The 121,896-nt window shown below is 42.2% G+C and overlaps 2 protein-coding genes across 2 annotated transcripts; both read left to right on the top strand.

Annotated features, from left to right (window-relative positions):
• Positions 1 to 9,735: 9,735 nt before the first annotated feature.
• On the top strand, positions 9,736 to 52,955 carry LOC117368621 (vomeronasal type-2 receptor 26-like). Its single transcript, XM_033962350.1, has 6 exons — positions 9,736 to 9,803; positions 20,920 to 21,208; positions 25,796 to 26,617; positions 28,425 to 28,652; positions 40,286 to 40,412; positions 52,060 to 52,955. The coding sequence occupies exons 1-6, from the start codon at positions 9,736 to 9,738 to the stop codon at positions 52,953 to 52,955; spliced, it is 2,430 nt and encodes an 809-aa protein (XP_033818241.1).
• Positions 52,956 to 62,654: 9,699 nt separating this feature from the next.
• LOC117368620 (vomeronasal type-2 receptor 26-like) lies at positions 62,655 to 79,053 on the top strand. The gene is made up of 5 exons (XM_033962349.1): positions 62,655 to 62,677; positions 64,086 to 64,374; positions 75,555 to 75,782; positions 77,693 to 77,819; positions 78,158 to 79,053. Exons 1-5 carry the CDS (start codon positions 62,655 to 62,657, stop codon positions 79,051 to 79,053), a joined length of 1,563 nt encoding a protein of 520 aa, XP_033818240.1.
• The last annotated feature ends 42,843 nt before the right edge of the window (positions 79,054 to 121,896 follow it).

Genomic DNA, 121,896 nt, shown 5'->3' with positions numbered 1-121,896 from the left:
GAGCAGTCTTCATTGGTGGCTCCAGATCCCCCATCTTGTACAAGGGGCGAGTCTGGACCAGCCACAGTGGACGGTGCTGCTCATGGATGCCAGTCTTCTCGGTTGGGGAACTCAGTGTCTAGGTAGCTCAGGGCACCTGGTTCATGGAGGAGGCTTCTTGGTCAATCGGTGTCTTGGAGACCAGAGCCATCTGTCTGGCGTTGCTAGCCTTCCAATCCTTTCTGATGGGCAAGTCAGTCAGGGTTCTGTCAGACAATGCCATGGCGGTGGCCTATGTCTCATCAGGGGGCACCAGGAGCACTTTGGTGGCACAGGAGGTGACTCTGCTCATGGTCTTGGCGGAGTTGCACCTTCAAGAAATATCAGCATACCACATAGCCAGAGTGGAGAATGTTCAAGCGGACTTCCTAAGTTGTCATGTGCTAGATCCCGGAGAGTGGTGTCTATGCCAGGTGTCTTTTTAGTTGATAGTGCAGTCTTGGGGTCAGCCCCTCATGGACCTGATGGCCACAAGTGTCAACGCCAAAACACCCCGCTTCTTCAGTCGTCGTAGAGATGGTCAGGCCAAGGTCCTGGATGCTCTGGTTCAACCATGGCCAACGGAGGGGCTGTTGTATGTATTCCCTCAGTGGCCATTAGTGGGCAGAGTTCTTCTCTGCATAATTTGCCATCTGGGCCTCGTGGTTCTGGTGGCTCCAGATTGGCCTTGATGACCGTGGTACGCGGATCTGGTGAGGCTTCTGGTGGCGGATCCTCTTCCTCTGCCTCTCTTGGACAGCCTTATAACTCAGGGTCCCATTCCAATGTTTGATCCGGGTCCCTTTTGTCTTACGGCTTTGCTTTTGAAAGGGGTTGCCTGGGTAAGAAGGGGCATTCAGATAAAGTGATCTCAACTCTCTTGGGGTCCCGGGGCTTTCCACCTCTCGGGCTTATGTGAGGGTTTGGCGTCTATTTGAAGAGTGGTGTGATGCGCGTGGAGTGGTCTCTTTTTTTTCTCGCTTCCCTGCCTAACATCCTAGAGTTCTTGCAGGATGGCCTGAATAGGGGACTGGCTTGGTGTTCTCTCCAGGTTCAGCTTGTGGCCTTGTCAGCCTTTCGGGGGTTAGTGAAAGGTAAGTGTTTGACTGCCATTCCTGACATGATTCGCTTCTTGCGGGTGGCCAAGTTGCTCAAGCCTCCCATGCGGCCCTCTGTTCCTTCTTGGGATCTGAATCTGGTTCTGTCAGTTCTAGTGTGCCCTCCTTTTGAACCGTTGGGCGACTGCTCTTTGAAGGACCTTACTCATAAAGCTGTCTTCTTGGTGGCCATTACTTCAGCTAGACGTGTTTCTGAGCTGCAGGTTTTCTCTTGTAGGGCTCCCTTCTTGTAGTTTTTTAGGGAGCAGGTTGTCTTGAGGCCTGTTCCTTCTTTTCTGCCAAAAGTAGTTTCTCCTTTTCAGGTCAATCAATCTGTAGTCCTCTTGGTGTTGGGTAGTTGGGAGGGCTCTTCTGAGCAAAGACAGCTGTGCAAGTTGGATGTCAGTAGGGTCCTTATGTGCAGCGACCCAGGAGATCAGGAAATCAGATCATCTTTTTGACCTAGCAGGTCCTCGTAAGGGGGATGACACTTCCAAGGCTACTACTGCGCACTGAATCAAGGAGATTATTACTTCCGCTTATCTTCTAAAGAAGTCTGTGCCAGAATTTCTCAAGGCTCATTCCACTAGGGATCAGGCAGTTTCTTGGGCTGAGTCTTCTCTAGTGCCTCCAGTGGATAGTTGCAAGGCTGCAGTTTGGTATTCTCTGCATTCCTTTGTAAGACACTACCGTGTAGATGTTCAAGCTCATCGGGGCACGATATTCGGTGAAAGTGTTCTCGGTGTTGGCCCTTCGGGGCTCCCACCCTTAATGGGTGCTGCTTTGTTACGTCCCATTCGTAAGGACTATACCAGTCTACCAAGCGATACAGAAGGAGAAATTAGGTTCTTACCTGCTAATTTTCTTTCTGTTAGTTTATAGACTGGTATAGTCCCCCACCCTGTCTGTCTTTGTGCGGTGATTGTAGGTTTTTGTTTTGCTCGTGTGCAGATTTTGTTTTTTTTTCTGCGGGTTCTAGAATTTGTCTAAGGCCGAGGAGAAGTAAGAACAGCGGCTATGGCTCAGCTGGTGAGCTGTGGGGATATTTTCTATACCAGGATTCAGTTCTACAAATGCTCCAACAGTAGTTTATATTAGTATTTGTTGCTTTTTCCACTCCTGTTCGGAGTGTGTTATACTGTTTTCAATTGAAGTCTTTCCTAGGTTCTGCTTGGCTATTCAGCAGACTGGATTGCAAGAGGGGAAGCTATACTGATATACAAGTTTGTGCTCAGTCTCTACCTGCTGGTAGCAGTGAGGTATATAACCCATTCGTAAGGACTATACCAGTCTACAGGCTAACAGAAAGAAAATTATCAAGTAAAAACCTAATTTCTCCTTATTTAACCTCTCTTTTACGAACGTATAGCGTGGGTTTTGGCGCTGGCAGCTGCGGTAACTGCTCCAGTTCTCACAGGAATTCTATGAGCGTTGGATCAGTTACCGCCACTGCCGGCGCTAAATCCCGCGCTATGTGTTCGTAAAAGAGGGGGTTATTATTTTACAGTTTATATACAAGCATTAAACTTGATTAAGCAACACGTAGTTATAACAACTGAGGAAAACAAGCATAAAAGCTTGTTAAAAAGAAAACCAGAAAATCTTTCTTTTCTCCTCCTTAGACCACAATATAGGAGAGAGATTTAATTTTAGGAGAACATTAGAAAGCATTCAAATTCCATAAAAGGGCTATAAACTGAAAAATTCAAGCTGGTCAATCCTATCAATTCGTAAATGGCTCATTAACTCTAGAGATCTTCTTCATATCCAAAAAGGTCTTCAGATGTTGTGGTTCAAGAAAAGTATGTTTCAACCCCAGAAAGTTTACAATGCATGTTCATGGGTAAGCATAGCTAGTGCCCCTTTCCTTAAAGCTAGAAACATTTTCCTTTAAATTTGTGTAGTTTTTGTTACATCAGGATAGATCCATATCTTCTGACCACAAAACGATGAGTGTGAATGATGAAAAAACTCTTTAAGGACCAAAATTAAGACATTCTCAAAGTCAAAAGAAACAATTAGCGTAGCTTTAACTTGAACCTCCGATAATAAATCCTCCAACATCGTAGTTAAATCTTGAAGTATATTTTCCTTTATTTGCGTTCCAGTCTCCGAAGGTACCCTGGTTTGGGGGAAAAAGGTATATAGTACACCCTATTTAAGGGAGGAATATTAGTCAAAGAAAACTTTACATTTTCAACAAGAAACATCTTAAAAAGCTCCATAGGGGGATACACCTTCCGATTTTGGAAAGTTCAAAATTCATAAATTCAGTCTCCTGTTATAATTCTCAATACGTTCTATCTTTTGATGTAACACTGTATTGTCTTTCACAAGAACAGAAGCTGTATTTCTAAGTTCTTTAATATCATCCTTAATTTGTTCATTATTATCCTGTTTGAATGAATCCAAAGATTGCGCTATTAGATCAACTCTGCTTATCAAAGTAGCCGTTGCTTGGGTTGATTTCAGCACCGTGTTGTTCAATTGCGGAAGCACCTTCCAAATGGATTACAGAGTTACCTCCGTGGGACCGTCTTCAACTGCTTCCAGCCACTTCCTGTCGCAGCGGACACAGAGGAGATTGAATTGCCAGAGGAGGCAGAGATGTTTCAGGCCCCAAGATTGAAGAGGCTCATCCCTCAGTTGAATTTAATTTAATTTAATTCTTATATACTGCTAATAACCATGAGATTTCTAAGCCAGCAGAGCTTCCATCCGACAAAGATCTCAAGGAAAGGCATCGCCTTCATATTGCCTTTCCATTTACTAAAAGGCATACAGTTTTCGCGGTTGGCGAGTCGCTGTCCCGGTCATTTTCTGACCGTGAACCACCAACAAGGAGAGGGCAGCAGGAGAGAGCAGCCAGAGCGCCACAAGTGCAGGAAATCACTCGAGGTATGCTCCGACCATCTCTTCCTGCACTAAGTCGGGCCTTATCCAATCAGGAGCTGCTTTGACACGCAGCTCCTGATTGGATAAGGCCCGACTTAGTGCAGGAAGAGGCGGTCGGAGCATACCGCGAGTGATTTCCTGCACTCGAGGCGCTCCGGCTGCTCTCCTGCTGCCCTCTCCCGCTGCCTTCTTCAGTCACTCCCATGAAAAACCATATTCACGGTTTTTCTAGATTCGAGGGGGTTCCTGGAACGGAACCCCCGCAAATATCGGGGGAGTACTGTATTTTTTTTTTTTTTAGGGAATTTAAAATTTGAAGCTAAACTCCAGCAGCGTTTTCACCTCGAAACGCGAACAGCAGGTTAGTCTGCTATCTTGAATCTCCCTCCTGGAAGCTGTTGCTTTTTCTATTATGAGGCATATTCTCCATCAGCAAGCGATTGCTGATTGCAAGTCCGCCGAGGAAGGCAGTTCATACTGCCAAAACTGGGATCCCAGTTGGGACCTTATTTTCCATACTCTGCTGATGAGACAAACAACCATACAGAGACTTTCTGCATCAATAAAAATACCGTTGGTTGATTTAGACATCTCGCGTGCCTTTTTTTGTTTGTGAGCCTGTTCTCCCTGTGTGTGGGGGGGTTGACATGGGGGGAAGGGGGTAACATCGAAAACGACATATATTAGTGTCTAATCCACAGTTCTTCAACCGCCGGTCCGCAAAAAAATCTTGCTGGTCCGCGAAGGATTCGGTCCCCGCCGCAATGAAAGGCCGGCGTCAGCTGACTTGCAACTTCCTGTTGCAGTCGCTGTGCCGGGACTTCTGCCTTCTACCGCGTATGCCTCCTGCCTTGTCTCCGCACCTCCAGACCACCAGCGGCAGCTCTGTGTGCTTTTAACTTTGGCACAGAGCTGCCCCTAAACAGTAGTTTAGCGTGGTTTCATGAGGCAGCCTCGGAGCCTTTGCTAAGCCAGCCCACATCGCATCATCGAAGTGGGTCGGCCTAGCAAAGGCCCCGAGACTGCCTCATGAAACCGGGCTAAACTACTGCTTAGGGGCAGCTCTGTGCCGAAGTTAAAAGTACACAGAGCTGCCGCTGGTGGTCTGGACTCTTGGGCCGTTGAAGGAGGGCAAAGAGCAGCTGTCCTGGAGGTTTCCCTTCCTCTTGCCTTTGCTGGTCCCTTTTTTTTTTTTTTTTCCTTCAAATGGCAACGGGCCCCAGCATCGACATCAATCAAGTAAGTTCAACTGTTCCTTGCAAGCGGTTCTGCTCGGCCAAAGCTTCCCCTCTGACATGAGCCACCCTCAGGGGAAAGAAAGTGACCTGCAAAGGTGAGGGGAAGGGGGGCAGATGATGGAATGGAGGAGATGAGAGAGAGAGAAGGGGACAGATGATGGAAGTGGGAAGAAGGGAGAGAGAGCAGAAGGCAGATGGATGTCAGTTGAGAGGGGAGAGCAGATGCTGAATGGAAGTGGGGAAAGAACACATACTGGATGGAAGGAGGAGATAAATAAAGGGGGAAAAATAGTAAGATAATGGAGGGGTGAGGGAAAGGGGTGACAAGCTGTGAGTAGACACAGTGAAAAGAGGGAAACGGGACTAAATAGTAAGAAAGAATTTAATTTAGATGGAGGCAGAAAATAGAGAAGGAAGACCAGAGAAGAAAAGGGAAGAGAGAGCAGAGAATGATATCAGATCTAAGTGGAGGAAATGAAAAGAGAGAGATGCTAAAAACCACAGGGGGGAGGGAAGGACAGAGATGCCAGACCATGAGGGGAACAGAAGGAAGATGATGGATGCCAGACCAAATTGGGAGGGGGGGGGGGCAGGAGGAGAGATGGCAGGGAAAGACAGACAGTGAATGGAAGGGGCAGATGCTGGACTGAAGAGACAGAGAAGGTTATCATGCCACTGTACTGGGCCATGGTACGCGTGAGTGGACTGCTGGTCATGATGGACCTCTGGTCTGACCCAGCAGTGTCAATTCTTATGTTCTTAGGGCAGACACTGGCTGGAAGAGATTGAAAAGGCAATGAGCAGAAACCAGAGATGACAAAAAGTAGAAAAAAATAATTTTATTTCTATCTTGTGATTCAAATATATCAGATTTGAAATATGTATCTTGCTAGACATAACTGGGGAGTGCAAAGCCCAGGCAGTGCTTCTTTAGCTTCCAGCTGGCTTAGGGCTATCTCTGACCAGGGGGCAGTTGCCCTAGTTCCACTCCCCTAACACCATTCCTGTCATGTGTGACTGGTATTCTGTTCCATGATATTTGTGTAGCATTCTGTAATAATTTTGGCTTATTCAGTTTTCTTGATAGTAGAGGGGATATATGTGAAGGGGAGGGGAGTCAGGGGTTTTGTTGATCTATGCCCTGTATTATTTGTATTTATAAAATGACAATTGTATAGAATATTGTTTCTTTTTATACTTTAATAAAATATGTTCAATATAAAATCATAACTATTTGAGGCTTGTGCGGATGGGATCAGATGGTTTGTGGGACCGAGCTCGCGGGGACGGGGCGGCGATGGTTTTTAAAAAAAAATTTCAGTCTTAGTAGTTTGCCGGTCCACAAAATAATTATTTTATTTCCGCCGGTCCATAGGTGTAAAAAGGTTGAAGAATACTGGTCTAATCCATAAATGTATGGAAAGAGTTCATCCAAACTTGGTATATTGTACATATGACTTACTAACCCAGGTACACCAACTAAAGAGACTGTCAAAGAGATAAGTTCAGCTGTTGGGAACAAGTTAACATTAATTTTCAGTTAAAGCATAAATATCAGAGGTTATAGAGACAGAGCGTTTTGCTCTAGCAATCCTGTGATTAATCAATTGTTTTCTATTTACCAAGGCTGCCCAGAATTTACTCAGGCAGCCTGGGATATTGTTGCGTTAAATTCCAAGTTTCCAAGTTTATTACAAAAATTTGATTAATCGCCTATCACATTTCCTAGGCGATGTACAATCTCATTAAAAATCAGTTGGGGAGACAAATATAACAAACAATATAATTACAGACATTGCTATACATAATTTCTACATATCGTTTCAAAGTTAAGGAAGGTTTTTTAAAGGGTTACAATCATAAATTTAATTTAATTACATTTAAGGAAAAAACAATAGGAAGGGTAACAAATAAAATTTATATTTAATATATAGAATAAAAAGTGAAAAGTAAAAAAGTTTTAGAATATAAAATTTATACATTAAAAGCATCATTAAAAAGGAAGCTCTTAAGTTTGGATTTAAATTTATCTAGGTTCCTTTCCTCTCGAAGAAAAAGTGGGAGATCATTCCAAGATTGAGGAGCTGTTATTGAGAACATGGTGTGACGCCTTGTATTGATAACTTTCAGTGAGGGTATTGCCAATAAGTGTTGATCCTGCGATCTTAACTGTCTCGAAGTACGATAAGGAATTAAAACTCTATATATAAAAGCGGGGGTTTTAAATAATAATGATTTAAATGTAAGCAGACATATTTTAAATAAGATTCGGTGTGTAACTGGGAGCCAATGTGCTTTTTTGAGAAGTGGAGAGACGTGATCAAATTTTTTGGCTTTGTAAATTATTTTAACAGAGGCGTTCTGGATAATTTGCAGACGTCTGATTTCTTTCTGCGATATACCTTTAAATAAAGCGCTACAATAATCAATTTTGGAAATTACTAATGAATGAATTAAAATATTCAGAGATTTTGCACATAAAAATTTTGCCACTGAACGAATTTGTCGGAGTCGATAGAAAGTAGATTTGACCACATGACTTATGTGATCATGATACGTTAATTTATTATCAAATATCACTCCGAGAATCCTAATATTGTGAGCCATGTGCAAAGGGATGCCCTTGATGGAGATGGGAGAAAGTAGTCTAGGGCAATCCTTCCATGGAAAAAGCATAGTGTTAGCAGAGATGTCCTGCAGGCAGGACAAGGTGAGCATTAATATATGAAATATTTACAAAATGCGAACAGTTCCATAACTACAATTCTTACCCTAGCACATGACTGATTTTTTTTTATTTGCTACCATGGGGGAATAAATGGTCATGGCATCCCAGGGTAATTTTCTGGCTACGTTTCCCCATGATGTAAACCTGGTACAGGATACTTCAGCTTCAGGCATAAAATTGGTTAGTCGGGAAATCTTTCTTATTCCCCTTGGTGCTAACTTAATCATTTCCATATAGTGCCTCTGGAAGCTGCAAAATCTAATGTGTCGGTAGTAGTGTTTTTGTTATTATATGCACATTTCAAATATAACGACACATAATCAAAAGTGTGAGTCCCTATAACTTCCTAAGCCAGTCGGAGGGGTCTGGCATTAATTAGTGTTCCCTAGTAGATATGTGATGCATATAAAAAAAATCCCTAAATGTCCCTAAAATAAGAGAACCTCAAGATTACTTTCCCTATACCCAGAAGAGCTGGGCATAGTAACCTAGAATTATATGCATGAAGAGGGAGATGAAATGCTCAGGGCAAACCCTAAAAAGCCCAAATATATGCATAATATGTACAGTTAACTCATGTGAAGGTGATATAAACAATGAATATACACAAGACAGATTTTGTCTTTTTAGAGTGTGGTGCAAGGGCCAAGTTCTCAAATTAAATGTAACTCGTAAAGAGAACTTGTGATGTGTCAGCAAATAATCAAAATGTAAATCACTGCCACCTGTGGGACAGGCCTATTACCTGCGACAGGTGTTACATTACATAAGAATATGGGATAAACAAACAGTTCTTTTCTGAGAAAAATGCATGAGACAATAATAAAGAAAATACAACAGCTAACAAAATATCATAAGGGGCCTATTAGATTCTGAAGATCCGCAGTGCTACTATAAATAGCTTGCATGGTGTGGGTGTATATTTTTTGGCGGAAAGGTATTAAACCATAGGACAGGTTTGTTAAATTAAAAAAAGAAAAAGCACAACAGTTGCACACCTAATGTGAAAATTATCAGTCTTTTTTCAAGGTGAGAATGGCTTGGTTACTCCAGCTTTTAAGGTGTCCCCAAGTTACAGGGTCAGAATAACGCTTTCTTTTCCGAAAATGGAAGCTTTTAATGTGTTCCCAAGTCACAGGATCAGTCTTGAAATAACGCTTTCTTTTCCGGTCGTCTTGCCGTGGTGTGGGAGTTTATTGTGGTTTCTGTAAGATGGAATCGAATTCAGGAATTCTGCAAATGCTGATGCCAGGACATTCCCTTCTTCTGTAGTTTCTGTTCATGTAGGCCAGACGTGTCTACTTGGCACCCAAACCGAACCTGTAGGAGTTGAGACAGCGGAATAACCCCTTCTCCAGGTTATGAAGGAAGCGGGTGCATGCCAGACAGGATTAGGAGATAGTACTCTGAAAGATAGTTCAAATGGTTAATAGTGAATAAAGACATTGAAACCTGTATCAAATTAGGAAAGGCATATTTCACTGATTTCTGTCAGGAGTTTGATACCTTTTGAGCAACCTGTGCCTAGGAGAAGTAGGACTAGCAAGAATCCTGCCTGTAGTAATAGGGAGCAGGCTGGTGTGTGGAAAACCCTTCCCCCATCTACTCAGAGGGGGAGTGCCTCTCCACAGGATATAATGTGGCTCCTCAGAACGGGGGGGTGGGGGGGGTGGGAGGAGGCACACTGGAGAGGAGCAGCCAGGAGGGAGGCAAACAGGAGAGTGGAAACCTGGGGAGAGTCAGTCACTCAGACTGGCCTATGGTAAAGACAGAGGAGTTGTCTCCTACTGGAATCCTTGGGAGCAGCCGGAGGAAGAAGCAATGGAGGTACAGGAAAGCCGTGTAGAAACATAGAAACATAGAAAAAGACGGCAGAAAAGGGCTATAGGCCACCAAGTCTGCCCATTCCAAATACCCGCCCTCTGGTTTCACTCCCCTAGGGATCCCCTGTGAATATCCCATCTTCTCTTAAAGTCCGACATGCTGTTGGCCTCAATCACCTGCAGTGGGAGTTTGTTCCAATGATCCACCACTCTTTCAGTGAAGAAGTATTTTCTGGAGTCGCTATGGAACTTCCCTCCCCTGATTTTTAGCGGATGCCCCCTGGTGGTCGAGGGTCCCATGAGGTAGAAGATATCTTCTTCCGACTCGATACGGCCCGTGATGTACTTAAATGTTTCAATCATATCACCCCTCTCTCTTCGTTCCTCAAGTGAGTACAGCCTCAGTTTATTCAGTCTTTCTTCATACGTGAGATCCTTGAGCCCCCAGACCATCTTTGTGGCCATTCGCTGAACCGACTCGATTCTCTGCACATCCTTCCGGTAGTGTGGTCTCCAGAATTGAACGCAATACTCCAAGTGGGGCCTCACCATGGACCTGTACAGCGGCATCATAACTTCAGGTCTCCTGCTGACAAGTGTAGGTACTGAGACCCAGTCAATCACCATGGAAATACAGTGAGCATGAGAGTTGGGTTTTTGCTGATGATATCGCTGTTATGCTTTCTGGATTTAAATTTCAGCAATCTTTAACTCCGTCTCCATATACAGTGTTCCCCCGGTCGTTCGCGGTCGGCGGTTCACGGTTCCGGTCATTCGTGGTATTTTCCGCTGACAAGGAGAGGGCAGCGGGAGAGGCAGGAGAGAGCAGCCGGAGTGCTGCGAGTGCAGGAAATCACTTGCGGTACGCTCCGACTGCCTCTTCCTGCACTAAGTTGGGCCTTATCCAATAAGGAGCTGATTTGACACGCAGCTCCTGATTGGATAAGGCCCAACTTAGTGCAGGAAGAGGCGGTCGGAGCATACCGGGAGTGATTTCCTGCACTCGAGGCGCTTCGGCTGCTCTCCTGCTGCCCTCTCCCGCTGCCCTCTTCAGGCTCCCCCATGAAAAACCGTATTCATGGTTTTTTGAGATTGGTGGGGGTTCCTAGAACGGAACCCCCATGAATATCGGGGTAGTACTGTATTGTGGACCACCTACTTCTTGTTGTGGAAAAACTCCTTTTTTTCTTTTTCTTCTGTGAAATTATGTTATATTTCATTGACAAATGATTGTCAACAAGAAGTTTTTTTCTTTTTGACTGTTAAGATTATTAAAATTTATAAATAAAGAATTTTATATATATATATATATATATATATATATATATATACATATATATATATATATATATATATATATATATATATATATCAAATGTATATACATATATATATATATATATCTCAAATCTAAGTGGTGAGATAGGGATATAGGTGAGATAGGGATATAGGTGAGATACATATATATATATATATATATATATATATATATATATATATATATATATATCAAATCTAAACACAAAGCAGTCTTATGATTGACAAGACTGTTTTGTGTATGGATTTTATCATTGTTTGCTAATAAAGTGGGTTTTGAAGTCCAGGCAAGCTCTGATCTTTTCATATGATCTTAAAGTAGCCAAATAAGTAAGTAATGTGACAGCAAAAGTCAGGGAGATGCTTTAGTGCAGGGGTCAGGGGTGCCCACACTTTTTGGGCTTGCGATATATATATTTATATAAATATATATATTTCAAAAATGCTTAAGAAAGATAGGCACACTGAGAACAAGCGGATCTAGGAAATGGCTGTTTTTGAAACTGGTCACTTTCCATATTGGAGTTTTGGTGGTTTTCTGCAGAACGTCTAAAATCAGATTTATATGTTGCATCAAAAATGCCCCTCTGCGCGTGGGAAGTAATGTGCGCTAACTGTAGTGTACCCAGCCCAACCCAATTCTCATCCCATTAGTCCACCCCCCCAACACATCTTGAACTTTACCCACAAATTAAAATGTGCTGTCATACCAGAGCAGTAACAGCGACTGTGCTGTGCAATATCTGTGGAGAATAATTTAAGTGTGAACTACAAAATGCCCTTAAATTTGCTGGTTGCTGTGCAAGAGATAATGATAAACAGAAAATCAGAAGGCTGCTGATGTTATATCAGTGTAATCAGGAGGAAAAGATGTACTGAAATATCTTTATTAGATTTACCCCCTCTTCTAAAAAGCCACGCTAGTGACTGCTGTGCGGTAACGGCTTTTAAATCTCTATGGGCTTCGGGGCTGTTGCCGCATGGCTTTGTAGAAGAGGGGGGTTAGTATTATTTTAATTAAATCCAAAAGAAAAGAAGCAAAGCACAATTTATTCCCATGGAAAGAAGGTATCCAATTTTCCACAGCTCTTCTTATCAACAACTGCCTAATCGAAGAGGTTCATGCCACCAAAATTCTGGGTGTCATCATTGACAATAAATTAAATTATCATCACCAGATGAGTGTAGTTGTCAAACATTGCTTTTACAAACTACGAATGATCCGATCTTTAGCCAACTTTCTAGATCCATCTTCTCTCAATATTTTAGCTCATTCACTAATAATCTCAAAACTAGATTATTGCAACTCCATGTACATCAGAATATATCAAAAAGAAATCAAACAACTCCAACTAATCCAAAATACAGCTATTAAAATCATCACTAGGAAGTTTTTCTTCACCCAGTGGGTTGTGGACACCTGGAATGAGCTTCCAGAGGGCGTAATAGGACAGAGTACGGTATTAGGGTTTAAGAAGGAATTGGATAATTTTCTGAAAGGAAAGGGGATAGAGGGGTATAGATAGAGGACTACTATACAGGTCCTGGACCTGTTGGGCTGCCGCACAAGCGGACTGCTGGGCACGATGGAACTCCGGTCTGACCCAGGAGAGGCATTTCTTATGTTCTTATGTCCACTAATTCTAAGAAGTATGACCTTGCTTCTCCGTTATTGAAAAATGCCCATTGGCTCCCTATCCATCATAGAATCACTTTCAAAGTTGCATTTCTTACATTTAAAACACTTCAATCCAGAGAACCATCCTTCATTGATATTACTTATCCCTCATACCCCACTTTGAACACTCAGATCTTCTTCCCATAACTTACTTTTCGTCCCTATTCTTAATACATTTGGCACTCGTCGGGACTCCTGTTTCGCCATAACTTTTTCCCTCAGTTGGAATGCTCTCCCCCCTTACATTAGAAAGGAAGCAAACCTAGATCAATCTAAAGGAGCTCTTAAAACTTTTTTATATAGAGACACCTTTGAACAATGATCTAATCTACTTTCCTCTCTCTCCATTCCGTGCGGATAATCAACAGTTTGAATAAAACTCCTACCCCCTCCCCTTTGTTCTATCCTTTTTTTGTTTTCTCTCCTTTACTATACCTTATTGTAGTTCACCCTTAGTCGTCTTGTGCCATGTTAGTCCGTTCTATCTTTGTATCTGATAATATGTATTTTTGTTGTGTACCCCCTGATTTTAAATCCTATATAATAAAGAGCTAGCCGTGCATGCGCACTCCTATTTGCGTGTTCTGTGCGGTGTAGGTCTGTGGCCGCAGGAGTGCGCATGCGCGAGTCCCCAGCCTTGGCCGTGGCTTGAGGCTTTGGCAGCGGATGGTGGGAGGAGGGCTCATGGTCCTGCCGCCGCTGCCGCTCCTGTTCACAGCGGCCTGCACGTCGCCGACTCACCCCCCTCCCGCAACAACCGCTACCGCTCCTGTTCTTCCCCTTCCTCCAGTCACCGCTGCCATTCCTATTTAAAACGGCCTGCTGAGGTTCGCGGCCGGCTGTAGCGAACCTCGCAGGCCCTCTCCACGTGGTAGCACGTTCCCTCTGACACGATCGTGTCAGAGGGAACATGCTACTGAGGTGAACAGCGGCCTGCGAGGTTCGCTACAGCCGGCCGCGAACCTCAGCAGGCCGTTTTAAATAGGAATGGCAGCGGTGACTGGAGGGAGGGGAAGAGGAAAAAGAAGGTCCATGGAGCAGGCAGGAAAGGGGGCTGTTCTGGTGGGAGGATTGTGCTGAGTGCAGATAGCTGAGAGTTGGGCCAACCTCTCCTTCCTCACCAACGCCAAAGAAGCTGCAGGCCCCGCTCCCTGTCGCGCTCTGAGCACTCACGATTGGCTGAAGGGTGTCGTGCCAGTGCTGCAGGAACAAGGGGATGCTTTTGTTGGAGAGGTGTGCTGGGGGGTAGACAGCTTTGCTCGGGGGGGAGGAGGGGGAAGACACAAGGGGGTCAGGGAGAGGGAAAGGGGGCTGCTTTGGGGGAAGGGTTATGCTGGAAGCAGACAGCTTAGCTCTGGGGGGGGGGGGAGGGGGAATGACACAACGACACAGACACAAAGAATGACACACAGGGGGCCATTGAGACAGACAGAAAGGAAGACATTCAGGCAGCGTCCAAGGAGAGACAGCCAGTGTCCAAGGAGAGAAAAACAAATAAACATAGACAGACAGACAGCGGCCAAGGGGAGAGAGAGAAAGAAAGAAAGACAGACACACACATCTATTCTAGCACCCGTTAATGTAACGGGCTTAAAGACTAGTATTTAGTATAATCACTTAGGGCTCCTTTTTACGAAGTCGCGCTAACCCCTGCGCTAGCTGAAAAACTGCCGCCTGCTAAAGAGGAGGCGGCAGTGGCTAGCGCGCGTTATACCACTAACACGGCTTCGTAAAAGGAGCCCTTAGTATTACGACAGGCGATCTATCAAATAACCATTAAACTTGAAACTTGAATTTCCTTTCAATATGGTATGAATTCCCTATGAACTGGTCTCTGATATGCAGGAGATCAATCGACTCTAGGCTTGAAGATATTATGCTGTGTACAGCGGCCTCTGACCTGTCCTGCAGGGGATTGCATATTTGGCAGATTGTGATTAAAAGACATATGGGTTTTGTGTTTACTTTATTCTCTATTGATTATACACTAAATAAACAATTCCTCTGACTGGTGTGATTGCACTCCTTTCCAACCACTCCTTTCAAATTAACACTTGTCTTGCATTTAATGAAGGCAAATCTTCTATAGAGTCATATTTATAAAAACAACTTATTTTTAATATTAATTGCACAGAGCAGGGACGCTATCCCTTGAGCTTTGAGTAGAGTCCCATAAATATCACATAGCTGTTGGATACTCGCTCAGATAAGTCCAAATCAACATCGGCAAAAGACTTCTGTGGTCATCTGTAATGCGATTTGTGCCCATCGAAGGGTCTTCTTGTGTCCAGTTTTAAATTGCTTGGTGATGTTACTGTACATAGAAGAATGAATTTTTAAAATTCGTTATACAGAGATTCAAAAGGGGTGGAAGTCACAAAGTGCTTGAAAGTATCCTCCAACGCGCCAATAAACTAACCAAGGTCATAGAGCAGGAAGAGCAGCTGTTTCTCACCTTGAAAGATGGGAGCTCATCCTCTGCTGATTCTATTAACACTTTACGTTGATATCTGGAAGGCCATCGAGTGCCGATGTTTACCCCCTTCTATGGTTGCCTTTGAAGGTGGCTCCTACTATAGCCATGGGGACATTATAATTGGGGGATTCATTCAAGAGTTTGGTGGTCAACTAACTAAACCCTCTGACTTGATTAACATAGATTTTGTAATAATTGAGTAAGTACCATTGTAGCTTTCCTCCTATCTGAGACACACTTATGAGTTTCATTGTGACTGAAGTAGCTTGAAGCTGTATGAGGGATATTTTGTGTTCGCACTTTCTTGGGAGGTTACATTTTCCTGTCTCTATTCTAGGAGATATTACAGAGTTTGAAATCACATTGCAGGGTTGAATGTCCCAACTCAAAGTCTGTGAATATTTTACCCATCGTTCAATGCCTAAACAGATGAAAAACTGTAGCAGGTGAATTTTTATAAGAACATAAGCAATGCCTCTGCCGGGTCAGACCCGAGGTCCATCGCGCCCAGCAGTCCGCTCACGCGGCGGCCCAACAGGTCCAGGACCTGTGCAGTAATCCTCTATCTATACCCCTCTATCCCCTTTTCCAACAGGAAATTGTCCAATCCTTTCTTAAACCCCAGTACCGTACTCTGCCCTATTACGTCCTCTGGAAGCGCATTCCAGGTATCCACCACCCGCTGAGTAAAGAAAAACTTCCTAGCATTTGTTTTGAATCTATCCCCTTCCAATTTTTCCGAATGCCCTCTTGTTCTTTTATGTTTTGAAAATTTGAAGAATCTATCTCTCTCTACTTTCTCTATGCCCTTCATGATCTTGTAGGTTTCTATCATGTCTCCTATGAGTCTCCGCTTTTCCAGGGAGAAGAGCTCCAGCCTCTCCAATCTTTCAGTGTATGAAAGGTTTTCCATGCCCTTAATCATTCGTGTCGCTCTCCTCTGGACCCTCTCAAGTATTGCCATATCCTTCTTAAGGTGCGGTGACCAATACTGAACACAGTACTCCAGGTGCGGGCGCACCATTGCCCGATACAACGGCAGGATGACTTCTTTTGTTCTGGTCGTAATACCATTTTTAATAATACCCAACATTCTGTTTGCCTTCTTCGCGGCTGCTGCGCATTGCGCCGTTGACTTCATTGTTGTATCCACCAGTACACCCAAATCTCTTTCAAGGTTACTTTCCTCTAATACTAATCCCCCCATTTGGTAGCTGAACATCGGGTTTTTTCTCCCTATATGCATGACTTTGCATTTCCCTACATTGAATTTCATCTGCCATTTATTCGCCCACTCCTCCAGTTTGTTTAGGTCCCTTTGTAGGTCCTCACACTCTTCCGTAGTTCTAACCCTTCTACAGAGTTTAGTGTCGTCCGCAAATTTTATAACTTCACAATTCGTCCCCGTTTCCAGGTCATTTATAAATATATTGAACAGCAGCGGTCCAAGTACAGACCCCTGTGGTACTCCGCTCGTGACTTTCCTCCAGCCCGAGTAGTGACCCTTCACTCCAACCCTCTGTCTCCTGCCTGCCAACCAGTGTTTGATCCATCTGTGTACGTCCCCTTCCACCCCGTGGTTCCACAGCTTCCTAAGTAGCCGCTCATGGGGTACCTTGTCAAAGGCCTTTTGGAAGTCAAGGTAAATGATGTCTACAGGTTCCCCTTTGTCCAACTGGCTGTTTACCCCCTCAAAGAAGTGCAGTAAGTTTGTTTGGCACGATCTTCCCTTATGAGCTATATAATAAGCTTCTATATATTGCTAATGTTTTATCATATTTTGGAATTTTTATTTGTAGATTAATATTTTTGAAGTTTAGCAATTTTTTTTGACAAATGGACATGCCTTGATTGTCCTCTCCAAAAGTGTCCTCCACCCAGTTAGAAAGTACTGTTAGTGATAAGGTATCCCCAGGGGTTTGCTTTGACCTGGCAAGAAAAGCAGAGAGGGTACATGGCATTTTCATAAGAATGCAGGGTATTTTCCCTTCTCAACCACCCATCCAAATGGGCAGTGTCAGTTATATTTAATGCAAATACTTTGGAGTCAGTGGCAAGTAAATCCCACTTAGGAGGGGTCCTTGATAAGGAGGAGGTAACAAGGGATCCAGGAGAGTTTCTTTTACTTTAGAAAATAGATTATTTGTCAGGAAAAATGTGTGATCACTGAAGTAGGGCAGCGGTATTGACACCATAGGAGGTCAAGAGAAGGATGCTGTTTTGCCCACACCCTCTTTGTAGATACCAACCGCCCCCCCCTCTCCCCATCCCCCACAAACACACATATGCTGTCAGATTTAACTGAACCTCATGAAATATTTTATAGGAAAGATTTGATGCTGTGGGCGTGAGGGAGGAATCTCCAGTGCTAGCTGGCTTCTTTATTTCATTCAAGCAATCTATGGAGGAATATATAACTATATTCTGTGATGAGAATCTTCAATAATTTTAAATAATCACAGCTCTAATTTATAAATAAATTATAACTTAATTAATATCCTTATTTAAATGTGAAGTGCTCAGACCTTATAACCAATGTTTTTAGTGATGTCACCAAAACGGGGTTAACAAGGGGACCATCATCTCCTTCACCGTCCCCAAACCACCATTATTATATAAACAAAACACTCCACGTGAATTGCTATTGTATATAATATACTTATCTTCGCCAGGTGGTTGTTGGTAATGTTTAACTCCGTTGAGAAAATTTAAGAACTGTGTTGTGTGAGCTTAAAAAAATTTTTCACTCTGTGTTTCTGTCTACTTATGGTCCCTGTCCCCCCGACCCAGGTTTCGTGTCTTCGTCAGGGTGGGACATTGATACTATTACTGGCTAACTGGGACTGGTCTTCCCAACACTTTGGTTAGGTCCAGGTGGCAGGAACAATTCTGGGTATACTGGAGTGCACAGGGCAAAGCCAAATCTGTGAGATGTAGTCCCTGCTCCGGCACAATAATCTAGAATTAACAAACCAGTGCCTAAACCTAGATCTAGTAAGGTTGTCCCTTATAAACCAGAAGAGTCACTGGAAAGGAGTTTTCCTAATACTAATGTCTATTTACCCTTCCAAAAGCAAGCTTTCAGCATGTTACAGAAGGGACAAGAAACTCCAGTTATCCCATAAAGCACCACACTAAGAGATATTACAATTGGGAGATCAGACACACAGCTGGTGGGGTAATTAAACAAACCAAGGTTCAAAGTGAGAGGGGAGGAGGAAGTTGCACAAGCCATTCTGAGGGAAGGAGACTAGGAAGCAAGCCCATTCCTGTCCCAAGAACCAGCCAACCAGAGAGGCAAAGGGAATCCAGATAGATAGAACTAGGAAGTAAACTATTCAAAAGGAGATAGTCTAGAACAGGGGTGTCCAACCTGTGGCCCGAGGGCCGCATGTGGCCCCGTGAAGTATTTTGTGCGGCCCCGGTCGAGGGGTATGCAGTGTTTTACTCTGCTGCCCCCGGGTGTTTGCCATCTTGCCAGCTCCCTCCTCTCTCTTGCTGCAGCGTTTGCGTGTTTGTGTGGCCCCAGAAACATTTTTTTCGGCCAATGCGGCCCAGTGAAGCCAAAAGGTTGGACACCCCTGGTCTAGAAGATCACTCACCCATTTGTTCAAAGGGAAATCCTGATGTTATTGAGGAGATGGAACCCATGGATTACAGTGAGGTTTACTCAGAAGGCCTGGACACTGTAGAGATGATCTGGGACTCAAGTGCTGGATAAATTTGAATAATAATACTGCAGTGAGTAATGAACTGCCTAAGTTAAGTCTGTGTTTGGACTTAAAAATTACACTTCAGCAAATGTGAAGTAGAAGTACATACAATAGTGTGAAGTTATAAGCAGACAGAGTTATGTTTGATATTAAACCTTTGAACCTATATAGAGAAGATTTGTGCAAACCAGCAGTGGTAGCATAGAAAAGGAAGCAGAATTAAAGCAGTATAAATTGTACCCAAGGCAGAGACTGAGAAAATACTAACCCTTGAAAGGGTATTGGGAGGGATTAATACAGCCAATCATATAGGGTGGTTAGTTCCTCTCAGCTAGGCTTAAGAATTGTCTGAGCTCAGTGGTGCATAGGTCAGGGTTATACAGACTTTGCCTGGTATAATTTGAGATGCACAAGTGAAAAGAAGAAATTATTTATTTGCACGGTGAAAGGTTGGAGCTGTCCCATAGGCTTATGTTTCTCCAAGGCACTAACCTAAAACAATATTATGTTTTGATGAAATATTGATGAAGAAGTTGAACTGTTTCTGAACTGAGAGGCGAATACCTATACGGGAAGGTTTTTGATTCTCTGATTGATAACCAGAGAACCTTATTTTTACTTTTGAGCACCAGAGTGATGCGTTTATGCTAAAACAATAAAAAAACTGAGATTAATACAAAACACCGCCGTTCGACTAATCTTCGGACTAAGAAAAAACGACCACATCAGCCCCTACTATAAAAAGCTGCACTGGCTTCCAATTGAAGCGCGAATACTATTCAAATTTGCTTGCACCTGTTTCAAGCAAGTCTGGGGACTAGCACCTTCATACCTACAAACTCACTTCATCCTACACAACCCCACACGAGCGACCAGAAACAAAAACATATTTGCATACCCAAAGATTACGGGCTGCAGATACAAATCATTCCTGGATAGAACCTTTAAGTTCCAAGCGAACAGACAGCAAGTTTGGCTGAAAAACTACATAAACGAACCCAACCTGTCTTACAGTGCATTCCGCAAATCGATCAAAACCGCCCTATTCGAAAAATTCACTGACTAAAATCGTCCCCTCCCACACTAGGACTCCCCTCCCTTTAAACGCCTTTCTTTCTTTCTCAAGATGCCCCTCATGTATTCAGATATTCGCTATCCATAGTACTCCAATTCAAATGGAAGTTCTAAAGAAATACTCAGTTACTCTTTACCCATTGAACCCCAATCTGTAACTTTCCCCTCTTCACAATTGTATTATATTTAGACTCATTGTACGACACTGTATTAGACTTATGTATGGTGTTGTCTTCAGACTTATTGTATTGTATTATATTTAGACTCGTTGTATTATACTGTACTGTGTTGTATACACTCATTGTATTGTATTGTATTGTATTGTTTTGTCTTGTATTGTTTGTTGACTTATTGTATTGTATTGTGACCTTGTTATTCGCTGAATGTCCAGCCTTCTTACAGTGTGAACCGCCTAGAAGTCACCTGACTATGGCGGTATAGAAAAATAAAGTTATTATTATTATTATTATTATTATAAAACGTTATTGTGAGTGGCAGAGGAAAACTCTAACCAAAACTAAACCTTTTCCTTTTGATGAGAGGCATTCGGGTGCTTGTTTGAGAACATTGTCCTTTATTTTGGTTACCTCTTTATCACTCCAATGACTGCTCAGTTTGGCGCTTGTGCCAGTACAGGGAGGCTTGGCCAATAGTCAGGTTTTCCCTTCCAGTCACAATACACTTACATCTTTGAAACAAATGAATAATTTTGGCAGATTTTAGGTGCTATTAGGCTAGATCTGAAAGGCTATTTTATATAGTTATATCAGCATCTATGTTGCATTTATAAAATAGGTGCATTTTTGCAAAATGTTTCTAGGTGCCCTGTTATAATAAACTTATCCTCTTCATGTTATTACAGTTATTTTCCAGAAAATACCTTTAACTTCTTAACCTTCCTTTTTGCGGTGGAGGAAATTAACAACAGCTCGGAGCTCTTACCCAACATCACCCTGGGGCTCCACCTTGCAGAGCATTTAAGAGTTATAAACAATGTCATTTCTGAGGCCTTAAAAATTTTGATAGGTCAGTTCTCGATCATAAATTTCAAGTGCAATTCACCTCGCCCAGTGGCTGCCCTCATTGAAAACTTTCCAGCTGAGGAATCGTATCGATTCTACGACATGTTCCAGATATACCACTACCCACAGGTCAGAGAGATTCTTAATCTGAATTTGAGGCTCATTTTCAAGAGAGAAAAGCATCCAAAAAGTGACATAAAGTGGCAGTCTTTTTTCACCAAATCGTTTCTAGATGGATCTGCAGTGCATTTAAATCTCAAGAGAGCATGTTGGAAGTGTGATCTGGGCAGAACTAGGATGGGATTATAATGTAGATGTTTTTTTCTGCCACAAATGAACATTTTAGAAAACATCCAGGCAGTAGTGTAATGAGGGTAAGAGGTGTAATGAGGAGTAATGAGGTGTAATGAGGGTAAGTTCAAGTTCAAGTTCAAGTTCACTTTATTTTTGATGAATCGCCTATTTAAAACATTCTACATAGTAACATAGTAACATAGTAGATGACGGCAGATAAAGACCCGAATGGTCCATCCAGTCTGCCCAACCTGATTCAATTTAAAAATTTTTTTTTTTTTTTTTTTTTTTTCTTCTTAGCTATTTCTGGGCGAGAATCCAAAGCTTTACCCGGTACTGTGCTTGGGTTCCAACTGCCGAAATCTCTGTTAAGACTTACTCCAGCCCATCTACACCCTCCCAGCCATTGAAGCCCTCCCCTGCCCATCCTCCTCCAAACGGCCATACACAGACACAGACCGTACAAGTCTGCCCAGTAACTGGCCTAGTTCAATCTTTAATATTATTTTCTGATTCTAAATCTTCTGTGTTCATCCCACGCTTCTTTGAACTCAGTCACAGTTTTACTCTCCACCACCTCTAAGCGATGTACATTTAAAAACAGATTATAAAAGGACATTCAATCATATTAGTAAAACATTAAAAAAAACAAAAAACAATAAAACACGTATTTGTTAAATAATTAATTAATACAATAAAAACAAACATGAAGAAGGGAGGAAAGGGGGGAAAAGTTACATATTTTCTAATGGGGAAGGGAAAAAAACATATATTAGGAATGAGGGTAAGAGGTGCCTGGCCTCTTCTCCACCCCTATTCCCATCTATCCATATGAAGCATTTCTTCTTGTCTTCCCCGCCACATCCATCCCTGTGCACCATTATTGATATTTGTTACAACAATAACAAAAAAATACAGGAAAATTAAACAGTATTCATAGTAAATAGACTTAAAAGTCACAAAAAGGAAATTTTTTTTTTACCTTTAATCCAGTCTACATTATTGGAGCCAAATATTACTGCACTTAAGCTATATAAACAAGGTAATTCAGGATATTCCTGGCAGGCAAATTAGGCCTCATTTTCATATGTCACTTATTATCTTCAACTAAATTAGTATCGGAAACTTTCTGCAAAGGTTTCTCTTTCAAGAAATTCTCCAACTGTAATGGATCTACAAAAACAAATTTGTTACGCCCATATGATACCAACACTTGCACGGAAATTTTAGGAAGAATGCTGCCCCCACAGCCAAAACCTTAGGCTTGAGCTGTAGAAATTGCCTTCTAAACTGCGTTTGTCTGGACACATCAGGAAAAATATTCAGTTGTTGTCCGCAAAACAGTGCCTGCTTATTCACAAAATACAGTTTAAGGATATGTTGCTTTTCCATCTCTGATTTAAATGTAACCAATAAAGTGGCACGTTTTGTTATCAAATCAGATAACAGAAGATTCCAGAAACTGAGAGATGTTCAGACTATCTGGTGAAGCCATTCTATCAATTGCCCCTTCTTCCTTTATTTCTTTGGAACTCCTAGGAATATAATAAAGATTATCTGGTACAAAAGAATTCACCCGAGGGTATTGTAAAATATCCCTCAAGTACATCTTTAGAAGTTCCAGAGGTGCCAAGTAATGTGAAATAGGGAAGTTAAGGAACCTAAGATTCTTTTGTCTCATTAAAGTCTCCATTTTCTCCATTTATGTATGAAGAAAAGTACTATCCTTAATATTAGACATAGCTGTTTGCTGTAAAGCATTAGTTGTACCATCTAATTTTTCCACCCTATTTTCCAATAACATTATTCGAGATTGTTGCACATTTACTTTAGTAGTTATATCTGAAGAAATTTGGCACAAATTAGAAACAGTAGCCTATAATGAGCCAGATATCATTCAAATTAATTACTTTGTCTTTAGGAAACATATCCTTGTTTGATGCCAGTACCATTTGGATCGGAGACAAATACTGTGCTCCTAATGACTTAGTGTCCTCTTGGAAAGAATCCATACTTTCAGTTGGTTGAAGCAATTGTAAGGGAGAATCTGATGTTGACCCAACCTCAGGGGCAATCTCTAATCTCCCAAGTAAATTAAGTATCGGTTGAAGAGGAGGTAACGGTTCCCCAGAGGTCAGAGACACAGTTTGAGATGACATGATTACCTTGTCTTTCAACAATGGTGAAGTTAGGGGTTGAAGATGTCCTGAGGTCCTGAGGTCAACAAAAATAGAACAATTTTAGCTTTCCTCTTCCCCATGGTGAAGCCCATCGATAATCTCCCGTTCTCTGATCCTCGTGGCTCCTTGTGGCTTCGGACTCGCGGCTATGGGCTGCGTACCGCGGCTCACAGCTGATTTATACTTTCCACCGGGTAAGGTTGTAGGAGGCTGCGGGGGTGCTGCCCAATCTCCCACTGCTTCAGTAATGGCTCCCCCTGTGTACCAGCTCATCTTCTCTCCCTCTCCCATGGTCAGCCATTTCTGTCTTCCTTTTCCTCCTCCTATAGTTTGGCATCTTTCTCCTCTCCTTGCCATAGCCTGGAATCTTTCTCCTCTTCTTGCAATAGTCTGGAATCTCTCTCCTCACCCATGGTCTAGCATCTCTCTCTCTCCTCTCCCCCCCTCTTCCCATGGTTTAACATCTCTTTCCTTCTCTCCTCTCCTCTCCTTCCTGCAGTCTGGCATATCTCTTTCCCTTCCTTCCTTTCCATTCCAGTGGTCTGACATCTCTCTCTTCCCTCCATCAATCACCCTTCATCCAGAATCTGACAAGTCTCCCTTCTTTGAATCATCTCTCCTCACTCCCATTGTAACATTTCTCCCTCCCTCCTCTCCACCACTATCATGTCCAACAACTCTTCCTCTTTCCCCGTGTATACCATCTCTCTTTCCCTCCCATTCTACACACCTATGTCTAACAATTCTCTCTCTTCCCTCACCCACCGGCAGCATCTCTCTTTCCCTCCCTTCCTAACCCCCAGCCCATGCAGTATCTGTACTTCCCAACCCTCTCCCAGCCCATGCAGCATCTGTCCTTCCCTGCCTTCCCAAACCTATCCCAACCCATGCAATATCTGTCCTTTTTGCTATCCCAACCCCCTCCCTCTCTCTCCTTCCCTCATTCCCAGCCCCAGCTCCCTCAGCTGGATCCTGTGGTATGACCTATTCCCAGTTCCCTACTCCCCAACCTAGCACATCTCCACCACTGTAATTTAAAATCTTTGGGCAGTCGGAGGTACAACAAAGTGAGCCTCCTGTAGTCAGCCTGCACCAAAAGTGTTCTTTCTATAGCACTTCCTCTTCCTGCATAGGCAAGATGCTGCAAAAAGAATACTTCCAAGGTAGGCTGACTGTGGGAGGTCACTTTCATGCACTTCCAGCTGCCCAAAGATTTTAAATTACAGCGACAGAGAGGTGGTAGTTGGGCGAGTCGGGAGAGCCATACTTCCAATTGCCAATTTTTGGGGAAGCCATGGCTCCTGTGGCCTCCACCATTCTGACACCAATGATGCAGCTGAATTCAAGATGGATTGGAGGGGAGCAAGATGTCTAAGCAGAAGGCCTGAGAGTAGCAAGTTGCAGTAGTCTAAGCATGAGGTGATGAGGGTGTGGACAAGGGTTTTGGTAGTGTTCTCAGAGAGGAAGAATCAGATTTTGGTAATATTATAGAGGAAGTAGCGTCAGCGATATGTTGTATCTGGGCAGTGAAGGAGAGAGAGGAGTCAAAGACGATCTTCCTTTTCGTGTTTTACTTTCCCAGTTTTCTATGTATATCATAGTTCACCCCTTTTCCCACACTTTCATGTTATGTCTTAACACAATTTTGATTTTTTTTTTTTTTTTTTATTGCTATTTCAATATTTTATGTAAGCTGCTTAGACATCTTTTTTGATAGGCAGGATATCACATTTTAATAAAATTTGGAAACTTGGAAAAATGACCCCGAGACAGAGAATGGGGGAAGTGGGGAGGCGGGATTAGGTGGCAGGTGCTGAAGGGAGGTTAGCAGAAGGGACAGGCGGAGAGAGGTAGAGGGAATGAGTTGTCACAGGATCTCCTTATAAAATTACTCTTATGAAGGGTAATTTTGTAAAAGGGAGCTTATTCTATAAAGGAAAGTAGCTGTCCCCTTTCCTTTATAGGCTTCTAGTGTAAGCGGATAGGTACATTGGTAGAGCTTAGACACAAATACTTCAGCCAGTCATAGAGTTGGTGGAAATCCTCGTGTGGACATCCTGGAGATATGCACACAATTTTGTAATATATAAAGTTAGGTGTATACAAACCTACCCACTCTCCATCCAAGCTCCACCCATGTGAATGCCCACCTGCACATTATGTTCTATCAAGGCCTATGTGATTTAAACTCTTCTCCCACAATGACAAAGATGGTGACGTGTTCATTATTTTTTCACAACAGATCAGCTACACCTCACAGCATCTTTACATGAGTGACACTGATAAGTTTCCTTATTTCTACCGGACTGTCCCCAATGAGTTGCACCTCTGTGCCGGGATAGGCAAGCTCCTGAAGCATTTCGGCTGGAACTGGGTCGGTATCATTTCACCCGATGATGACCACAGTGTGAGAGCTGTTCAGATCCTGAGAGAAGGGATTGAGCGGAGCGGTGGCTGCATCGCATTTCATGAACCCTTCCCTCACCACGGTAGAATCCCAGATAAGCAAATAAAGAAAATCATGACCCTAATTCGTGACTCATCTGCTGCGATCATTCTGTACTTTAATGAAAACTTTGCATTTAAAATATATGATATACTCAGATTTTATTTTCTGATAAAACCTGGCAAGGTTTTCATTACCACAGAAAAGATAGAGATAAATAGAGAAGTTTCGTTACAATTGCAATTCAACAACAACTCCTTGATCTTCACAAGTCATAAAAGGGATATGCCAGACTTTTTAAAATTTGTCCGTGAAATGGAACCTCTCTGGCTTTCACATAGGGACTACTATGGTTTGAATTGGTGGGCGAGCCTGTGTGATAGCCAATGCCCAAAGAATATCAAAAGACAATGCAACTATACAAAGCTTTATACCCCACAGGAAAAAGATCAATTCAGCTATCACTGTCACAGCACACACTTTGGAAGCAGCTATAGTGTGTACAATGCGGTGTATGCCGTGGCACAAGCACTGCATGACATGATCATGACTGGCTCAGGAAATGACACTACGCGGTTTAGAGAAAATAGGGAAGTTTTGGATTATTCACCATGGAAGGTAACTTTAGCATTTGTTAGAGGAATTTTGTATTCAAAAGTAAAAGAATGGTATGTTTTGGCTCAGAGTAAAAATGGAAGCTTTCATTGAAGGAGGGAGAGTAGTGTGCTGTCATTTACTGGGTTATTGTGACCACACGGATGCTCAATCCCCATGGTCAAAGTGGAGTCAGTGTACAGCATTAGGCACCCTAGATTGCCTGCAAGCCCTACGCACCCCTAGACCTTCTAAGGGGTCAAGATAACAACTAAGTAGTATCCAGTTCAAGAAAGTTGTGATACTTTATTTTTGTGTGCACACAGATATACACTTTTTGCATTTTATTGAACTTTGGGACTGAGAAACACTCTCTGGTTTTAATAGAGTCACCTAGTCAAATACTTTCCTGTGGTTTTGACTATCCTTGAACAAAGTTGGTATTAAGCAGAAAGGCATGACATGTTTGTTTGAGGTTTGAATATTATCACTAACTACTGTTGTACATCCTGATATTATTCCAAGTTTCAATTTTTAAGTTTAATCTGTGTTTGATATGCCACCTATCAAGAAGATGTCTAGGGGTTGTACAATAATGATCATTAATAGGGGAAGAGAGAGAGAGAGAAAATAAGAAATAAGAGAAGGGAGGAGGGACAGAGAGCAGGAACAAGAAGGAAATATAATAATTGAAAAGAAAGAGGGGAGGGGAAGGGAGGGAAGGAGGGAACTGGCAACACAGGTTGTCTGTAAAATGCCCTACTGAGAGATCTAACATAAGTTTAAGTTTAATAACATTTGATAAAATTGCGTATCTGGAATTACTAAGTGAATAACAATCCAATAATTATACAAATTAAAACATATAATAAACATGTACAACTAACAGAGGGTAACAACTAACTGGTACATTAGGTTAAAAAGGGATGAAATACAATCTTTGTAAGAAAAGAGACCAATAAGGTAAGTACATCAAGGAAAAGGGAAAGAAAAGAGAGAGGAGAAAGAAATAGAGGACTAGCACTGCATTTGAAAAACTGTAGTGAAGTTGCTAAAATGGTTAAAATACAGGAATTCTAGGAAGGAATGCTGTCACAGAAGATTTAGCAATTATAGGCATCCTTAACAAGGAAAAGTCTGTCGCCCCCACCTTCAAGCTCATATCCTCTAGTTCTTCCGTCTTTCCTCTGCTGCAAAAGGTTTGTTTGTAGATTAATACCTTTAAAATTTTTGAATATCTTTATCATATCCCCACAGTGTCTCCTTTCCTCCACCTTGTTGCATTTATTCATCACCTTGAGATCACAAAAATATATTAAACAGAATCATCTCCAATAGCAACCCTGAGGCACTCCACTACTTACCTTCCTTACCCCCAGGTGAGCTCCATTTAGCACCATCGCCTGCTGCCTGTCAGTCAATCAGTTTCCAATCCAGTTCACCACTTTTGGTCCTAAGTTCAGCCCTCTCTGCTGATTCAAGAGTCTTCTGTGAGGAACTGTATCAAAGATTTTGCTGAAATCCAAGTAAATTACATCTAGTGCGTATTATTTGGTCACCCAGTCATAGAAATTAATCAGATCCATTTGGCAGGATTTCTCCTTGGTAAAATTATGTTGCCTCGGACCCTATAACCTTTAGGATTCTAGAAAGTTAACCATCTTTCATTTCCTATAGATGGAGTAGAAAAAAGCCTTGTTGGACCTACAGAAATGGTTTTGAAATTTGTTCTCCCCATAATTATAAAGAAAATAAATTGTTTTATTTTTATGTATGCTTGAAATTACCTATGTAACCTGGCACTACTGAAAATTTACACTTCACTTCTTAGCTCCATCATTATCTACGGAACCTCCACTTTAAGAACGGACTGGGGGAGGAGATATATTTGGATGAGAACGGAGACCTTGCCATTGGATATGATATTGTGAACTTGATCTTCCTTTCAGATAAGACATGGAAATATGAACTTGTTGGAAGTTATAACCCTCACGCTCCCCCAGGGCAGGATTTCACCATTGATGAGAAAGCGATTGTATGGGAGAGTAAATTCACAAAGGTCAGATTTAAGTGGTATTAGAGCATAATGAGAGGTGTTGATCCATGTAGGTATCTTGAGTCTTGTTATAATATGGTCAGAAAAATAGTTTTCAGTCATTGGCTGCCACAGTTTCTACTGCATAAACAACCCAAAACCAAATCTGACCTATCACTGAAAGTTGATATCATACTGTTCAAACTCCACTAGAAATGATTAAAATGTTAATAAAGGGAAGAAAAGGACCTCAGAGACCCAAGACTGACTGCAATGCTTTATACTATCTGGCATATATATTCGGTCCAATTCTCACTCGTGGGTCCTAAAATCCCCCTGCTATCAATCGTACGATGTGTCATCAACATCATATTTTTTTCAAGTATGTACTGTATATTCATTGTTACAAGTGTCTATATTCAATTTAAATCCTCTGCGCATATCTTTAAACAGCCAAACGTGGCCCGTTTCATCAAAATTATGGCTTCATAAGGGGATCCACATATAAAGTGCATGAATCTAGAAAAACAATGTCAACATTTGAAAAGAGCATACATATACTTCAATCTGATATAAACATCATTATTTGAACTTTGCATACAACATTTCAACTCATGTGACTTAGCTCCCCTATCACAAGCAAAAAAAAAAAATGGCACCTTTAAATAAAGAACGCCAACACATGCACAGTTGTATTATCACATCAATATAAATGAAGCCTTTAAAGAGACATAGCTACTATCTATAATATATCAACAACATCATATGCAGAAACCACATTACCGGTGCGTTTCCAAACAATATTAGAATTCAGTCCACTGGGTGCCAAAGTTCTCAACCATAGTCTGTTATTGAGAAAGACATGGGGGAAGCCACTGCTTGCCCTGGATCAGTTACATTTAAGAAGAAACATATTAAATGAACTAGCGTTTTTCAATCTTTATGTGACTAACTAAGAAAAACCTCCATAGACTTCAGCTAATTCAGAACGCCGCGGCCAAGCTTATTTTCGCAAAAGGCAAGTTCGATCACGTCTCCCCACTCCTCTCCAAGCTTCACTGGCTCCCAGTATACTCCAGAGTCCTCTATAAATGTGCCTGCTTAGCCTTCAAGATCCTACATGGCGTCCTCCCTCCCGTTATCCCACTCTTTTGGAACTCCTCAAACACACACCCCACTAGACCCTCACAAAAACTGAAACTGTCTTTCCCCTCTATAAAAGGTATATCCCGCGTAGGAAAACTTGGAACATCCCTCCTCTTTAGAACCACAGAACTCTGGAACAACCTCACACCCCCGCTCAGAAATTCAAGCTCCTTCCAATCCTTCCGCAAACACTTGAAAACTTGGCTCTTTTCAAAAATCTAATTACCTCCCATACTCTAGCATCCGGTCCCTCTCTATCTTCTTAGTCCCTCTCCTTTATCCCTTCATTGTAGTTCCTTTCCTCTTAACTTCTGTAAACCGTGCCGAGCTCTGCGCTTGCGGAGATGGCGCGGTATACAAACCTAAGATTTAGTTTAGTTTAGTTTAGACTTCACCTCCAGCTTTAAATCTAGCTGTATTTGTCGGTTCCCTGACGCAACAACGAAACGTGGCACGTCGGAACCAGTCACTATTGTCAAAGCTAAGTTATATATTTCAAATACTAAACTTTTGAAGCAATGACAGTGTCAGCAAAGCTTTTTGCTAGCACTTAATTTATGGAAATTTACACCTTCAGAGCCAATTCAATTTCTAGACACTGCGATGATTGGGTTGTGAGGCGGAGTAATCAGCCTTCATGTCTCTGAGCAGAGTCTTAAGAATAAGAATTGTGAATGAGTAAAGTTTGGAATTTTGTGTGATCAACTGCAGTGACTTTTTCAGTCTTATCGATATCCCTTTAGTCACTCCATAAATATTTATGGTATTTGAGTCATTTACCCCTGATATATTTTTGTGCCCTGGATCAGTATCATGGAATATTGCTACTCCTTGGGTTTTGGCCAGGTACTAGTGACCTGGATTGGCCTCCGTGAGAATGGGCTACTGGGCTTGATGGTCTGACCCAGTAAGACTATTCTTATGTTCTTACCTATAGATCCATTTCACTTCTTTGCATTGCAATCTTAATAAACAGTCACCCTCTCTGATTTGAGTTTTCTCAACATCCAGTAAAAACATCTCAGATCATCAAAATATGCCCATATGTAATGCAATGTTTCACTAATGGTTCATTAATCTTCTTTTTAATGTTAGATTTCTGCTCCGCCATTCTCTGTTTTAATGATCTTGTTAAACTGACATAAAACTTTAAGCAAGGACATTTAAGAACATAAGAATTGCCGCTGCTGGGTTAAACCAGTGGTCCATTGTGCCCAGAAGTCCCGCTCCTGCGGCGGCCCTCTGGTCAAAGACCAGCGCCCTAACTGAGACTAGCCTTACCTGTGTACGTTCTTGTTCAAAAGGAACTTGTCTAACTTTGTCTTGAATCCCTGGAGGGTGTTTTCCCCTATGACAGACTTTGGAAGAGCAATCCAGTTTTCTATCACTCTCCGGGTGAAGAAGAACTTCCTTACGGAATCTATTCCTTTTCAATTTTAGAGAGTGCCCTCTCGTTCTCCCTACCTTGGAGAGGGTGAACAACCTGTCCTTATCTACTAAGTCTATTCCCTTCAGTACCTTGAATGTTTCAATCATATCCCCTCTCAATCTCCTCTGTTCGAGGGAGAAAAGGCCCAGTTTCTCTAATCTTTCACTGTACAGCAACTTCTCCAGCTCCTTAACCATTTTAGTCGCTCTTCTCTGGACCCTTTCGAGTGGTACCATGTCCTTCTTCATGTACAGCGACCAGTGCTGGACGCAGTACTCCAGGCCAGGGCGCACCATGGCCTGGTACATTTTTATGATAACCTTCTCCGATCTGTTTGTGATCCCCTTCTTTATCATTCCTAGTATTCTGTTTGCCCTTTTGATGATATACAGTAGATTATACATTCAGTTTTACAAGTATTCCATGTTGGCCTTTGAATTAATGAATCCATTATCTTTCAAATTCCACCATATATAGATTTGCTGTGGAGGGAGCAAATGTCACTTCAGTTGCAACCCTTAATTTCTGTAAATATAGCTGTTCAAAGAAATTCTCTTTCATTATAATTCATGCAAGATTCAAGAGCAATTCAGTAGGAACCAAATGTGACCTTTCACATTCTTCTAGAGTAACCCTGATGAAACATAGAAATATAGAAACATGATAGTATGATGGTAGGTAAAGGCCAAATGGCCCATCTAGTCTGCCCATCTACAGTAACCATTATCTCTTCCTCTCTCTAAGAGATCCCACCTGCCTATCCCAGGCTTTCTTGAATTCAGACACAGTCTGTCTTCATCACCTCTTCTGGGAGGCTATTCCATGCATCTACCACCCTTTCTGTAAAAAAAAGTATTTCCCTAGATTACTCCGGAGCCTATCACCTCTTAACTTCATCCTACAGTATGTCCTTTCATTCTAGAGCTTCCTTTCAAATGACAGAGACTTGACTCATGCATATTTACACCATGTAGGTATTTAAATATCTTTATCATGTCTCCCGCCTTTCCTCCAAAATATACATATTGAGATCTTTAAGTCTGTTCCCATATGCCTTACGATGAAGACCACCAACCAATTTAGTAACCTTCTTCTGGACTAACTCCATCTAGCTTATATATTTTTGAAGGTGCGGTCTCCAGATATTTTAAATGAGATCTCACCAGTCTTATATAGGGGTGGTAGATTCAAAGGCAATGTTAAGAAATTCTACTTTACGGAGATGGTGGTGGATGCCTGGAATGCGCTCCCGAGAGAGGTGGTGGAGAGTAAAACTGTAACTGAGTTCAAAGAAGCGTGGGATGAACATAGAGGATCCAGAATCAGAAAATAATATTAAAAATTGAACTAAGGCCAGTACTGGGCAGACTTGCACGGTCTGTGTCTGTATATGGCCGTTTGGTGGAGGATGAGTTGGGGAGGGCTTCAATGGCTGGGAGGGTGTAGATGGGCTGGAGTAGGTTTTAATGGAGATTTTGGCAGTAGGAACCCAAGCACAGTACCGGGTAGAGCTTTGGATTCTTGCCCAGAAATAGCTAAGAAGAAAAAACTAAAAAAATTTAAATTGAATCAGGTTGGGCAGACTGGTGTTTTTATCTGCCGTCATCTACTATGTTACTATGTTATTAATTAAGATATTTTAAATGAGGTCTCACCAGAGTCTTAAACATGTGATTAATTAAGCACTTTATTCAGGAATAGAGTTATTAATTACAATTGTAAGTTTATTAATGTGTTTTTAGCTAGAATATCCAATTTAAGCACTTTACCTGATTTTGGCCAAGTTTAATTGGATTTAATAGTTTTTAATTCATCTGAATGCACTTTAACTGTTGAAGGTTGTTTTTTTTTTTGTTTTTTTTTAAAAGAGATTCATCTGAGTGAAATTCTGAAGACATTCTGGTGTGCAATAAAGCTTGTTATTTTTGTTCTGTAAACTGGGGTGAAGGTTTCTTTCTTACTAGTTTATCACTGGGTATCTTATACGCACCAGGGAGTTTCTTTAAATGCCTGTAGCGAATTAGTAGAAGTGGGTTCCAGGGGACCCAATCTTCACCAACTCATCACTGTGACATTTGACCTTTTAATGTCTGACTGGGATATGTTTGTGCTGAAGCTAGGGGGCGCTACATACTGTCCTTGATACATGATGTACAGTTCACAGGCACTGGTCTGAACAAATTATATCTGATTTGTGTATTTTGGCCTAGTGGGCAAATTCATGTTTTCTGGCTATTTTGCCATGGTGTACAAATGCCCCAGAAACTCCTGTTCTAAAAGCAAAAATTGTGATAATTAATTGTTCCATTATTTTCAGCTAGTTTGATCAAGCCACAATTAGGTAGCTCAATCCTTGTAACTGACTTGTTTTTAATAGCTTATATCACAGTGTAGTAATGTGAATTAGGGTTCAACCTGTTCTTTCACAGATACATCCATAGCAAGACTCTTTATTAACATTAAATATACTGAGGCTTGTTACTTCATGGGTAAATTAGAAGAAAAGGCTCTTGAGATTCAGTTGCAATCTTTATAAAGACCTGTTTTTGACACTCCTCAAATTCAAAGTGTGTACAGCTAACTGCGGCATTACATAAATTCTGGCCTGGACTAGCCAGACCTTAAGAAATAGGATTGTTATAAGATTCTAAGAGTTAGTTTGGATTACTTTAGCCAGGTTTCTGATAGCTTGAAACTCTGATGTAGAGGTTATGCTGTATGACTGCTTCTCTCTCGCTCACCTGGGCCTTCCTGGCTTGATTGTGGTCAGGAGTTTTATCTGGTTCTCTGGACCATGAACTACTTGCTGTACCCAGTTCTGTCCAGCAAACTGGAACACTCGTAGACTCAGGAACCTCTGCATGATCTGACTATTGGATTCCTTATGGCAGGTCAGCCACTTGATGGCTCATAGTCTGTTACCAGGGTAAAAGGGCATTCAGCAAAATAGTATGGGACCATATTCATTGCCCATGTAGAGTATACCATATATACTTGAATATAACTCAATCCAAATATAAGTTGAGACCCCCATTTTATCTCCCCTAATAAGAAGGAAAAATGGTTGACTTGAAAATAAGATGGGGGCTTAATATTCAAGTTGCCTGCCCTACAAGGATCTGCACCCATTGCCCCCTCCCTCCCTCACCTGTCAGCTCCCTTCCCTTCCTGCCCTCCAAGGCTCTGCACCCTGTCCCCCTCCCTGCCCTGTCCATTGTACCTCCTCTCTGCTAATATCCTGCATGCCACCATGCTTTCTGTATGACACATGTACCTGGAATCCCTGGTTGTCCAGAGGTGTAGCGGGCAGGAGTGAGCTTGAATCCTTTAAAGGCTGTGAAGACTGAATGCAGTAGCCCCAAAAGCTCTTGTCTGGAGAGATGGTGCCAGTACCAGAAGAGACATTGACATGGAAGCAATCTGCTTTACTGGTCATTGGGACATGGGAAACCTCAAAGCTGAGGCATCCTTACGAGGAGACATCAACTGGATGGAAGAAGAGCGATCTTTAGTGCATTGATGCTTACTATGCATCAAGGAAGTCAATGCTTGGAAGCACTCAGTGCTATTCCTAGAAGAGAAAGAATGTTTATGCTTCTTAGCTTTCTTGCATGCTGAGTGCCCCGATGCTTGAGGCATAGATGAAGATGATGTAGAGTCTTGCATCTATAAGGAGCCCAGTGTCCAATGCTCTGGACATAGTATAAATGCACTTGGTACCAATAAGAACATAAGATTTGCCTCTGTTGGGTCAGACCCGTGGTCCATCGTGCCTAGCAGTCCACTTATGCGGCAGCCATTAGGTCAAAGACCAGTGCCATATTTGAGTCTAGCCTTACTTGCGTATGTTCTGTTCCAGTAGGAACTTATCCAACCTTGTCTTGATTCGCTGAAGGGTGCTTTTCCCTATAACAGCCTCCGGAAGAGTGTTCCAAATTTCTACCACTGTCTGGGTGAAGAAGAACTTCCTTACGTTTGTACGTAATCTTTTCCCTTCTAACTTTAGTGAGTGCCCTTTCTTTCTCTTCACCTTGGAGAGGGTAAACAATCTCTTTCTAGTAAGTCAATTCCCTTCAATATCTTGAATGTTTCGATCATGTCCCCTCTCAGTCTTCTCTTTTCAAGGGAGAAGAGTCCCAGTTTTTCTAGCCTCTCATTGTACAAGTCCCCCAGCCCCTTAACCATTTTTGTTGTTCTTTTCTGGACCCTTTCGAGTAGTACTATGTCCTTTTCCATGTACGGCAACCAGTGTTGGACACAGTACTCCAGCTGGGGGCGTACCATGGCCCGGTACAGCAGCATGATAACCTTCTCAGATCTGTTTGTGATCCCCTTCTTAGTCATTCCTAGCATTCTGTTTGCCCTTTTTGCCGCCACCGCGCAATGCGCGGACGGTTTCATTGACTTGTCTACAAGTACTCCCAAATCTTTTTCTTGGGTCTCTCTCAGAGTATAGCACCAGACATCCTGTATTCGTGCATATGATTTTTGTTACCGACATGCATCACCTTGCACTTATCCACATTGAACCTCATTTGCCATTTCATGGCCCATTCCTTGAGTGTATTTATATCTCTTTGTAGGTCTTTGCAATCCTTCTGTGTCCTCACTACTCTGAATAACTTTGTATCGTCCGTAAATTTAATCACCTCACTCGTCTGCCAATTTGTAGGTCATTTATAAATATGCTGAAGAGCACAGGTCCGAGCAGCAAACCCTGTGGCACTCCACCTGTGACGCTTTTCCAGTCCAAGTATTGTTTCCTATCCGCCAACCAGTTTTTAATTCACGTGAGTATATCACCTTCGATTCCATGGCTCGCAATTTTTCAAAGTAGACGTTCATGCAGAACCTTGTCGAACGCCTTTTGAAAATCTAGATATACGCTGTCTACCATGTCACCCTTGTCTATCTGCCCATTTACTTCTTCGAAGAAGTGCAGTAAGTTTGTCAAGCAAGATCTTCCTTTGCTGAAGACATGCTGGCTGATCCTCATCAGTTTGTGTCCGTCAAGGTGATCGATGATACAGTCCTTTATCAGCGCTTCTACCATCTTTCCTGGTACCGAAGTTAGACTCACTGGTCTGTAGTTTCCTGGATCTCCTTTTGAAACTTTCTTGATGATCGGTCTAACATTCACCACTTTCCAGTCTTCTGGAATCCTTCCTGATTTGATCGACAGATTGGCTATTAGTTGGAGCAGTTCAGTTATAACCCCTTTTAGTTTCTTGATTACCCTCGGGTGGATGCCGTCCAGTCCCAGGGATTTATCGTTTTTAAACCTATCAATCTGTCTGTACACCTCTTCTAGAGTGACTGTCATCCCTGTCAGTTTCCCATCTTTATTTCCTGTGTATGGCCTGTCGGCTTCTGGTATATTGGATATATCCTCTCTGGTAAATACAGACACAAAAAATGTGTTCAGTTTATCGGCGATGGCTTTGTCCTCCTTTAGTACTCCCTTTATTCCATGATCATCTAATGGCCCCACCATTCCTTTGCGGGTCGTTTCCCTTTAATATATCAAAAGAACGGCTTAAAGTTTTTGGCCTCCTTGGCTATTTTTTCCTCGTAGTCTCTTTTGGCCCCTCTGACCGTCTTATGGCACTAGCTTTGATGTTTGTGCTTTTTCCAGTTTTCGTACATTTTTGTCCATGCCGGTTCCTTGTTCTTCTTCCTCTTGGAACCCTTGATATGCGGTATATATAGATTTTGTGCCTCTGTGACTGTGTCCTTAAAAAGGGTCCATGCTTGCTCTAGCGTATTTACAGTGCTTAATCTCTTCCTAATCTTCTTCCTCACCATGACTCTCATCCTTTTGTAGTTCCCTTTTCGGAAGTTCAGTGCCGTGGCCGTTGTTCTGGATCGTTTTTTTGTTCCTGTGTCTAGGTTGAAGTGGATCATGTTGTGATCACTGTTTCCCAGCATCCCTTCTACTTCTATACTTTGTGCTGGTCCTCGTAATCCATTTAGAATTAAGTCTAGAATTGCATTTCCTTTCATATTTTCCATGCCAAGTTGTTCCAGGAAGCAATCGCCTACAGCATCCAGGAATTTGGTCTCTCTACTGCAGCCAGAGGTGCCTAGGTTCCAGTCTATCCCTGGATAATTGAAGTCACCCATGATAACTGTGTTGCCTCCATTGCATTTATGTTTAATCTTGTCCGTCATTTCTCCATCAGTTTCTTTGGACTACCCTGGGGGTCGGTAGTAGATGTTGATCTTCATATCCATTCCATTTGTTCCTGGTATTTTGACCCATAGAGACTCTACTTTATTGTTCGTTTCCGGCGTGTTCTCTCTGGTAGACTCAAGTCCCTCTTTTATGTATAGGGCAATACCCCCACCATTTTGTCCTACTGTGTCTTTGCAGTATAGCTTGTATCCAGGTGTCCCATCATGTTTCTGTGATGCCAATAATGTCTAGGTTATCTTTTTGTGCCATAGCTTCCAGTTCCCCCATTTTATTCCTTAGGCTCCTTGCGTTTGTATACATAGACTTAAGTTTGCGGCCTGTTACTTTCTTGTACTTTCTTCCTCCTTCTGTCTCCCTCGCTTCTGTCCCTTTCGATCCGTTGAGATTTCTATCTTTCCTATGATCCGATGTGTCTTCCCTGCAATCTTCTTGCATGGTACCCTCTGGGTATACCGTTTCCCGAACCATCGACTCTTGGTCGACTGTCGGCTTTCCCCTTCTTCTTAGTTTAAAAACCTCTCAATTTCTCGCTTGATGTTGCTTGCAAGTAGCCTCGTTCTGTCTCCGCTGAGGTGGAGTCCATCCTTCCTGTATAGCTGCTCTTCTCCCAGAACGTCGTCCAGTTGCGCATGAAGTGGCTCATCCACGTGTTGATTGCTTGCAGTTCTGTCTGCCTCTTTCCGTCAGCCCTGGGTACTGGCAAGATCTCCAAGAAAGCTATCATCGGCGTTCTGATCTTCAGCTTCCTTCCTAGCATCCGGAACTGGTCTTTCAGTGTTTCCCTGCTGTAGTTCCTGTTGCTCACGTTATTTGTCCCGATGTGGATCACCACTGCCATATCTTCCCTCTTCTGCACTGTCGATGATCCTGTCGATGTGGCTCACTATATCCTCCACCTTGGCTCCTGGTAGACAGGTCACCAGTCGATCCTGACTTCCTCCTGCTATGTGGCTGTTGACTTGTCGAATGTGGCTGTCGACTTGTCATATTGCTGTCTTCTCTATCTTCTCTTGTCTCTCTAGCCACAGGTCCATGTCCTTGGTGTACGTCCATCTCTCTAGCCGCAGGTCCGTGTCCTCGGTGCACTTCCTTCTTTCCTCCTCCCGGTGTTGGTCTGCACTGGACTCGTCTTCCTGTGGGTTCCCCCCGCTAATTCCAGGTCCTGCTGCTATGTCATCTAGTCCTTTCTTGCGATTGTCCTCCATGTGGTTCTCACTCTCTGTGGGTGTATCTTGGCAGTTCCTCTGTTGTTGGTGATGTTCCATGGCCTCTATGTATTCCTCTTCGATGAACTTCTCTAACTCCCTGATTTCTTCTTCGATGTTCCTCTCTTTCATGAAGTTCTTTGCCTCCTTGACTTCTTCTTCAATGTTCCTCTCTTTCATGAAGTTTTCAGCCTCTCTGGTCTCCTCCTCAACTGTTCAAAGTGCTTCTAGTTCTAGTACTCTGCCCTCCAGTAGCCTGACTTGCTTCTTCAGGCCCTCCAATTCCTCGCATCGAGTGCATACATAAGACTGCCAACCAGAGGGGAGGTAGTCATACATATGACAAACGGTGCAGAAGACTGGATAATTTATCATCCTGCTTCTATCTGCTGTTTCCTTTGCTGGCTGCTTGCCAGTCTGAAGTGGTTTCTCCTTGTTTCCTTGGTCTTTTGTGCTTCTTGTTCTTCCTTATATGTCTTCTCCCGCTGTGTGTAGTGTCCTTGGTGCTGTTACTGTGCAGTCCCTCTCCTAATTATATACCTGCTACCCCTGCTTCTGTTGTGTATGTCCTCTGCGACTCCTGTGTTTATTTATTTATCTGCTGTTTGTGTCTGTCTCGTTGCCCTAGTGGTACCTGCCTGCGTGGGTGTCCTTCCCTGGTGTTTCCTCAGTGCCCGGACTTGTCCTTTCTTAAGGCCCTTCTTAAGGCGCTCTCACTAAGGTGAGTGTCTTTGACGCACACTGAACGGCTAAGCACCATTGGCCCCTTTCCTTTTAAGGGGGAGCTCCGGATTTTTGATGGATGACGTCGGAGGGTAAGCGGAACTACCTCTTGCCACTGTCCCTCATTCTTTCCTGCCTTCTATTCCTTCCCCTCTTCTTACTCCTCTTCTCTCTTCTCCTGCTCACCTGCCTCCTCACCTGCCCAAATCATAAAAGGCTGAGTTTCAGGTTCTGCGTCCCCTCCCACGCTCGATGTCAATGCTAATGCAGTAAGGAAAAGTTTTATCAATTGAATATTTTGAGCTTTGAGTGATCTGTTTTAAATATGGAAGCAGATGACCCAGACACTGGACACACTAATTATGTGGGTCAGAGTCCGATATGGTCTGATTATATCGAGAACAATTCTTAAAGCCACTCGGTACCGTCTTTAATATGGAGGGGAAAATGACCAAAGTGAAATGAAAGGGCTCAATGGCTAGAGGAGCTCAAGTAACTAAGGCACTGAAAACAGTCAATGCCCCCAGGGGAAAAATGGCCCAGGTAGGCCCAAAGGCCAAAAAATTAAAAAAATTGATGAAAATAAACAAAAGTTGGGTAAAATACTGGAACATGATGAATACAACCAGTTAAAAATAAGTATGGAAGACAGAACTGAAGACGCAGTTTCTCAGCTCTGTGAAAATCAATGAACTGTAGTCCCACGAGCCGACGTCAGCTGGGAAGACACTAACATGTACATGGTATGGGCACTGCCCCAAAATTTAAAGTGACAGTGTCTTTACTGTATTCCGTGGACGACATTACCCACATGTGAGAATATAATGCCTGCTTGTCCTCAGGGTATTATCAGTTTCAGGTATTCAAAGAAAATGGTAAGCAGAAAAGGAGCATAGCATTTAAGAAACAACCACCCAGTGTCAAATGAAGTTATATAACTTGTTTTCTTAATGCTCAGACGCCACCACAGCTCAGATGCAGCCCGAGATGCCATCCTGGTTACAGGAAATTGCCCAGGGAAGGAGAGCCCGTCTGCTGCTATGACTGCATTCCGTGCGCAGAGGGAGAAGTCTCCAACCAAACTGGTGGGTGATATTATGGTGAAAATGCGTTTGAGAAATTCAGTTATAAGCAGGGATTCATCCAGACCATATATACATAGAAATAGCTGACATACTAAAAATCAAAAAAGATGAAAAGGAGAAAAATAAACCTCAATTGAGGGCAGTTGGGACTACACAAGTACCCAACCCTCCACTCATCATCACGGGTTTATAAAAAACTCCAAAACATGTATAAATAATCAATTCTCACGTTTTTCATTCATACAAAATCTTCTTTTTGTTATTTTTTCAAAGTCTTTTTTATAAATTCAATGTAAATTCTGGGGATTTTGAATTGGAAGCCTTCGGTGAAAACCTTCGATTTCATATGAGTGTATTTGTTCACAATTCCATATGTATACTTTATATCTCTAAAAACTGCTTATACTTATTGCATTCAGCTGTAGTCCTCGCCAAGTAATATGGTTAAGTTTGGGATTCGGGCCTTCTACTGCTTGACATTCACATTGAATTTATAAAAAAGACTTTGAAAAAATAACAAAAAGAAGATTTTGTATGAATGAAAAACGTGAGAATTGATTATTTATACATGTTTTGGAGTTTTTTATAAACCCGTGATGATGAGTGGAGGGTTGGGTACTTGTGTAGTCCCAACTGCCCTCAATTGAGGTTTATTTTTCTCCTTTTCATCTTTTTTGATTTTTAGTATGTCAGCTATTTCTATGTATATATGGTCTGGATGAATCCCTGCTTATAACTGAATTTCTCAAACGCATTTTCAACATATTTATTATTAGTTTCACGTTTGTGCCTTAAATAAATTATTTATGGGTGATATTATGGAACATGTCAGGTGCACAAAGATATGGATTTATTCATCATGGTCCCTGTTCTGTTAAATTATGCAGGGAAGCCTAGCCTCAGGAAGTGTGATTGATTATTCCAGAGGCTGGTGTCACCTTTTTTCCTTTTCAAAATGAAAAAAAAAAAAACCCCAAATAATATTCCTCATTTCCAGTCAACTGACCCATCAGTTGTGATGATGGCTCAGGAGCTGCCTACTATAAATTTCCGTGGAAAATATCATTAGGGAGAACCAGAACCTTCAGCCAAGGCCGGGGACAGAGGCTCTCTGATACCCAAGGAATACATCAATCCTATCACAAGGAAATTAAGCATAGTGGGGCCTATAATCACCACAATTAAACAAAAAAATTGGATCATGTATATATTGAATAATCTCCCTATCAAACTGTAATAATAGCCCTATCCCCATTCCATTCTTTAAAAAGATATTGGAGGGGTCCTAATTATGCAAATGAGAATCAGATAGATTCAAAGGCCCAGATTCACTAAAGATAGCAACTCAATCACAGCTGGCCGATTCTCTGGCCAATTTTCAAACAGCGATTGATTCACTATCAAGTTTGCATGCAACTGGTTTGCACAGAGGTGCAAATCATTTGCATGCAAACCCACTGACTCAATCGCTTAGTGAGCAAATGAGACGTGCGCAGAGCCCTGACAGTAGTAACAGGAGAAGCAGCCTCCTGTCATTGCTGTCAGGGCTTCTGCCGGTTTGGGGTTGTTGTTTTTTTTTTTAATGGCATAGATATTTTGTGTGTATTACACACACAAAATATCTGCTCAATAAAAAAAAGAAAAAAAGCCTCCAGACAACACCCCTCCCCCCCCCAACAAAGCACTCCCTCTTTCCCTCCCTCCACGAACCCAAAATAATGGCAGGAGGGATGCCCGGTGTCAGGTCAAAAGCGCGCCGGGACAAAGGCACGAGCAGACAACTGAGTGCAGCACGGAGGCGCACGCCGAAGAAAAAGACTGTTTTTAGGGGCTACGACGGGAGGTGTGGGGGGAACCCCCCCCCACTTTACTTTATACAGATCGCGCCGCGTTGTGGGGGCGTTGTGGGAGGTTTGGGGGGGTTGTAACTCCCCACATTTTACTGAAAACTTAACTTTTTCCCTGTTTTTAGGGAAAAAGTTAAGTTTTCACTAAAATGTGGGGGGTTACAACCCCCAAACCCCCCACAATGCCGCCGTGATCTGTATTAAGTAAAGTGGGGGGGCTCCCCAACAAAAACCCCCGTCGCAGCCCCTAAAAACAGTCTTTTTCTTTGGCACGCGCCTCCGTCTTGCGCTCAGTTGTCGGCGCGCGCCTTTGTCTTCCGCGTTACTGTCTATGAACCGGGATGCCCACTCCCACCTGTCACCAGACATTCCCCAGCCGCCAAAGTTGATATGGCAGAAGGATGCCCACTCCCTCCTGCCCACAAATGCCTCCCACTCCCTCCTCCTCCCTGAAGAAAAAGGCAGCAAGGATACCCACTCCCTCCTACCCACATATACCTCCCCCCCCAAAGAAAAAGGCAGGAGGGATTCCCACTACTTCTTGCCCGCAAATATCTCCCCCTCCCACCCCGAAGAAAAAGGCAGGAGGGATGCCCATTCCCTCCTGCCATTAGGCCCCTCCTGTCAGCCTAACTGAAACGAACAAGATCCGTTTCTTGGTCCCGAAATCGTTCTGCAAAACATTCTATCATCCATTACAGACGTCCGGAGGCAATTTCCTTAGGTAAGAAGGATTCACAGAAGGCCCAAAGAAATTACCTGTTTTATTTCCAGAATACATTCAGTTATATATCCTTTCACATGGGTCAGTGGTAACCATCACAGGAAAAGGGGGATGGACAAGAGAGGGGAGGGGGTGCGTGAGCAGGATATGTACTTCATTGTTTAAATCTTAAAGGTGTTAAGAGCTGTGGGGGGTTGAGCCTTCATGTCTCAGACAACTAACCTAGTTAACATAAATTAAATGACCTCTTCCCAAACCATTAAGAGAGTAAACACCCAACATTCTACATTTGATTACTTCCAGCATGGACAGAGACAGAAAACTTAAAATGTGTCCTTTCATAGACAGAGACAGAAAACCTATCCTTTCCTTTCAATCCCCTCTTACGTCATGAAAATGACATCATAAATGCACAGCATGAGCGTGGAGGGAGAGATATTCTAGATATGTCTCTTGAGAAGGGGTTTTAGGGGCTGCAATATGAGTCAAACAGCGCAGGAAGCATGCGAATAGGAAGGGTGTCCTTCAGAAAGAATATGCAAGGGCATAATAACCTTAGCTAAAGCACACTGGCTTATCCACTGGCTGGGTAGTTTAACACGGAGTCGAAGGTCTCCACAGAGCCAGTAAATATCACCTAAAGCAAAATCTGATGCTGCAACAGTGAAGCATACCTATAATTTCCAAAAAAGAATACTAGGCTGTAGTTAAATTTCCAGTATGCCTCGGACAATAGTTTCTGATTAATACATTAACACATTTTAGCTAATCATGATTTAATCAGGACTACTTGAAACCGTCTTCCTGCCCTCAGGGTCTATCTGCATCCCCATGCCAGAGTCAGATTGATACAATTTTCCATAGGCCTTTGGTGACACCAGCTATGCCAACCGAAAATGCCGAACGCCTGCAACGGCTATGCTGATATCTTCCATATTCTTTGAAATGAAAGCAAACTTGTGGTACCCTTAGCCAGCTTGCCTCGCTTATGCCTCGCCAATCTCTAACAGTATATCATAGCTGTCCTCCAAGCTATGAAGATGAACAGTTCCCATTATGAGTTCAAACCTCTGTCTTAGGTTGCATAGGTCGTATCTATATCTTACCCGTCGTTGAGCGAATGAACGGTACATAAGGGGTGTAGGAAACTTTCTCAGGAGGCCCAGGCAAAAAGGCACAAGGATGTCATAAGAGAGTATGTAAGTATGGGATATGGGATAATATTATCTCTGACCCTGGTAATGGTAATGCAATAGGCCATGCCAAATTAAAACCAAATTAGAACCAAATTAGCAAGTTGTCAGAGAAGATACTGGAAATTCATGTATAACTGCCTTAAAAGCTAGAGGGAACTTTGTGAGAAAAGAAATGTACACGTGTTTCACTCTACAGCAAAGGAGAATCATAACAATACATAGCAAAATTTGTAGAATAGTTAAGATAGGATGAATTAAAACATTAAATACATGGTTTGCAGTGGGCGAATACCCAAAGAAAAGTTCCCAAACTGAGACATGAGCGTCTCGTAGCAAATTTTCTATAGTTTGTACAATCTGTCCATTTTCAAAAGTGATAGTATGATTCACTTCTTTGGAGGTTTTCTTAAGTTGTTCAATGTAAGTATGGAGTTCAGTAAAGTTCAGCAGCTTTTGGAATGTCTCATTCCCCATTCCAAGAGGTAGTGGATGTACAGCATATGAAATAAAGTCTGAAATGTTCATAGAATAGGTTAAATAGGAGGAATTGTACAGCAAAGCGTTCTTAGGAAGGTGGCTATCTCCGATGAACAGGAAACATTGTGTACAGCATGTGTGGAAAAGTCTTTGCAGTCAGGGTGCAGGGAGATGAATTAGTCTAGCAGGAACCAGCAGTCTCTTTAAACTGGTGAGATGGGATGAAATGATGTTTGCACAGGATCTTTCAGTCACTGCAAATTAGTGGTATTCACCCTTGAGATGGAATGATGTTTGTGCATACAGGGAGGGATTTGAAAAGAGTCCCGATATCATTCAGCAGCTGTACTCCAGTGTGATCCAAATAAGAGATAGAAAATGGAGGAGAAACCATGTTGCCTGTACTGAATGTAGAGAGAGAGAGAGAGACCAGGTTGCCTGTACTGAATGTGGCAACATGTGACAATATTAATACATTTACTTGTTATAGTTATGGCAAAAGAGAGACAATATTCAAGTACTTAAGGTTCTTAATCAGACATTCCAAAAAGATATGTTTTTGTGTGCCGCATATAACTATTATGGCAATTCAGAGAGACCATAATTCTGTACTGAATGTATTTTAAAAAATTATGTCATTCAGAAATGTGTACTGAATGGTTCATATCAAGTGAGCACCATAGAATAAACACTGTATAGATATAGAATAAAACCTTTTCTTAAAAATATAACCCCTAACTAAGCTACATTTAGCATATGCAAATTATAGGGAAAAAAGAACATTGCGCATTTGGGCTAGTAAAAAGTGGGAAAAGAGCTAGCTCTAGAAATGGCCAATATTATATATCCTGGGGTACCCCTCAAACCAAAACAAGTAGATAAAACACAGACCACATGGCACAGACAAGACACAAAACATATAGCTCTAGGCTTCAAACTATTCTTCCATCGGTCAAGTGTTCAGAGCTGAACTTATCTCTGGAAATAAACACATTGTTATAGAAAAACAAAACAGAGATGAACACATGAGTAAAGTATATGGACAAATAATGCATATCATAACAATCTCATATTTAGAAAAGCTAATGTCTCTTTGGATCGTCTTTATCTCTGCAGTGACAAAGAGGATCCCTGGAAAACACCAGAAATATCCTAGTGCCAAAACTGGGATGGGCATGCATATATCCGAACCGCTGCTAAGAAAAAGAAAAGAAAAACACATTTTAATTTTGCAACATCCTAATTTCAGCTAAAACAATAGGAAGGAATTTTTTCCATTCACAAATGTGCCAGCTGTGGCTTTCCAGATTTTATCTTTAATAGTCCTGTTCATGCGTTCGACAATACCGGAACTCTGTGGGTGATATGGGAGATGAAATTTCCACTCAATGCGGAGTGCGATAGCTAAATCTTTGCATACTCTGGCAGTGAAAGCAGGACTATTATCTGTTGATGTGTGTGGGACATCCCCACCTAGGGATGATTTCGCGAAGTAAAATGTTCACCATAGTCTGAGCAGTTTCATTTGTAGTGGGAAAAAACTTCAGGTTATCGGAAGAACATGTCAGCAATAACAAGGGCAGCTGGTATACAGGGTTTCCCTCTTTGCACCAAAGTCCGTCCGAAGGGCGGCTTTGGGCACCGGCCAGATGGGCATTGATTAAGCCAGTGACCAGGGTCTCCGCAATTAAAACATCCAGTACTTCTAGATGGATTATTACCATCTCAATCGGAGACAGGGGCCCGCCCGCTACGAAACCCGTGACCCCATCTTCCGCGAGGAGCGGACAGGCGCGGTCCCCAGGTAGGTAGCTGGCCCTAATAATGCAGGATTTCCCGAGGCTTAGAGATCTCAAAGCGTAGGAGAGTGTTGCGTAGTGGTTAGCGCTACAGCCTAAGGAACCTGAGGCTTGGGGGTTCAAACCCCGCACTGCTCCTTTTTTCAATCTGAAATTATGCACGAGAACTAGTGGGCCATTCTGAAATCATTTGTTTGACCAGAATCTGCAAAGGAGAACGGAGGTTAGAAAGGAAAGTCTGAAGTAGGGAATCCATATTTGCAGGGGCACTAAGTCCTGCCTCTTGGGTCCAGGTTTCATTAAACCTCTTCCACACCTATCAAGCTCTGTCTGCAATCCTAATAGAATCACATTGGATTCCTGTTACTCATCGCATTACCTTTAAAATCCTACTTTTAGTTTTTAAAACACTGTCTTTGAATGAACCCCAATTCATTAATAACTATTTACTCCCCATAGTATATCACTTTCTTTAAGATCCATTAATCAAAAACTCTTAACAATTCCATCACTGAAAGTTATCGGAACTCGTCATCATGATATCTTCTCTATAATGGCCCCACAATTATGGAACACCTTACCTCAGCATGTAAGAGAAGAAAATGACCTAAACCATTTTAAAGGCAATCTGAAGAGCTTCCTTTTTAAAGACGCCTTTAATTTATTTATTCCCTATTCCTATTGCCCTCACCATTCACGTCTTCCCTTGAGCTCTATTAATACAATTGTAGTTCTGCCCTTTCTTCCTTATGCATCTGTTAGTTTGTATGTCAATATGTCAGGCTCATGTAATTTGCTATAAATAAGCATATGTGTACACCTTTTGTTTTTTTATTTGTAAATCGCTTAGCAAATTAAATTAAGCTATTCAATAAGTTAAAAATAAACTTGAAACCTGAATCTCACAAATTTCCATATTTTTCTTGCTCTATCTGTAAAACTAATTCTGGCCCCTGTATTAATTAAAGTTAATCTATCCTGACCCTCTTTAAGACAATTGCCTCCAAATTATTCAAAATACTGCCATTAAAATCATTTCACCTTAAAAGCTCAAAAATTTGATCATGTCACACCACTTTTGATTAACTCCCATTGGCTTCCCATAGATCATTGATTTACTTATAAAATAATGTTACTGGCCCTTAATATAAAAAAAAACCCAATTTTATGTTATTTCCTTGGAAGGATAGTTTTCCTCTTGTTTCTCCAATTTCAATTCATAACGCTCCCCTACAATTAGTTAAAAATACAAAAATTTTAGGGGTAATCTTTGATAATAAACTTAATTATCATGATCATATCAGTAACATAGTGAAAACTACCTTTTATAGGTTACGTAAAATTCGTTCCATCTCTAAATTTCTTTGTCCCAAAGCACTTACTATATTGATTCACTCTTTGGTGATGTCTAAAATTGATTATTGCAATTCTTTATTCAAAGGAATTGCATTATATGAAATAAAACGACTACAAATTATACAAAATACAGCTATAAAATTAATAACTAAGTCTAAAAAATTTGATCATGTAACACCTCTCCTCAAAAAGGTTCATTGGCTTCCTGTTATTCATAGAATCACTTATAAGTTATGTATAATTATTTTTAAAACTCTGAACAATAAGACCCCTGCATTTTTATTTAGGTTACTTATTCCATATTCTGCAAAGAGAACTCTACGATCTAGCGAACAAAATCTGCTATCTATTCCTTCATTAAAAATTATTAATACGAGGAGACAATTTATTTTTTCATGTACAGCACCGCAGACATGGAACGCCCTCCCTATTTTTTTTTACGGGAGGAGAAAGAGTTTGGAAAATTTAAAACTGAGTTAAAAACCTTCCTTTTTAAAGATGCCTTTACAACATAATTTTATTATTGGAGTATCATATTTTACTTTGTTATACCTGTGTTACCTATTTCCCTTTTGTATTTTCCCTCAATGTTTCTTCTTTACTTTAGTAATTGTATTTCATCCCTCCTTACCCTATGTTTAGTAATGTTAAAATTAAGAGTAATTTACCATTATTTAAGTATTTGTACGTATTGTATTGTTCTCTAATAATTGTAAATTTTAAAGTGTACATCGCTTAGAATGTTTGATTAAGCGATTGATCAAGTCACCTAATAAACTTGAAACTTGAAACTTGATACATAAAACCATAGCTTCCGGTCTACCTGATTTCATCAACAGGTTATTAATCTCCCACAACCTGCATCGCACATTACATTCTTCTTATCAAAACCTATTATCCATTCCCTCTTTAAGACACCTTGGCACCGTGCATACTAATAAAGTTCATCACTTGATAAATTTAAAACTAGCTTGAAGGCCTTTCTTTTTTAAAGACGCATTTGGAGTATAATAGTCCTTTTAAGGACTGTAATGGGACTTTGCTCCTTGCTTTTCTTATTCATTTTAATCTTTTCTACAAAGTGCTAGGTTATTTATTTTTTGTTTCCTCCCTTTTGTTTTCATCCTTCTCTCTTTCTTTTTCATTATAATTTGTTTTGCTTTGTTTTTAAATATATGCCTTTCTGACTGTCTGTTTTAATAATCACACAAATGTATTTCTACCCTTTTTCATTTTGTTTCGGTAAGTTCCCCAAACAAACCTGAAACCTAAAACAGAATTTATTTTTTATTTTTTTTCTTTTCTTTCCGGCGACACAGCACAAGAAACGGCAGAAATTTAAACCTATAAGCAGTGCAAACACATACGGGAAAGACAAGCTGCTGAAAAGTTCTCAGCCGGCCTACAAACAGTGCTGAGAACTAGTCAGCCTGCTTGTCACTACAACAAAGGAGAAGAAGGACGAGAAGGAGGGGCTGCCACAGAATCAGAATCAGATCTCCGACTCCAACTCAATCCCTTCACCCATACCACATATCCACAACTTGGTTCACTCACATTCAATTCATATTAAGCCCTACAGGGTTCACCACTTTCACCTATTCAACATTTACATATCCTCTCTAGGACACCCACTGCAAAAACCAAACCTGATCTAGTACATATATGCAGACGACATCTCCATCCTAATCCCAGTGAATAGCATAGCAAATGAAACCTCAAAATACATTACTCATATAATGACCGAAATAGAACATTGGACAAGCAACTTCAAACTGAAACTTAACACAGAAAAAACAAAAATCTTCCTTGCAAGCCCAACGGATAAAATTACCAATTCAACGCTACATATAAAAGACCATGATTACCCAATTACCAACACAATAAAAATATTGGGAGTCACATTGGACACACACACCTCACTATGATTGAACACACGAATATAGTGGCAACAAAATGTTTCACGATGTTATGAGATTAAAGACCATCAAAAAATACTTTGACCCACTATCGTTTAGATTACTAATGCAGTCACTAGTGCTTTCTACCCTGGACTATTGTAATATCGTTTATTTGGGTTTCATTCAGAACTCAGCTGTCCGCTTGATATATGGATTAAAAAAGAATGACCATGTCATCCCCACCACAAACCACTGCACTGGCTGTCAGTCGAGGCAAGAATATTATTCAAGTTCTCCTGCATATGTTTCAAGCTAGTTTGGGGACCAGCACCTACATATCTACAAACCCATTTCGCACTCCACAACCCAACAAGACAAACCAGAAACAGCTATCTTTTTTTGCATACCCAAGCATAACCAATTGTAAATACAAAACCTTTCTGGACAGAACCTTCATGCTCCAAGCAAATAAACAACAACATTGGCTAGACAGTCACATTAATAAAGCCGAACTGACCTACAATGCCTTTAGAAAACTCATAAAAACTACCCTATTGGACAGATACGTCACCTAAACAGAACCTCACCAAGTACTCTTTTTTTTTTTTTTTTTTCACATTGCTCTCTGAAATCCTAATTCGTGCTGTTTCTGAATCTCTAAACAAACTGTGCATTGTAATTTTTTCCCTTTTTTTTTTTTTTTTCAGGAAAGCTGTGATTTTTCTTTACAGGTCAGCTCCGAAATTCTTAGCAAACATTATATTTTGTAATTTTGATTCCTAGTAGTCTCTGTACTCTGTACTCCCTCCACATATTGTAAAACGCTGAATGTCCAGCTCTCTTAAATGTAAACCGCCTAGAAGTCGCAAGATTGTGGCGGTATAGAAGAATAAAGTTATTACCATTATTATTATTACTGAAGCGAACAAAGTCTCATCTGTCTAGGAGGTGGAGAATCCTAAGTGCCTTTATGACCCATTAGAAAAACAATATCACAATGCAGGAACTTTTCAATAAAAAAAACAATATAACAATGCAGAAATTTTCGCTTACCTTACCTTATAAGCGAGGTACATTAATAATATACAATATAATCTTATACTCTATAAAATCTTATCTAAGCGATAGAAGAGAAAAGCGCATGCAAAGAATGGCACAGATGACAGAATGCGCAGACGTTTCTCCACAATAGAGACTTTCCAAAAGTCTTCACTTAATTTCATTCTTCCCGAAAGAATGGCAGCTGCTTATTTTCGCGGCGGGAATTTACCGAAAACTCCACATTAATATTTGTCCTTACCAAAAGGACAGTAACCGCGGCGGGTTTACCGAAAACCCTACAATTTAAATAAAGGGTTGGAACATGATGCCAATACCTGTGAGTATTAAAGAACAGAATTCAAAATTCAGAAATACTCACAAAATATTGGTAATGTCAAGTCCATCACGGACGTAGCCCCCAAACTGAAACGAACAAGATCCGTTTCTTGGTCCCGAAATCGTTCTGCAAAACATTCTATCATCCATTACAGACGTCTGGAGGCAATTTCCTTAGGTAAGAAGGATTCACAGAAGGCCCAAAGAAATTACCTGTTTTATTTCCAGAATACATTCAGTTATATATCCTTTCACATGGGTCAGTGGTAACCATCACAGGAAAAGGGGGATGGACAAGAGAGGGGAGGGGGTGCGTGAGCAGGATATGTACTTCATTGTTTAAATCTTAAAGGTGTTAAGAGCTGTGGGGGGTTGAGCCTTCATGTCTCAGACAACTAACCTAGTTAACATAAATTAAATGACCTCTTCCCAAACCATTAAGAGAGTAAACACCCAACATTCTACATTTGATTACTTCCAGCATGGACAGAGACAGAAAACTTAAAATGTGTCCTTTCATAGACAGAGACAGAAAACCTATCCTTTCCTTTCACTACCCCCACCCTGTACCTTTACCTTGGGAGCAGGAGGGGTGCCAAGTCAGACTCTCTTGCTCCTCTGGCCAGCTCCTGTGTAATGCAGGCCTTACCTGGTGTATCATCTGATGCCCAGATAGGGGCCTAAGGCTTTGATTGGCTTTAGGCCCCTCCCCATGAATCAGATGCTACACTTTCACTCTGCCATGTTCCCACCCTCCTCTGATATAACATCCTGTTTCTGTCTGGGATGGACCACGGCAGAGGGAAAATGCAACAGAGGCTGCGGGCAGCCTGTTAGAATCGCTGCAGCACTGGCAGTATTCTGTCAAGACTGATGGTGACAGTTACACGGCTTGTACTATTTCAGTGCATTTTAGTAAACAGATCCCATGGTTTTTGTGTGATAATCAGACAATAATCTTCCTTCTCAGATATGGACACCTGTACCATATGCCCAGAGGATCGATGGCCCAGTCAGAAGAGAGATGCCTGTATCCCAAAAGTGATAATCTTCCTGACTTATGAAGAGCCTCTAGGGCTAGCTTTGACTTCAATCAGTCTTTTCTGCTTTCTGGTCACTGCTGTCATCCTGGGAATCTTTATTTATTACCTAGACACTCCTATAGTGAGAGCCAACAATCGAGACCTCAGTTACATTTTCCTCATCTCCCTCATGCTCTGCTTCCTCTGCTCATTGCTATTCATTGGGCATCCTGAGGACATTACCTGCATTCTCAGACAGACTACCTTTGGGATTACTTTCTCCATCACTCTGTCCTCCATACTAGCAAAAACAATCACTGTGGTCATGGCCTTTCATGCCACCAAACCTGGAAGCAAGCTCCGGAAATGGATGGGTTCCAGGGTCTCTAACTCTATCGTCCTTTCCTGTTCCCTTATTCAAACAGCTCTGTGTCTTGCCTGGTTGTTCACCGCTCCCCCATTTGCATATCTTAATATGAGATCAGAAATTGGAACAATACTCATTGAATGTAATGAAGGGTCAGTAATTGCATTTTACTGTGTTCTGGGTTATCTGGGATTTCTGGCTGGTGTCAGCTTCATCATAGCTTTCCTAGCAAGAAATCTACCCGACAGTTTCAATGAGGCCAAGTACATCACCTTCAGCATGCTGGTCTTCTGTAGCGTCTGGATCTCCTTCATCCCAACATACCTGAGCACCAAGGGCAAGTACATGGTGGCGGTGGAGATATTTGCTATTCTGGCCTCCAGCACTGGACTGTTGGGTTGTATCTTTTTCCCTAAATGCTACATTATTCTGCTGAGGCCTGAAAGAAACAGCAAGAAGTACCTGACAAAAACATAATGTCGTAAAGGCCTTTAAAGACCTAGAAATGATAGTAGTAACATTTTCTTTTAAAGAAAGAACAACAAATCCTATAATAAAGAAATAATTGGAGTATCATGTTATTAAATTATACGAGGACGCACAACATATAATATGTTCATATAATGATTCAAAATGTGTGATTGTGGCTCCGAGGTACCCCCCTCTTCAAACCCAGCATGCACCCAAAAAGGAGAAAAAGCCTCAGACTAATGTAGCAGTATAGAGCCAAAAGGTACAAATCAAAACTGCATTTGATACTTTCACTGGCCAAAAAAACCTCCCTCACAGAACAGCTCAGGTTTAGAAAAGGGCAAAGTCACCCGGAGGCACATTCAAGGACTTAGCTGACAAAAAAACAACTTGAGCTCCCACGCTGTCACGTCTTCTCCAATCTTCCCAACAAGCGACCTTGTTTCACCAATGTTTGGCTCATCAAGGGAACAAACAATACAGCCTTGAAAAGTGCAGCCACCCTGAGACCACTTTTTCAAGGCTGCACTTTTCAAGGCGTATTGTCGCTCAGCGTTATGCAAATGAATTGAAGCCTCGCCCAGTTCACTCCCATTACACAAAACACCTCTTCTGTTAGGCGTGAGTTTTGCCAATGGGCATCTATGACATTGTGGAAGTGCCTACAAAGTGACATACTCATCCTTTGGATGTCCATGTGCCAATTATTGCTCATGAGACCCTTAAATGGCTCATTAACCACTTAGTTTGGACGCTTAAGTCCTGCTCAGCATTAAGTGCCCTGTAGGCGTCCTTTATAGAATCAGGGCTTTAGTGTCTAAAGCCGGTGTGAGAATGCTTGCAATTGTCAGGCAAACTGAAAGTGAGGTGTTTACCTGGGCCATTTTTTTTTGTGAAGTTCACCTCAGTGCCCCCTAGGGTGCTCCACTGCTCTGCTGGGATGTCTGTGTGGCCAGTCTGCTAAGAATGCTGGCCCCCCTCCTTTGTCCCAGTGGCTGTTTTTTGCGCGTTTTTCATTTGGACATTATTTTTTCAAAAATGTTTTAAAAAAAAGTTAGGCACACTGAGAACAAACAGATCTAGAAAATGGCTGTTTTTAAAAAAATGGTCACTTTCCGTACTGGAGTTTTGGACGCTTTCTACAGAACGTCAAAAATCAGATTTATATGTCACATCAAAAATGCCCCTCCGCATGTCAGAAGTAATATGCGCTAACTGTAGTGTACACAGCCCAACCCAATTCTCATCCCATTAGTCCCGCCCCCCCCCCAAACACAGCTTGGACTTTACCCACAAATTAAAATGTGCTGGCATACCAGAGCAGTAACAGTGACTGTGCTGCACAATATTCGTGGAGAGTAATTTATGTGCAAGAGAGCATGATAAACAGAAAATCAGATGGGGGAGGGGCATGATGTTATCTATAATAATAAAATGGTAAGCGAGCATGCGCACTCTAAAGCCGTGTCCCCTGATCCGTCGCGATGTGGCCACAAGAGTGCGCATGCGCGCTTATATGTCACCACACAACAGTCTCCTCTTTTTCCGGCCCGGCCCGCTGAGAGGGAGAGCGGCGCTGGCACCGGGGAGGGGGGGACGCCAGTTCAGCTCGGCTGCTCCGTCTTAGCAGCCCCCAAAGCTCCCCAGCAGCCTGTCCCGCCCCCTCAAGAAGGGCTCCCAATGGCGGCGCTGCTGCTAGTGGCGCTGCTTCTGCTGCTCTGCACGAGCGACGCGCTGGAGCTGGACCCTGCCTGTCGGCAGCGGATCAACCACATGGCGAATGGCAGTGGCTGACAGGAGGAGACAGAGGTGAGATGATGGATTGATGGGAGATAGAGAGAAGGGAGATGCTGGACTGTTGGGGGGATAGACAGAGGGGAGATTCTGCTCTGGTGGGGGGTGGGGAAAGGAAGGGGAAAGGAAGGGAGGCCTACTGCTGAATAGGGAGAGCAGGAAGAGGTGCTGATGGACAGGGAGGGGAGAAAAGGAAGGGAGGCCTAATGCTGCACAGGGGGAGCAGGAAGAGGTGCTGATGGACAGGGGGGAAAGAAGGGATGCCTACTGCTGGACAGGGGGAGCAGGAAGAGGTGCTGATGGATGGGGGGGGGAAGGAAGGGAGGCCTACTGCTGGACAGGGGGAGCAGGAAGAGGTGCTGATGGACAGGGGGGAGGTAAAACAAAGGGAGAAGGGCTGCTGCTGGATAAGGGGAGCAGTGAAGGGGTGGTGGTGGACACAGGGGAGGTAAAAGGAAGGGAGAATGGACAGGGGGAGCACGCAAGGGTGGTGGTGGACAGCCAAAACAAAGAAAGACAGAAATACAGAAAGTGGCTAAGGAGACAGAGAGAGAAAAAAATAAAGACAGACACACACACATATATTCTAGCACCCGTTAATGTAAAGGGCTATAAAGCTAGTATCAGTATAATCAGGAGGAATAATAGCACTGAAAGATCCATGTTAGAAAAGCAAAAAGAGAATACGAAGAGAGACTGGCAAAGGAAGCAACAAACTTCAAGTCGTTCTTCAGATACATCAAGGGGAAGCAACCGGCGAGAGAAGAAGTGGGACCATTGGACGATGGAGACAGAAAGGGAGTTGTAAAAGAAGAGAAAGAGATAGCTGACAGGTTAAATGAGTTCTTCACGTCAGTCTTCACGATGGAGAATATAACCACCATTCCAGAACCCGAGGAGATCGTAATAGGAGACCAAGACGATAAGCTGGTCTATTTAGAGGTAAGCCAAGAGGATGTTCTCAAGCAGATTGACAGACTAAAGAGCGACAAATCGCCGGGTCCGGATGGCATTCACCCAAGGGTACTCAAGGAACTAAAAGACGTAATAGCGGAGCCACTTCGACAGATATGCAACCTATCCTTAAAAACCGGAGAGATCCCGGAGGATTGGAAAATAGCAAATGTCACGCCCATCTTCAAGAAGGGAGCAAGGGGGGACCCGGGAAACTACAGGCCGGTGAGCCTGACCTCAGTCCCAGGAAAGATGATGGAGGCACTGATTAAAGACAGCATCTGTGAACACATCGAAAAAAATGGGCAGCTAAAACCGAGTCAACATGGCTTCTGTAAGGGTAGGTCATGCCTCACAAACTTATTGTACTTCTTTGAGGGAGTGAACAGCCAGGTGGATAAAGGGGAATCTATAGACATCATTTACCTTGACTTCCAAAAAGCCTTCGACAAAGTGCCACACGAGAGACTGCTTAAAAAGATATGGAACCACGGGGTACAAGGGGAGGTCCACCGATGGATCAAAAACTGGCTGGCAAACAGGAAGCAGAGGGTTGGCGTAAAGGGACACTACTCAGACTGGAAAGGGGTCACGAGCGGAGTTCCGCAAGGGTCGGTGCTGGGACCGCTCTTGTTCAATATCTACATAAATGATCTAGAGGCGGGAACTAAGTGTGAAGTCATTAAATTTGCAGATGACACCAAACTATACAGCAGGGCTCAAACCAAGGAAGACTGCGAGGATCTCCAAAAGGATCTAACGCAGCTGGAAAAGTGGGCCGAAAAGTGGCAGATGAGCTTCAACGTGGGGAAATGCAAGGTCATGCACGGGAAAAAGAACCCGATGTTCACATACAAAATGGGGGGAACACCACTAGGGGTTAGTAACCTGGAGAGAGACCTGGGAGTGATGGTAGACGCAACACTGAAGGCATCGGCGCAATGCGCCACAGCCTCTAGGAAAGCAAACAGAATGCTGGGTATCATTAAGAAGGGTATTACGACCAGGACGAAGGAAGTCATCATGCCGCTGTATCGTGCAATGGTACGGCCGCATCTGGAGTACTGTGTCCAGTACTGGTCGCCGTACCTCAAGAAAGACATGGCGGTACTTGAGGGAGTACAAAGAAGAGCAACCAAACTGATAAAGGGAATGGAAAATCTCCCATACACCGACAGATTGAAGCAGTTGGGACTTTTCTCCCTGGAGAAGCGAAGACTTAGAGGAGACATGATAGAAACCTTCAAGATCCTGAAGGGCATAGAAAAAATAGACAGGGGCAGATTTTTCAAATTAAGGGGCACCACAAGCACAAGGGGGCATTGGGGGAAATTGAAAGGGGACAGGTTTAGAACAAACGCTAGGAAGTTCTTTTTCACTCAGAGGGTGGTAGATACATGGAACGCGCTTCCAGAGGCTGTTGTAGACAAGAAAACATTAAATGGTTTCAAAGAAGGTTTGGATAGATTCCTAGAAGAAAAAGGGATTGGGGGGTATAGATAGGTATAGACCATTGCTCAGGCAATGGGTCTGATGGGCCGCCGCGGGTGCGGACCGCTGAGCAGGATGGACCTATGGTCTGCCTCAGCGGAGGCAACTTCTTATGTTCTTATTTAGTAATATTTTGATTAAATCTAAAAGAAGTAAAGCAAAGCACAATTTCCTTTTCAATATAGTATAAATTCCCTATATACTGGTCTTATATACCAGAGACCAAATAACTCTTAAGACTGAAGATATGATTCTGTATACAGCGGCCTCTGACCTGTCCTACAGGGCATGCTATATCTGGAAGATGGTGATTAAAAGCCATATGGGTTTTTATTTACTTTATTTTCTATTGATTATAAACTAAATAATTCCTCTGATTGGTATGATTACACTCCTCACCAAACTCCTTTCAAATTAACATTTGCCTTACATTTAATGAAGGCAAAGCTTCTGTAAAGTCATATTTATAAAAACACATTATATCTAATATTAACTGCACGGAGCAGGGGCTATATCCCTTGAGCCTGACCCTTTCAGGAGCAGAGTCTTATAAAGATCACAGGGTGTTCACATAACTGCTGGATAATCGCTCAGATAAGAGTCCACATCATTATCGGCAGAAGCCTTCTGTGGTCATCTGTAATGAGATTTCTGTCCAAATGGTCTTCTTGTGTCCAGTCTGAAACTGATTGGTTAGCGTGTTACATAGAAGAACGTGAGTGTTTTAAACTCATTATACAAAGATTCAAAAGGTTGGAAGTCACGAGGACCTTGACAGCTTCAGTGCACCAAGAAACTAACCAAGGTCATAGAGCTGGAAGAGCAGCTGTTTCTCACCTTGAAAGATGGGAGCTCATCCTCTGCTGATTCTATTAACACTTTACGCTAATATCTGGAAGACCATCGAGTGTCAATGTTTACCACTATCTATGATTTCCTTAAAAGGTGGCTCCTACTCTAGCCATGGGGACATTATATTTGGGGGATTCATTCAAGAGTTTGGTGGTTATCTTATTAAACCCCTTGATATCAATCTTATTGAAAAATCTGAGTAAGTATCATTGTGTCTTTTCTTCTCTCTGAGACACACTTATGAGTTTCATTGTAACTGACGTATCTTGAACCTGTATGAGGAATCTTTTGTCTTTGTACTTTCTGGAGAGGTTACATTTTCCTGTCTCTATTCTATGAGATGTTATAGAATTTGAAATTACGTTTCAGGGTTGAATGTTCCCATTTAAAGTGCTAAGTTGCGTCTTCATTTCATCCACCTTAAACTTTGCATAGGCCCAGTCTTTTGGCCACTGTTCAAAATGTGCAAACAGGTGTTTTCTCACATAATGGACAGTTGTATAACTGAGCACCAGTCCAAGGTAAATTGCAACTGATGTGCACACTTGCCTAAGTGATATTTTGATGGTTTCAATGTATCCTCAATGATGACACCTAGATCCCTTTCCTGGGGGGTTCCTCTTTCCCACATGCCTCATATTAAACCTCATCTCCCATTTTGACGCCCAGTCTCCTAGGCTCGCGAGGTTCTATTGCAATTATGCACAACTCTCTTGAGATTTAACATGTTTGGAAAAACTTTTTATCATCAGCAAATTTAATTGCCTCACTAGTTATCCCCATCTCTAGATCATTGATAAATATGTTAAAAAGCTGCTGTCCCAGCATAGACCCCTGCTGGATAAGTATTGATCTGGCAGCGCTCTGCGGTTCCTTAAATGCTGACCATTGCCAGTAAAATAAGACGCAGATATTCAAAGTCAGGAAAAATCTGGGCAATAACATGGAATTTTCAGGTTTGGCTGGCTACTGGAACTTATTTGGGTTCCAGTGATATTGAGACAGGCACCCAGATAAGTGCTCAGATAAATTAGGATTGCTTTTTTGCTGTCTTAAATTTGGCTGGGCATTTATCCCCCTTTGTACAAAAGCACGATAGCATTTTTTTTCACACAGACTGGCACGCCCGAATGCTCCGCGCTGCTCCTGAATCTCCTAGGAACTCTCTGAGCGTCTGGAGCAGCGCAGATCATTCAGCTAAAATCTGCTATCCTGATTTTGTAAAATGGGGAGGGGAGTTAATCAATTAGAGGATTGAATATCTCTCCTAAACAAGGAAATGGCTCTACCATCCCAGATGCACACTTGGATTACCCTGGCACTATTTAAGTATTGCTGAAAATCTGGAGATAAAGTGGGGGAGAGAGAAAAAAAAAACAAGATGGCGACAGAATAGGACGTGCTTCTGCCCTATCGGCATTTTTTTTTTTCCCCCCTCTTTTCAGCTTCAAGTCCAACATACCTTCTATTTGCAGTGGTTCTTCTGAAAATGCCTAAACGCAGGGGAAAACAGAGGAGTGATCTTCCTGCCTCCTCTGCTTCTTAGTTGATGCGCCAGACAGCCATTACATCTTTCGCTGTCCCTTTTGGAACAGGCATATCTGCGGTCCGAGGTGGATTGGCCTCGGACTTAGACAGCGATGTTTCGCTGAGCCCGACTGGGCCTGGCCCTCCTCCCTGTCCCGGGACAACATCAGGGGCACCAACAGCCCAACAGGAAGCGCCAGATTTTTCCCCTCCGTTAGAACTAACTGGTTTCACCCCTGACCCCGGAGGTGATTCGATCCCAGCTGCAGTACCAGCAAGCAACATTTGAAGGAGGAAGCTCTTGGGGAGAGATGAGTGAAGAAACTGGAGCACAAGGATCTTCGGTGCCAATTTCTACTGGCTTAGTGTCTCCTATTCTCCCTTTGAGACCTCTGATTAAACTGGCGGTGGTGGACATGGAGGCATTGTGGGGAGCTATGGAAAGCCTTCATCAGGTATGCTCCCACTTTATTGCCACAACACAAAATACTGCATTACAACTTAAAACTTGTGAAGAAAAGATTCAGCGCCAGGCTGGTAGAATAGATCAAGTTGAGAAGTGGGTCTCAGATTTAAGAGTTTCCTCTAATCTTCAATTAAAGGACAAAAATGTGTTAATGAGGAAAATGCAAAATTTGGAAAACGCTAATAGAAATTTGAATTTGCGATTGCTTAATTTTCCAGTTTCCAGACTGCAATCTCCTAAAGAACTTTTCCAGTTTTTCCTGTCATCAGTCTTAAATTACCCTTAAATTACAAAAATTGTATCATCTAAATCTATTAAAAGAAGAAAAAGATAAAGTAACTTCACAATCCGGAGACTTGGATCATACCGGAGTATTAGACTCCTCACAAATTGAAATTTCCTCAAGGGCTACTTTGTTAGTGACTTTTGTCTTTCTGCAAGACAAAGAAGCTGTCGAATTCTATGGTCATAAGATTGCCATTTTTCCGGATGTTTCAAAGTGGACGCAGCATAGGCAGAAGAAATTCTTGACGGTCCCCTCCTTTCATATAATAGGAACCAAAAGGCATGCCATTTTCTCAGTCGTCGCCCCTCAACTTTGGAATACCCTACCAGCTCTTGTTAGAGAAGAAACTAATCTCGAATGTTTCAAAAGCCTACTCAAGAGTCATTTATTTAAAGAACCTTTTAACATTTGATTTAAATTTTGCAGTAACCTTTTTAACTCCCATAAGAAATTAAGCAGCAACGAGCCCTGTCCTTTTGTTTTTTTTTTTCCTTATTTGTCTTTCGTTCCTATCCATATTGTATTTCTAAGCCTATTTCCTTTTGTCTCCCGTTTGTCTATCTCATTTATTCCTTTTTAATATGCCAATTATTAGTTGATAGTTTTTTGTAATTTTTTTATTTTTATTTTTTGTAAGTATTAATGGTATTGTTAATGGCATTTTTATTATGTTCATGCTCTTTTTTATATATATATTGTAAACTCACTTAGAAATTAGATAAGCGATTAAATCAAATTTTAATAAAACCTTGAACCTTGAAACCTTGACTTATCGTCAGTCAGTTTTAAGTTTGGGAGCTACCTTCCAACTTCGTTTTCCTTGTAAATGTTGCATTACTTAACAGGCAAATACGTATATTTTTCATGATCCAGACCAATTGCAATATTTCTTGGACGGCAAAGCGGTCTTATGAGCCCCAGACCCAACCATGACATTCGCTATTCAGGCTTAATTAATTAAAGTTACTCTGTTAGTTTCTTTGTATATTTCTTTATTCAACTTCCCTTGATTGGGTATGGGTTTTTATTTTCTCTTCTATTTGTGGACTATGGTCATAGTAATATTAGGTGAGAATGGGATTGTATTTCTTTTTCTCACCTTCTTTTCTTTTCTTTTTTTTTTTTTTTATATAATCTTCATTATGTTAATTGTATTTTCTTTGTCAAAGTTTTTTTTTGCTCTTTGATGTGGAAAAAAAAAATGGGGATGACCAGTTCCCCATGATTTAACCAGGAAAGAGTTGTTCTGAATATCCACCCAAAGAGGTTTTGGGTAAGTGAAATGCTGCTGTGCCTCTGCTGAGTCCAAGTATAGCGGATATTTGTGTTCCCCTAAGTTGGGAGGCAAAAACATTTGGGTTTATAGATTCATCACTTCTGAAGAAGAAAGCTCTACTTTTTTTAAGTCCTATATATATGTTATAGCTGGACCGAGGCAGGAAAAACCTGACAGTCTTTAAAAGACTTAACTTTCTATTATCCAGCAAAGATAATTTCATAAATGTGCAGGCCTTTGCATAGGATGTCAATGCATGAAGCCGATTGGCTGGAACAAGTAGTGGCAGTTGGGAGAGCAACTGAAAATCTTATGGAAGGAGGAACGGTTATGTCTGCTCTGTGTGTGAGCTTAAAATGGTAAAGTTTGTCTGTGAAAAGTAAGAAACATAGAAGCATGATGGCAAATAAAGGCCAAATGGCCCATCTGCAGAAACCATTATATCTTCTTCTCTCAAAGAGATCCCACTTGCCTATCCCATGCCTTCTTGAATTCAGACACGGTCTCTGTCTCCACCACCTCTACCGAGAGACTTTTTTTTTTTTAATATAATCTTCATTATGTTAATTGTATTTTCTTTGTCAAAGTTTTTTTTTTGCTCTTTGATGTGGAAAAAAAAATGGGGATGACCAGTTCCCCATGATTTAACCAGGAAAGAGTTGTTCTGAATATCCACCCAAAGAGCTTTTGGGTAAGTGAAATGCTGCTGTGCCTCTGCTGAGTCCAAGTATAGCGGATATTTGTGTTCCCCTAAGCTGGGAGGCAAAAACATTTGGGTTTATAGATTCATCACTTCTGAAGAAGAAAGCTCTACTTTTTTAAGTCCTAAATATATGTTATAGCTGGACCGAGGCAGGAAAAACCTGACAGTCTTTAAAAGACTTAACTTTAAAAGACTTAACTTAACAGCAAAGATAATTTCATAAATGTGCAGGCCTTTGCATAGGATGTCAATGCATGAAGCCGATTGGCTGGAACAAGTAGTGGCAGTTGGGAGAGCAACTGAAGATCTTATGGAAGGAGGAACGGTTATGTCTACTCTGTGTGTGTGAGCTTAAAATGGTAAAGTTTGACTGTGAAAAGTAAGAAACATGATGGAAGATAAAGGCCAAATGGCCCATCCGCAGTAACCATTATCTCTTCCTCTCTCTAAGAGATCGCCTATCCCAGGCTTTCATGAATTCAGGCACATTCTTTGTCTCCACCACTTATTCCGGGAGACTGTTCTACACATCTTACCACCCTTTCTGTAAAAAAGTATTTCCTTATATTACTCTGGAGCCTCTCACCTTTCAACTTCATCCTTTGCCCTCTCATTCCAGAGCTTCTTTTCAAATGAAAGAGACTTGACTCATGCACATTTATGCCACATAGATATTTAAACATCTCTATCATATCTCCCCTCTTCCACCTTTCCTCCAAAGTATACAGATTGAGAAATTGAAGTCTGTCCCCATATGCCTTATGACAAAGACCATATACCATTTTAGTAGCCTTCCTCTGGACCGACTCTATCCTTTTTAAATCTTTTTGAAGGTGCAGCTTCCAGAATTATACACAATATTCTAAATGAGGTCTCACCAGAGTCTAATCCAGGGGCACTAATACCTCCTTTTTCCTCCTGGCCATATCTCTTCATATGCACCGTAGCATCCTTCTAGCTTTCACGGTCACCTTTTCAGCCTGCTTGTCCACTTTAAGATCATCACATACAATCACATACAATCACACCCAACTCTCGCTCTATGTAAGTTTTGTTTTTATACCATTCACCTTCTCTCCCTTGAGAAAAGGAGACTGCGTGGGGATATGATCGAGACCTTCAAAATACTGAAAGGAATCGACAAAATAGAGCAGAGAAGATTATTTACATTGTCCAATTTGACACGGACTAGAGGACATGTAATGAAGCTAAGGGGGGACAGGTTCAGGACTAATGTCAGGAGGTTCTGCTTCACTCAGAGAGTGGTTGACGCCTGGAATGCCCTCCCAGAGGAAATTATTGCGGAATCGACCGTCCTTGGCTTCAAGAACAAATTAGATGCATATCTCCTTAAGAGAGGCATATAAAGATATGGTGGACTATAAATTACGCCAGGTGTACACCTGGCAGGGCCTCCGCGTGTGCGGATCGCCGGACTTGATGGACCGAAGGTCTGATCCGGAGATGGCAGTTCTTATGTTCTTATGTTTTCTATTGTACTACATGACTAGTTACTAGGAAGAGTGTTGGATGTGGTCTCATAATTTCCTGCACTTTCCAGAAAGTAGGAATTGCCCCTGTAACTTTTGGGTGGGGCTGGGGTACACTTGCAGCTACATGGATACAGTACATACTCAAATCTATTAGGCTAGTTCTGAAAGGCTATTTTATATGGCTATAATCAGCATCTATGTTACATTTATAAAATAGATTTAAAATAAGTGAATTTTTGCAAATGTTTCTAGGTGCCCCGTTGTAATAAAATTATTCTCTTCATGTTATTACAGTTATTTTCCAGAAAATACCTTTAACTTCTTGGCCTTCCTGTTTGCGGTGGAAGAAATTAATAACAGCTCAAAGCTCTTACCCAACATCACACTGGGGCTCCACCTTCAAGAGCATGTCATGGTTGCAAACAGTATCATTCCTGCAGCATTAAATATTTTGATAGGTCGGTTCTCCATCGTAAATTTCAAATGCAATTCATCTCGCCCACTGGCTGCCCTCATTGAAAACTTTCCAGCTGAGGAATCAAATCAATTCTACAATATGTTCCAAATATACCACTACCCACAGGTCAGAGTGATTCTTAATCTTACTTTATACCCTACCTCTCACCCAATATCCCTACACACCATCACCCATCCTCCGCCAAGATAAGATCTCAAGTCTCGCTGATGACCTTCCAGAAAATGCTGAAGACCTATCTCTTCACCTGAACAGTGCTAACGATCAGCCTCCTCACTGCTCTCCTCCTCTTTCCCTCATCCTCCTGCCCTTTCCCACCTCCGACTCCCTGCCTTCTCGTGCTCCCCCTCCCTTCCTCTCTCTCCTTTTATCACTCTCCTATTTCTTCTAGGAATGCCTTTATCCTGTAATTTTTTTGTGAATGTCAATTGTAACCCGTTCTAAGCCCCCGGGAGAACGGAATAGAAATCAAATTAAATAAATAAATAAAAGAAAGTCTTCTTTCAATTAAGACAGCTGAGAACAATCAGATCAGCCCTAAGCCTGAAAAACTTCAGGACAATGGCCCAAGCAGTCCTCCTCCCTTACTTGGATTACTGTAACTCCCTCTACTGCTGCATCGCAGAGAAAGACCTTAAGAAACTGCAGGCACTCCAAAACACGGCAGCAAGGTTTATCCTGCGGATAACCAAATATGAGAGGGCAAGTCCACTACTTAATGAATTAAACTGGCTACCAGTCAAATGCAGGGTTCAGTTCAAAAATGCGTGTATGGTTCATGAAGTCATATATGGAGAAAACTCAGCTGGGCTCACTTCTGCTATCCCGGTCTTACAGTCTTTCAACGACTCGAGGACAATTCAGTGCTGGAAGCTGCCTCTCCCCTCCCCATGCCAGGTTTGGAGAAAAGCTCTCTTTGCGACCACCTTTGAATTCCAGGGACCCAAAGTCTGGAACGAACGCTCAAGCGGCTTACAACGACTTACCACATACTTCCAATTCATGAAGGCACTGAAAACGCATCTGTGTATGAAGTCAATACCTCTGTATCATTTTTAATATTATGTAAGCCGCAATGATTTCCTAGTCGACATTTGCGGGATATGGTATGGTCTGGTTCCAAACGTGCCACAAAGAACCCTATGCTCTTCTCAACAGCAGTAATTAGTCATTCCTTCATTCTGACAACTTTGCCTTGATTTCCATAGGAATTCTTCATTTTCTGTCATGGCTCCTACTCTCTGGAATTCTTTGCTTTTTTATCTCCGTTCAGAAAAATCATTTGCGACCTTCAAGCACAATAAAAGGCATTCTACTTCTCCTTGGCCTTCTGCTCTTAATTTTACTTCCTTTTGATGGCAACTTTTCCCTGGCTTTATGAAATTAGTGTGGGCAGAACTGAATTTTCTGTTTCCTCTCCTACCATGTTCTTCATCCCTTTCCCCAACCTTTTTATATTTATTGTAATCTGCTGATTCTCTCTTTCCTCATGTCCTGTATTTTTTTTTTTTTTAAGTTTCAAATTAAATACAAAGCACAAACTTTGAAAAGAAACAAAATGAAATACAACCAATTTCTTCATTGGATATTGAAATATCTGTCAAGGAAAATAAGTACACCGTATAGTCCTCAATCTGGCTGAGGGACAAAGATGCTAATCCTCTAGGGAAAGGAAAAACACAAGAAGAAAAAAAAAATACTATCAGTTGAAATTGAGCTTCTTATGCCAGATTTCCTTGGACAGCAAATGAAATCCCTTTTCCTTCAAAAAAAAAAATTGGAGCTGAACTGGATCATAAAATATGTATCTAACATCTTGATAGGAAATAAAACATTTACATGGGAATCTCAACTGACATATAGCTCCTAAGGAAAGAACTTTATCACGATAAGCTAAAAATTCCTTTCTCCTGACTTGAGTCCATTTTGAAACATCTGGAAAGATGTATATTCTTTCACCTTTTGATTTTTTTTTTTTGTTTGTTTCCTACCCTATTTAATTTTTACATTGTTTACTTTAATTTTTTATTGCAAAGCACTTAGATTTACCTTTTGGTTTTATATTTGCGGTATATTAAATAAATAAATTGAACTTAAACACTTCCCTTCTCCCGTACCTCTCTAAAGTTCCTAGTTTGAGCAGCACCCCCCAAGCTGCTGTTGCCCAGCATCAGCTCTTCCTCTGACATCACTTCCTGGACCCATGCCTAGGAAGTGATGTCAGAGGGAAAGCCAATACTGGCATGACAGCAGCTTGGGGGTTGTTGATCATGCTACAAATGTTACAGAGATATGGGGAAGGGAAGCAGCACACACATGTCAGGAGGGGACAGGGAAGCAGTATGTGGAGGTGGTGATAAAGAAGAGGGCAGGGGAAAGGCACCAGCACCCCGGGTGCCTTTCTTCCTCGCTATGCAACTGACTGTACTCTTTCCTTACAGACTACTAGTGTAAGCAGATAGGTTCATGGGTAGGGCTTAGACTTAAGTACTTCAGCCAGTCATAGAGCTGGTGGAAATGCATATGTGGACATCCTGGAGATATGCACTCAATTTTGTAATGTATAAAGTTATGTGTATAAGTGTGCAAACCCACCCACACTCCATCAAGACTCCGCCCAATTGAACGCCCACCTGCACACTATGTGACATCAAAGTCTGTGGCCTGTGTGATTTAAAAACTCTTCTCTCACACTGACATAGATGATGACGTGTTCATTATTTTTTCTCAACAGATCAGCTACACCTCACAGAGTCTTTATATGAGTGACGTCAAGAGGTTTCCTTATTTCTACCGGACTGTCCCCAATGAGATGCACCTCTGTGCTGGGATAGGCAAGCTTCTAAAGCATTTCGGCTGGAACTGGGTCGGTATCATTTCACCTGATGATGACCGCACTGTGAAGGCTGTTCAGATCCTGAGGGAAGGGATTGAGCGGAGCGGTGGCTGCATTGAATTCCATAAAACCATCCTTCACCACCGTAGAATCCCAAATATTCAACTAGATCAAATCAAGACACTAATTAAAGAATCATCTGCTGTGATCATTCTGTACTTTAATGAAAACTTTGCTTTTAAAACACATGAAAATATAAAATATTTGCCTTTAACTATACCTGGCAAGGTTTTAATTTCTATAGATAAGATAGAGCTAAGTAGAGACATTACCCGTATATCTGTCAACCATTTAAAGAACAACTCTTTGATCTTCACAACACATAGGAGGGATATGCCAAACTTTTTAAAATATATCCATAAGATGAAGCCTATCTGGCTTACTGATGATGATGCCCATGGTTTGAATTGGTGGTTGGGCCTGTGTGATGACCGATGCCCAAAGAATATCAAAAGAACCTGCAACTTTACAAAGGTCTTCAGCTATTTGGAAAAGGTTGAATTCGGCTATCACTGTCACACCACACACTTTGGGAACAGCTACAGTGTGTACAATGCGGTGTATGCCGTGGCACACGCTCTTCATAACATGATCATGTCTGGCTCAGGAAATGGCACCACAAGGACTAGAGAAAATTGGGAAGCTTTGGATTATTTGCCATGGAAGGTAACTTTAGAATTTGTTAGAGGAATTCTTTATTCAAAAGAAAAAGAGTGGTATTCTTTGGCACATTGTGAAGGGGAAGCTTTCACTGAAGGAGGAGAGGGGTGTTTGGCGACGATCGCTGACTTTAGTGTATTTAGTCCTTATTTGTCAGTTGGGGAAACAGCTCTCAGTAAAATTAGAAGCTGATACTCCCACAGTGCTGAACATCTTGTGGTTTTGGACTATGATGACTTCATAATAAATGTGAAACCCCCTTAACCATTTCTGTGGTTCCCAGAAAATTGGACTCTTTCTACAAAATCATTTCTTCCCCCGGGTTTGATAAGCCACAACTGCAGCATCAGTCCCTGGTGGTAGAGTCAACTTTGAAACAATCTACTCCATCCAGAATCCACGCCTCAGTGCCACCAGGGAGGGAGGGACACACTATGACAAGTTCGGCCATTGCCTATACCAAAGCTCTATGTTAGCTAACAGGGTTCTAAATTACAATTTCTTTATTTCCTGCTATGTCAAGATTCTGGTTAAGAACTTTTCTTCTTTTGACAAATACCTTCCTACACAACAGTTACAGGATTTTTGTTATATCTCTTGAGCTGTTTGGTGTGTTGTTTTTTTTAATTTATTCAATTTTTCTATACTGTTCTCCCCAGGGAGCTCAGAATAGTTTACATTTTTTCCTGTCTGTCTCAGAGGGCTCACAATCTGTCTAATGTACCTGGGACAATATGGGGATTAAGTAACTTACCCAGGGTCACAAGGAGCAGTATGGTTTGAACTTACAACCTCAGGGTGTAGTTTTAACCACTACACCTTACACTCCTCCTGAATCCCTTGTTCTGGAAGATATCTAGCAAGAATTGCTTATGATGCTTTTGAATTATCTTCCAGACCCTCAGCTATTTCAGTAGCAATGAGACGTCTTGCCTGGCTCAAGGTTTCTGAAATGGATATCAACTTCCAGGATAGGCTGACAAATATTCCCTGCTTAGGTAACGAGATATTTTGGGGATTCTATAGACAATGCTACCCACAAGTTCACAGACATCTGGGATGTCTATGCAGATTTCGGTATCATCCACAAAGAGGCAAATGTTACCTGACAGTCCTTCAACACTATCACTTATAAAAATGTTAAAATGAACAGGTCAAGAACAGAACCTTGAGGCACACCACTGTAACACCCCTTTCTTCAGAGCAATCTCCATTGACCAATATTCTCTGTTGTCTTCCACTCAACCAGTTCCTGACCCAGCCCGTCACTTTGGGGTCCATCCCGAGGGCACTCAGTTTACTTATTAGACATCTGTGTGGAACACTGGTGTAGGCTTTACTAAAATCTAAATACAGCACATCTAGCACACTCCCTCTATCCAATTCTCTTGTCACCCAATCAAAGAAATTGATCAGATTTGTCTGACAAGACCTATCACTAGTGAATCCATGTTTCCTCTGGCCCAGTAATCCACCAGATTCCAGAAACTTCACCATTCCCATTAATTTGCTTTCAACAGAAATCAGACTTACTGGCTTATAATTCCCTACTTCTTCCTTACTTACAAATGTAAGGAAGTTCTTCTTCACCCAGAGAGTGGTAGAAAATTGGAAAGCTCTTCCGGAGGCTGTTATAGGGGAACACACCCTCCAGGGATTCAAGTCAAAGTTAGATAAGATCCTGCTGAACCAGAACGTACACAATTAAGGCTAGTCTTAGTTAGGGCACTGGTCTTTGACCTAAGGGCTGCCGCATAAGCGGACTGCTGGGCACGATGGACCACTGGTCTGACCCAGCAGCAGCAGTTCTTATGTACTTCTACTTTTGTGGAGAGGGACCACTTCCACCCTTCTCCAGTCCTTCAGCACCATTTCTGACTCTAGAGAAGCATTAAAAAGGTCAGTCAGTGGAGCCACCAGAACTTCCCTAAGTTCCTTCAGCACTCTCGGATGTACACTATCCAGCCCCATTGCTTTGTTTACCTTTAATTTAGCTAGCTCCTTATGAACAGAACCCTCTGAAAATCGATCAGGGTCTACCACTTCTCCATCCCTATCAAGACCAGATGGTTGCTGTCTAATTGGCTAAGGTAAGCTGTTGCAACTGGTGTTTGGAGCTGGCAATCATTAACCATAACATGGGGGAAGCCACTGCTCACCCTGGATCAGTAGCATTAAATGTTGCTACTCTTTGGGTTTTTGCCATGTACTAGTGACCTGGATGGGCACCTTGAGTATGGGCTACTGGGCTTGATGGACCATTGGTTTGACCCAGTAAGGCTATTCTTATGTTCTTATGTATATTGGGCTCTGTAACCCACATGATATTTAAAGACTTATGAAATAGAACTAGAACATAAGAATAACCTTTTGTGTGTGTATGTGAGTGAGTGATTGATTATCTCATCCAGTATTTTTGGTAATTGAAATCACCAAACAAATACTGCTGGAAGTATCAAATAAATACACTAGATACAGAGTTACTTCCTATAGTGATGCACCAACTTAGCCGTTGCATCACTATAGGAAGTAACTCTGTATCTAGTGTAATTGAAATCACCCATTATAATACTTTTGCCCAATTCTCCAGCTTTCCTGATCTCTGAAAACATTTCTTCATCTGTCTGCTCATTTTGTCCCGGGGGACAGTAGTATAACCCTACCTTTATATTCATTCCCTTCACGCATGGAATTTCTATCCATATGGATGCCACACTGCTATCTATGTCATGCAGAATGTTTATTTTATTTGATTCAGTTCCCTCTTTAACTTATAGTGCAACCCCCCTCCAATTTGATCTACTCTATCCTTGCAATATAATTTGTACCCAGGTAATACAGTGTCCCATTGATAGTCCTCCTTCCACCATGCCTATTATATCTACCTCATCATTCAATGCTATATACTCTAACTCTTCTATTTTATTTTTTAGGCTTCTAGCATTTATATACAGACACTTCAAATTGTATTTTTTTTTTTGTACCTACAAACTGCTGAGAAGACGGAAAATTTGGATCGCTCACTCTACCTTCCTCTTAAACCCTCCTGATTTTCTTTCACCATTATTGAAACCTCTCTACTGGGACTCCCTAATATTTCAATAGTATCCATCAAGGATACCTCACACTGAATCATCTGCTCCCGGGCGACTGTCAGCTTTCCCCTGCATCTCAGTTTAAAAGCTGCTCTATTTCCTTTTTAAACTTTAGTGCAACATGGTTCTATCCCGGTTAAGGTGGAGTCCATCCTTTCAGAACAAACTCCCCCCTGTCCCAGAAGGTTGCCCAGTTCCTAATAAATCTAAACCCCTCCTCCTTGCATCATCGTCTCAACCACGCATTGAGACTTCGGAGCTCTGCCTGCCTCTTGGGTCCTGTTCATGAAACTGGGAGCATTTCTGAAAGTGCTACTCTGGAGGATCTGGATTTTATTTTGCTTCCTAAGAGCCTAAATTTGGCTTCCAGAACCTCCCTCCCACATTTTCCTATGTCATTGTTACCTACATGTATCAAGTCAGCAAGCTCCTTCCCAGCACTATCAAAAAATCCTATCTAAGTGATTTGTGTGGTCTGCCACCTTCCCACCAGGCAGGCAAGTGACCAGTTATCTACTTCTTCTTCTTTTTCTTTTGAATAAAGAATTCCTCTAACAAATGCTAAAGTTACCTTCCATGGTGAATAGTCTAAAACATTCTTATTTTTTCTAGCCTAATAATTGAATCACCAACTACAACCGCTGTCCTAGCCCTTCCCTCCTGGGCAGAGGCCACTGGAGACACATCCTTTGTGTGAGAGCATCCCCTAGTGGGCAGGTCCTTGCTACAGGATTATTTCCTACTTCACCAGAGTGATGCTTTCCTTCTAGGAGACCTATCTCCTCCAAGGCAGCACAGGGGCTACCAGACTGGAGGTGGGACTTCTCTACAACATCCCTGTAGGTCTCCTCTATGTACTTCTCTGTCTCCCTGAGCTTCTCCAAGTCTGCCACTCTAGCCTCAAAGGAATGTACTCGTTCTCTGAGAGCTAGGAGCTCTTTGCAGTGAGCACACACATATAACTTCTCGCCAACTGTGAGAAAATAATATAAGTGACACTCAGTGCAAAAGACTGGATACCACCCTTCTCGCTGCTGGACTACTGTCTGCATCTTATTATTGAGCTGATTAATTAATTAAACATTATTTAGCTACTAGGAATATATTAGACTAGTATAGAGAGCCTTAGGATTATATTATATGCTTTATTTAGTGTTTGTTTCTTAGCTAATCTAAGGGTTATATTGGATGTTTATTTAGTGTTTGATTCTTTAGCAGATAATGAAATATGAAGAGTTCTCCTATTGTTCTAAGTAGAATAATTGACAATAAATTAAGACTATAAATAAATAAATAAATAAATGAGCTAGGAGTGGGCCTGCCAGAAATCTTTAATGCTGAGCCTCTACAACCTCTCTCTTAGAATCAGGCTTATTGAGGATTAAGCACTAGACCAGCACTCCTCCCCACAAGGGTCACCTGTGGAGTCTGATCTCTTAAGAAAGTCCTCAGAGTTCAGACTAGTAACTTGAAATGAGAAACTATTTTGCCTTCCTTGAGCCTAAGATGTAACAGGCTCAGGTTTGTGAATCAATAAAGAGTTTTTGTACCTTTAAAGTGTGTCTGACTGGGTGTACACAGGTTTAACCGTCAAAGTCAACTCAAGCTTTTACAACTACATTTTGGTTTGTGTGTACATGTGTGCCTGCTCTCCCTGCAAATAAGAGTATGCACTTTGGTACACTTGCCATCAGGGTCAGCCCAACCTTTAGGCAAGACTAGGTGGACATGCCACAAATTTAACTTGAATTAACACAATATACCAGTGGTTCCCAATCCATGAATCCATGAAACACACCCAGATAGTCAGGCTTTCAGGATACCTCAGTGAATATGCTTGAGATAAATTTTCATACACTACCTCCATTTTATGCAAATCTCTCTCATGCATATTTATTGTGGATATCCTGAAAACGCAAGTAGCTTACTGTGTCCTGAGGACTGGGATAATGAACCCCTGTGATACACATATGTGCATGCATGGCTATGGACAGCCAGGCTTGAAGTACAGTCTGCTCTCATTATTCAAACAGTATGGTACCCATAAATGTTTGTGAACTGTGAAATCACGAATAATGAAACATTGAGTCTATGGGAACATAAAGGTTAGGTTCCTGCATGGGAGAGCACTTGAAATACCTGTAATTCACTCTCTGGATGCTTGGGGAGGCCATATCTGGAAGCAAAGCATGACCTAAATATTTTAAGCACCACTCTGTGAATATGGTTCCAGAAAAAGGACAGATTGAGCAGTGGAAGTAAAGCCCAGATGTCTCAATCCGTCCTCCTCTTTGTTGGAGCCATATAGTAGCCTTGTGCTAATAGTTCTTTGACTTCAAGTTTCAAGTTTAATACAGATTTGATTAATCGCTTTATCTAAATTCAAAGCGATGTACATAATGATAAAATTACAATATAAAAGCAATATCACAATAAATAAAACTAACAAGGCTAATGACAAATTTGACAAAACTAGACACAAAGGGAAAGGATGGGGAAGAAGTTACAATTTAAATAAAGGTTGAAGAAACATGTAGGGAAGGCACATAAGGAAAGGGTAAAAAGAATAATAATAATAAGATAAAATGTAAAAGATGATAAAAGTTGAAAGTGAGACTTGAAAGAATAATTAAGAAATTCTCGTGAATGTTATAAGGGTCACATTAAAGCAAGTTAATTTATGAAGGCATCATTAAAAAGGAAAGCTTTTAATTTACATTTGAATTTTTCTACGTTAGTTTCTTCCCTTAAATGACTAGGTAGAGAATTCCAGGTTTGAGGTGCAGTAACTGAAAAAATAAACTGACGACGCGTATTTATTATTTTAAGAGATGGAATCGTTAATAAATGCTGTTCGGAAGATCTTAGCGTTCTATTAGCTTTGTAGGGGATTAATAATTTATGAATGAAAGCCGGAGTTTTAAAAAAAAGAGATTTTAAAAGTAAGCAAACTAAGTTTGTAAATTATTCTATGGGCCACTGGAAGCCAATGCGCTTCCTTAAGGAGAGGTGTTACGTGATCGAATTTTTTGACTTATTGAGGCTGATACGATCTATGTTCTGCTTTTATTGCTGCTACTTTTTGCTACCCCTCAGAAGCTGCTGCCCTAGGTGACCATTTAGTTTTGCGTAATGGTTTATCCATCTCTGGGTCAGACGATGGCTCATCTTCAAACAGCATTACAAGAATAGGTGGTAAACTTGAAACGGAATAAAGAATACATCATCATGCCTCTATATTGTTCCATGATGAGACCACACCTTTAGTACAGTGTACGATTCTGGTCACTGCATCTCAAACAAACATAAGAACATAAGCAATGCCTCCGCTGGGTCAGACCTGAGGTCCATCATGCCCAGCAGTCTGCTCATGTGGCGGCCCAACAGGTCCAGGACCTGTGCAGTAATCCTCTATTTATACCCCTCTATCCCCTTTTCCAGCAGGAAATTGTCCAATCCTTTCTTAAACCCCTGTACTGTACTCTGCCCTATTACGCCCTCTGGGAGCGCATTCCAGGTGTCCACCACACGTTGGGTAAAGAAGAACTTCCTAGCATTTGTTTTGAATCTGTCCCCTTTCAACTTTTCCGAGTGTCCTCTTGTTCTTTTATTTTTCGAAAGTTTGAAGAATCGGTCCCTCTCTACTCTCTCTATGCCCTTCATGATCTTATAAGTCTCTATCATATCCTCTCTAAGTCTCCTCTTCTCCAGGGAAAAGAGACCCAGTTTCTCCAATCTCTCAGCGTATGAGAGGTTTTCCATCCCTTTTATCAAACGTGTCGCTCTCCTCTGAACCCTCCCGAGTAATGCCATATCCTTCTTAAGGTACTGCGACCAATATTGGACGCAGTATTCCAGATGCGGTTGCACCATCGCCCGATACAATGGCAGGATAACTTCTTTCGTCCTTGTTGTAATACCCTTCTTGATTATGCCTAGCATTCTATTTGCTTTCTTAGCGGCCGCTACGCATTGTGCCGTTGGCTTCATTGTCATGTCCACCATTATCCCCAAGTCCCTTTCTTGGTTACTCTCATTCAATAATATCCCTCCCATCGTATAGTTGTACCTCGGGTTTCCGCTTCCCACAGAAAAGGTACAGAGATGAGCAAAACAAATGATAAAGGAGATGGAAGGACTCATAGAAGATAATGCTGAAGACGCTAGGGCTGTAAGATGATGGCTGTAAATGTTTCTTCACTTGATTCCATATATGAGGCACAAAAAATTCAACACTGACTGGAATTCTATTTGCCATTAACCTCTATCACCTGTCAGTCAACTAGTTTTGAATCCAGTTAACCACTTTGGGTCCTAGATTATGCCCTGTCAGCTTAGTTGAGATCCAAGTAGATTACATCTAGCGTATGTATTTTATTCAGTTCTTTAGTCACCCTGTCAAAAAATTTATTCAGATTCATTTGACAGGATTTGTTTTTGATAAAGCCATGTTGCCCAATTCCCGCAACCCTTTCGATTCTAGAAAGTTAACCAACTTTCCCTTCCTATAGATGTGGTGGAAAAAGGCCTTGCTGCACCTATAGAAATGGTTTTGAAACTAATTCTCCCTATAATTATAAAGAAAATAAATTGTTTTGTAACCTGGTACTGATGAAAATTTACACCTTACTCTTTAGCTCCATCGTTATCTGAGGAACCTCCGCTTTAAGAATGGACTGGAGGAAGAGATGTTCATGGATGAGAATGGAGACCTTGCCACTGGATATGATATTGCGAACTTGCTCTTTATGTCTGATGGGACATGGAAATATGAAATATTTGGAAATTATAATCCTTACGCTCCCCCAGGGAAGGATTTCACCATTGATGAGAAGGCGATCGTGTGGGAGAGTTCATTCATCCAGGTCAGATTTAATTGATATTAGGACATGATGAGAGGAGTTGATCCACATAGGTATCATGAATCTCATTATATAATGGTCAAAATAAAGGTTACCAGTCATTGGCTGGTAGATTCAGCCCCATCAACAACATATTCTCAGGTAAACTGTGTATGTTTTGTGTTTTCTGGCCGAGTGGCCAAAAACTTAGCAGGTTAGAACTGAAAGTTCAAGTTTACTGGCTATTCTGCCATACTGTAAACATGCCCCAGAAACTCCTGCTCTAAAAGCAAAGCTAGACAGTGAAAATTAGCTGTTGCATGAGGAAATGTTTGATCAAACCATGGTCAGGTACCTCTTTGTAACTGAATCTTTGAATAATATATCACATTGTAATAGTGTGAATGAGGGTTGAACCTGATTATTCACAGACACATCCAGTGCAAGACTCTTTATTATCATAAAATATGCTGAGGCTTGTCCCCTCACAGATAAGATCATTTAGAAGTAAAGTGTCTTGAGATTCAGTTGCAATCTTTATTTAGACCTGTTTTTAACACACCCCAAGTCAAAAGTGTGTAAAGTCTAAAAGCGGTACCACATAAATCCTGGCCTGATTCCAGCCAGCCCTCAAGAAAAATGATTGCTATAAGATTTTAAGTATAAGCTTGACCTACCTTAGCCAGGTTTCCGATAGCTTGAAAAATCAAGTGTTGGGGTAACTCTGTAGTGATGGTTTTCTCTCTTTCCCCTGGGCCTCCCTGGCTTGACTGTGCTCAAGAGTTTTATCTGATTGTCTGGACCATGACCTTCTTGATGTACCTTGACTGAGCCATTCCCTCTCTGTTCTGTGGTGTCAGGTCAAAAGTGCGCCGGGACAAAGGCGCGCCCAGATAATTGAGCGCAGCACGGGGGTGCGAGCCGCAGAAAATTACTGTTTTTAGGGCTCCGACAGGGGGGAGGGATGTGTGTGGGGGGAACCCCCCCACTTTACTTAATAGAGATTGCGCCACATTGTGGGGGCATTGTGGGGGTTTGGGGGGTTGTAACCCCCCACATTTTACTGAAAACTTCACTTTTTCCCTGTTTTTAGAGAAAAAGTTAAGTTTACAGTAAAATGTGGATGGTTATAACCCCCCAAACCCCCCATAACGCCGGCACGATCTCTATTAAGTAAGCTGGGGGGGCTCCCCAACAAAAACCCCCGTCGGATCCCCTAAAAACTGTAATTTTCTTCAGCGCGCGCCTCCGTCTTGCGCTCAGTTGTCAGCGCGCGCCTTTGTCTTTCGCGGGGTTGTCTATGAACCCTGTTCTGTAGTTCAGGACCTGGTTTCTTAATGTAGCTCTGTGAGGTTGTTAAGTGGAAGTAGCATGTGGAACTGGCAACTTCCTGTACTCTCTATTGCATTCCCTCCCCTCTACTCGGTCATGCCCTCTTCAGCAACTGCAAGAGAGAGAGTCAGAATTCTGATGCTTCTGCCCAGCCCAGTGCTGTAGATCAAACTGGAACAGCTGTAAACTCAGGAACTACCACTGCTACTTATTATTTCTATAGTGCTACCAGATGCATTCATCACTGCATATTAATGTACACAAGACAGGGTCCCTGCTCAAAAGAGCTCAAATCTAATTATGATAGAAACACTGGACAAAAATGGTGCTGCAGATATAGGGAAATACAAAGGGAAGAAGAGGTAGATAGGGCAGGAGACAATGGAGGGAATGACAAACAAATATGGTGCTTTACAAATTTGGTAGTGTTAGTACTTAAATACAGCTTTGAAGAAGGGTACAGACGAGAGACATTTACCCGATGAATGGAATTTCAAGGGTGAGGTATGCTTAAAGCTGGTAATCAGAAAAGGAGCATTGTATTTTAGAAACAACCATCCAATGTCAAATGAAGTTACTTAATTTGTTTTCTTAATCCTCAGACACCGCCACAGCCCAGATGCAGCCCGAGATGCCATCCTGGTTACAGGAAATTACCCAGGGAAGGAAAGCCCGTCTGCTGTTATGATTGTATTTCGTGTGCAGAGGGAGAAGTCTCCAATAAAATCGGTAGGTGATATTATTCCAGGATATGCAGGCAGCATATTCTCATATACGGGTGACGTCAGGAAATGAGAAAAGGGTTGAGAATCTCATCAGTCAATGGAAGAGTGTAGGATTTATATTGGGGAAAATATGATTCTATTTTTACAGTGGGTTGTGGTAAGTATTTGCTGGTAGTGTCCACTTTATTTGTAACCATGAAAAGTAGAGTATGATAGCATGAAAATTAGAGTGTTCCATCTTGGCTGAGTGGTGACATTTCGGGCTTGGGATATTTCAGTGCACTTTAGTAAACAGATCCCATGGTATTTGTGAGATAATCAGACAATAATCTTCCTTCTCAGATATGGACACCTGTACAACATGCCGAGAATATCAATGGCCCAATCAGAAGAGAGATGCCTGTATCCCAAAAGTGATAATCTTCCTGTCTTATGAAGAGCCTCTAGGGATAGCTTTGACTTCAATCAGCCTTTTCTTCTTTCTGGTCACTGCTATCATCCTGGCAATCTTTATTTATTACCGCGACACTCCTATAGTGAGAGCCAACAACCGAGACCTCAGTTACATTTTCCTCATCTCCCACATGCTCTGTTTTCTCTGCTCATTGGTATTCATTGGGTACCCTAAGGACGTTACCTGCATTCTCAGACAGACTATTTTTGGGATTACTTTCTCCATCACTCTGTCCTCCGTATTAGCAAAAACGATCACTGTGGTCATGGCCTTTCATGCCACCAAGCCTGGAAGCAGGCTCCGGAAATGGATGGGTTCCAGGGTCTCTAACTCTATCGTCCTTTCCTGTTCCCTTATTCAGACCATTCTGTGTCTTTCCTGGTTGTTCACTGCTCCTCCATTTGCATATCTTAATATGAGATCAGAAATTGGAACAATACTAATTGAATGTAATGAAGGGTCAGTAATTGCTTTTTACTGTGTTCTGGGTTATCTGGGATTTCTGGCTGGTGTCAGCTTCATCATAGCTTTCCTAGCAAGAAATCTACCTGACAGTTTCAATGAGGCCAAGTATATCACCTTCAGCATGCTGGTCTTCTGTAGCGTCTGGATCTCCTTCATTCCAACATACCTGAGCACCAAGGGCAAGTACATGGTGGCGGTGGAGATATTTGCTATTCTGGCCTCCAGCACTGGACTGTTGGGTTGTATCTTTTTCCCTAAATGCTACATTATTCTGCTGAGGCCTGAAAAAAACAGCAAGAAGTACCTGTCAAAAATGTAATGATTTAAAGACCTAAAAATGATAGTAGTAACATTTTCTTTTAAAGGAAGAACAGTAAATCCTATGATGAGGAAAGACTTGGTGTATCATGGTACTGTTATATTTGATTGAACGCAAAATAGAAATATGTTTGAATTTGCATATGTAAAAAATTCACATGATTAAACGATTACTTCTCAGGAATTAAAAGAAGGGCTGGAATCTAGGAACAATTTGGCATTTATTTCTGTCTAAGAGCCCTGTGAAGTTTTGAAAGATAAGCATAGACTAAGACTAAAACTGATTCAAAACACAGCTGTCCGCCTCATTTTCGGCCTGAACAAATGGGAACACATCACCCCCTTCTACCACCAACTGCACTGGCTACCCTTCGAATCCCGAGTCCTGTTCAAGTTCGCCTGCATCTGTTACAAGACAGTATTTGGTCTCTCACCAAAATACCTCTCCCCACATTTCAATATGTATTGCACCAACAAGAAATCCCGCAGAATCCAGTTATTTACCTTCCCCTCCATAAAATCATGCCAGCTCAAAAGATTCATCGACAAAACCTTCGCCTTCCAGGCGGCCAAGCTGAACCCTTGGCTAGCCCAAATGATGCTAGAGGCCCCGACCTACCTAGACTTCAGAAAACTTCTCAAAACACACCTCTTCCGCGAACAAGACCCTTAGTCCTTACTCCCCGCATACACTCCAACCCCCCCCACCCCCACCTCCCTCTCCCCCCCCTCTCCTGGTTTCCCACTCCCTCCATTTTATCTTCTAACCCAACTATGATAAACCTGTGCCTCCTTCCGCGCTACCTGCAATTCCGATAAAATTTTTGTAAATCCGGGCTCAGACCGGATCCTAATGTAACGAATGTAAACCGCCTAGAACTCTTTGGGTATGGCGGGATATAAGAACCTAATAATAATAATAATAACCAGAGAAAATGATGGCAAATACCATATTCTCTATCCAGTCTGCCCAAGTTGATGAAATTTAGGGGTAAGTGCCCCCACGCTGACTGTCCTAAGTGACAGAGTACATTAAGTAAGCTAACTGTGGCGTACAGACCACATCCATTCTCCTCCCAGAACTTACTCAGTTCCAACCTTGCAAACCTAGAGGCAATAGTCTTTAAATGGCATCTTCAGTTAGATGGCGGTAGGTGCTCTACCGCTGCCTAACTTAATTGCTTTAATGGGGTTTAATCAGTTCAGCAACTGACCGTGTTGCCCCCCATGTTAACTGCACAAAGAGACTAAGGGAATGTGGGCGTAGTTTATGCATAAATTAATGTGATGTCATGCAACTTAAAAATAGAGTGTAGCAGAGGGAGGGGCATTGGTGGGTCTAATTATGAAGGACACATGTTGGGGGTGGGATTAGAATGAACTTACGTATAATGTGGATTTTTTTTTTTTTTTTTTTTCAGTACTGGAACATTGCAGAAAATGTCCAGGGTAAAATTTGAATGTTTGAGGCCAGACCTGTTTCTATAATGAATAAGTGGCACAAAAGGTGGCCAAACTGACCTTATGACCACTGGAGGGATGAAGGCATGGCCCCCTTACTCCCCCATTGGTCACTAATCCCTTTCAAAGATGTACATGAAACAGTATCGTACCGAGCCACTGGAATTGACTGCCCCCACCCCAGATTAAATCCCTTGAAGGACTCCTAAACTTTAGAAAAGCAATAAAAACATCCTTCTTCATCTAAACTCCTGCCCTTGACTGATAGACAACAAAGAAATCTATATTGGTACCAGAACCAGTAAGTGTCACGTACGGAAAACTTTTATTGTAACTATGGCAAATCTAACCTGTAAACTGTCTGCCAAATTATTAATTATTTCTATAGCGTTACCAGACACACGAAGCGCAACACAGAGTCACAAAGAATAAGAAAACAGTCTCTGCTCGAAAGAGCTTACAATCTAAACAGGCAAGACAGACAAACAGAAAGGATAAAACTTGTACTGAATTTAATATGTTAACCTGTAACCCATTCTAAATAAGAACATAAGCATCGCCTCTGCCGAGTCAGACCATAGGTCCATCGCGCCGAGCAGTCCGCTCCTGCGGCGGCCCCCCAGGTCCTTTACTTAAGACATTTTGTCCTGTATAGTACCCCTCTAACTATACCCTTCAATCTCCTTCTCTCTACCTTGGAGAGGGTGAACAACCTGTCTTTCTCTACTAAGTCTATTCCCTTCAGTATCTTGAATGTTTCGATCATGTCCCCTCTCAATCTCTCTGTTCGAGGGAGAAGAGGCCCAGTTTCTCTAATCTGTCGCTGTACGGCAGCTCCTCCAGCCCCTTAACCATCTTAGTCGCTCTTCTCTGGACCCTTTCGAGTAGTACCATGTCCCTCTTCATGTATACCTGGGACATTTTTTTTTGTGAAGTTCACTCAGTGCTCCACTGTTCTGCTGGGATGTGTGTGTGGCCAGTCTGCTAAGAATGCTGGCCCCTTTATGTCCCATTGGTTGTTTTTGTGTGTATTTCATTTGGACATTATTTTTTTCAAAAATGCTTCAAAAAAAGTTAGACACTCGAGAGCAAACAGATCTGGGAAATGGCTGCTTTTGTAAACAGTCACTTTCCATACTGGAGTTTTGGACACTTTCTGTAGAATGTAAAAAAAATCAGATTTATATGTCACATCAAAAATGCCCCTCCACGTGTGGGAAGTAATGTAATGTAATTTATTTCTTATATACCGCTAAACTCCGTTAGGATTCTAAGCGGTTTATAGAAAATAGACAATAGTGTGCATTAAAATTATAAGTAATATAGGTTTACAGAGAAATATACATTAAAGGATACAATAAAAATAAGATAAATAAAGAATAGGTACTTAGAAATTCCCTTACTGTCCCGAAGGCTCACAATCTAACTGAAGTACCTGGAAAAATAACAATTAGTTGAGTAATAAAAGTAAGAAATAGAAATAGAAGAAAAAATAAGAAAATAAACATTTTAACAAGACTACATTGATCTAAGGACTTTGAAAGGTAGAAAAGAAGAGAGATAGGAATAGCTGCAGAAAGGAGGAACCGTTGAGCAATAGAATTTTGGAGAAATTTAAATGTTAAAAATAAAACAAAACAAGGGGCAAATCAATGAATGAAATTAACAATAAAACATAAACTGGAAAAAAAAAAAAAAAAGTGAAAATATAAATCAGAACAGTCGGATTAAAGTCCAGATTGAGATGACTTCACTGCTAGGCCGTCAAATTTCACCAGGTATCATCCGATCCTTGCCAACACACCGGAAGCCCCAGATCCAGTGTCTCTGCTTTTCGAACTCGACCGAGATGTTCACATCCTCCTCCTGCATGCCAAACCTGTGCTAAATGTACGCTAACTGTAGTGTACACAGCCCAACCCAATTCTCATCCCATTAGTCCCACCACCCCAAACACAGCTTAGACTTTACCCACAAATTAAAGTGTGCTGTCATCAGGGCCGCCATCAGGGCAGTACTACCAGTCCTGCATTCAGGGGCCCGGAGCTGACAGGGGGCCCGGGCTCCCCCAGGGTCCTAGGCAGTCTTCTAAGGCAGGGGCGCCAGTAGCTCGCCAAGGCAAAGTGAGTTGATCACCCAGGACTCACTTTGTCTTGGCGATCTAATCTATCGGGCCGATCAGTCTTCCTCTCCCCGACGTCAATTCTGCAGTCGGAGAGGAAGTTCGGGCCAGCCAATCGCTACCTGGCTGGGCGGAACTTCCTCTCCGACGGCAGAATTGACGTCGGGGAGAGGAAGACTGATCGGCCCGAAGCAGGGAGAGCATACGTCGGCATCGGCGTCGGCTTTGGGGCCTGTTATCCATTGGTGGGTCCTGTTCCCCGATAGCAGCGGCAGTGGCTTGGGGAATGGCAGGGAGAAAGAAAGAAAGGGGGCAGGCAGGGAAACAGAAGGAAAGAAGAGAAACAGAAAAAAAAGAAAGAAAGGTCAGGAAGAGAGGAAGAAAAAGTTGGGGGAGGGAATGAGGTGTGGAGGAGAGAAAGCATACAGGCTGATAGAAGGGAAGAAAGATTGGATGCACAGTCAGAAGAAGAAATCACCAGACAAGGTAGGAAAAATGATTTTATTTTAAATTTAGCAAAGTGGAGGCAGTATTACCACAGTTTTCAAAGGAATTTGCCCAAATAACTTAATAGTTAACTGGGTAAATTCCCAGAGATGAAAACTTCCCTTCACATACTATGCACAGTTCTGAATTTATATCTGCTGTCTATATTTTACAATATGGTCCCCTTTTACTAAACCACAATAGTGGTTTTTAGCGCAGGGAGACTATGAGTGTCAAGAGCAGCGCTGGGCATTCAGCGCAGCTCCCTGCGCTAAAAACTGCTATTGTGGTTTAATAAAAAGGATGGAGGGTATATTTGTCTATTTTTGTATGGTTGTTACTGAGGTGACAATGCATAGAGTCATCTGCCTTGACCTCTTTGAAAAAACCCCAGAATAGGAATGATAATTAACATTTTCTCAGCGTATAGTGTGCTTTGTGTTTTTTAATTTTATTGTTGGTAGATCATTTTGACTTGGTCATTTTAAAGTAGCTCGCAAGCCCAAAAAGTTTGGGCACCCCTGAGCTAAAGCGTTGAAACTGTGTATTTCTATTTTATCCCCCCTTTTACAAAACTGTGGAGCGTTTTTTTAGCGCCAGCCGTGGTGGTAGCAGCTCTGATGCTCAGAATTCTATGAGCTTTAGGGCTGTTACCACTGTGGCTAAAATCCACACTACAGTTTTGTAAAAGAGTGAGGGGTTAGTTTGTGATGACATATTCCATACTAGGCGAAGGTGTTTTCTGTGTTCTGTGTGTTCGAAAGACATGGTTTTCTGTTAGGATTGACGGTGTAGGATTGATCTGTGCTGGTCTGGCTTGTTTAGTTTTACAATGGGTGTATTGATGTACTGCTCACTGCAATATGTAAGATGCTGCCTCTTTTCCTAGGTACTCATGTGTGACGTGTGGTTTGTTACTAAAAATCATGTTTTTCTTACAGATGGGGGGGGGTGCCAAAAAATGATGGGCCCCGGGTGTTACATATGCTACGTACGCCACTGTATGTAAAGATACCAGAAAGCTGGCGTAGCAAAAACTTTAAGTAAATTGTTATTCTTCTAAGTTTTGAGTATTTAACCCTCCTACAATCTCACGGGCACTCGTTTCAAGTTTCAAGTTTATTGAGATTTTGATTTAAACGCAATATCAAATATTTTCAATGCGTATAACAAAAATAAATTTGGGGAAATAAATAAAACCATTTGAACAATAAACATACAAACAGATCCATAGATGATTAAAATTACATAAGGAGTACAAGGATAAACTACATTTGTTTAAAAATGCGTTCTCCGCGCCTGCTCATAAATTTGTTGACTGGAAGGATCCAGCAATGTGGCCAGATGCCATTCAGGACAAAGACAGAGAAAGAATTGTGCAATTTGGATTAATGATGGAAGATGATTTAAAGCAAATGGCACAGTCTATGAGTAAAGATCTTGACGGATGTTCTTTTTATGAATATCTCCTCTATGCCAAATCACCCAATGGACGTGAGAAGATTTTACGGGATTGGCTTAGGTGGAGCATTAGCAGAAAAGTATGTGTGTATTCGGCTCATGGAAGAAGGGGGGGAAGGGGTGCGTGGGGGGCCCAATAGGATTGCTCAGTAAGGGGCCCAGAAATTTCTGATGGCGGCCCTGGCTGTCATACCAGAGCAGTAACAGTGACTCTGCTGTGCAGTATCTATTGAGATGAATTTACGTATAAACTTTAAAACGCCCTTAAGATCTCTGTTTGCTGTGCAAGACATAATGATGAACAGAAAATCTGATATAGGGGTGGGGGGATGGACTATGATGTTATATCAGTATAATCGGGAGTAATATTGGCACTGAAAGATCCTTATTAGATTTAGTAATATTTTGATTAAATCTAAAAGAAGTAAAGCAAAGCACAATTTCCTTTTCAATATAGTATAAATTCCCAATATACTGGTCTCTGATATACCAGAGACCAAATGACTCTTAAGACTGAAGATATTATTCCATATACAGTGACATCTGCCCTATCCTGCAGGGCATGCTATATCTGGAAGATGGTGATTAAAAGGCATATGGGTTTTTCCTTACTTTATTTTCTATTGATTATAAACTAGATAATTCCTCTGATTGGTATGATTACACTCCTCACCAAACTCCTTTCAAATTAACATTTGCCTTGCATTTAATGAAGGCAAAGCTTCTGTAAAGTCATATTTTTAAAAACAAATTATATCTAATATTAACTGCACGGAGCAGGGGCAATATCCCTTGAGCCTGACCCTTTCAGTAGTAGAGTCTTATAAAGATCACAGGGTGTTCACATAACTGCTGGATAATCGCTCAGATAAGAGTCCACATCATTATCGGCAGAAGACTTCTGTGGTCATCTGTAATGAGATTTCTGTCCAAATGGTCTTTTTGTGTCCAGTCTGAAATTGATTGGTTAGCGTATTACATAGAAGAACGTGAGTGTTTTAAACTCATTATACAAAGATTCAAAAGGTTGGAAGTCACGAGGACCTTGACAGCTTCAGTGCACCAAGAAACTAACCAAGGTCATAGAGCTGGAAGAGCAGCTGTTTCTCACCTTGAAAGATGGGAGCTCATCCTCTGCTGATTCTATTAACACTTTACGCTAATATCTGGAAGACCATCGAGTGTCAATGTTTACCACTATCTATGATTTCCTTAAAAGGTGGCTCCTACTCTAGCCATGGGGACATTATAATTGGGGGATTCATTCAAGAGTTTGGTGGTTATCTTATTAAACCCCTTGACATCAATCTCATCAATATTAAAAAATATGAGTAAGTATCATTGTAGCTTTCCTCCCGTCTGAGACACGCTTATGAGTTTCATTGTAACTGACATGTCTTGAACCTGTATGAGGAATCTTTTGTCTTTGTACTTTCTGGAGAGGTTACATTTTCCTGTCTCTATTCAATAAGTTGTTATAGAGTTTGAAATTACGTTTCAGGGTTGAATGTTCCCATTTAAAGTCAGATAATATTTGTATCCACCATTTAATACTAAACAGATAAGAAACTGTAGCAGGTGAATTTTTACCAAACATTTAAGTTTCTGTAAGTTGCTGTTTTATCATATTTTGAAATCTTTATTAGTCGATTCATAGTTTTGCAGTTTAACATATTTTAAACAAATGATCATGCCTTGATTGTCCTCCTCCAAAATGTCCTCTGCCTAGTTAAAAGTCCTTCTAGAGATAAGGTATCCTCAGGGGTTTGCTTTGATCTGGCAAGAAAAACAGAGAAGCTACATGACATTCTCACAAGAATTCAAGGTATTTTCCCTTCTCAACCACCTACATGGTTTTAGTCAAGGGACATATTACCTCACCAATCTATTGCATTTTTTTAAGGGGTAAAAGAACATGTGGAAAAAGGTGAACCAGTTAATATTTTGTATTTGTATTTTCAAAAGGCATGTGACAAAGTACCTCATGAAAGACTTCTGAGGAAATGAGAAAGTCATGGGATAGGAGGTAATAAATACCCTATTATGGATTAAAAACTGGTTGAAAAACAGAAAACAGAAAGTAGGTTTAAATCAGTGGTCTCAAACTCAACCCCATTGCAGGGCCACATTTTGGATTTGTAGGTATTTGGAGGGCCTCAGAAAAAATAGTTAATGTCTTATTAAAGAAATGCCAATTTTGCATGAGGTAAAACTCTTTATAGTTTATAATTCTTTCCTTTTGACTAAGTCTTAATACTAATATTGTAATTTATAGCTAAAGAGACATATGATTAAGAAACTGTTTTCTTTTACTTTTGTGATTATGATAAACATACCGAGGGCCTCAAAATAGTACCTGGTGGGCCGCATGTGGCCCCCGGGCCGCGAGTTTGAGACCACTGGTTTAAATGGTCGATATTCTCAATGGAGCAGGGTAAATAGTGGGGTTTTCCAGAGGACTGGGAAATGACAGATGAGGTTTAATGTGATGCATGTGGGAAAGAGGAACCTGAACTATAGCTATGTGATGCTGGGTTCTGTGTTAGGAGTCACTGCCCAGAAAAATGATCTAGGTGCCATTGTTAAGGATATGTTTAAACCCTCAGCTCAATGTGTGGCAGCAGCTAAGAAAGCAAATAGAATGATAGGAATTATCAGGATAGGAATGGAAAACAAAATGAAAATATTATAATGCCCTTTTATCGCTCTATGGTATGGCCGCTCCTCAAATACTGTGTGCAGTTCTGGTTGTCATATCTCAAAAAAGATATAGCAGAATTAGAAAAAGTGCCAAGAAAGGCAATGGGATGATTTCCCTTTGAAGAAAGGCTAAAGCGGCTAGGGCTCTTCAGCTTGGAGAAGAGATGGCTCGGGGTGATATGATAGAGGTCTATAAAATACTGAGTGGAGTGGAAAGGGTAGATGCAAATTGATTATTCACTCCTTCCAAAAATATTAGGACCAAGGGGCATGTGATGAAGCTACTAAGTAGTAGATTTAAAACAAACTGGAGTAAATATTTCTTCACACGTATAATTAAACTCTGGAATTTGTTGCCAGAGATGGTGGTGAAATCAGTTAGCTTAGCAAGGTTTAAAAAAGGCTTGGCTAATTTCCTAAAGTCCATAAGCCATTTCAGTTACGAACAATACAAAACACAGCCCTAAGACATCTACCGTATTTTCACGTATATAACACGCGCGTTATACACGATTTTACAAACCGAGTATAACCATGCGCGTTATATGTGTGAGCGTGTTATACAATTTTTTTTTCAGTGCGATCCGGCATCCCCCCTGCGAACTGGCATCCTCCCCCCCCGCTCGCGTCACCCCCCTCCCCCGCGATCCTACATCCCCCCCAGCACCGCAAAGTCATCGGTCGCTTACCCAATTGGGCACCGGCACCGGCACCAGCACCAATGCACAGGACGTGCCAGTGCCAGTGCCCGAAGATCCTCCCTCGTTGGGCTGGGCTGGGGTGGGCTGGGCTGGGCGATGCGAGGGAGATCCTCCCTCTTCCCTGTGCCGGGCTGGACTGGGCTTTGAGCATTTGCGCATGCTCAAAGCCTTCTGGTCTCGCTCTCTCCGAGATTCTCAGAAGGCTTTGAGCATGCGCAAATGCTCAAAGCCCAGTCCAGCCCGGCACAGAGAAGAGGGAGGATCTCCCTCGCACCGCCCAGCCCAGCCCAACGAGGGAGGATCTTCGGGCACTGGCACTGGCACTTCCTGTGCATTGGTGCTGGTGCCGGTGCCGGTGCCCAATCGGGTAATCGACCGATGTCTTTGCGGTGCTGGGGGGGATATAGGATCGCGGGGGAGGGGGGGGGTGACGCGAGCGGAGGGGAGGATGCCAGTTCGCAGGCCAAAAGAGTAAACGGGAGTGGCGGGAGGAGGTTATAGCAGCATCTAATCTAATCTAATCTAATCTAAACCTTAAGTTTATATACCGCAACATCTCCATGAGTATGGAGCTCGACACGGTTTACAAGAACTTAAATAGTAGGTAGAGAAGAAGAAAAAAAAGGATTACATGAACTTATGAGTAGAGGAGAGGAGAGAAAAGGGGGGGGGGGAGGATAGAGTTATAATTTGATGAAAAGCCAGGTTTTCAGTTGTTTGCGGAATAATTGAAGGGAGTCCAGGTTCCGCAACGGGATGGTGAGGTCGTTCCAAAGACCTGTGATTTTGGAGAGAAGGGATTTTCCCAGTTTGCCTGCATAGTGCATGCGCGGTATACGCGTGTGCGTGCTATATAAAAATTTTTTTTTACAGACATGCTTTGGACCCGCGCGCTATATGCGTATGCGTGTTATACACGTATGCGCGTTATATGCGTGAAAATACGGTACTCGCTGAAAAAATATGACCACATCACAGAAACATACCAAGACTCACACTGGCTCCCAATACAAGCAAGAGTACACTTCAAATTCCATTGCCTACTATTTAAAGCTATAAATGGAGACAGCCCAACCTACTGGAACAACCGACTAACTCAATCTACCTCAACCAGACATAGGAGAAACCCACACACTATTCACACACCCATCTACCAAAAATGTCAAACGAAGAAGAATATACAAAAAACCTACTAGCCACCAGAGCAGCAAAAATGGACAGGCAACTCACAAATCTGCTATCCTTGGCCACAGACCTTCAAAAAAGAAACAAAAACCCTACTCTTTAAAAAGTACATTAAACCTTTATAACAGAACCAGACCCCCCCAAACTTCAGCCAAAACACAATCTAAAAAGCAAATCAAAAATATTCAAACCACTCATTAGACATTTACTAGTAGCGTGACAATTCTCATGTAATCCACCGAATGTATTTTGCAACATCATGACAATTCTTGTGTAATCTGCCTTGAACCGTAAGGTAACAGTGGAATAGAAATCACTAATGCAATAAAATCTGTTTTAGTACTTGGGATCTAGCTAGGTTTCTTGGAAACAGGATAATGGGCTTGATGGACCTTTGGTCTATCCAAGGAGGGTAATTCTTATGTTCATCCAAACAGGCATGTGTAGTTACATATAATGCACATATTTGAAGAGAGTAGAAAGCAAAGCCCACTTAGGAAGGGTCCTTGAAGAGGAGGGAGTAACAAGATTCAGGAGGGCTTCTTTTACTATAGAAAAAGGATTATTTATCAGGAAAAATGTGTGACCGTGGTATCAACACCATAGGATGACGAGAGCAGGTTGCTGCTTTGTTCACACTCACTTTGGGGACATCAACCCCACTCCACCCTACGCCCCCCCCTCCACACCCACACATACACTGCCAGACTTATCTGAACCTCAGGTGTGAACCAGCTGAGGGGCTGATGCCTTAAGCATGAAGGATTTCATGCTGTGGAAGTGGGGGAGACATTTCCAGTGCTAAGTTGCTTCTTCATTTCATCCACCTTAAACTTTGCTTAGGCTCAGTCTTTGGGCAACCGTTCAAAATGTGCAAACGGGTGTTTTCTCACATAATGGACAGTTTTATAACTGAGCATCAGTCCAAGGTAAATTGAAACTGATGTGCACGCTTGCCTATGTGATATTTTGAGGGTTTCAATGTATCCTCAATGATGACACCTTGATCCCTTTCCTGGGGGGTTCCTCTTTCCCACATGCATCACATTTCATTTGCTCATCTTAAACCTCATCTTCCATTTTGACGCCCAGTCTCCTAGGCTCACAAGGACCCCTTGCAATTTTGCACAACTCTCTTGAGATTTAATATGTTTGGAAAAACTTGTTATCATCAGCAAATTTAATTGTCTCACTAGTTATCCCCATCTCTAGATCATTGATAAATATGTTAAAAAGCTTCAGTACCAGCATAGACCCCTGTTGGGTAAATATTGATCTGGCAGTACTCTATGTTTCCTTAAATGCTGACCATTGCCAGTAAAATAAGACGAAGATATTCAAAGTCAGGAAAAATCTGGGCAATAACATGGAATGTTCAGGTTTTGGCTGGCTACTAGAACTTATTTGGGTTCCAGTGATCTGGCACCCAGATAAGAGCTCAGATAAATTAGGATTATTTTTTTCTGTCTTCAATTTGGCTGAGCATTTATCTCCCTTTTTACACAACCATGATGGTTTTTATCACAGGCTGGCGCTCTGTGCTGTTCCTGATGCTCAAAGGAACTCTATGAGTGCCAAGAGCAGCGCAGAGCATTCAGTGCACCAGCCTGTACTAAAAACTGCTATCGTTATTTTGTAAATGAGAGAGGGGGGGGGGGTGTTAGAGGACTGAATATCTCTACTAAATATGGAAATGGTAGTACCGCCCAGATGCATCCCTGGATTACCCTGGCACTATTTAAGTATTGCTGAAAATCTGGGGATGACCAGTTCCCCATGATTTAACCAGGAAAGAGTTGTTCTGAATATCCACCCAAAGAGCTTTTGGGTAAGTGAAATGCTGCTGTGCCTCTGCTGAGTCCTAGTATAGCGGATATTTGTGTTCCCCTAAGTTGGGAGGCAAAAACACTTGGGTTTATAGATTCATCACTTCTGAAGAAGAAAGCTCTACTTTTTTAAAGTCCTATATATATGTTATAGCTGGACCGAGGCAGGAAAAACCTGACAGTCTTTAAAAGACTTAACTTATCCAGCAAAGATAATTTCATAAATGTGCAGGCCTTTGCATAGAATGTCAATGCATGAAGCCGATTGGCTGGAACAAGTAGTGGCAGTTGGGAGAGCAACTGAAAATCTTATGGAAGGAGGAACGCTTATGTCTGCTCTGTGTGTGAGCTTAAAATGGTAAAGTTTGTCTGTGAAAAGTAAGAAACATAGAAGCATGATGGCAGATAAAGGCCAAATGGCCCATCTTCTCTCAAAGAGATCCCACTTGCCTATCCCACGCCTTCTTGAATTCAGACACGGTCTCTGTCTCCACCACCTCTACCGAGAGACTATTCCACACATCTACCATCCTTTCTGTAAAAAAGTATTTCCTTAGATTACTCCGGAGCTTATCACCTCTTAACATCATCCTTTGCCCTCTCATTCCAGAGCTTCCTTTCAAATGAAAGAGACTTGACTCATGCGCATTTATGCCACATACATATTTAAACATCTCTATCATATCTCCCCTCTTCCCCCTTTCCTCCAAAGTATACAGACTGAGAAATTTAAGTCTTTCCCAATACGCCTTATGACATGACCACATACCATTTTAGTAGCCTTCCTCTGGACAGACTCTATCCTTTTTATATCTTTTTGAAGATGCGGCCTCCAGAATTGTACACAATATTCTAAGGGGTCCTCGCACAGAATACCTCGCGTTAAACCGCCTGCCGCACTAGTACCTAGCGTCTCCATTGATGAGGCGTTAGGATTTTAGACTGCTGCAGGGGTTAGCGCGTGATGAAATTGATAAAAGGAGCCCTAAATGTCTCACCAGAATCTTATACAGAGGCATCAATACCTCCTTTTTCCTACTGGCCATACCTCTCCTTATGCAACCTAGCATCCCTCTAGCTTTGGCTGTCACCAGGCAGGCACATTTTAAAAACCACACACCCAGGGAGAAAGCTTTCTCTCCTTTTGTTTCCATTTTTAGTGAGGTTTAGGGAGAAGAACAGCACAGAAAACTGAAGAACCAAAGAGGCCCGAAGAAAGATAAGTGGACAAGGAAAACAAACATTTATAAATTCCTGAAAGAGGAAAACTGAGACTTTCTGAGACACTGATACTTACCTACATTAAGTACTTACCTTAAGGCAGGGGTGTCCAATGTCGGTCCTCGAGGGCCGCAGTCCAGTCGGGTTTTCAGGATTTCCCCAATGAATATGCATGAGATTTATGTGCATGCACTGCTTTCAATGCATATTCATTGGGGAAATCCTGAAAACCCGACTGGATTGCGGCCCTCGAGGACCGACATTGGACACCCCTGCCTTAAGGGTTAGACAGTTATCTAATTAACTATTTTTACATAGAATAAGCATATTTCTAAATGCTTTAGAGCAGGGGGTGTCCAACCTTTTGGCTTCCCTGGGCCGCACTGGCCGAAAAAAATGTTTCTGGGGCCGCACAAATGCACAAACACTGCAGCAAGACAGGAGGGAGCTGGCAAGATGGTAAACACCCGGGGGCAGCAGAGGAAAACACTGCATCGCCCTTGACCGGGGCCGCACAAAATACTTCACGGGGCCACATGCAGCCCTCAGCACCCCTGCTTTAGAGCAAATCGTAAGAAAACTGGTAATTTATTGAGAATCTTGGAATTTTGAAGTTTGTAAGAAACTTGTAATATTTTTCAGTGGATTAATAACTGGATCCAGTTTCAAACTGTTTAGTATAGGATTTGAATTGAATAATTGCACTTTATAGCTCATTGAACATTTTAAAAAAAGGTTTTTAATGTTTAAACACTATCTATTGGATAAGTGCAATAAATATATATATGCACTTTTAAAAATTAGTTTATTTATTAATTCAACTTACCGCGCTTGTAATATCTGACCTTATTCTCAAACCATTTTTAGTCCTAGCCAGGTTCTCCTAAGTAATTTATTGATTTAGGAGCGGCTAGTGTTATATGTCTGAGCTCTCACCTCCTCTGTCTGAGTGTTTAGCTGGCACTCGTATACCACGACAGTAGAATTATTGATAAGGAGCTGCAGTGCTTGGGTCAGAGGGAGGGGTTACAATAAGTTAGTTTATTTAAAAAAGGGGTCAATTGATTCTCCTTTCATTGTGTTTTATGTCTGTTTATTGCACTTACTATGGAAACTCAGATTAATAATCTAAGACGAGTCCATTAGATAAAGACATAGAAACATAGAAACATAGAAATTGACGGCAGAAAAGGGCCATAGCCCATCGAGTCTGCCCATACCAGTGACCCACTCCCTGATTCTTACTCTCCTAGAGATCCCACATGAATATCCCGTTTCCTCTTGAAATCTAACACGCTGCTGGCCTCAATCACCCGCTGAGGCAGCTCGTTCCAATGATCGACCACCCTTTCGGTGAAGAAGTACTTCCTAGCATCACCCTGAAATTTCCCTCCCCTGATTTTCAGCGAGTGTCCTCTGGTTACCGAGGGCCCCGTAAGACTGAAGATATCATCTTTCACCACTATACGCCCAGTAATATACTTAAAGGTTTCAATCATGTCTCCTCTCTGTCTTCGCTCCTCCAATGAGTACATCCGCAGTTTTTTAACCTTTCTTCATACGTGAGATCCCCGAGCCCCAAAACCATCCTGGTAGCCATTCGCTGAACCGACTCAATTCTCAACACATCTTTTCGGTAGTGTGGTCTCCAGAATTGAACACAATACTCGAGATGAGGTCTCACCATGGATCTGTACAGTGGCATTATTACTTCAGGTTTTCTGCTGACAAAACCCCTACGGATACAGCCCATCATTTGTCTTGCCTTGGATGAAGCCTTCTCTACTTGATTGGCAGCCTTCATATCGTCACTAATGATCACTCCTAAATCACGTTCCATCGTGGTCCTGGACAAGGTTTCACCATTTAGTGTGTAAGTTCTGTGTGGATTTTTTTTGCCTAGATGCATTATTTTACATTTTTTAGCATTGAAGCCTAGCTGCCAAGTTGATGACCACTGCTCGAGCTTTCTTAGGTCCTGCGTCATAAAGTCAGGCACACTGCTTTTGCCAACTATGTTGCATAGTTTGGCATCGTCGGCAAACAGTGATACTTTTCCTCTAAGTCCTTGGGTCAAATCTCCTATGAATAAATTGAATAGAATCGGCCCTAAGACGGAGCCCTGAGGTACTCCACTCATCACTGCTGACGTTTTGGAGGGGGTACCGTTTACCATCACCCTTTGAAGCCTACCTCAATATACATCACCCTTTGAAGACGTACCTCAATATACATCAATAACAGAAGTAAGCAGGTATTCTAAGTATTTTCCTTACCTGTCCCAGCAGGCTCTCAATCTAGTGTTGTTAGTGCATGCCACCACAGTAACAGCTCTAGCATGGCTTTGTAAACGAGGGGTTAATTGAACTAAATTATGCTTAAATTCTTCTTTGCATTAATGCCACCTACAATGAGGTAATGTTCTATCATGATATGCAAGTCCACTTTTGGAATCTTTATGAAATCACATCTATGAGGGATTTAAAAAAGACAAGAACTTGCACCAGTGTTTGTGTGGTTGGAGAGTGAAGAGGAGAGGCTCACATCAGCTCATTGAAAGTTGCAGGTTTTATTCTTTTTACTCTAGAGAGAACTTGGTGTTTGCTTCAGGATATTTAATGCAAACTGTCAGGCCCCCACTAAAGAAAGCACAACAGGAAACGGCGGCAGATAAAGACCTGAACGGTCTCACACATTATTGATTCATGATTAAATTGTTTTTCTTTGACATTTCTGGGAAATAGACCAGTGGTATTCACTAATCTTTAAGATGGGACTGTTTTGAATTAAAAAAAAAAAAGCTGAAGGGAAGTGGCAAATATCTTTCTACTTGAGGCCACAACACCAACCAAAGTTCCTGGACTTTTATCCCCTCCAGCATACAGGGTCTCAGTCACACATGCAGAAAAACCCATTTTCAAATACAGACCCACAAACTAAAACCCTAATATGGCAGGCTCTGCACAAAGTACACAAGAGAGATAGAAAGAAATGCATTTCTTCCTGAACAGTGTAAAATATAAAAAACATATGTAAATTGTCAGAACTGACATATTTCAGGCACTAAGTTGAAAACAGAGACATTTTTCCAACCTTTATTATCTGGTCATTTTATTTTTCTGATCATCTTGTTCCCTCTGTGCTCTTAACTCTGTTTCCAAGGTCTTCTTATTCATTTGTTGTTTCTTTCCTTTTCTTCATCACATTTTGCTCAACATCTATCATTGGCACTGGTTTTCATATTTATTTTTCTTCCATTTTTCAGCTTTCATCACAAACCTATCTACCTTTTCATCTCTTCCTCTCCCCTCCATCAATGTGTACCATCTCTTCTATCTCCCCCCTCCCCTCCGTCCATGTGCATCATCTGTTCCCTTTCTTCTCTTTCCCACCCCTCCATCCATGCGAACCATGTCTTCCCGCTCGTTCCTCCTCTATCCATCCCTTCATCCATGTGCACCATTCCTTTCTTCTCTTCCCTTTTATTCCACTTCCATCCAAATGCACCATTTCTTTTCTCCTCCCCTCCATCCATAAGCACCATATCTTTCCTCCTTTCCCCATCTCTCCATCCATGTGAACCATCTGTTTCCTCTCTTCCCTCCTCTTCGCCTCCATCCATGTGCACTATCACCTCTCCCTCCCCTCTTACTTTCCCCTCCTCTCCATCCATCCATCCATTTCCACATCTCCTTCCCACTCCCTCCATTCATGTGCCACCATCTCTTTCCCCTCCATCCATATTTCTCCATTCCTCTCCTCTCTGCCTCCTCCCATTCAGCATCTCTCTCTTCTTCCTCCCTCCCTCCCCACCCACCAGCTCCAGTTTTCACCAAATGCCTCCCTAACTGGTCCTGAAGCCCATGACCTCCTCTGCATGATTCCTTTGCTTCAGCCTTCCTAAGCGGAAGCAGGAAGTTCTTCAGAGGGGGGCAGGACTGCAGCAGCAAAAAAGTGCAGAGGAGGTCACCAGCAACACTGGGAAACCACTGCCACATTCATGCCTTTCCTTGTACCTTTCAATATAACAGAGTTTTTGAACCGGGTGGGTTGCTACGGACTGCACAAGATGCCCCTGTAGGTTGCCATTGGCTTGTGGGTCTTGCAATGAAAAACAGTGACATGTCCTATTGGAGTTTCCATCGAAGCTCACTCCAGCCTATCCAAACCATCTTGCCATTTGTGGAATACAGATCATAAAAGTCTGCCCACCACTTTCCTTATATTGCAATTACAGGAGTTTCCGACAAAGTCTTCTTCAGCCCATCTTAAACTGAATTGCCATATACAGGGACACAGACTGTGAAAGTCTACCCGGTGCCAGGCTTAGTTCTTCACAGAGTCACCATCTAAGCACCACTCGACACATCAAGCACACAAGCAACCATTTTATACCATTAATTTTTCTACTATATTACATCACTAGTTACTAGGAAGAGTGTTGGATGTGGTCTCAATGACTTTTGGGTAGGGCTGGAGTACACTTGTAGGTATATGGAAAAAGTACATACGCAAATCTATTAGGCTAGTTCTGAAAGGTTATTTTATATGGTTATATCAGTATCTATATGTATAACATATAGATATGTATATGTATATGTATATAACATATAGATATAGTATATGTAAAACATATCAAGCTGTTAGCTGTGAGCGCTTGAGTTCCCTATAGATCCCTCTATAAATTCCAGTTTGGGATTTTTCTGTCTTGTGACTTGCCTTTGCAAGGGATTTAGTGTATTTCACAAAAATTTTTTGGGGTTATATCAGTATCTATGTCACATTTATAAAATAGATTTAAAATAAGTGAATTTTTGCAAATGTTTCTAGGTGCCCCGTTGTAATAAAATTATTCTCTTCATGTTATTACAGTTATTTTCCAGAAAATACCTTTAACTTCTTGGCCTTCCTGTTTGCGGTGGAAGAAATTAATAACAGCTCAAAGCTCTTACCCAACATCACACTGGGGCTCCACCTTAAAGAGCATATCATGGTTGTAAACAGTATCGTCCCTGCAGCCTTAAATATTTTGATAGGTCAGTTCTCCATTGTAAATTTCAAATGCAATTCATCTCGCCCACTGGCTGCCCTCATTGAAAACTTTCCAGCTGAGGAATCAAATCAATTCTACAATATGTTCCAAATATACCACTACCCACAGGTCAGAGAGATTCTTAATCTTACTTTATACCCTACCCTTCATCCTTTATCCCTACACACCATCACCCTTCCTCGAAATGAATTTGTGCTAGAATGTTCTTTCCTTTTTGAAAGGTGCCAATCAAATCTGAATAGGAAGAGGTCTGTTTTGAAGAAATAACCCAATTGGATTTCAGCTTGAGATTTTTATAAGGAATTATAAAGGGAGGCTCCTTGTCCATTCTGCCCCAGAAGTAGTGCAGGGAGCATCATATAGACCAGCAGTGTGTTACCCCACCTAGGGACAATCTGGAACCATAGCGCCCCTCTCTAGACCTAAGGAAAGAGGGAGAAGAAAATGAAGAAGCACATGATTTTTCTTCTATAAAGTAGCTATCCCCTTTCATGTACTAACTACTAGTGTAAACGGATAGATACATGGTTAAGACTTAGACCCAAGTATTTCAGCCAGTCATAGAGCTGGTGGAAATGCATATGCGGATAACCTGGACATAAGCACTAAATTTTGTAATGTATAAAGTTATGTGTATAAGTGTACAAATCCTCCCACACTCCATCTAGACTCCGCCCAAGTGAACACCCACCTGCACACTATGTGCTATCAAAGTCTATGGCCCATGTGATTTAAACTGTTCTCTCACAGTGACAAAGATGGTGACGTGTTCATTATTTTTTCTCAACAGATCAGCTACACCTCACAGAGTCTTTATATGAGTGACACCAAGAGGTTTCCTTATTTCTACCGGACTGTCCCCAATGAGAGCCGCCTCTGTGCTGGGCTAGGCAAGCTCCTAAAGCATTTCGGCTGGAACTGGGTCGGTATCATTTCACCCGATGATGACCGCACTGTGAAGGCTGTTCAGATCCTGAGGGAAGGGATTGAGCGGAGCGGTGGCTGCATTGAATTCCATAAAACCGTCCTTCACCACCGTAGAATCCCAAATATTCAACTAAATCAAATCAAGACACTAATCAAAGGATCATCTGCTGTGATCATTCTGTACTTTAATGAAAACTTTGCTTTTAAAACACATGAAAATATAAAATATTTGCCTTTAACTATACCTGGCAAGGTTTTAATTTCTATAGATAAGATAGAGCTAAGCAGAGACATTATATCTAACAAACATTTAAAGAACAACTCTTTAATCTTCACAACACATAGGAGTGATATGCCAAACTTTTTAAAATTTATCCATGAGATGAAGCCTATCTGGCTTACAGATGTTGACTACCATGGTTTGAATTGGTGGTTGGGCCTGTGTGATGACCGATGCCCAAAGAATATCAAAAGAACCTGCAACTTTACAAAGGTCTTCAGCTATTTGGAAAAGGTTGAATTCGGCTATCACTGTCACACCACACACTTTGGGAACAGCTACAGTGTGTACAATGCGGTGTATGCCGTGGCACACGCTCTTCATAACATGATCATGTCTGGCTCAGGAAATGGCACCACACGGACTAGAGAAAATTGGGAAGCTTTGGATTATTTGCCATGGAAGGTAACTTTAGAATTTATTAGATAAATTCTTTATTCAAAAGAAAATGAGTGATATTCATTGGCACAGTGTAGAGGGAAAGCTTTCACTGAAGGAGGAGAGGGGTATTGTAGAGACTGTATGAGCTTCCTTTCAAATGAAAAAGACTCAACTCATGCACATTTACATTATGTAGGCATTTAAATGTCTCTATCATATCTCCCCTCTCCTGCTTTTCTTCCAAAGTTTACAGAGTGAGATCTTTAAGTCTGTCCCCATATACCATTCATCTTTCTCCTTAAAGGTTCTTTTGTCCTATTACCACTTTCTTTCATTCACCTCTTTCAAATTCAATCAATTTGTACTTCTTTTAGTCTTTTGTAAACCGCATAGAACTTCACGGTACTGTGGTATATAAACTGTTGTTATTATTATTATTTATTTTAGAAGCCTTCCTCTGGACCGACTCCATCCTTTTTATATCTTTTTGAAGGTGCATTCTCCAGAATTGTACACAATGTTCTAAACGAGGTCTCATCAGAGTCTTATACAGGGGCTTCAATATCTCCCTTTATCCCAGGACAAGCAGGCAGCATATTCTCATATATGGGTGATATCATCCATGGAGCCCCAGTACGGACAGATCCAAGAACTTTAAGAAAGTTTGCAAACCGCCTGCACCATGCACAAGCAAGTGCTCCACCCAATGACGCTCACCTCTCCTCAGTTCTTAGTTTTCCATGGAGCTAAGAAATCATGCATTTTGAACATTGGTTCAGTTTTCTGCCTTTCCCTTGCTGCTCACATGTATTTCTTCTACTTTTTTCTTCTCCGTTTTTCAAAGAAAAAAGATAGAGAGAAGCCAAGGATATTTTTTTCCCTCGTTGTTCTCACTTTGCAGGCTTTGTCCTTAAACTTTCCTTGTTTACCTCAGCTCTTGATTTTCCTTGTTTATCTCAGCCCGTGCGTGATCTTTCTTTTTGCTATTAACAGGCTTTCAAGTGCTGCAGGCCAACTTTAACAATTAGTGTTTCAGGGACTTAAACCAGAAAACACTGGCTGCGCTCGCTGTTTCTGCCTTATACACACATCCAATAATGAGCCGCCCAGTTCAACGTAAAATTCTTCAGGCTGGCTTGGATTGGGAGGCTCAGTTTAGAAGAATCCTGTTCTCAACAAGCATCATAGGTCTCTGCAGCATCGATCTCTTGATGCAGACCACTCAATGATGCCACCACTCCACAGCTTCACAGGTTCTCTCTGTCATGGTATGCATCCTCCTCAAGGTCATCCATTTGAGACAACCTGCTGCACCGATGGTACTGGCTGTTTAACCATGGGTATCAGTACAGACGACTAGCATCGCAGGTCACAATTCCATCGAGTCCCTTGATGCTGACCAAGCGATATCGCTCTATGGTTTCCTTCCCTTACATGAGGTGTGTATCCTTTTTTGAGGTCATCATCTCTGGGGCCAAGTCAAAGCAGAATGCCAAAGGATACCAGTGCTTTCCTACTTGAAAAAGTTTGAAGCGCTATTCCAATTCAGTGAAATGTTTCAATTACTTCATCTAACACTGAATTCATCGGTACCAGTCTAGCCTGACTCTTCAGGAACCAAGGCATGCAGTAGTGTTCCTGCATCTCCCGTACATCACGGCGTACTACATCCACTTATATCTTCTCATTGCAGATCCATTCTTCACCTGCTACGAAGTGAAAACATCATCCTCCAGTGACCAAAAGACTTTTATGACTTGGACTTACAGTCTGACTTGGAGGATAATGTCCCTGAGTCCACTACTGAGGCTTGTGATATCCCTTCTGAAAAGTCTCCTCAGAGGTCTTCACAAAGGGCTAAGTCTCTTCCTCAAAGACTTTCTTATACAAAATTTATTTGGCAGTTGGGCAAACAGCTCCCAGTAAAATTAGAAGCTGATCTCACAGTGCTGAATATCTCAGGGTTTTGGATTATTATGACTTTATAACAAATAGGAAACCCCCTTAACCATTTCTGTGGCTCCCAGAAAATTGGACTATTTCCACAAAAGAATTTCTTTCCCTGGGATTGATAAGCCACAACTGCAACATCAGTCCCTGGTGGTGAAACAATCTACTCCATCCAGAGTCTATGCCTCAGTGCTACCAGGGAGGGAGGGATGTACTATGGACAAGTTTGGCTGTTGCCTATACCAGAGCTCTATGTTAAGGGTTCTAAATTACAATTTCTTTATTTCCTGCTATGTCAAGACTCTGGTTAAGAACTTATCTTCTTTTGACAAATACCTTCCTACACAACAGTTATAGGATTTCCGTCATATCTCTTCATTCCTTGCTTTGGCTAGTAAATATCTACCAATAACTGCTTATGATGCTTTTTGAATTATCTTCTAGAGCCTCAGCTCTGTCAATAGCAATGAGACATCTTGCCTGGCTCAGGGTTTCTGAAATGGAAATCAACCTCCAGGATAGATTGACAAATATTTCCTGCTTAGGTGATGAGCTATTTGGGGATTCTATAGACAATGCTACCCACAAGCTCACAGATCACGAGAAACATTGGGACGCTTTAGTTAAGTGTACATCTAAACCCTCAGTTACACAGTCTTTTAAGCCTTCTTCCTATCAGAGGTGTTTTTCTGCTAAACCAGCTGTTCTTCCTAAACAACAAAAAAGCAGAAGCAACAGCGCCCTCAGAAGACTCAATCAGCTGCTCCCCAAAAGTCTGTTCAGTCTTTTTGAAACACTTCTCCAGAGCATAGCACCTGTTCCTCTCTCCCAGCCTCTTCGTCAACGCATTGGAGGTCGGCTTCAACCGTATTTTTCTTGCTGGGAACGCATTACCACAGACCTCTAGGTACTAAAGGTTATTCGAGAGGTACTCTCTCTACATTTCATCAACAGCCCTCCAGATCATCCTCCAAGAGAGTCTTCTTTCAACTCTCAGCAGACGTCCTTTCTTCACGAGATAGAAGCCCTTCTCCTGCTCAGTGCCACTGAGAGGGTTCCTCTGGGGAAGGAAAACCAAGGTTTTTACTCTTGGTATTTCTGTCTTCTGAAGAAGACAGGAGGTCTTCTTCTAACTTAGACCTCAGGGTTCTAAGGAACAAGGAACAAGTTTCTAGTGAGAGAAAAGTTTTGGATGGTATCTCTGTCAACTTTATATCGCCTCTTGGATCACAATGACTGCTATGTTCTCTGGATCTGAAAGAAGCCTACACTTACATTCTAGTGCACCCGGCCTCCTGCAGATTCCTATACTTTCAGGAGGATCACCATCATTATCAATACAAGGTTCTACCCTTTAGATTGGCATCCTCGCCCAGAGAATTTATCAAGTGTCTCGTAATTGTAGCAGTAGCACTATGGTCTCAAAAACTCTAAGTCTTTTTTTACGTGGATGACTAGCTGATCAAGGATCCTACCTCCCAAGGGATCACAGTAGCAACTTTCATGTGAACTCTTTTCCTTCAACAGTTGGGTTTCAAAATCATTTTTCCTAAATCTAAACTCTACAATTCATATGAGCTCTGCTCGATATAATTCATCTCAAGGTTTTTTCTACCACAGCAAAGACAAATTACTCTTGTTCAACTCAGCCTTCTCATCTCTTATCACCAAATGATAGTACTTCTGGGTCACATGACTTCCACAGTCCATGTTACTCCCTTAGCATGACTTCATCTTAGAACACCCCAATGGACTCTCTCGACCCACTATCTCAACACACTTTGTCAATCACTGCAGTGGTGGATGAATTCTTTCAATATCTCCAGAGGATTTTTATTCCATACTCCTCATTAAAAAGTCTTGTCCGTGGACTCCTCGACTTACACTTGGGGAGCTCACCTGGACGGTATTTGAATGCAGGGTCACTGGTCTGCACAAGACTGCCTTTGTTATATAAATCTGTTGGAACTCAGCAATGCTCTCAAGGCTTTTCAGCACATTGTCACAAACAATGTCCTTCTCTTTCGCATGGACAATCAGGTTGCAATGTATTACATAAACAAACAAGGAGGCATGAGCTCTCATCCTCTCTGTCTAGAAGCCCAGAAATTCTGGACCTGGGCCATTGCTCACAAGATATTTCTCAAAGCACCTTCAAGGGGACCAGAATTCACTTGCAGACAGACTCAACAGGTTTCTTCAGCCACAATAATAATAATAATAATAATAACAACTTTATTCTTCTATACCGCCACAATCTTGCGACTTCTAGGCGGTTTACAATCAAGAGTGCTGGACATTCAGCAAAATACAATAAGTAGATATTCAGAGGAAATACAGAGATCAGAGACCTCAGGAGGCAATAGTATAGAAATACAATTTGCTGAGCGAAAATGTAATACGTACATTTTAGTAGGTAATGTCCGACAGGACCTGTTGGGGATAAATAGCAACGTAAAGTTACGATAAGATGAAGATAACAGATTATATTTATAACAGTGCTGTAAGTTCAGGTGGAATAGGGAGGGGGGAGGGAGAGGGAGAGCGGGTCACTTGTTTAGGTATTTCTGGAACAGGTATGTTTTTAGGCATTTCCTGAATTCCCCGTATGTAGTGGGCGAAAGCAGTTGGTCTAGGTCTTTGCCTCATAGGACTGCTTGGTGAGAGAGAAGGTGTTCGTGGTGTTTTTTCATTTTGCAGCCTCTAACTGGAGGGGAAATGAGTTTTGGGTGTGTGTTTCTCTTGAGTTTGTTATTAAAAAATGCGAAAAGGTCTGTTATGTACTTGGGGGTCAGGCCGTATAGTACTTTGAAGCAGAGGCAGGCAAATTTAAACCTTACTCGGGCTTCCGTTGGTAGCCAGTGCAGCTGCCGATAGTAGGGTGTCACGTGGTCAGATTTCTTCAGCCCGAAGACAAGTCTGACCGCAGCATTTTGCATTATTTGGAGACGTCTCATATTCTTTTGTGAGATTGCTAGATAGGCGATGTTGCAGTAGTCAAGCTGACTCAGTATGAGGGATTGCACTAGGATTCTGAATGTTGACGTATCGAAGTATGATTTAATGGTTCTGAGTTTCCAGAGAGTAAGGAAACCTTTTCTGAATAGGGAATCCACTTGTTCCTTCATTATTAGGCATTGGTCTCGAATAACACCTAGTATTTTCATGGTGGGCTGAATAGGGTAGTTGAGTTTATTGATGCATAGTGGGGTTTTATTGTCAAGCGGGTGAGGGGAGGCAACGAAGAATTTTGTTTTTTCTGGGTTGAGCTTGAGCTTGAAATCTATCATCCATTGTTCCATCTCATTTATGGCATCGGATGCCTTGGGAATGGTTTCCGAGATGGAGTTGGCGAATGGGATGATGATCGTAATAGACACTCAACTCTGCAGTTCTGTGTCCTATATTTTCTCAGTGGGTAACTCCTCAGATAGAATTGTTTGCATCCCACCACAACCACAAACTGCCTCAGTTTTGCTCCCAGCAGTATTCTGCTCACCTTCTGGAAGCAGATGCTTTTCTGCTGGATTGGACTCACAAGTTTCTATATGCCTTTCCTCCTATCCCTCTCATACTCAAAATACTTGTCCAACTCAAGCATGGATCGACCACCATGATTCTCAAAGCTTATAAAACCTTGGTGTTCCCTTATACTTTAACTCAGTATCAAGGAATCAATACCTCTTCAAATTTTTCCATCTCTTCTCACATAGAATCACATATCTTTTCTTTTCCCAGTGCACCTGACAGCACCTACCTCTTGTCCTAACTTCAGCTGACCTTCAACTTTCTCAGCATGTCAGACTAATAGTGGAAGCATCTACAAGACCATCTGTGCAGCAGTGCTACTATCAAAAATGGACAAGGTTTTCCTCTTGGTGTGTGATTCAGCATCACGATGCTAAATCTGCATCAATCTCTTCTGTATTAGAATACCTTCTACACTTATCCTCTTCAGGACTCAAAACTACTTTGATTGCTATCAATAGTTTCACAGACCAGTTGATGGCAAACCTCTCACTGCTCATCCTCTTGTTTCCAGATTCTTGAAAGCATTTTTCAATGTCAAACCACCACTCACACCACCTCCAGAAGTCTGGAATCTCAATGTAGTTCTTGCTGCACTGATGATGCCTCTGTTTGAACCAATATCTTTGGCTCATCTCAACTACCTCACTTGGAAAGTAATTTTTCGCATATCACTTACTTCAGCTCGCAAAGTTAGTAAACTTCAAGCATTGGTGGATGATCTTCCTTTCACAGTATTCCACCATGATAAAGTAGTGCATCGCACCCATCCAAAGTTTCTTCCAAAAGTCATCATTAAATTCTACCTTACTCAATCTATTATACTTCTAGTATTTTTTCCTAAGCCTCATTCACATCCAGGAGAAATGGCTCTTTACTCTCTAGACTTCAAACGTGCCCTGGCTTACTACTTGCAGAGTACTCATCCATATAGAACATCTCCTCAACTTTTCATCTCCTTCAATCCTAACAAGTTGGAACATCCTATATCCAAGAGAACGATTTCTACAAGGTTAGCCTCTTGTATCTCTTTCTGTTATGTTCAGGCTGGGCTACAACTGGAGAGTTGTGTCACAACCCACAATGTCTGAGCTCTGGAAGCTTCAGTTGCTTTCCTTCACTCTACTCCTATAGATGAAATCTGTAACGCTGCTACTTGGTCCTCAGTTCATACATTCACATCTCATTATTGTCTGGAATCTTATTCCAGATAGGATGGTCACTTCGGCCAAGCAGTGTTCCAAAATCTATTTTCCTACTGGCCAACTCTCCCTCCATCCCATCTTATTAAGCTAGGGAGTCCCACATGTGAGAATATGCTGCCTGCTTGTCCTGGGATAAACCACAGTTACTTACCATAACAAGTGTTATCCAAGGACAGCAGGGAGATATTTTCATAACCCTCCTACCTCCACTGGATGGCTTCTTAGATTCCTTACTGAACTGAGGATTTGTGAGTGTCTTTGGGAGGGAAGGTGGTTTGTGAAGTGGTGATGCACTTTTGGACCTTTCCAAACCGGGGCTCCATGCATGACATCACCCACATGTGAGAATATCTGCCTGCTGTCATTGGATAACACCTGTTATGGTAAGGAACTGTGCTTTTCCTATTGCCCATACCTTTTCCTATGCACCCTAGGATCCTTCTAGCTTTCGCCGTCACCTTTTCAACCTGTTTGGCCACCTTAAGATCATCACCTACAATCACACCCGACTCACGCTCTTCTGTCGTGCACATAAGTTCTTCACCCCCTAAACTGCACCATTCCTTTGGGTTTTTGCAGCCCAAATGCATGACCTTGCATTTCTTAGCGTTAAATTTTAGCTGCCAAATTTCAGACCATTTTTCAAGCTTTGCTAGGTCTTTCTTCATGTCATTCACACCATCTGAGATGTCTATTGCAGATTTTGGTATCATCCACAAAGAGGCAAATGTTACCTGACAGCACATCAGCACTATCAATTATAAAAATGTTAAAAGAACAGGCTAAGAACAGAACCTTGAGGCACACCACTGTAACACCCCTTTCTTCAGAGCAATCTCCATTAACCAGTATTCTCTGTTGTCTTCCACTCAAACAATTCCTGACCCAACCTGTCACATTGGGGCCCATCCTGAGGGCACTCAGTTTATTTATTACACATCTGTGTGGAACACTGTCAAAAGCTTTGCTAATATTTAAATAAACCACATCTAGCGTACTTCCTCTATCCAATTCTCTTGTCACTCAATAAAAGAAATTGATCAAATTTATCTGATGAGACCTACCACCAGTGAATCCATGGTCCTGTTATCCACTGGATTCCAGAAACTTTACTGTAGAAGTCAGACTTACTAGCCTATAATTCCCTACTTCTTCCTTATTTCCACTTTTTTGTAGAGGGATCACATCTGCCCTTCTCCAGTCCTCCGATACCACTCCCGACTAGAGAGAAACATTAAATAGGTCAGTCAGTGGAGCCATCAGAACTTTCCTAAGTTATTTCAGCACCCTGGGATGTATATCATCCGGCCCCATTGCTTTGTCTACCTTTAATTTAGCTAGCACCTTATGAACATAACCCTCTGAAAATCAATTAGGGTCTACCACTCTTCCATCCCTATTTGTATTTGGCTTCTGCAGTCTTGCTCCCAGCACTTCAACCATGAACACAGAACAGAAATATTTGTTAAGCAATTCTTCCTTTTCTTTATCAGCTTCTACATATTTTCCCCCTTCACTTTTGAGTCTCATAATGCCACTATCACTGATATATCTAAAAAATATTTTGTTTCCCCATTTTACTGTCAGCAATTTTTTCTTCCATTTGTAACTTTGCTTTCCTGACTACTTGACCAGCTTCTCTTAACTTTTCCAGATATTTTTGCCTGTCTTCTTTCTGTGATCTTTTGTAATTTATTCCTTACCTTTTCAGATACTACTTTTGAGAACCAAAGTGGACTTCTTTTCCTCTTATTGTCACTTACTTGCCTTAAATTATATTTTCAGTCCTTTACACCCCTTGACCCCTAAGGTTTTGATAATTAAACTCAATATTTATTATCTTCTGAACACTACCCATCCAACAACAATCCTGTAAATCTCCACACTTGCACATCATACTTTAAAATATTATTCTGAAGGAGTGAGGAACAATCTCTCACTTGTACTGCAATTATACCAATGGACATTGGGGATGCTAGCTCAAGAATAAGCCATCTTAGGGGAGGTGGGGCAACTCTGATGAGTCATGGGAGCAGGACAGAGGCAAGAAGGAGTTCATATGCATTAGAGTGGTGTCAGTTGGGAGATCCTAGAGCAAGAATCTTCACTGAGAGAGGCCACAAGATGGCAGGATTTGTCTTTGGTAAAGCCATGTTGCCCAGATCATGCAACCCTTTGGATTCTTGAAAGTTGACTATCTTTCCCTTCCTATAGATGGGGTGGAAAAAGGCCTTGTTGGACCTAGAGAAATGGTTTTAAACTTGTTCTCTCTATAATTATAAAGAAAAGAAATTGTTTTGGAACCTGGCACTAATGAGAATTTACACCTCACTCTTTAGCTCCATCATTATCTGAGGAACCTCCGCTTTAAGAATGGACTGGAGGAAGAGATGTTCATGGATGAGAATGGAGACCTTGCCACTGGATATGATATTGCGAACTTGCTCTTTATGTCTGATGGGACATGGAAATATGAAATTGTTGGAAATTATAATCCTTACGCTCCCCCAGGGCAGGATTTCAAAATTGATGAGAAGGCAATCATATGGGAGAGTTCATTCATCCAGGTCAGATTTAAGTGATATTAGGGCTTGATGAGAGGTGTGGGTCCATGTAGGTATCATGAATCTCATTATATAGTGGTCAAAATAAGGTTACCAGTCATTAGCTGGTACAGATTCAGCCCATCAATAACATGTTCTCAGGTAAACTGTGTATGTTTTGTGTATTCTGGCCGAGTGGTCAAAAACTTAGCAGGTTAGAGCTGAAAGTTCAAGTTTACTGGCTATTCTGCCATAGTGTAAACATGCCCCAGAAACTCCTGCTCTAAAAGCAAAACTTGACAGTGATAATTAACTGTTGCATGAGGAAATGTTTGATAAAACCATGGTCAGGTATCTCTTTGGGGTTTTTTAAAGTTTTTTTTTAATTTTATCTTTATTAAGTTTTCAAATTAACATGATTGAAAAATACATCATATACAGAAATAAACAGTATAAGCAACATAAACATTTAAAGGAAATTATCAAATAAAAGTTAAAAATAAATTTTGTTTTGCCTGTACCTTAAGTAGTCCTCTATTCAAAGGGGAGGAAAACCTTAAAATATATGGAATTATCAATTCAAATTAATAAATTAAGAAGAAAAAGGAGGAGTCCTGAAGGTTAACTTGGTTTATCTATTTCAAGCTTCATTCTTGGATATTAACAGATGTCGAGATCTGCCCTTTACTTACAATAAATCTAGACAGCAGAGAGGATTCCAAAAAAATATATCTATCTCCTTGAAAGTTAACCAAGCACTTACAGGGAAATCTTAAAACAAAAGATGCACCCAGTTTTAAGACTTGGGAGTTCCAGTAATTGCAATTGCTTCCTCTTTTTGTGTGTTGTTCTAGACACATCAGGATAATTCTAATTCTATGGGTCATGAACAATTCTTCTTTATCAGACTCTAACACCAATTGAACAAACAAAGTGACTGAACTGATTCAACCTCAGATTTTTCCAAAATTTATGTTAAATTTAAAGCATCAGTTCCAAGACCAGGTTGATCCTCACTCAATTTTTTTCTTTCCAGAAGGAAGATAGTAAATCTTTGAGATAGGAGGATATGAAGATTCAGGTACCTTTAAGACCTCAGAAAGATATCTCTTGAACAAGTCAAGGGCAGAAGCTGTAGGAAATTTGGGAAAATTAATTAATCTGAGGATCTGTCTCCGTGTTGCATTCTCCAATATCTCCAATTTATTGTTAATATAACCATTTTCTCTCATTAGGAGCTGATTTTGTGCTCATATAATTTCTAGTTTTTTTCTCTTGGTCTAGGACTTTAGCTTCTAATTTCCCCAATTTCAGTTGTAATTTCAAAGTTTCCAATTACGATCCAGAAGTTTGTACTGCTAATTTCTGAATTGAAGTCCCAAGGGAAGACTGTAACATGGAAATTGCTTCCCATATTGAATCCAAATCAATATCCGGCCTATTTCTTCAAAGGAGAAATAGAAAAAGCCATTTCGATCTCTTTAGTCACAGTACCTGTAGGTAATAATGGTGTGGCAGATTCCTGTAAGTCACCAGTCAAAACCAAGTAGTCGGTTGTTGGTAGATACAATACTGAGGCGATGGAAACTCTCTGAACTTGGAGGTCTGCACTCTCCTCGCTGCCCTCATGCATTGCTGCTTCGCTCTTCTCTGACGAAAGTCGGGGGCGTGGCTGTTTTAGTGATCTCCACTCCCTGGAGAGAGACTGACTGCCTCGAGAGAATCCCAAGAGTACTCTGTCTCACTCTCTCTTCCAGCCGAGGACTTCTCGTCCAGTTTCACCCCAGGACCACGCATCCATCGGGCCAGGTAATTGAACAACCAACCTGGGTTCAGTAAGATAAAGCCAGGTCTTAGATTTCCTTTTTTACCATCTAATTTAGGAAAAATGCACGACAGCGTTCTGCAGAGATCCATCAGAATGCCATCTTGGTAAGGTTCCTCCCGGCACTAAGGCCTATCTGGTAACTCTTTGTATTAATATATCACATTGTAATAGTGTGAATGAGGGATGAACCTGGTTTTTCACAGATACATCCAATGAAAGACTCTTTAATAACATACAATATGCTGAGGCTCTTTTCTTCACAGATAAGGTCATTTAGAAGTAAAGTATTTTGAGATTTAGTTGCAATGTTTATACAGAACTCAATGTGCCCCAAGTCAAAAGTGTGTCCAGCCTAACTTCAGTAACACATAAATCCAGACGTGGTTCAAGCCAGCCCTCAAGAAAAAGGATTGCTATAAGATTCTAAGGGGGTAGCACCAGTGGCGTACCTAGCATATGTGACACCCGGGGCCCATCATTTTTTGACACCCCCCCCCATCTGTATGAAAACATGATTTTTAGTAACAATCCACATGTCACATATGAGTACCTAGGAAAAGGCAGCATCTTACATACTGCAATGAGCAGTACAACATCAATACACCCATTGTAAAACTAAACAAGCCAGACTAGTACAGATCAATCCTGCAGTCAATCCTAACAAAAAACCATGTCTTTCGAACACACAGAACACACCTTCGCCTAGTATGGAATATGTAATCACAAAATAACCCCTCCCTCTTTTACAAAACTGTAGTGTGGATTTTAGCTACGGAGGTAACAGCTCTGATGCTCATAGAATTCTGAGCTGCTGGTGCTAAAAAACGCTACACAGTTTTGTAAAAGGGGGGATAAAATAGAAATACATAGACAAAGGTTAAATTGAACCAGCAAGAAGCTGGACTCTGCATACAATGCTTCACAGAAACAGTGACACATGTCTCCTAAAGCAATAAATAAATAGAAAATTTTTTTCTACCTTTGTCTTCTGTGGTTTCTACTTTCCTCATCTTCTTGTAGCTCTCTTCCTTCCATCCACTGTCTGCCGTCTCTCTTCCTCTATATGGCATCTTCTCTCCTTCTATGCCCCTTCCAGAAACTGTATGCCTCCCCCTTCCATCTCTCCTTTCACCCCCATTGGTCTGACATCTCTCTCCTCTCCTTCCCTCTCCCACACCTCTCCTCTGCAATCCCTTTCCCTTTTTTCCCTCATTTCCCTTTTCAATTTATTTTCTGCATCTGTCTAGATTATATTCTTACTACCCTCTCATCAATGTCCTTTTTTACTGTCTACCTAAAGCTTGCCACCGCTTTCCCTCATCCCTCCAGTGTTTCCCTAACTCAATCCTTTTCTCCCCATCATGTGTCCTCTTTTTATTTATCCCCTCCTTCCATCATGTACCCTCTTTCTCCAACGCTTCCATCTAGTATCTTCTCTCTCTGTCCACTTCCATCCAGCATCTGCTCCCCTCTTTCTCACCTCCCATTTTCTTCTGGCATTTGCTCCCTTATCTCTCCCATCTGCACTTCCATCCAGCATAGGCTCCCCACTACCATCCAATGTCTGCCCTTTCTCCCTCCATCCACCCCTTCAATCAGCATCTTCCCCCTTTCTTTCCCTCCAATATCCTTCCCCCTTATGTCTCTCCCCTTTCTCTGTACATCAATTCCATCAGCACCACCCTTCCATACCACCCTGCCCCCTTTCTTTCCCTCCACCACTCTTCCATTCCAGCAGTCCTGCTCCTTTCTCTCCCTTCATGCAGCAAGGTCCCGCGATGACTGTAGCTGCCTGCTGCCAGTCCACCCCACTCCGACATACTTGCTCTAGAGCGGACTCAGCAGCCGCATGCTGGAAGGTCCCACGATGACTCGTCTGCTGGCTCTGCTCTAGAAGAAGTAAGTTATGTTGGAGGGGGTGGACCCGGCAGACGCAGGGAGTTGCGGCAAAGTCCCTCAATGACTGCATCTGCTGTGTCCACCCCCTCCGACGTAACTTACTTCTTCCGGAGCAGAGTCAGCAGACGAGTCATCGCGGGACCTTCCTGCACCTCAGTGCGGCTGCCGACTCTGCTGAAGAGGAAGTAAGTCAGTGGTAACGTGACCATTTATTTTTTTCATCAAAAGGGGACATCTATTAATTGACTGTGCATCCTTTCTTTCTTTCTGCACTCAGGCCCAACAATTGTCCCTTTCTATTCCCTCCTTCCTTCCTTCCCATGTCCTTAGTGCCCCCAGTGCCTCCTTTCCATGTCCATAGTGCCCCCAGTGCCTCCTTCTTATGTCCCCCCACTGCCTTCCAGATTTTGCCCACCCCCAAAGCCAGCCAGCTCTCCCACCTCTCCATTTATTTCTCTCTGTCACCACCCCATCCCCTATGCTCTGGCATCTCTCTCTTCTCCTTTCTTTCCTTCGCACCCCATAGTCTGGTATCTTCCCTTTCCTGATTCTCTGGCATCTCTTTCCTTTCCTTTTCTTCCATCTTTCCCTCCCCCTCCATTCTCTCACATCTCCCCCTTCCTTTTCCCTTAGTCTGGCATACCTTCCTCCTTCCCTCCAAGCCCTGGTATCTCCTTTCATTCCCTCCCTCATCTTCCTTCTCCCTCCAGCTGGGTACTGCAACACTCTCCCCTGCAGCTCTGGACTTCCCCACACCTGCTCCCCCCAAATTGCCATGCTTCTGTTCCTCTTCTTCCTTCCTCCCTCCCCCCGCGGGACCCTGCCACACCATCAACTCTTACTCCCTGTAACACCGGCCCTGCAGCTCCGAACTTCCCCACACCTTCTCCCCCCCGGATTGCTATTATTTTAAATGTTATAGCCGCGGGGCTGTATCCATTAGTGGAGACGTCTAACCTCGGCCTGCCCCGAAACTCTTACTGCAGCAGCCGCCTGTCTAGGCAGGAACAGGAAGTCACTGTTGCAGTAAAAGTTCCGGGGCAGGCCGAGGTTAGACGTCTCCACTGATGGATACAGCGCTGCGGCTATAATATTTAAAATAATAGTGATCCGGGGGGGGGGCAGGTGTGGGGAAGTCCAGAGCTGCAGGGCCGCAGGGCCGGCGTTACACGCAATGAGAACAGGACAGCTAAGCGTCCGACGTCGCCTTCAAAACTGGGCTGGCTGTGCACCCCCCCCAAGGCGTGCACCTGGGGCGGACCGCCCCCCACGCCCCCCCTTAGTACACCACTGGGTAGCACTATAGAGCCGCTTCACTCTCTCCCCCTGGGCTTCTCTGGCTTGAATGTGCTCAGGAGTTTTAGCTGATTGTCTGAACCATGATCTTCTTGATGTACCCTGACTGAGCCATTCCCTCTGTTCTGTAGTTCAGGACCTGGCTTGTTAATGTGGCTATGTGAGAATGTCAAGTGGAAGTAGTAAGTGGAACTGACAACTTCCTGTACTCCTGTACAAGCAGCTCCTGATTGGTTAAGGCCCGACTTAGTGCAGGAAGAGGCATTCGGAGCATACAGCGAGTGATTTCCTGCACTCGCCGGCGCTCCGGCTGTTCTCTCCTGCCTCTCCCGCTGCCCTCTCCAGTCTCCTCCATTGAAAAAACGTATTTGCGGTTTTTCAAAATTCGCAGGTGTTCCTGGAATGGAACCCCCGTGAGTATCGGGGGAGTATGGTATAGTACATAACTATGGAAGAAGAATGTAATCTAGAATGGCTTAGTTTCCAATGTGTTTAGTAAACAAGAAAGTTTTCAGAGCTTTCCAAAATAAAACGAAGGGGCCTAGACTTTAAATGAAAGTGATAACTCATTCCAGAGCTCAGTTAGTTTGAAAATGAAAGAGTGGCTGAATCTCTTGAAAGTTCTGTTTTTACCCCTAAGGAAGGAAATGTATGTTTTAATTTATTTGAACTCCTAGATGAGATCTGTGTACATACCAATCTAAAGGAACCAAAGTAATAAAAATATCAAAGAGAATTTTTAAATGCAATACAAACACACTTAAATTGAACTCTAAGATACACTGGAAACCAATGTAATTCCTTGGGCAATGAGGTTACGTGATCAAATTTACTCTTACCAAAAATGAGCTTGGCAGCTGTAGTCTGTATCAATTGAAGTCTCTGCAGACTGACCTTTGAGAGACCCAAGTACATTGAGTTGCAATAATCCAACAAGATAATTGACTGAACCAATACAGAGAAGTGTTGCTGATGAAAGAGCGCTCTCACTCTTCTCAGGATACGGAGGCTAAAGAAACACTTTTTAACAAGAGAATGTAGCTGATCCTTAAATGTAAGACATGAATCAATAACAATACCCAAAATTAGCAAGGAAAATTCAATTTTCATAGATTCTCCTTAGTCTAAGGTCACAGCTGAGGGAAGAGAATCTAACTTTGGACTGATCCATAAGAGTTTGGTCTTAGCAGCATTAAATTTCATCTGAACCATCATCACCCTTTGAGTCTATTATCAATAAATTTTGCCAGGCATCTTCTTTTATTCATGAAGGCATTAGGACAATTATATGAGCCTTTCTAAGCATGGAAAATAATATTCTACATAAGAACATAACATAAGAACATAAGCAATGCATCCGCTGGGTCAGACCCGGGGTCCATCGTGCCCAGCAGCCCGCTCACGCGGCGGCCCAACAGGTCCAGGACCTGTGCAGTAATCCTCTATCTATACCCTTCTATCCCCTTTTTCAGCAGGAAATTGTCCAATCCTTTCTTAAACCCTGGTACCGTACTCTGCTCTATTACATCCTCTGGAAGCGCATTCCAGGTGTCCACCACACGTTGGGTAAAGAAGAACTTCCTAGCATTCGTTTTGAATCTGTTCCCTTTCAATTTTTCTGAATGCCCTCTTGTTCTCTTATTATTTGAAAGCTTGAAGAATCTGTCCCTCTCTACTCTCTCTATGCCCTTGATAATCTTGTAAGTCTCTATCATATCCCCTCTAAGTCTCCTCTTCTCCAGGGAAAAGAGACCCAGTTTCTCCAATCTCTCAGCGTATGAAAGGTTTTCCATCCCTTTAATCAGACGTGTCGCTCTCCTCTGAACCCTCTCGAGTAACGCCATGTCCTTCTTAAGGTACGGTGACCAATATTGGACGCAGTACTCCAGATGCGGATTCACCATTGCCCGATACAACGGCAGGATGACTTCTTTCGTCCTGGTTGTAATACCCTTCTTGATTATACCTAGCATTCTATTCGCTCTCTTAGCAGCCGCTGCGCACTGTGCCATCGGCTTCATTGTCATGTCCATCATTACCCCAAAGTCCCTTTCTTGGGTACTATCATTCAATAACATCCCTCCCATCGTGTAGTTGTACCTCGGGTTTCTGCTTCCTACATGCAATACTTTACACTTCTCAACGTTGAACTTCATCTGCCATCTCGTCGCCCATTCCCATAGTTTGTCCAACACTCCTTTGCAATTCTTCGCAGTCCTCCTTTGTCCGAGCTCCATTAAATAGTTTAGTGTCATCTGCAAATTTTATTATCTCACACTTCATCCCTGTTTCTAGATCATTTATGAATATATTAAATAGCATCGGCCCAAGCAAATATCAGTTTCAGGTATTCAAAGAAAATGGTGATCGGAAAAGGAGCATTGCATTTTAAAAACAACCATCCAGTGTCAAATGAAGTTACATAACTTGTTTTCTTAATCCTCAGACACCACCACAACTCAGATGCAACCCAAGATGTCATCCTGGCTACAGGAAATTACCCAGGGAAGGAAAGCCCGTCTGCTGCTACGAGTGCATTCTGTGTGCAGAGGGAGAAGTCTCCAATGAAACCGGTAGGTGATATTATGGAACACATGGGGTGAACATAGATATGGGCTATTCATTATGGTCCCATTCAGTGAAATTATGTGGAGAATGTAATCTGAAGAAGAGTGATTGATTATTCCTCATTTCCAGTAAACTGGCTACCCACTATGATGATGGCTTAGGTACTGCCCTCTGTCTCTTTGCATTGAAAATGTCATTAGGAAACTTGAGAAAAAGGAGGTGTCTTCAGGTACTGATAGAATTTCTGAAAAATACCTTCAACTTTTTTTCTTAAATTGGAAATATTTTTTATCACAACTTATTGTGTCACCCAAATTTCAGTTGAGGCCTTATCATAATTAAGCACACAAGTCTTTAAAGTTTCAAACTCTAGTTTCACAAATTTAAAATCTTCATTTCTTTTAATCTTCTCTTCCAATTTTTGAACTTGCAAACATAAATACCACAAGAGTTTGAAGTTACCTCAGGTAGTTTAGCCAGGAAAGGTAAGGCAGAGCTTGAATAGGAATTTGCTCCAAAGACAGTGTCCCTTCCACAGCATTTTGTGAAGGTTTTTCCTTCTCTCCACCAGTTGTCAATAATGGCTCTGAAGCTGTTAATAAACTTACCCCTTGGAACAAGGGGATTCCAAGCTCTCTAATGATTGAAAATGGGCCTCAGGTCCAACAGTGACTGTCTTTTGGAACAATGATGAACCCAGCAATGGTGAACTACTGCTCCACAGCTATGGGGGAGGAACTCTCACATCAGGACTCAGACTTGTATCGAGTCTCCACTCTGTGCCAAGATCTCCATTGAGCAGCCTTCAGATGCCAACTCCATTATTGGCCTCCTCAAAAAACTGTCCACGGGACCAATGACAGGTAGCTCCAGACACCGTGCAGTGCTTCTTCCCCACCGCTTTGGCATAAGGAAAATTAATTCTGCAGCAAATTGAGAGGAGATACTAAAGGCATCAGGCAACAGAAACCTTCAAAGATATCTTCTGGGATCTGTGCCTAAGAAGGGGCACCAAAGGATGAGCCAACATCGATGTGAGCATACTTCTCACAGTGGAGAAGTTAAAAAGATACGAGGAAAGGGAAGAGGACCATTGCACAGCAAGGGGCAGGGAGGAGGGGAGGGGCGCCACTGCCCCAAGCGCCACTCACCCTTCCTACGCCGCTGCATGGCAGTCTACAGTATGTAAAATCTAGACATCAGTAATAAGCAATGACAGTAGTAATAAGTCACTCAAATAGCAGGAGACACTATAACGTGGGAGGAGCATTTTTTTATGCGATTTCTAAATCTGATTTTGGACATTTTGTGGAACACATCCCAAAATCAAGTAGTGAACACGATCAGTCTCAAAATGGGAAAACTAACTTTCTGTTTCAAAACTGGCTATATCTTTAGCTGTGTTTGTAGACAGTACGTCAATCTTTCTGAACCATTTTAGGAAAAAGAAAACATTCAAGAGAAAAATGCTCAAAACAAGCCACTCGGATACATTTCTAGTAGACTGGCTGTACAGACATCCCAGAAGAGCAGTGGGGCACCCTAGGTGATCCCAGTTACACACCTCAGCAAAACCTCCTTGTATTTAATGAGAGCCCTTTAAAACCCACCCAAAATCAACAGGACTCAACTGTACACCACAACAACAGCCCTTATGTCAGCAGGTATCACCTAGATGTTGGTTCAGAAGGTTTTTTGGAAGGTTTCAGAGGGCTCACAATTTCACCACAAGTGTATTAGCTAGAGTGGGAGATGGGCCTGGGTCCTCTTCACTGCAATTCACTGCTCTGACCACTAGGCTACTCCAGGAACCTGCTTGTTTCTCTACTAGGACCGGCTATAACATCTGAAGATATCGTTCAGGCAAGTATGTACTGTTTCTTTCACATCTTTGGGGGAGTGTGAGGGGGGTCATGCCTTTACCCCTCCAGTGGTCATGCGATCAGTTTGAGCATCTTTTGTCACTTATTCATTATTGAAACCGGTCTAGCCTCAAATGTCCAAATTGTGCCCAGGATGTTTTCTATAATGTTCCATTATTTCAAAAAATCATCCAAAACATAAGCCTGTCTTGGTCTCATCCAAGCAATGCCTCTAACTTTAGACTTAGATGCACTGCAGATAAAAAGCATAGAAAATTGTCTTCAAAATGTGTTTTTAGAAAATAACGATTTGAATGGTTTGGCAAGAAAAAGATCCATCTTTCTTGTTTATTGAAAAACTTGATATACCACTTTCCCAGAGATGAAGGCACCTGCCCCTTTATGCCAAATTTTGGATGTTTTTCTTTTTTAAAAAATGAGCCCCATAGTTCACTACTTGAATGTCAGCCAACACATAAAAACATCATAATTCACAGCACAGGGAGCAGGCGAAGGTGCAGAAGTTCCCGCTAAGCTGCGCTGGGGTGCGCTGGCGCTCAAAATATTACCTCGCAGCGCACAAGTTTCTCGTCACAGCGCACACAGTGTAGAGCACAGTTCTTCAACCGCCGGTCCGCAAACAAAATCTTGCCGGTCCGCGAAAGATTCGGTCCCCGCCGCAACGAAAGGCCGGCGTCAGCTGACTTGCAACTTCCTGTTGCAGTCGCTGTGCCGGGACTCCTGCCTTCGCCGGGACTCCTGCCTTCCACCGCGTTTGCCTCCTGCCTTGTCTCCGCACCTCCAGACCAGCAGCGGCAGCTGTGTATGCTTTTAACTTCGGCACAGAGCTGCCCCTAATCAATAGTTTAGCGCGGTTTCATAAGGCAGCCTCGGGGCCTTTGCTAGGCCGGCCCACATCGCATCATCGAAGCGGGCCGGCTATCAAAGGCCCCGAGGCTGCCTCATGAAACCGCGCTAAACTATTGATTAGGGGCAGCTCTGTGCCGAAGTTAAAAGCATACAGAGCTGCCGCTGCTGGTCTGAACTCTTGGGCCGCTGAAGGAGGGCAAAAAGCAGCTGTCCTGGAGGTTTCCCTTCCTCTCGCCTTTACAGGTTCCTTTTTTCCACCTTTTTTTTTTTTCCTTCAAACGGCAACGGGCCCCAGCATCGACATCAATCAAGTAAGTTCCACTGTCAATCAAGCGGTTCTGCTCGGCCAAAGCTTCCCCTGTGACATGAGCCACCCTCAGGGGAAAGAAAGTGACCCACAAAGGTGAGGGGAAGGGGGGCAGATGATGGAAGTTGGGGGGGGGGAAGAGAGAGAGAGAAGGGGCAGATGATGGAATGGAGGAGATGAGAGAGAGAGAGAAGGGGACAGATGATGGAAGTGAGAAGAAGGGAGAGAGAGCAGAAGGCAGATGGATGTCAGTTGAGAAGGGAGAGCAGATGCTGAATGGAAGTGGGGAAAGAACACATACTGGATGGAAGGAGGAGATAAATAAAGGGGGAAGAAAATAGTAAGATAATGGAGGGGTGAGGGAAAGGGGTGACAAGCTGTGTGTAGACACAGTGAAAAGAGGGAAACGGGACTAAATAGTAAGAAAGAATTTAATTTAGATGGAGGCAGAAAATAGAGAAGGAAGACCAGAGAAGAAAAGGGAAGAGAGAGCAGAGAATGATCAGATCTGAGTGGAGGAAATGAGAAGAGAGATATGCTAAAAACCACAGGGGGGAGGGAAGGATAGAGATGCCAGACCATGAGGGGAACAGAAGGAAGATGATGGATGCTAGACCAAATTGGGGGGTGGGGGGGGGGGGCAGGAGGAGAGATGGCAGGGAAAGACAGACAGTGAATGGAAGGGGCAGATGCTGGACTGAAGAGACAGAGAAGGTTATCATGCTGCTGTACCGGGCCATGGTACGCCCTCACCTGGAGTACTGCGTCCAGCACTGGTACTTTAAGAAGGACACGGTACTACTCGAAAGGATCCAGAGAAGAGCAACTAAAATGGTTAAGGGGCTGGAGGAGTTGCCGTACAGCGAAAGATTAGAGAAACTGGGCCTCTTCTCCCTTGAGCAGAGGAGATTGAGAGGGGACATGATAGAAACATTCAAGGTACTGAAGGGAATAGACTTAGTAGCTAAGGCAGGGAGAACGAGAGGGCACTCTCTAAAGTTGAAAGGGGATAGATTCCATACAAACGTAAGGAAGTTCTGTGGTAGAAAGCAACATATTTATTTGGCTCATAACTTGCTGGCGCCCGATATTTTTAGCTCACAGTGAAAAAAGTTTGCTCACAACACCCGCCCGCTTAGAGGGAACACTGGTGCAGAGTGTTTATATTTATAGAGATAAGACAGAGTAAGAGAAGTTTAAACAGAAGATAAGCAAGACTAACTTAAGGAAAGGTTTCACTGGAGTCAGCAAATCCTGTTTCACTAAGTGTAGTTGTTGTTAGTCTTTGTGTAATGACTGGCAAGTGAGTTACTTTTTCCATTAAAAGCCTGGTTGAAGAGCCAAGGTTTCAACTGCATCCTGGAGTAGAAATACTGTAGTCTTATGTTAAGTGAAGTCTTTCTGGGAGTATGTTCTAGTGCTTCAAGGTTACTTCAGAGAGGGCTTGTTGGTGCAGGGTTACCAGTTGTATGGGACTATATGGTTGCCTGGAGGGTATCCAGACATAGCCCTGAACTCAGGGAAGGAGACACATAGTTTGTGCGGGGGTGGAGCTGAAGGGGGCAAGGCCAGGTGCTCTATTTTTTTAATAAAGGAAACAAGGTGGGTATCACACTGAGTCTTTGACCTAAGGGCCGCCACGTGAGCGGACTGCTGGGCACGATGGACCACTGGTCTGACCCAGCAGCGGCAATTCTTATGTTCTTATGATTTCCTTTGAATAGGGTATTGTTGGGATACTCCTTGGGAGGAATTTAGTAACCCTGGAGGTGCAAAGAAAGAGAGAGAGATCCTGTCCTTCATATACTCAGGCTCTTTTTATTTAAGGACCTTAAAGATCATAGATACAGTTTTAAATTTCCCTTATTGAATAGGCTCCAACCATGTGCCTTGTTACAGAATTGTCCTGCACTCGAGGATGTCCTTAGTGAGTTAGTGTGGGGGTAAGAATGACCCCCAAAAGATCATGCATTTTTGCCAGTCCAGATTCAAAATAGTGGTTCTGACCATAGCTGTATTTGTACAGTAATATCTCTAGGTATCAAGTTTCCAAAAACTGTGTGTTACCTTTATACGGCAAGCTCACACCTAGTGGTAGTACTGAGAGACTACAGCTACAGGTCACAGACACCATTTTGAATCCTGGCTTCCAACGAGGCAAAAGAGTCTGGTGATCATTGCTGCGTTACAACAGCACAAACAAAAGGTTGACCCTTGATACTCCACAGATCCAGGAGTCTGATAAGAAAACTATTGTGGAGGAGATGCAGGGCCAGATTAATCACTAGGCTAAGTAGGCACGTGCCTAGGGCCCGCTGAAGGAGGGCGACTTACCTTGCTATTTTTCAATGGCAATGGGCCCCCCCCCCAGTAACGGCAACGGACCGCTCACCTACAGCAACGGCAATGTGACCGGATGTGTTACTGGAAGGTCCCACAATGACTGCTTCTGCCGGTCCAGCCCCCTCCGACGTCACTTACTTGCTCTGGAAAAAGTGACGTCGGAGGGGGCTGGACCGGAAGAAGCAGTCATCGCGGGACTTTCCTGTAATACATTCGATCGCATTGGTGTTGCAGTTGCTGCGGGTGGGGGGGGGGGTCCGTTGCCGTTACTGCGGGGTGGGGCCCATTGCCATTGCTGCTGGGGGGCATTTCTGGGGAGGGGCGTTGCTGTTGCTGCGGGGGAGAGGCGTTGCCATGGAGGAGAGAGAAAGGAGGATGGAAGGGTGGTGGAGAGAGAGAAAGGGAGCAGGGTGGTATGGAAGGGTTGTGAGAAGGATGGTATGGAAGGGTGGTGGAGGAAGAGAAAGGGGGCAGGGTGGTATGGAAGGATGGTGGAAGGAGAGAAAGAGACTGAAGGAATTGGTGTGCAAGGGCAGGGGAGAGATATAAGGGGAAGGATACTGGATGGAATTGGGTTGAAGGGAGAGAAAGAGTCAGATGCTGATGGAAGTGGGAGGAAGGGAGAGAAGAGAGTGAAATGCCTGACCATGGGGATGTGGGAGAGGGAAGGAGAGGAGAGAGATGCCAGTCCATTGGAGGAGGGAAGAGAAGATGATGGATGCCACACCAATAGAGGGGGGGAAGAGATGGAAGGGAGAGGCAGACAATTTCTAGAAGAGACATAGAAGGACACAGAAGATGAAAAGAAGAGAGTGACAAGAAGATGAGGAGAGCAGAAACC

Source organism: Geotrypetes seraphini, chromosome 10 (genome assembly GCF_902459505.1).
Source record: "Geotrypetes seraphini chromosome 10, aGeoSer1.1, whole genome shotgun sequence".
NCBI lineage: Eukaryota > Metazoa > Chordata > Amphibia > Gymnophiona > Dermophiidae > Geotrypetes > Geotrypetes seraphini.
Note: the sequence above shows the minus strand (reverse complement) of the source record. Positions and strands in the feature narration are given on the sequence as shown.

Excerpts from the sequence above, each read along its gene's own strand:
- LOC117368620 (XM_033962349.1), top strand. The coding sequence starts at position 62,655 with ATGGTAAAGTTTGACTGTGAAAA. Across the intron at positions 64,375-75,554 it reads AAATATACCACTACCCACAG|CTCCATCGTTATCTGAGGAA; the intron begins GTCAGAGTGATT and ends CTTACTCTTTAG. Across the intron at positions 77,820-78,157 it reads AGAAGTCTCCAATAAAATCG|ATATGGACACCTGTACAACA; the intron begins GTAGGTGATATT and ends CTTCCTTCTCAG.
- LOC117368621 (XM_033962350.1), top strand. The coding sequence starts at position 9,736 with ATGGTAAAGACAGAGGAGTTGTCTCCTACTGGAATCCTTGGGAGCAGC. Across the intron at positions 26,618-28,424 it reads TGGATTATTCACCATGGAAG|CTCCATCATTATCTACGGAA; the intron begins GTAACTTTAGCA and ends TTCACTTCTTAG. Across the intron at positions 28,653-40,285 it reads GGGAGAGTAAATTCACAAAG|ACGCCACCACAGCTCAGATG; the intron begins GTCAGATTTAAG and ends CTTAATGCTCAG.